At 54.8% G+C, this 127,928-nt stretch overlaps 10 protein-coding genes across 10 annotated transcripts; 6 read left to right on the forward strand and 4 right to left on the reverse strand.

Moving 5' to 3' along the window:
* Window positions 1-1,435: 1,435 nt before the first annotated feature.
* On the reverse strand, window positions 1,436-6,671 carry UBL7 (ubiquitin like 7). Its single transcript, XM_084267964.1, has 11 exons — window positions 6,634-6,671; window positions 5,948-6,181; window positions 5,415-5,534; window positions 4,899-4,981; window positions 4,693-4,777; window positions 3,982-4,039; window positions 3,666-3,799; window positions 3,340-3,389; window positions 2,536-2,703; window positions 2,226-2,348; window positions 1,436-2,007 (listed from the first exon to the last, which is right to left on the reverse strand). The coding sequence occupies exons 2-11, from the start codon at window positions 6,129-6,131 to the stop codon at window positions 1,870-1,872; spliced, it is 1,143 nt and encodes a 380-aa protein (XP_084124090.1). The 5' UTR covers window positions 6,132-6,181; window positions 6,634-6,671; the 3' UTR covers window positions 1,436-1,869.
* Window positions 6,672-7,584: 913 nt separating this feature from the next.
* Window positions 7,585-9,649, reverse strand: LOC311194775 (actin, cytoplasmic type 5). The gene is made up of 2 exons (XM_084267982.1): window positions 9,626-9,649; window positions 7,585-9,092 (listed from the first exon to the last, which is right to left on the reverse strand). The coding sequence occupies exon 2, from the start codon at window positions 9,079-9,081 to the stop codon at window positions 7,951-7,953; it is 1,131 nt and encodes a 376-aa protein (XP_084124108.1). The 5' UTR covers window positions 9,082-9,092; window positions 9,626-9,649; the 3' UTR covers window positions 7,585-7,950.
* Window positions 9,650-12,888: 3,239 nt separating this feature from the next.
* Window positions 12,889-36,318, forward strand: ARID3B (AT-rich interaction domain 3B; the record flags this gene model as incomplete). The annotated part of the gene is made up of 8 exons (XM_084268024.1): window positions 12,889-13,485; window positions 21,617-21,688; window positions 23,073-23,145; window positions 33,236-33,419; window positions 34,206-34,465; window positions 34,656-34,913; window positions 35,821-35,922; window positions 36,048-36,318. 8 exons carry the CDS (start codon window positions 12,889-12,891, stop codon window positions 36,200-36,202), a joined length of 1,701 nt encoding a protein of 566 aa, XP_084124150.1. The 3' UTR covers window positions 36,203-36,318.
* A 5,442-nt stretch (window positions 36,319-41,760) lies between these two features.
* Window positions 41,761-44,099, forward strand: LOC311194720 (synaptotagmin-2-like; the record flags this gene model as incomplete). The annotated part of the gene is made up of 5 exons (XM_084267919.1): window positions 41,761-41,776; window positions 41,829-42,643; window positions 43,110-43,215; window positions 43,544-43,710; window positions 43,944-44,099. The coding sequence occupies 5 exons, from the start codon at window positions 41,761-41,763 to the stop codon at window positions 44,097-44,099; spliced, it is 1,260 nt and encodes a 419-aa protein (XP_084124045.1).
* Window positions 44,100-44,888: 789 nt separating this feature from the next.
* CLK3 (CDC like kinase 3) lies at window positions 44,889-53,760 on the forward strand. The gene is made up of 13 exons (XM_084268068.1): window positions 44,889-44,952; window positions 45,215-45,363; window positions 46,733-46,940; window positions 49,017-49,110; window positions 49,441-49,507; window positions 50,121-50,237; window positions 51,170-51,336; window positions 51,485-51,579; window positions 51,915-52,044; window positions 52,165-52,247; window positions 52,604-52,683; window positions 52,793-52,883; window positions 53,100-53,760. Exons 2-13 carry the CDS (start codon window positions 45,215-45,217, stop codon window positions 53,283-53,285), a joined length of 1,467 nt encoding a protein of 488 aa, XP_084124194.1. The 5' UTR covers window positions 44,889-44,952; the 3' UTR covers window positions 53,286-53,760.
* Window positions 53,761-53,780: 20 nt separating this feature from the next.
* On the reverse strand, window positions 53,781-77,162 carry EDC3 (enhancer of mRNA decapping 3). The gene is made up of 6 exons (XM_084268069.1): window positions 76,984-77,162; window positions 75,665-75,978; window positions 68,065-68,400; window positions 59,512-59,665; window positions 57,952-58,169; window positions 53,781-56,919 (listed from the first exon to the last, which is right to left on the reverse strand). Exons 1-6 carry the CDS (start codon window positions 77,145-77,147, stop codon window positions 56,585-56,587), a joined length of 1,521 nt encoding a protein of 506 aa, XP_084124195.1. The 5' UTR covers window positions 77,148-77,162; the 3' UTR covers window positions 53,781-56,584.
* Window positions 77,163-82,305: 5,143 nt separating this feature from the next.
* On the reverse strand, window positions 82,306-87,547 carry CYP1A1 (cytochrome P450 family 1 subfamily A member 1). Its single transcript, XM_084267979.1, has 7 exons — window positions 87,512-87,547; window positions 85,712-86,577; window positions 85,346-85,472; window positions 85,000-85,089; window positions 84,787-84,910; window positions 84,614-84,700; window positions 82,306-83,176 (listed from the first exon to the last, which is right to left on the reverse strand). Exons 2-7 carry the CDS (start codon window positions 86,555-86,557, stop codon window positions 82,870-82,872), a joined length of 1,581 nt encoding a protein of 526 aa, XP_084124105.1. The 5' UTR covers window positions 86,558-86,577; window positions 87,512-87,547; the 3' UTR covers window positions 82,306-82,869.
* Window positions 87,548-91,426: 3,879 nt separating this feature from the next.
* Window positions 91,427-95,541, forward strand: LOC311194631 (cytochrome P450 1A5-like). Its single transcript, XM_084267803.1, has 7 exons — window positions 91,427-91,533; window positions 92,118-92,991; window positions 93,408-93,534; window positions 94,094-94,183; window positions 94,273-94,396; window positions 94,797-94,883; window positions 95,123-95,541. The coding sequence occupies exons 2-7, from the start codon at window positions 92,146-92,148 to the stop codon at window positions 95,418-95,420; spliced, it is 1,572 nt and encodes a 523-aa protein (XP_084123929.1). The 5' UTR covers window positions 91,427-91,533; window positions 92,118-92,145; the 3' UTR covers window positions 95,421-95,541.
* Window positions 95,542-104,049: 8,508 nt separating this feature from the next.
* CSK (C-terminal Src kinase) lies at window positions 104,050-113,969 on the forward strand. The gene is made up of 13 exons (XM_084267992.1): window positions 104,050-104,124; window positions 109,463-109,537; window positions 109,873-109,986; window positions 110,553-110,665; window positions 110,940-111,159; window positions 111,517-111,610; window positions 111,726-111,791; window positions 111,912-112,011; window positions 112,163-112,253; window positions 112,973-113,046; window positions 113,148-113,343; window positions 113,549-113,635; window positions 113,780-113,969. Exons 2-13 carry the CDS (start codon window positions 109,523-109,525, stop codon window positions 113,960-113,962), a joined length of 1,353 nt encoding a protein of 450 aa, XP_084124118.1. The 5' UTR covers window positions 104,050-104,124; window positions 109,463-109,522; the 3' UTR covers window positions 113,963-113,969.
* Window positions 113,970-122,293: 8,324 nt separating this feature from the next.
* CPLX3 (complexin 3) lies at window positions 122,294-124,484 on the forward strand (the record flags this gene model as incomplete). Its single annotated transcript, XM_084268189.1, has 3 exons — window positions 122,294-122,454; window positions 122,892-122,979; window positions 124,260-124,484. The coding sequence occupies 3 exons, from the start codon at window positions 122,294-122,296 to the stop codon at window positions 124,482-124,484; spliced, it is 474 nt and encodes a 157-aa protein (XP_084124315.1).
* Between the last annotated feature and the right edge of the window lie 3,444 nt (window positions 124,485-127,928).

Below are 127,928 nucleotides of genomic sequence, written 5' to 3' on the forward strand. Positions count from 1 at the left end.
TGGGGAAAAGCACAAACAGCAGAAGAACCTAAACACCAAATGTGCGTGAGCAAAGGGATCAAATCAGAAGGGATCAAGGTCAGGACAGAAAAGAAACACCATGGTGGGATGCTGAGAACCCCAAAGCTGCCTACACTGCAAATCATCATGGTACAAAGCAAACTGGTTGGCTAGGTCCCCACACAAGCACCACTAGCCCTGCACAGCTCTGGGAGAGCCTGCAAATGCTGTTCAGCTTTGGGAAGCAGCAGCTGTGATACAGCTAATCCTTAGTCAGCCCCAGGGGGATTGAGGGCTCACCAGCAGGGCTTGTCTCCACAGCAGGGACGGGAGGGGGTGCCACACATATGCCACCGACTCCACCAGCAAAGGAAAGAACTGAGGCACCAGGGATGGGAACAAATTAATCAGGTTTCCACACAAGGAAAATCACAGCTGTCATCAGGACTGGGCTGCCAAAGCAGGTAAGGAGAGGTGTAGCAAGGCAGTAAGTGATATGGTTATGTCCATCCTATCTTATCTCCTACATATTGAAAAAAAAAAGTCCCTCCTGAGAGACATAATCCTCTAGAGAGGATTAAAGGCTGTAAATCAATGGGCTACCCCCGGAGAGAGTAATAATCCAGCCTTTGCCGGGTGATAGCTGAGATCCTATCAGCAAGCTCCCCTTGCGCTTGGAGAGAGAAATTAGAGGGCAGCCTGAAGGTAGGAAAGCATCTCTAAGCACCCCTGCTCTTCTCTTCCCCACTAACAGGGGCTGGCAGGTCAGGCTGAGCAGCTCCGCGTTCACGCCTGGGTAATCCCACCGGTAGGACCAGAGCGCAGCCAGGCGCAGTGCTGGGCTGGCTCCTCTCAGCTCCCCTTGACTCTAATTACAGGTAAAGTGTCTTTGGTTGTAGTTCAGGTCTCAGGCACCTCTTAGGCGGTGCAAGGGATTAGAAAACACCTCTGAACACACTGGTGTGACGCTGACCTGTCTCGGAGACAAGGTGGTTCTTCTCCCAAGCCAGCTGGCAGCACCTCAAGCTCTGTGGCACCTGCCTCAACCCTTGGGATGGTCTTTCTTTACTGTCATCTTGTGGTGGCCACGAACTCCTGCAGCCATACCTTCATCCTCATCAGCTTGCTACCAGCCTGAGAGGACAGGACTGAGAACAAACAGGTTTTTAAGGAGGAGACACGATGCTTCTGTGCAGCAACCTCTGAGAGAATAAACAGAGCACAAGTAGTTCCTTTGTACAGGGATAACTCCGGGCAGCGCAGGGCCAAGAGGCTGCTCTCCTAACAGACACAGCTTTAGTCTGTAAATGGAGTGCCCTCTGCTGAAACAGTAAGAGCCCTGCAAGAGGCAAGGCACGTTCTCCTGTTCATTCCAGGCAATGGCCTCACAGATCTGGAGCTCAACCCAGGACAGATCACAACCCAAGCGCCAGGCAAGTGAGTAAGGTCCGTTTAATACAGTCAAACACAGAGAGAGCACAAAACCAAGGGAGGCTGAGGCACGTTGCAGGGAAGTGTGTGTGGGGGGGGGAGGAGGAATGAAACAACAGGGAGGAGAATCTCTCCAACACACAGAGCCACCTCTTACTCTGTGCTGGACAAAGTGCTGAGGTCTTCTCTCTGGTGGCCAGGAGGAGGAGGAGGTTGGAGAGAGGTTGCTTGGAGTTGGAGGAGCCAACAGGGTCAGTGCTGTCACACAGGAGCACACTGCCCTCCTGTGAGGAAAGGAGCAGCCCCCCCAGACTGCTCCACACCAGAGAGAGAGGAACCCCAGTGCAGAGAAGAGTTTCAGGGCCAAGCCCCAGGCCAAGAAACAGCACGGCTGCCTCAGCACAACTCACCAGTCCAGCCTCTCCCGCCCAAAAAAAGCTAGGGAGCCCCACCAGCAAAGATGAGCTCCAGGGCAGCCTGAATGTCCCCTCCAGTGGCTTGCAGGGCTCGGAGACTTAGCTCATCATCGTGTATGCCCATGTCTCGCAGCTGCTGAAGCTGTGGTTGCCACTGGCTCTACAGACAGAAAACAAAAGCAGCTAAGGGTAGGTGCAAGGCTCCAAGCAGTAACAAAACAGCCTCCTCCACTCCACAGCCCTGCACTTCCATGCCATGTTCTCCCTAGCTCATTCTCCCTATTCTCCCTTTCAGCTTGAGAGCCATCTCCTCCCCAAAACACTCCATGCCACATGGGGCTTTCACGTGTCCCCAAAAGAACAGGGTGCACCACTGACCTGCAGGCTGGGCTGCCCTGAGGCCTGCAGGGCATGCTGTAAGGCCTGGCTGAAGAGATCGTTGGTGATGGGTGTTCCCGACTGGACACTGGATGACATTGGGGAGGTCCCAGAGGAGTGACCCTAGGAGGAAATAAGTTGTATATGGCTCAGAACTCGTCACAGGAACCAGAGCCAGCTGTACCCCAATTATCCTGCCACCCCCAAACCCCTGTGGAGGGGAGCCCAGCCACGAATATAAACCAGCAAGGGCTCACACTCGGTCAGGCATTGGTTTTAGGGCCCAGGAGTACCTCCCAAGCTGCTGTACCTGGGTGCCAGGAGTTGGCGTGTGGGAGCTGCTCTCTGGGGTGCTGGCCAGCGCCAGCGCGGTCGCCAGCTCGCTCTGGGTGATCGGCCGGGGTCCGGCAGCCCCAGCGTAGCCCAGAGACACTGGGCGGGAGCCAGAGGTGCTGCTGGATGGTGTCGATCTTGTGCTCTGCAGAGAAGGGCAGGGGGGAAACAAAACCATCCCCTCAGATGTCAGGGTCTGCGTCCCAGGAAAAGCCAGCCCATGCCCATTGCTCATCCCCAGGGATCCCTTTCCCACAGTACTTGAAGGTCAAGTGCAGAGCTCTTAAAGTAAAAGTGTCAGAAAAGACAGGCCCTTTTTTCCACAAACTCAGCTCTGGAAACTGGCTGGAAACCTCTTGACATCCCATCCTTCAGTTTAAACAGTGTTACAGGCCTATAACAAAACAACCCTCGACAGGCACTTCTTTTTGCCTGACCACAAAATCCTTCAGAAAGAGGAAAACCTCCCCGAAATGCAAACGAAGGGCAGGGACTGACACTCCCACACTTCTCAGCCGTGCTTATCTGCACACAACTCCAGCTCTGTGGCAGTTGGACTCCCAGGGTGTTTACTCTGAGGACTGAGTGCTGCTTCAAGCTCTGCTTCTGCATTCTTTTGGTGTGACCCCACCTCAGCACTCAAGAAAATCCTGACGTGAACGGCGTCCAAGCACGCCACAACCTACAGGTTTGTCTGGAGCCAGAGAGGCTCTGAAGAGAGAAAACTTTGTGGAATTAAACCCCAACCCCAAGTCCAAAATAGTTCAAGCCTGCTGCTCACCTGGTGGAAGTCATCTTCTTCATCAGAGAGACCTTCAAACAGGAAGCCACCTGCAACAGAAAGGAGAATCTACAGATGTGGAAAACCAGAATGAGATGAGAATCCCATGGAATCCTTGGCCACTCCTTCCCAGCTACGGTCCCCAGTTAGGACAGAGGCCTCTTCTCACCATCACGTTCCTGGATAAGTCTCAGGCAGTGCAAAAGCCTACCAAGCCCCAGGGCACGTTTCCAGCTCGGGAACTGTGTCAGCACAGCACAGGTTTGTTTGGAAAACCTACAATGACATCCCTGCAGGTTCCCTGCTCGCTGCGGGGCTGAACGTACCCGGCATGTCCCGGTAGGAGCCAGAGGACATCCCTCGGGAGGAGGTGTCCGGGGCCGGGAGCGGCGTGCTGCCAGCCACCGAGTGCAGAACAAGCACGATGGCGTTCACCAGCGCAGGGTGGGCTGGGATCAGCCTGCACAGACAGGAGGGGAGGAAAAAAAATCACACAGGGGAACTAAGAAAAAGAGCAGCTGGATAGCAGCAGGGAGTTTAGGTCAGGAGCTGTGCTGGCAGGTGGGAGCAGAACTCTCTCTCTCTCCCCCCTACCCGGAGAGAAGTGGGTTTCTCCAACAGCGCCAGCGTGCGTGAACTTACGTGTCCAGCATGTTGGGGTCTGCAAACACTGAGAAGAGATCCTTGTCCTGCAGGACTCCTGAGAGGCACCAGGAAACACGATGAGGAAAAGACAGGATACAAGAAACAGGAGCCAGTCAAAGAAGCCATGGGAAAAAGCAAGAGAATGACTTGTTTTGCAGGAACTGAGTCGCTGGTAGCTACCATAAATACTTCATTATTGGTCCCCCCCAAAACCTTTTGCATTTTCCTGGCCTCCTGATCAGAGCCACACACAGAGGGATAGGGCTTTCCCAGCTGTCCTCCAGCAAACACAGCTCTGCCTTAAGGGCAGGATCAAATGCAGGACCCAGCTCCTATCAGCCAAATCCCATATTCCACCTGTCTCACCTCAAAACACGAGTAACTTCCCAGGCCAGAATGAGCACGTTTGGTTTAGCAAATGTTTCTGTAATGCTCTGCAGCAAGGAGAAAGCATCCACACCCCACTGCTCTCCTTTGGAAGCCAGCCTCCATCCCCAAATACTGCCAACAGAGCACAAGTCAGGCACTGGAGTGGATGAGCACAAGTCAGGCACTGGAGTGGATGCTGACTCTTACACTTCACAAAGGGATGGATAAAGACACTTTCTTTGGAGAAAGCGTGCTCTCCCTCCCCTTACCACAGGAGTTAAACACAGGTTACTCATTACTCAGGTTTCCTCGGATCCTCTGGGTGACATCTGGACTCACCCAAAGCAACAGGGTCGCTGCTGAGGCCGGGAGTAGCTACAATGATCTGATCCAGAGACTCCTTGTTCCCCAGCATTTTGAAGACCTGCCAGAGAAATCGGAGCAGATCAACAGTGTCATGTAAAGAGGCTCCACCCCGGGGTCACTTCACAGGGAAGGGACAGACAGACAGACACTCAGAGGGCAAAGCACGAAGCTGCACTCACAGCATCTCTGTAGGCAGGACTGCTGTGCAGGGCTGTGTGAAGGACCCGGAACTCCCGTACTGCTGCCACCTTATCCACAGGCTCTGAGGGTGGAAAAACAACAGAAGGAAACAGAGTTCTCCCTCTGTTAGCCTTAGGAGCCATTTTACTCCCCACTGGGACCACAGCAACAGTGATTCTTCTACAATCAGGCAGACTAAGAACTCACACAAGCCTGCTCATCCCTTGAGCCAAGTAACCAATCGCTTTGCTCCCCAATCCTCCGGCAGCACCCTAAAATTGGTCATAATCAATTAAGGAAAGAATAGTCACTCTTCATGCTACATCTTAACACCCATTTCCTGCTGTTAAGAGGTGAAAAGTTCCCAAAGAAAAACATCCATCCTCCAAACCTCGCCTCAGGCTCCCAGAAACAAACACATCACAAGACATGCTGAGCCTCAGCCACAAGAGACCCACACTGAACACATCCTGAGGGGATCTAAGCCAGAGCAGCCCACACTGTCCTCTCCTCACCTGGTTTCTGATCAGGCTCAGGCCAGGACTTGCGCAGGACGTGAACAGTAGAGCCAGACTGGATGCCATAAAAATCCAGCGTCTGGTCATCCCTCAGCTTACGGCCACAGTAGATCAGATCTAGGAGAGAGACACATCTCAAGATCAATATGCTCAGAAAGGGTCTGGGGTCTTTAAGGCCTGTGGACTGCCTGGGGGTTATCACTCTGCCTGTGTGGCTGCCTCAGCTGGTCAGCAGCTCCGTAAGGTGAGGGAAACCAGAGCTGAGATTCACAGAATACGACCTTGCCACCTCCTTTAGAAGCACCAACCTCTCAAGCCTTGTAAGAGATCTCATGAGGACACATCCCAAAAGATTTCTCAACAAGGGCACCGATACTGCAGGAGCACCGTGACCCCAGGCAGATGCAGAACAAGCCACCCAAATCCCAAGGCACCGAGACTGCTGCAGAGGGAGGATGTTTGTGTCCCAACCACAGCAAGGAGAGGAAGAGGGTGGCCCCAATTTTGACACGGCCCACACAGGCACCTACCAATGAGCTCAGGGTCTGGCACAGACTCCTGCAGTTTACCAGTGATGAGCTGCTTGAGGTAGGAGATGCTGCACCCACCCAGCGGGCACTCCCCCAGCTCTGTCTCCGGTAGACGTAAGATGGATTTGGGAGCCAGGGGCTGATCTGCCAGCTTCACTGCGATGTGCCACTCCGGCAGGGACATCTCAGCTTCCTCACCAAACAGAACCGAGCCAACTTCTGACCCACAGAGCTCTGGAAAGGCAGGAAAACAACCGGGACTGAGAGCCTCTCCCCCAACCAGGCAGACACCCCAGAAATTCACAAGCCTCACCCTTGCCAGGAAGTATGCAGGGCACCAACAGCCTTCACAACGCACAGCCGTGCTTTTTTAGCTTCCTGCCTCAGGCTTAAGCAGCAGCTGGCGCTGCAGGGAAGGCAGAACCAGCCCCCCACCCCACCCCCCCGCCCCGGGCCCAGCACTGCCCCCCCCAGCACCCAGCCGGGGAAGGAGAGAGGCCGAGAGCAAGGCCCGGCCCGCTTCCCCCGCCGCGCACGTTCTCCAGGCCGGCCTCCAGCCCCCAAAGCCCCGTTTCCCGGCACGAAGAAGCCAGGGCAGAGGAGTAAGCGCAGCAAGGCGCCGGTGGGTGCTCAGCGGCCGCAGCCCCCAGCCCAGCGACCCCAGCCCAGCGACCCCGGCCCGGTACCTCCCGCCTGAGCTCCGCGGCACCCAAATCAACAGGTCACACCGGAAGCGGAAGTACTGCCCAGCCACAGCGGTGCACCCTGGGAAATAGAGTCCTCCGGAGAAAAGGCGGTGCTTAACGGGGTGGGGAAAGCAGCGATTGGCTGGCCCCGACGTGACGTAAAGAGGAGAACCAATAAGCGTCCGGCTAAGCGTTTAAAGGGAGCGGGGCGGGGGCGGGCACAGCGGGAGGTGGGGTTCCCTCTCCCGGCGCCAGCCCCAGCCCCAGGACAGCCCCCGCCCGGCTCCGTCCTGCCGCTTCACCACGCCAGCCTCTCCCAAAAAAGCGATCCCACCGCCGCCCCAGCCCGCTGAGGAACCCGAGGCACCCTCAGGACACAACAGGCAACGCCGCAGGGGACTCGAACCGTCCGGGCCAGGGGGTCTTAAACCGGCCCCAGCTGTAAAGGGGTCTGGGCCTGTTCCACGGGCTGTGGGGGGACACCCGCTCCACCCTGGGTTCCTCCAGGGGCATCTTTCTCTCCAGCACATGGAGCACCTCCTCCCCCCTTCCCTGGCCTTGGTGCCTGCACAGCTCCTCACACCTTCTCACTCCCTTCTCTGGGGCACAGAGCAGCTGCTGGTGGGTTTTTCTCCTCCCTGTGACTCCAGAGGCGCTGTGACCATGGCTGATGGGCTCGGCCTTGGGCAGCAGCGACTCCAGCCTGGAGCCAGCCAGTGTTTGCTCAGTGGGGCTGCAGAGAGCTGCTGGCTGCTCCTTGCAGCAGCCGCCCCTGCAGCCCGCCCCCCCCCACTCCACCAGCACCCAGCCAGGCAAAACTACAAAAGGCATTTACCCCAATTTTGTTTTCCTAAGACTGACTCCAAAGCCCATGTACTGCACACTAATTCTTCGTAGCAAGGAGAGCAAGAGCCTGCCCTGAAAGGAAGCAAAATAACCTCTGGTAGTTTTTAAACCTAAGAACTTTATTTGTTTCCCTACAAAGGAATCAGTTGTGACAAACCTAAAAGTGACAAGTTTAACTTTAGTGTCATCTTATCTGCGTGACATCACCTAAGCAAACAAGGCTCCATCTGCCTCCGAGGCCCAGGGAGCCCTGAGGAAGAGGAGCAGCTAGCCAGCCACAGAACTACAGCCTAAGGGGCCATTAAAATGCACGGGTCACTACTCGGTACCTCAAGGAATTAATTCAAAACATCACATAAGTAACAGTCGAAGGGGTCTGGTCCATCGTGGGAGGAGGAGGAGGAGGAGGAGGAGGATGCCCCAGCACACATCCTGGCAAGGACGGCCCTCAGGTGACTGCCTGCAGTCCCTCTAGAAGCACTTGCGATGGACGATGGAAGGGCCAGACTCATCGTACTCCTGCTTGCTGATCCACATCTGCTGGAAGGTGGAGAGAGAGGCCAGGATGGAGCCCCCGATCCAAACGGAATACTTGCGCTCCGGCGGGGCGATGATCTTGATCTTCATGGTGCTGGGTGCCAGGGCGGTGATCTCCTTCTGCATCCTGTCAGCGATGCCGGGGTACATGGTGGTACCGCCGGACAGCACGGTGTTGGCGTACAGGTCCTTCCGGATGTCCACGTCACACTTCATGATGGAGTTGAAGGTCGTCTCGTGGATGCCGCAGGACTCCATGCCCAGGAAGGAAGGCTGGAAGATGGCCTCAGGGCATCGGAAACGCTCGTTGCCGATGGTGATCACCTGCCCATCGGGCAGCTCATAGCTCTTCTCCAGGGAGGAGGACGAGGCAGCTGTGGCCATCTCCTGCTCAAAGTCCAGGGCGACGTAGCAGAGCTTCTCCTTGATGTCCCTCACAATCTCCCTCTCAGCCGTGGTGGTGAAGCTGTAGCCTCGTTCCGTCAGGATCTTCATGAGGTAATCGGTCAGGTCCCGGCCGGCCAAGTCCAGGCGCAGGATGGCGTGGGGCAGCGCGTAGCCTTCATAGATGGGCACGGTGTGGGTGACGCCATCCCCCGAGTCCATGACGATGCCGGTGGTGCGGCCAGAGGCGTAGAGGGACAGCACAGCCTGGATGGCCACATACATAGCCGGGGTGTTGAAGGTCTCAAACATGATCTGGGTCATCTTCTCCCGATTGGCCTTGGGGTTCAAGGGGGCCTCGGTGAGCAGGACAGGGTGTTCCTCTGGGGCAACGCGCAGCTCATTGTAGAAGGTGTGGTGCCAGATCTTCTCCATGTCATCCCAGTTGGTGACGATGCCGTGCTCGATGGGGTACTTCAGGGTGAGGATGCCCCTCTTGCTCTGGGCCTCATCCCCCACATAGCTGTCCTTCTGCCCCATGCCCACCATGACACCCTGATGCCGGGGACGCCCCACAATGGAAGGAAACACCGCACGGGGGGCATCATCCCCTGCAAAGCCTGCCTTGCACATACCAGAGCCATTGTCCACCACAAGAGCAGCGATCTCTTCATCTGCCATGCTGACCAGGCCTGAAGCGAGCAGGGACATGGAGGTGTCAGAGCCCCTCCTCAGAGAGAACAGAGCAGCAACAGCAAGGAGCCCTGACGCTTGCCCCCATGCATTAGAAGCCTAGAAGGATTTACCATGCTAGGGAGCCCTAGCAGCAGTGCTGAGGGTGGGAGGGAGCACCGGGGAGTCTCTAAGGTGTGGCCCACAAAGCCCTCAGGGCCGAGCAGACAGGAGACATCTGGCACACAGACCACCTGTATATTACATATACACACCCCACCTACTTATTCCCCAAAGCAGGCACATATATACAAGCCCAAAAGACGAGCGCTGACCTTGCTAATCCCATCCACCCCCCGCGGGGGCCTCACAACTCCCCCCCCCCCCCCCCCCACCCCATCCACCCCTCCCCGAGCCCCACCTTTACCGCAGACCGGAGGGAACAAAGAACCGCCCCAACCTAAGGCCCTCCCCCGCTCCCGGGGACCCGAAGGAACCTCCCAACGCCCCCCGAGGGCCGGGGGGAAGGCGGCATCACCGCCTCAGCCCTCACCTGGCGCTCAGCTCCCTCAGCCCCGCGGCGGCGCCTCCTCAAGAACTGGCAGGCCGGGCCCCGCGCAACCCCCTTTTATACCTTTCCGGAACCGGAAGTGTTCTCTCTCTTCGCTATTTAATTGGCTCCCGCCGGCCTTGTGGCCCCACCCCTTTTTCCCTCGCCTCACTCCTCTCCCGCCGTTTCCGGGTGCGCGGCGGCGCTGGCTCTGCCCGTTGCCGGGAGCCGCACCCGGAAGCAGGGTGGGTGCTTCCGCTGCCGGGCGCCGCCTCCGCCGCCCCGTTTCCGGCTGAGCTGAGGAGGGGCGGCGCGGGGTCGGGGGGGGGAGGGCTGGGGGGGGAAGAGAGAGAGAAAGACGGGAAGAGAAGCGGTTGCGCCGCGGGCGGAGCCGAGGCGGCCGCGCACGGCCCGGTAGCCACCCGCGCCCGGGTCCCGGGGGAGGTAACGGGCCCGTTCCTCCCCGTGGGGAGTTTGGTGGGGAGGGGGGGGCCTTGAGGCGGGGAGGAAGGGGGCTCGTTGGGGCCGGCCCTGTACCGGCGCCCGGTACCGGGGGGGGGGGTGGGGTGGGGGGGCGTCGCTGAGGCGGGTGGGAACGGGTCCGGCCGCGGGATACAACCGCCTTTTCCCTTCGGGATGGTGGCTGCGGGGGGAGTAGGGGAGGTCTCCGGTGAAACCGGGTGGCGGGGAGGGAGGGGGGATGGGGAGGGCGTTGCTGGAGTTGTTTACCACCCCGGGGGACCTCTCCCCTCCTCGGGGCTGGGAGGTAGGCTGGCCTCGGCTGCTTCGTCTCCTGCTTTTAACTCTTTTTCAGGTGGTTTCCACTTGGAAAACCGCTTCCCCAGGCGGGGTGGGGAAGAGAGGCAGGCGACTTCCTAATTAGGCTGTAAATGGAGGCAATTAAAAATGCAAATCGAGGGGCTTTTTAATTAAAGCCCTCTCTCGGGGCATGAAAAGCCCGAAAAAGGCTGGGTGGGGGAGGACCTGAAGGATAAACCGAATCCTTTCCTTGCTCCTGTTGCGGGGGTGGGGGGGGAAGAAGTGAGTATCCATGCTGAGGGGTAACATGGGTGTTCAAACCCAGCAGGGTTTTATGCTGTGAGCTGTGGTTGTTGTCTCAACCCCTGTCCTGATATTACTCCGTGAGGATTGGCTGTGAGCAGCCTTAAAACTCACCGTGAAGTTCCCTACCCCTCCACAACAGCATCCATCTTTGCTGCAGGGGTGTTCCCCCCATCCTGAATTCCTGGGGGTTGGAGGGTGCTGAGGTCTGGGCAGGGGTCTGTTGAAAACCCTCCCCAACACCCCATACCTCCTGCTGTAACCTGTCGCACGCTGTGGTACCTGTACCAGGGTGCTGCATACCAGGGTGTTGCTGCTCCCCAGGCGTGTTCGCTCCTGAGCTGAGTCTCAGGTCATTTATTATCCTTAACGCACCCCAGGCGTGCATTATCTCCCAGACTCACACCATGCCGTGCCTCAGGTGCAACAGTATTCAGCAAGGTGTGGGGCTGGAGGCTCCCCAGCCTTGTTTACGGGTGTTACCCACTTCATTGTTGCTTTACTAGAGGAGTTTGTGTGGGGGAGCTGGGCCAGATGGTGTATTGTGCCTTGGGAAGGAGCCTAAGACTCTTTTCAGCTGCCAGGTAATGCATTATTGCTCCTGACATCCAAACCACTAATCCACTTTATATTGTTTCATTTGCAAGCTAAAGCTACGCTGCCTGCTAGATAAACATGCAAATGCACTGGCTGGGCTTTCCTGTTGCTGGTGGGCTGTTGTTTAGTGTGGGGAAGAGTTTGGAGAGAGGGAAAAAGAGTTGGGCGTTGGAGTTCCTGGGCACTTTGTATGTGAGACACGGTCTGCTGGCCTCAGAGGAAGACTTGGAGTTGCTCTAGGGATACTGGAAGTTGTCTTTTCCCTTGTAAAAGTGGTACCTGGTAGGTTATTTGTTGGTTTAGGTCAGTGCTGTGTCCCGTTTGCATTAGCAGAATAGTCTCTTTTGTGTTGTTTTGGGGTGGTTGCTTTTTTTTCCTCCAAGTATGTGACTTGAATAGCACGGGGCTGGTTGTAAACAGGGAGGTGGGAGGTGGCCAGGAGACTCTGCAGCTTGTTTGTAGTTGGTCTTTCCTTTGTTTCTCCAAGCTTGGCTGTATTTTGGTATCGATGAACCTTGAAGGGCAGTAAGTGGGATCTGTTTAAGCATCTCTTTAGATTTAAAAAAAAACCCCAAACCAACCCAGAAAACCCTGAGGGATCTTTGTCAGCAGGTCGGGTTTGTGACACAAAGTTCAAAATACACATGCTGATTTTAATGGTTGGGTTTAAAGGTGTAGTCATCTTACTAGGATTTGCTCTAGATCAGAGCTGTGTTCTGTTCCCTTGGCCCTTGCTTGAGAGGGGGTTAGGGCTGGCTCAGCGTGGGCTTGCTGGAGGTCAGAAATGGAGAGCCAGGAAAGCTTTTTCAGGTCCTAGGGCTGGGAAAGTCAAAGGGAAGCCACTGCTGGAGCTTGAGATGCTCTGGGAACCAGAGGCAGGAGCCACTCAGAGCTCAGCAGTCCCATTTTGGGCTGCAGCACTCTCTGCTGTGCTCTTGTCTTGCTCTCCTTAGGAAAATAATGGCTAAATATAGTTGTGGGGTTTTTTTTAAAGACAGATGCTTAAAGTGCAAAGAATTTAATGGGTGGAATGAAAGCGTGAAAGAATTGAGAGATAACTGGTGTGCAATAAATTCCTGCCTGGTTTATAATAGAAATATGGTCAAGCTTATCATCCTGACTATCTCCTTTTAAGGTAGTGTTTCCAGAGGCACCAAACCCTGGACGTTAGAGCTTGACATCTCAAAAGTAATTATATAGGAAGCTGGGGAGGATTCTACCCAAAAACCCCTGAGCTGCTGGGACAGAGGACAAAGGCATTTCAGATGCTGTCTTTGGGGTATACGAAACAGAGGTTGTAGCAAATGTGTTCAGCTTGAAAATACAATTAAACAGTCTGAAAATTGAATGCAAGTTTGAGCCCGAGGCTGTTAAACATGAAGCTGATTGTTTCACGGTCTCCTGCACAGGAAAGAGTATTGGCTTTGCACTCTATTTATCCTCTTCCTGGGGAAAAAGATGAAAGCATTTTATATTCATACAGACAAATATTTGTCTATCTTTCAGATTCTGCCAATCTCCCAAGGTCGGGGCTTGAACCCTCCCAGAGAAAGTCAAGCCTCCCCCCCACACACACACACCTTTTTCCCAGCCATGCAAACTGCGGGATGAAGCTGGAAGCTGTGGTCGAGCAGCTGCAGAAGCAGCAGCAGAAGCAACAAACGCCTCTGCAGATGGATTCCAGGGAGAGACAGCAGAGGCAGATGAGAGAAGCCCAGCTGCTCTACACTCAGCAGCTGGCTGTGCAGCAGGCCGTCCTGGCAGCCACATCTGGCAGGGCTTCGGGAGGCTCCGCTGTTGGGCCCTTGGCCAGAGGCCCACCTGCAGCTGGAGCTACGCGGGGTTTCGATCAGAGCAGCATGAATTCGGAGCCAGAAGAGGAGGAGGAGGAGGAGGAAGAGGAAGAAGAGGAGGAAGAGGAGGAGGACGAGGAGGAAGAAGGGGGTTTGGAAGGTGGCGATCATGAGGATGGCGCTGATGTGACTGGAAAAGAAACCTGCTCTGCTCTGAAATATTTCCACGCTCCCAAAGTTGCTCATCACAACCAAAGAGTTGCCTCTACCTCTAATCCTCTCCCAGCTGGGGGACACCAGCGGGGGCAGCAGGGCAAAGAAGAACAGGGTAAAGACACTACTAAGCAGCAGCAGTACTCCGGTTCCCCGTCGGGACGCCAGAACTGGCGGTTGGACGAGCAGCTCAAACAGGTCAGTGTTAACGTTAAGATATCACAAAACTTGAGTTGCTTTCCAGCTAGGGTGATAGAAACTCCCTCCAGCCACCCATAAAAACCTTTGAGGGGAGGCAGAGGTTGGACCTTTGGCTCGTCCATCTCACTGCTGCTTTGCCATCGAATGGAGCAGCTTGGTGTGATGTTTATCTTTCACGTAGACACTTGCCTGCTAACATCTCAAGTTATTTCACATCCCATGTCTGCACCTCCTTTGTGTAAGACCTCTGGGATGCAGTGGATTTGCATGGATTTCTGGTTGATGGCGTGGGCAGGCAGGGAAGAGTGAGTGTCCTCCCACTGATCCCTGCTGTTGGAGCAGAGGCGCCTGGGAAGGAAGGAGCTAACTTGGTTTTTCTTGCTGGGCAGTTCTGTATTTGGATGAGGAGTCACAACTCCTTGTAGATAAATACCAGAGGGTCAAGAATTCTTGTCTTTGTTGTAGGTGAATATTTCAGTTAATGTAGCTCTTTTGGGCCATGTTGTGACAGAGCTAACCTGAACAGGCTTTCAGAGATGCCTATGGTGTTTATGTGTGTTGAAGTTGAACCAAAGGACTCTGTGGTTTGAGTGAAGGAAAAAAAGGTTGGACTTAAGTGGCCTTTTCAGCAGCCATTACCCTGAATGTCATGAGAGTTGGATTTTTCCCCTTGGAGAGAGTCCTTGTTCACAGAGAACTTGTATGGACAAAACTAGATCTGTTTTTCCCTTCCCTCCTGCAAACCTGGTGAAGTAAAAAAGCCAGAGTGACTTTGGGGTGGCTGGAGAGTCATAGGTGCTGGCCAGCTTGCTGTGGGAGCTTGGGCTGGATGCTCCTTTTAGCTATGGGTCCTGCAGCTTGAGGAAGAGCTGCTCTGAAGCTCAGCAAGCTGTGTTTCTTTTCCTAGTCCATTTAGTACAGATCCCTGCCCAGCTGCTCCAGCAAACCTGCACCAGTTTGATGCTCTGCACCACACACGTGGTGGGAATTCATCGAACTTGCATTTGTGACTGCGGGGAGGGGGGGCTGTAAAGCAGGGAGGGGCTATAAAATGCACTGGTTGAGTGGCAGGCAAGGGGTTGCAGCTACATTCTTCTCTTGAGAAGCAAGAGCAGAGGGCTCTTGCTCAAGCTGTTGTAGGGAAATGAGGTAGATGATGTCGGTCAGGGGACGGTCGCTGGAGAAATTGCTGCGGAATTTACTGGATTGGAGTGACTGGTGAAAACTTCCTCTTTCAGGTCTCTGGGTGGAGTGTAGTAGGCAGGACTCCAGCTTTCAGGGGATCTAAAGAAACCCAGTGAACTTAGCCTTGGTCTTTGGCTGGTTTAATTCCAGCATGGCTGGTGCTAACAAGCCTGTTGTTGTCCTTCTTTCCAATAGCTTGTGAGCACCCTGTGAGTCTGACTGAATTAATAGGCTTGATTCCTAGGTTGTTTGTCCTGTTCTGGGAAGACACAGCAGCACAAGCCTGCCAGATCTCATCTTAGCTGATGTGAGTGACAAAGCCAAAAATAAATACAGTATTGTTTCACAATTGGTGTGTTGGGCTTTAACACTGAGCCAGCCACTCTGGCCCAGGTCAGCAGTAACTGAGTATTTTGGTAGTAGCTTGCAGCTTATTCTCAGTGCATGAAGTTTCACCTTGAAGCACAATTAAAAGAGGAAAAACTCTCTTCTTGCTGTATTAGTATCTCTCTTTTTCAGTGCTGGGGAGGCAGACAGTATAAAGAAAGGAATTGGAGAACTTCATGGGCACCAAGCTAAGGATTATAAAGGACTATCAGGGATGTGCTGAGCTATGATGGCTCTGGGTGATTGAAAAGCGTGATGGAAAGCGGGTGGGTTCACATCTTGTCCTGTAATACCATCCCCTGGCTGGGCTCAGTGCTCTGCACCAGCGAGGCATGGCTTGGATCCATCATTCTGCTGGCAAATGGTGCTGTTACAGTGCAGTGTCAAGCTCAGGCCAAATTAAAGTGCCTGATATTAACGATGCTGGTGCAGTATATTCACCTTGAGTAGGGTAAATATTGCAGATCAACTTGTTTGCATTCACCAATGGAGCCTGCATACCAGGGAGTAAAAATTTAACTGCAGTGTAGCAGCTCAGAGCTGGGGAGCTGTGTGGAGGTGGGAATAAATCAGAGGATGGAGGGGGGGGCGTGACAAGAACTCCTTGCTGGTGTGCTTTAGTGATGCTGGGCTTTTTTCTCTCTCAAATGGTCCTTTTAGGCAGGAAAAAACCCCACCCACCCCGGGATTGAATGCAGAAGTGCCTGTGTCCTTTGGTTTGTTTTCAGAATGATTGCTGAACTTATCTGTTTTTAGCTTCTGTTGAGATGGAGTCAATAACCAGTCAGGGCACACACCGCTTGTGGTATGCGGAATGGCTGTTGCTTGCGGAAGGAGAGAGGGAAGGAGGGGGTGGGAAAAGCAGCTTTTAATTCTTCTCTCAAATGTGGATTGATCTTCTGAAAGTGATGCCCTTGGAGGAGTTAAAAACACCAACGTTATCTTGAAAGTGTAAGGCTGAGGCTGCCTGGAAATCAGGTGGTGTGAGGATGGCTGGAAGGTGGGAACTCCCAGCGAGATGGAGCCCTGTTTTGTTCGGCCCTGGACAGCCAAGTAAATAATTGTAGAACAAGCTGGCAGACAAAAGAGCTGGCTCAGCTTCTGACACAGGGGCGGTGGGAATCCTGTCAGCACAAAACAACAAGGGAGTGGAGTCGCTTGTCGGGGAGTTGCAGTCCCGAAAGAAGAGCTGGGGGCAGAGGGGGAGGGAGGGAGGTGTATGTGTTGCTCCTCCGACTTGTTCAAACCCCCCTGCAAATCCATCCTGGCTCCTGAAAAGTCCTGGCTGTGAAAGGACAACCAAGCTTTTCATTCCCTGGGTGAAAATGGTGCTTTTTAACAGGTTGGGTGCAGGATCCTGATCCCGTAGGTTGTCCCATTGCTTGGCAGTGTCTCTGGTTTCCAGGGAGAGCCGGGTAGGAAGGGCAGGACCGAAGCCACTGTCCTGCTCAAGGCTAGCAGGAGGGATTTTTGTCAGGCTGGAATGTAAAGCTAAAGCCAAAGTTCTTAGTCATCAGCTGATCCTTCATGCCACCAGGTAGGTCTCCATAAAGCAGCTGCCTGGCTTTTGGAGAGCGGGCTGTGCTCTGTCTGGGGTTTTGGGATGGCTCACATTAGAGTCCCAGAAATCACCAATCCCTCCTGAAAATCCTGACCTAAACTTTTTAACAAAGGTCATGGTGTTTCTTGAAATAAGTCAGCTTAAAATAATTACTCTGCTTTTTTCGCTCTAGGGGCTGGGAATGAGTGGCTGAGATTCCATAACCTTAAGTATGTGCCTCTAGTGTTGTGTGTATTGAAGTATTGCTTGGGATACACTCATTAATCTGGGGAGGGGTGAATGTTCTGGGATATTTGGGTTTTTGTTTGCTGAAAGCTTGTTTCTGTAAGAACAGGTTTTAATTCTTAAATTGCCAGGTGCTACTTCTCTTGAAATCCAAGCTTTAGGTTAGGTATGATGAAGTTTTCCTCCCTGTTCCACTCTGCTTGTGCTGTAGCGCTGAACTTGGTGTTCCTACTGCTGCTTAACTCCAAGCACAGCATCAGTGGCTGGAGAGGATCTCAGTAAGTCACCTTTTCCTTTAATAACCAAGAAGCTGCTTGTGACAAGGACTGTACCCAGCAGCCTGCAAACAATGTGTATTAGACATCAGGGAATTCCCCTTCCCTGCAAGATCTTCATCTCAGGGAGTGATTCCATAGGCTTCATCGAGGTTACGCAGTGTAGCAGTGGCTGTGCTATATCTGGAGGCAGAGTGAGGGGTGTGTGTGTGTGTGTATGTCCTGGGGAAGATATGGATTTATCAAGATAGTTGCAGCTTGTCTGTGGAGGCTGGAGGTGGGAACTGCTCCAAGGTGTTGTAGTCTTACACTGGTGTTTTTCTCACTTCGGGGTAAATCTGGGCTGTTAATTCCTTTGTGACTGGGAGTCATTCACAGAGGCTCCAACTCTTCCTTAAGGATAAGGAAGCAGATGCCTGTTCTGCAAAGGGTTGTGTTGGTGCTACAGTCACTAGGTCACATAAAAGAAAATAAAAAAAGGAGGGGGTGGGAATTAATCTGGTAACTTCAGTCTGTTCTTTCTCTTTCCTTCCCCATCCTCCCCACTGTTCCTAAAACCACTCTGATGCTTTCAGAACCCACCTTTGAAGCTTGTCCATCCCAAATCAAGCTCTGTTATTAGTAAGGCTGGGAAAGGTTCCTTCCCATTCCAGCTGGGCTTTCTTTACTGGGCAGCTTGTGTGTGTGCTGTAATTATAACTTGGTTCTCCATGCTTGAGAACTCGCTGCTCAGGGCAGTAGTCCTGATCTTATCAGTGGTTTGTAGTACAACAGTTTTCTTTATAATAGCATCTGTTTCACTTCCTAAGGCTTAACTCTGCCCACAAAAGGAATTTCTGTGGATTCTCTGATAATCCTGAAATTGCTGCCCCTGTACCTTTTCATTGACTCAGTGCTTGCAGTTAACCCAGGGGGAGGGGAGGGGCTTTCCTTTGCCCTGCAGCCTTTTCCCTCATCCCTAAGAGAAGAAATATTTCAGCAGATTTCTGGCCTAAAACACCAGGCCTGCAGCAAAGAGATGCAGGATGGTTTTGAGTTCTGTGCCCAGTGGGTTTGGTTTGGTTTGGGGTGGGGTTTTTTAAACACATTAAAGCTTTAGCAGGTTGTCCTCAGTTCAGAGCTTGCCATTTGAATACAGCTTTGTAGTCTGGTTAAAACCCCATCTAACAGCTATAGGAAACTGGGGGTGGGGGGTAAAGGGAATGACCTGGAAAAGGAGTGTTTGCAGTTTCTCATTCGTGTCCATGTTCACACTGGAGGAGACTGGGAGCTGCTATTTATTCCATTTGCATTAATGCTTGGCTTTTTTAATTGAGCACAGTTCTGATTATTCCTGTGGGAGGGAGGGATGTGTGAGATGGTAATATTTGAGAGGTAGGGAGTTCTGCAGGGAGGAGGGGTTGAGGCTGCTTGTTTGGAAGAATTGGCTGGATGGAGTAGGTCAGTGTTTGTTGTCTCCTTTTCCTGTCCCCTTGGCACCTCAGGGTTAATTCTGGCTTTTGAATGTGGGATGGGAAACCAAAATTACTCTGGACATCTGAGCTTCCCTCTAATAAGATATTCCAGGTGGTTAGGGAGTAATCCTAAAATAGCTCCAGATATAATTGCTTGTGAAGCCAGGCCTGCAGCCTCTCAGGGAGGGGATGGTCTGGGGGGTGTTACTGTGGCCTCGGAGGTGTCTGTGGTGTGGAGAAGGCTCCCTGGCTCTGCCTGTGAAGATGGCCAGCCCTTCCCAACACCACCAGGCTTCCACATCAGGGGCTCAGGTGCAGCCAAGTGCCTCATCTCCCACCTTTTTCTGCAAGAAACCTGATGAATTCTTGCCTGTGGTAAGGCAAGGGCTGTTTGTCAAACATCAGTGAATTCCCTTGGTGCAGACGGATGGAGGGAGAGGCAGGACTCTCTCCAGAGAATGACCTGCCTCTCTGAGCCGTGTTTTTTCCTTCCTGCTACTCTTGCCTGACTTATACAAAGGTCTTTTAATGACTTGTGAGGATATATTGATTTCTCAGGTTCCTGCTGTTCATATGGAGGAGGGGAAACTTTGTTTTCCTAGGAGGGATGGAAAGGAAGCTTGATACCAAAGCTCCTGCTGAGCTCTCCCACTGCTCAAAACACAGTTTATTCTGTGTATGGAGCACCTCTTGCTTGGAGATCTTGCTGGGGCTCTTTACTACCCATTTACCTGTTCTGGTTTGTGCTGGGGTCCCTGTTCACACCCCTACCCACACCAGACCTGTGCCCTTGTCCTTGTGGCTCTGCAGCCCTGGCTGATGTACACGGAGGTGATTGGGAAACGCTCTCCTTGTCTCGCAGCTTCGTGTGGGGTGAGGTGTCTGGTTTTAAACCTTCCCAGCTATGGCAGGAGGAGATGCTACTGCTGTCCTCTGTCTCTCACCTCAGATCACTCCATGTCACAGCAGGTGATACCCAGCTCTGCTGATTTTCTGGACATATGGCAAAAGGCTTCAGCTGGGTTTAAGCTCCTTGCCACTGGTGAGGTGGGGGGGACTGTTACTTCTGTGCTCTCGAGCATCTTGGGATGTCGGTATAAGTGACATGTGGCCTTTCTGGTTTGAATCTGTATTGAACCTCCACTTTTTTTATGAGGAAAAAGTAAAATAACTTCTGAAGAATCTCTTATCCCATGGCAGGTTTTGTTCCTGGAAGTTCTATCAAGTTTAAGCCCACCAGCTGAGGCAGCGTGTTGTATCTCTTCCCTTTCCTGTCCTTAAATGTAGCAGAATAAGCTCTCAGCATGACAGAGTTCCCTATGAAAGCAAGCTGTTTGCTTCTAGGAGCATCCTGGTTAATACCACAAATGGTTATAAATCCAGAGAGTAAAACCCAAGTAGAAAGCTGGGAAGAAAAGCAGCTCATCCCTCTGTGGATCATTTTACCTTGGAGCACATAAAGAAGGTGGGAAATAGCTGCTGCCTTCTGGTCTCTTATTCCTCTTCACCTGGGCTTGTTGATCTGAGGTAACAGTCAGTGGGGTTTTAGGAGCAGCTGGATGTCACTGTAATTAGCAAAAAAAAAAAACCCAACAACCCTGTGTGTTTAATCTCTGCTAGCAAAGGATGCCCAGATGAATCCTCCTGTGAACAAACCCCGTCTTCAGATCTCTTCCTAGAGAGGGCTGGGAATTGATCTGCTGTAATAAACAGCTGACATAACAGAAGTGGCAATAATCCCCCATTAAATATCTTTCAGTTGATGGGACTCACTGGATAATTGACTTTCCAGCAGGAATTACTGGCTCAAACTAAATCAGCAGGCATTAGGGCAGCTCGCTGCAGAGGTTTTTAAAGGGGGAAATGTAGCTTTGCCTGCCCCTGACAAGAGCTATTCATCTTTGTAATTTAATGTATGTGTCACAGCCAGATGACTCCAAGATTTCAGATATTGGGCCACTCCTCTAATTCACATGTTGGGGTGGGGTTTTTTTTTGTGCTGAAAACACTTGATCTTCAGTACTTTTCTGTCTGTGTTGGGATGCTGGGGGTTTATGAGGATGGGGTAGCCCAAGCTACCTTGCTGGGTGGATTTGGCTGTTCTCTTTCCTCAAGTGGTTCTGGAGTACTTGCTAGGCTGGAGTTCAATGAAAGTGATGGCTGAAAGATGTTTGAATGGTATTTTCAGATCCATTCTTTTGGTCTTGGTGCTGCTGTACAGCCCAAAGCTGCCTCTGCCACTTGCCAGCCTCAGGGACTGCTCCAGGATGACGATCTACCAAGTAGAATTGGCCTAACTAGAATAATCCTTTTAATGCCTAAGAATGATGAACCTTAATCCAGTAAAGCTGAGCTTTCCATTTCTGTGGGGAAAAACACAGCCAGGAGCTTCCAAGGAGTAAAGGTCCTGGGTTGGCAAGAAGCTTTCCAGTGGGATGGTTGCCCTCTCCTTTGGCGTGCTCTGGTTTTGTAGGCAAGCAAGGGGGCACAAAGGTGTTTCCAGGGGAATGATGCCTGGATAATGCCCACAACCTTTAAGCAGTGACTCTAGGATGTGCCCTTGGTTTGAAATGATGGATGCAGCACCTCTGCTTAGGTGTTGAACCTCATTACAGCACAGGATGTGCTACAGGGGACTTAGCCTACTTCTGTGGAGCCCGTGAAGGTGGGAGGCTGGTGAAGGTGTTGAGGGAAGTCCTCAAGGATGGTTTTTCCTGGCATCAACACAGCTGGTTTTGAGATACATTTTGGGACAGGGGAGAGGGGGTGAGAAATCTTAGAGCTGAGAAACTCCTCCCTACCTTCAGCAGCTGTCAGGAAGGTGACATGCCAATGCCACTTCCCATTTTGGGCTGAGTGTGAGAGATTCGGGGAAAGCGCATTGTGACAAATGCACAGATGTCCCCCATCTTTCTAGTCATCTTGGTCTAAGCCAGAGGCTGCTTTTTCACATGCCTGTGCCCCTCCCAAAAAAGCACACTTGTAAGCTTTTAGGATTTGTCCCTGGCAATCCTTTCAGCCTTTCCTTTTTCTCTCCTTAGAACGGCAACGTGAGCTGGAGCGACGAAGGCGATGGGTGCCGAGGAAGAGAGATTTCACGAGACTTTGCCAAGGTCAGTGTGGTCACAGGGATTTGGGAGGATTCTTTCCCTAGCCTGTAGGTCTCTCCCTCCAAACCTCCTGGTGGTGTTAAAGAGCCCGAGACTGGACTGGTTTGGGCTTTTCTGTTGCCTTTGGTCACTGGAATAGGGTTTGAACTAAGAGTTTGTCACCAGATTTCTGAAGTCTTAACTCTTAGTTGATTCTCCAGCTGGGAGAAGAGTATTTTCTTTCCTTGTGGATCTGAATGTGGCAGCTGTGTGTCACATCAGCCAGAGGAATTCATTTTAAACTCAACGAAGGGGTGTAGCTAATTGCTCTGCAAATACACTGGGGGAGTTTTGCTTCCCAGAGCTCAGTGTGTGAGAAAGGACAGAGCTTCACAGGGCACAAGCCCAAAAAAGCCCCATGTCTTTTGGGCTAAATAAATACCAGGTAGCCAGCAGCACCTATGGAGAGGCTGAAATACCTATTTCTCCCCTGAATCTTTTGCTTTTCCCTTGAGCTGCTTCACAAGAGTGCCTACAACCAGCAAAATAATCCCTGGAGGGATTCAGGACTCTTCCTTAATGCAAACAAGACAAGGAATTGAATTTGGCACCATGTACAGCGCTGCCTTCTGTCCTGTGTTATATCCCCTCTTACCTCAGACTGACTTCAGCCCTTCCAGCCTGTCACTTTGTGGCCTCACAGGGGTCTTGAGAGGTGAAAATTGGATTTTTCTGTTGGAGAGGCAGCTGTAAGAGGTGACACTTGTGCCTGCCCTCCTGAAAAATGGGGGTGTAGCGCTAGCACGCAGTGCCCCTCCGTCAGAATAAGCTGCCTGTGGAATTTTGGTTTAAGTCTTTGAGGGGTTTTAAGCTTTTTGGTAGAATTTCAGCAGCAAATTGGTTCCAGGCTGGTTTCTCTTTGTTTTCAAGGCTCTTTGACTTATTTTAAAGGAGCCCTTCCTGCCAGTCAGCAGTAGTTACAGCGAAGCTCTATCCTTTCATCTCCTCCTCTAAGTGACTTGGAGTTTGTCACTTAAGTGCCAATCCCTGAAGGAGGGAATGATGAGGCTAGGAGAAGCTTTACCTCCCTGGTGCCTTGAAGGTACAGACCAGTAAATCCTCCCTGAAGCAGTTGCCTTCCTTTTGGTTGTCTTGTCTTCCCAGCTTGTCCTAATAGTTTCTCCCCCCTTTCTGTACAAGTTGAATCTCATTCCCTTCAGGGATCACTGGATGGGTGACTGAGCACAGAAGCCTAAAAAAGGTCCTCAAACTATTGCTGCAGCCTTGTCTGCCTCTTTGCCTGTGGCTGCCTTTCCCCCAGATCACCCTCTGGAAGAAGCCAACATTCCCCCTTTCTCTGTCTCCTTGTGGATTGTCCCTTCATTTTTATCTCTTTTCCCCCCACCAGCTCTATGAACTGGATAGTGACCCTGAACGGAAAGAGTTCCTGGATGACCTCTTCATCTTTATGCAGAAGAGGGGTGAGTGAGCACTTGTTTGAACTGGGTGGGGTAAAATGAGGCAGGGGGGGGCTGCTGCAGCCTGAATTCTCCCCTCCTGAATTGGAAAGAATAAATCCAGCCCTTGGAACATGGGGATCTGGTGGAAGAGCTGCGGTAAGGTGTCTGCCTTGGGTGATAAGGAGCTCCACAGGAAACAGCTTAATTTCACAGGCACTGTTTCTCTGCCCTCCTCCTACCTAACACTCCAGTTGGCCTTGCACCTAAGAGCCTGAGAAGCCTGGTTCTCTGAAGAAGCTTGAACTGGGGCTGAGTATGGCTGGGGACTCTGCTCCCCTTCAGGTGGGGTGATCACACATCTCCTCCTGTTTGAGTGGCATGTGGAAGCTGAGCACAAATGCCTTCCCAGGCTGCCTAGAGTGGCAGCACACAATCTGGGAATGGGGATAAATAGACACCAAGCCACATTTCCCTGTAGATTCACACTGTGTCATCTCTCTGAGTAAATTTATGTTACTCAGTGTAGAAGCGAGCAGTTTCTCACGTTCTTCCCTGTTCTGTCACCAACTTGCAGCTCTCCTTGCCACAGGAGCAGTGCTGCATGTGTGAAGCAGCTCAGCTGGGATGTCACAAAAGTCTCTTCCTCTCCTCTAGTTAGCAAAGTTCAGTTCCCTTGTGATAACAACGTTACATATATGGTATCACACAAAACCTCTATAGCAAATCCTCTGTGGGGCATTCTTTGCTCCAAGTCCCCCAGGCCAGACAGACACTTCTGACAAAGCATTAAACTGTGCTCTAAACCTTTATTGTTCCCAAAAAGTCTGCTGAAGGTAGGTGTGAAGAGCAGGTGTAAAAATAACCCTTTGCCCCCCTGGATGTGCTGAGTCTGCTGGACCAAACAAACCAGGTTGTGCTTATTCAGAAGGTGGTATTGTGCCCTGAGAGCACAAATATGCAACATTCTCTTTGAGAACTATCTGTTTGCTGCCTTGGAGCTCAAGCCTGCTTTCCAGTTGCCTTTTGAACCCTGTGTTTTCAGGTGCATCCCCCTCTAGATGATCTCAAGCAGAGGGAAGCCTCTCCAAAGCGCAGCTATTGCTCTTGCTCTCTGTATCCTTGTCTGTTTTTCCTGGTGTGGCTGGAACCGTGTGGATTTTCACTCTTAGAGCCTGGTTTTGCTGATAATTTCCAGCTCTGGTGTGCAGAGGCAGAACCAGCCTTAATTGGTTTACTTGCAAGTGTTAACCTGAGCTTGGGTGCCTGTGTAAGGGCTGCTGGGATGACTGACAGGTGGGACAATGATCCACTGGGTGTGATTGGCAGCAATAGAAACCTCCAGAATACCTAGAGAGAAATCTGCTTAATACCTTAGTGTCTCCTTCCTGTTACCTTTTAATTATTTATAATCAACTCATTCCTGGTGCAGGGGCTGAGCTGGTCACCAGCTGGTTGCTGTAGGAGTTTAGCTTTTAATCATCTGGGCATTTCCAAGTGTATTTGGAGACTCCCTTGTTGTCTTGCTTGTTACAAGGCTGAAAATGAAATAGAAGAGCCCTTGCACCTATGGGGGTGAACCAAGGATGACTGCACCTGAGGGGCTGCAAGGTGGGTGGGTGGTGGGGGGGTTGCCTTTGCTCTGAGGAACCAGCAGTGCTGTGGGGTACAAGGCAGTTGTGGGCTTGCTTTCTGTTTTGAAAAATCTGGGAGCTTCTCCAGTGAAGTTATGGTAGCATCCTACCTTTCATTCCTCCTCCCCTGGCCTTGTGTGCTGAGCATCCTAAAGCAAACAAGGCTGAATAGCTGGAAGAGTCCCCCCCCCAAAGATGGATAGAACCCAGGGCTTGTTGCACTTGAGAGCAAAGTGCTGTGCTGCTTAGCTAGTACATGTGAAGAGCTGAGTTCATTTGCACCTTGTGTCTTGAAGGGAGTGGGCAGGAGGTGAAGGGCTGGCCCTTGTTTTATGGGGCTGATGGATTTGGGCCACAGATTAACTGATGCTGAACCAAGGGGAAAAAAAAAAAACAATAAATAAAGCCTGATGTGAGAGAGAAATGGCAGATTTCACAGGAGCTCCTGAGCAGTGGGAGGGATGAAAAGGTCTGGTTGGTGGTGCTGCTGGTAGGAATGTACCTAGAAAGGGGAAGCCATGAAATGGGCTTAATGCAGATCAAATGTGTGGGTCTCATCTGCCCCTTGAGCACAGCAGGTCGTTGCTGAATGACCACAGCTGCAAGTGATAAAATGGCCCTTCAGTGGCAATAATGATGGAAGAGGGAGATGAGAGGAAAGCTGTAACTCTTCCTTTGTTGGATGGTTTATTCCTTGTGTGTGTGGAGGTGAATGGGTCCCACCATGGCTGTGATTGAAGGGGCAGATGAGAGGAATTAGTGTGCAGGACTAACTTTGAGCTGGGCCTGCAACAGGACCAACCTGCTGCAGCTCGGTGGGGATGATGCTAGAGCTCTGCATCACCCCTTCCACCTTCCCCTTTCCCCTCTCTTGTGCAGTCTCACCCCAGAGGGCTGTCTTTCCTCAGACTGAGCGGGGATAAGCAGCCTCAGCAGTGACTTCCCTCCATCTCTGTCACTCATCTGGTGTCTTGTGTCATCTCTTGAGGTCTGTTTTCTCAGAAGCATGTCCTGCTGTGTGAGGAGCCACTTTCCAGGCAAATCTGGGGGTCTGGACACTAGTGATTTTAAGGCTTTGTGGCTCCTCTGCTAGCAGCACCCTGGAGCAGGCTGCATCAGAGGCACAGGGGCTGGCTTCACCTCCAGAGTCAGTTTTGAGCCCCCCAACCTTTTGGGGTATTTTGTAAGCAGCCCAGATGGGCAAGTTCATTTACTCAGATGGGACTCAGCCTTAGAGATGATGACACCTTCCACTTCTTTTTCAGGTCTTTCTCACTCTCTGAACATACCCTGAAGCTAAAGTTTTCTCTCCTTTTTTTGGGAGGGAGTGTGTGTGTGTGACAGAAGGCACAAGCATGAGGAGGAGTAGAAAAATATAGCCAGTAGCCCTGTAGCTACTGTAGTAGCCCTGTAGCTACTGTAGTAGCCCTGTAGCTACTGTAGTAGCCCTGTAGCTACTGTAGTAGCCCTGTAGCTACTGTAGTAGCCCTGTAGCTACTGTAGTAGCCCCTTCTGCTAAAAGCTAGACTGCTTTTTGTCCCCAGATAGTGCTCTGGCCTTAGTGGCACATCTTATGGCCGCTAACTGCCCTGCTTGGGATTCTGCTAGCGGTGGTCAGGAGAGAGCTGGAGTAGCAGGATCCTTCCATCCCCTGGAAGGATCAGCAGCGTTTTCCTCAAGATGTTCCTCTTGGGAGAAGGTTTGCTGGGGAAGAGATCTAAGGGCATGCCATGGTGTGTTAGGGAAGGCTCCCTTGAAGGGAAGCTGCTTTGTTTGAAGCGAGCTGCCTTTGTGAGGGCCTCATAAAACGGCTCCGATTGTACAGCTCTACTAATTCTGTTCAAGGTTCCTGCCTGACCTTGGTTTTCCCAGATGGCTTGGCCATTGGGGGTGTTTGTGTGTGTGTGTGTACATAGAAGGGGCTTTGTGAGCCTGCCTGTGTGGGTTTAATGCCTTCCTGCTGTTGTACACTCTGCCTGTGCCGTTTAGGTGTGGAAATACAACGAACCCAGCGTAGAGAAAAGCATTTCCCCATGAGTTCTTGGGCCTACAGGCCAAGTGGTGCTGGTGAAATGTCTGCTCAGGGAATACACTTCATTCTTCCACTGATCCAATTTTCCAGGCTGCTTGCTTCTGATCCTCTGGAGAGATTCCTGAGTCTGGATTAAGCAATGTGGTTCTCTGAGACATCGACAGACAGAGATTCTTGGCATCCTTTGCCTGTGCTACCTGCTCAGTGCAAAGCTGCTTCCCTAAAACAGCAGGTGATGCTTTGTGGTGGAAAAGCCTTGCTCAAGGTTTCTCCTGCATGGTCCAAATCAACCAGGAAAAGTCCTCTTCCCCTGACAGACACAGGGCCTTTAACCTCTTAGGTCAGCTGTTCTGACTTCAGCTTGGGAATAACAGTCCCTAACACCATGTGGAGATGGTAAGCAGTGGGGGCCAGTGAAATATTGTAGGGTTTTACTTTTGTATCATTAGAAAGAAGCAAAAGAATGACTTCTCTTTAAATTATAGGAGGAAGGGGTGTTCTGGCTTTGGTTACTGTCTGTTCTTCCAGTGGTTTGGGCATTTTGGAAGAGGGAATGGAGAATGCACAACCCCAGTGTACTGAAACACCTTTTTAAGCGATGCTAAGGTTAAACCAAGTGTGAAGCAGTGCTTGGGGTCTCCCAACAGCTTGACTCCAGCTCCTCTGGGGACACACAGTCCTGTACCTGAGGTAGGGCTCTCTGTAGCACCCAGAAAACTCGTCAGGACTATCTTGTTTATCAACCTTAGGCACCCAAAAGTCCCAACCAGACACACAAGTTGATATTTTGGGGGAGTTTCACTGGGCCAATTTGTAAAAGATGCTGGAGAGCCTTAAATGTTTTTTCATGAGCTGAGCTAGCACTGGCTGGGGTGCAAAAGAAATGAATTTGGAAGGATTTGTTGCTTTGTGTGAACCTCTCTGTAGGGTATCTTTCTGGTAGCTCTGTAGTGACTGTCAGCTGAGGATCTCTGAATCCCAGTGCTCCTTCCTGGGTATATGGAAATGAGTGGAGGACTTGAAGGGCTTCGCTCTCTTCTCCTGAAGATTGGGACCTCTGATTTGCCACGTGTTTCTCCAGCATCTCAAAGATGTGGATGTTTGTCTCCAGACCTGGTCTTCCCAAGCTCTTCTATCTGTGCATCCTCTTTGCCATGGGTGTTTTTGGACTTCTTCCCCTTGCTAAATTGAACAGCATGTTTTTCAGATGGTTAATGAACACCTGCACTGGAGCAGAGGAGGTGGCTCAACACCAGAGAGATGGCCCTGTAGATACACAGGGGGATGGAAGAAGGTGAAACCATTTGATTTTGAGCATCATGCCTGCCCTACCTTTATCTTCCCCACCTCCTTTTGTATTCATACCTCTCTTTGCCTATGGAAGAGGAATTTGCCCAGTTAGCTATGGAAACCCACCACTAGTCACATGGTGAAGAAACACATAGGACCCAACTGCGTTAGTAGCAGGAAAGCTGGGTCCAGGGGAGGAAATCTCCCTGGGATCTCTGTTTTGGGGCTGGAGGAACACCCAGTGTGGGGAGGTGAATGTGACTGGAGCCTCAGCTAGTGCACTGGATGCCAGTTAAGCTGCCTCCGGTTCAGCAGCCGAAATCTGATAAGGGGCTGCTGCTGGCCTCACTTATTGAGGGAGCCACAAACTGGAGGGGTGCAGATAAGGAACGGGCCTCCTGTCAAATAGAGGGTGATTAATTACCTTCTATCCCGGCTCCCTGCTTCGTTAGAGAGTGCCTAATGGGCTCCAGGCTTGGTGACATTGTGGCTGGGGGGGTGCCTGCTGTGGGAACGCCACGTGTGTGGGGTGAGATCACAGTGACCGTGGCACAGGCAGGGAGGAGAAGGGGGGAGCTGGTTCCCTCCCCCCCCTTGTACACCTCAGGGGTTTTATATTCACATTAAGTGCTTGGGACACTCGGATAGGACTTCACTGGCCAGGGGGGCTTCGGGTGGAGCTCTGCCCTGGGAGAGGAATTCAAGCAAACCCAACTCAGATGGTGCAGGGTAGGAGTTGGTTTGCTCCTGTCTTACACTGCTGAGTTTGTTAGACTGATTGTTACTTCTGGAGAGCATTCATATGGAGTGATTACTCTGTCTCCCTTCAGAGAACCACGAAGGGCTCTTCAAGGATGGGCTGAAAACTATTTTGGATCACTCTGGGTTCCCTCAGTCTCCTCTGGGAAGCTTGTTACTTTTGGCTGTCTGATACTGGTTTTCTCTTCTGCGTATATTTACAGGAGGGAAAGCAGCTTCTTTCTTACCTGTGTGGGTTGTGGCTTAAAAATACCCTCCCTGCCTATTTTTCACTCCAAAATGTGTTTTGTTGCATGTTGAGTATTATTCTGCAGGAGAAATACTTGGGATTCTCCTCTCCTTTGCTCCTTGCTTAAAAACTGGACCCTTCTACAAGGAAAACTGGTAGGAGAGAGAAAGAGGGAGGTGATTGAAACCCAACTGCTCCAGGCTGGGTATAATTAACTGCTCTTTGTCTCTCCTGTGCGGGACAAGTCCTGGCTTAGGCTCTGTGGTGGGGGGGGAAGTCCCTGCAGCAGGCATGGCTCAGCCAGAGGAGGGGGTACAGGGGGTCCTCACATGGAGAACTCTAAGCCAAGCAAATCCCTGCAGAGTGAGGGGACTTATTTTCCTGTGATTTGCCTGAAGAACAGCCTTGGGAGCCCTTTCCTTTGGTTAATACTGCTCTGTGTCTTTGGAATTGGGGGTGAATCTGAAGCCTGGCTTTGTCCTGCTCTCCATCCTGCCTCGTTTGGGTTGGGTGAGGAAGATGAGGGTGCAAAGCACGAGTCCTTTGGAGATTAGCTGGGGTTTACAGCTTCCTCAGACCCCTCTCAGAGCTCTTGAAGGACAAAAAGCAAACAGTTGCTCCTTCTGCCTCCCCAGTGCAGGGGACACAGGAGACATTCAAGCCTATCCTTGTAAGCCCTTTAGGCTTCTGTTGCGTCTGCCTAGAACAGAAGAGGCTTTTGAAGGGGGCAAAACAGCTTGGCAGAGGGGGGCTGCTTGTTTCCCTCCAAGGACAGAGATGTTTATAGCTACAGGGAGGCTTCCTCCAGGGAAACTCTTTACTCCAGAAACCCAAATCAGTTCAACTCTGTTACAGCTGTCTTGCCCTTCAGCAAACCAGGAGCCTGTGGCACAACTCCAGCTACACACCAGCCCTTTGCCAGTGGAAACAGATCCCTTGTACCCCATCTTTGGCTGATTCCTCACGGGAACAGCCTGTGTTTACGTAGCTGGAGTTACACTAAAAGGAAGAAAAGGTGTTTACCAAGAAAACCAAGGAGCAAGTCCTCTTCCTCACCCTCCTCTTGAGTCAGGCACAGCTCCTGGCTCGTTGGGAGCACGGTATGTACAGCGTCTCTGCGAGCCCGTGGAATAGAGAGCCTTGGAAGTACAGTAAAATGAGTTTGCCATCAAAAGGCAACAAGTCTTATGCTGTGCCCCCGGCTGCTGACCTTTCCCTCTGGAATTCTCCCCTCTGACCTCCTGATCATTAATCCTGATGCTGCCAGATGACAGTAATCCATCATGGCCCCTGACAAGCCTCGCAGCCGCCTGTGAAAGGATCCGCTCGGCTTCAGCATCCAGCCATCCCATGATACTCGTTTTTCAGCCCTTCCTGTCTGAGCTCTGGGGGTTTTCCAATAAAGACTTTTATCGCCTTCGCTTTTTCCTCGGAGAGGGGCTGGGGGGGAGGAGGAGAGGGCTGCAAGAACAGCTTTGCCCTGTTCCTCCTGTGCAGGCAGATCCTGGGAAAGATGCAGATATCACCTTCCCCCCTCTTCCTAATTTACCAGGTCTGAAACACAACTTGCTCTTTGCTGGATCTGGGGGCTATTATTTAGGAGTGGTACTAGGAGAAAGCACAGGAGGAAGCCCATTGCATCTCTCTACCAAAGTAGTTTCATCCTTGCTGTGAAGTTTCTCAGCCTGAATAAAGAATTTTTAGGGTGGGGAGGTAAAAAGGAGAAGCTCTAAGGTTTTTAGCTTGGTTTCTGAAGCTGCTGATTGAATTGCAGGGTGCTTTTGGTTTGAAAGCAGATTTCAGGAAGGTGTCAAAGGAGATGTTGGGTCTGATTGCTGCTCCTCCTCCAGCTGTGGGAATATATTTAAGGCTTTATTTCCCACTGCTCCTGGTAATGCTTGTCCCTTTCACAGGAGTAGCTGGGTAAATATACTTTGGGAATGCTGACATGGGAGAAGCTGGAGGGGAAGAAAACTTGTGTTTGGGGTAAATGCAGACAATGAAAACATCAATATTTCTTTGGAGGTGTGTATTAGCAGCTCACTTGCCTGAGGAGCCTTATCCTGCCCTTCCCTTTCACTCCCCATCTGGTCAGCGGCCAAGGAGAGCTGGATGAAAGTCCCTTCTGGACAAGTTAATGCTATTCCCTAAATTGGCTTGGGGGGGGGGAAAAAGCTGGGAGGGATTTTGAGTTGGGGGGGTGTGTGTGGAGAGGGTCTTCATCCTGCTCCAGTAGAGCAAAGGCTGTGCTGGCACTTTGGAGACCCCGTTTTCCTTGCTGTGGGGGGCAGAAAGGCTGAGTTGTTAACGAAGAAGCACTTTGGGGGGGTGGCAAAACCCACCCCTGGGTCTTCCTAGAGAAACACTTCCCTGTTTTTCCTTTGGAGCTGGCTGGGTGTGACTGGTTACTGTGGCGCAGCTGATGAATGATAACTTAAGGCCGGTAACACGATCGCTCCCAAGCCTCTGTGTGTCTGAAATGACGCTGTTAGCCTGCTCTTAATCTTTCCAATAACACACTCAGACAAAATGGTGGCTGAAGGGGAGGAGGGGAGGGGAAACAACCCCAAACACCCCCCCAAAAACCAGAGTGAATTGAGGATTTAATCTACGCAAGCTGGTTTTTTAGGGGGAGGGATGAGCTCCTGGTTTGGTGGTGGTTAAATGGTTTGGATCCGTCTCTTGTCTCTGCTCCCTGAGGGACACGGTGTCTCTGAAACTCAGGAAGAGGATCTGATGCAGTTTGGGAAATTATTGCTTTAGGGACTTTGCTGTGGTGGATGGGGCAGGGTTTGTTTAGGCAAAGCAAGGGAAAGAGGATATGGTGGGGTATAAAGTGATGGAGCACGCAGACCCAGCCTGAGCAGCTTGCCCTTTATGTTTCCTCAGAGTGTAAGCACTGGTGACATGGAAAGGAGCTCTGTGAAAGCTGGAAAAGTTCCCTTTTTGTACCCAGCACCTCACTAACCTCTGGGAATCAGTACTGGGAGCCAAACATGTGACAGGCTTCAAAAAGAGAGGGGCAAAGAAAAAAAAGGAAATCAAATAAATTACACTTACATGTGTAATGAGGACAGCTGCAGAGCTGAGCTGAACTCCTTTTCACTGACCAGAATAAAACTCATTTATAAGGGCCATAAACCCCTCTGCTCCGGGGCATTAAGCCAGCCGCCGGCTGAGGAGCGGTGGCAGCAGTGTCCCCATGGGTTGGGGACTCCCTAATTGTCCCTTACAGCCCTCCGCGGGCTGTCCTGCCAGGCTGCTCCTCACCATTGTGGCAGGCAGGATACTGACCTCAGATGGATGGCTCTTTGATCCAGGCCAGTATTTCCTATGTGAAATAAAAGGGTTGCTACATCAGCTCTTTTAGTTTATCCTCCTCCCCTCTCCCCCCTCCCCAGCTCTTCCTCTCCTTGCCGAAATCTCAGCAGTTTGACCTTTGCAGACCCTGGATGCTTTAAGGTGCATCGAAAAGGTTTACAAATCCCTCCTCCTTACTTCTCTTCACCCTCAAGATGATGAAACCAAACAGGAAGGCTGGAGCCAGTTCTCTACCTCCACCCCATACTCCTAGGGCTAGAGCAGGACCGTGTTTTGGGCAACCCCCAGCACTAGGATGCTTTTCTTTCCTCCAGCTCCTGCAGTCGTAGTCGCTGCTGAGGTGCATGGAGAAGCAGAACGTTACTGTGTGTGAGAGGGAGGGAACTGCTCTTATGTGTGCTTTTCCATCAGTGTTCCCAAACAAATCCAGCTGAGGGAAGGAGCTGAATCCCAACACAGGAGTGGCTTGAGCTGCTCAGCCCCTTCCTGAGCAGAACTGATCAGGATTTTTATCTGCTGCTGCCCTGGGAGCTCGTAATAAAAATGCTCCCTCTGCACTGCTTCCCTTGCCCCACGGATTGAGTAGTCCTGGCTTCCCCTCTTTCTGTTTCAGAAGCTGCTCTTAGCTGCAGGTCGTTACTGCCTGATAATTGCCTTTGCCTAAGGGAAAGGATCTTTCAGGAAAAGGAAAGCCATGTGGCTGTACTTCCCTGGCTCGTGTGCTCACCCATCAAGTCAGGCTGCAAATAGAGTTGCCTGTGTTTCCTATTAGAAGGAAAATCAATAGCCCCAACTTGCCAGTGCTCTCAGCCTCATTTTCTCTCTGTCTCCACGTTCCCTTCCCTGCAGGAACTCCCATCAATCGGATCCCCATCATGGCAAAGCAGATCCTGGATCTCTACATGCTTTACAAGCTGGTGACTGAAAAAGGAGGGCTGGTGGAAATCATCAACAAGAAGATCTGGCGAGAGATCACCAAAGGCCTTAACCTGCCCACCTCCATCACCAGTGCCGCCTTCACGCTTCGGACCCAGTGAGTCTGGGAGGGGTAGGAGGGTGATTGTGGGCTGGGGTGGAAGGAAGAGCCCAAGGGAGGGAGGGAGGCCTCCTGAGCTGCTACTAAGGTGTGAAAACTTGTGTTCAGTGCCTACTTACTGCTAGGCTTGCTTCTCTGTGCCTCACCTTGATGAGGGAGAAAAAGGAGAGGAAAAAGACCCCTGAAAAGCAACCTGCTGTCAAAGGGAAGCAGCGGGGTGGTGCTGCACTTAAGGGACTTGAGGGTGGAAGGCTGGGCCTTGAGAATCCGTGCTGAGCCTGTGCAGGCTCTGTTTTGCCCATGAGAGGGAAGGTTCTTGTGGGTTGTGCAGCCTTTGGTACAACCAGGCTGCCTCCTGCGAGCCTGCATGCCAGAGCTCAGCAGAAGCTGTGAGGTTTGGTGCTGCCTGGCACGAACGACTCAGATGAGGGTAATTCCTCAGACTTCCCTCCTCCCCTTAAGCATTTCAGTCCCAGGATCTCAGTTTTGAGAACTGGAGGTGGTCTCTCAGTTGTACATGGATTCTGGATGATTCTTTGCTGCCCTTGTGGGTGTAGTAGTACGTACCTGCATCCTTCCCTACGGATGCTGAGTAACCTCAAAGTTTCTCTGCCCGAGTTGTGCTTCTCACCCAAACTGCTCATCTCTTGTCAATCACGATGCACAAAGACTCCGGGTCTGCAGAGGACCTCGGTCTGAACACAAAGCTCTCTGCCACAGCCCGTAATTTCATATTCTATTGAGAAACCTGCTTGAGTTTCCGTGCTCTCTCCTCCCTCCCAGGTATATGAAGTACCTCTACGCCTACGAGTGCGAGAAGAAATCCCTCAGCTCTCCCGCCGAGCTTCAGGCCGCGATCGATGGCAACAGGCGGGAGGGCAGGCGGCCCAGCTACAGCTCCTCTTTGTTCAGCTACTCTCCCACCACCACGGGGCCTCCTTCTCTCCTGTCCCCCCCAAAGATCCGCTTCCCCATCATCGGCGTCGCGCCAGGCAGCGGGACCAGCAATCCCCGGGTGTCTCCGGCAGCCGCCGTCAGGAAAGGTCAGCTGGGTTGGGAGGTGAAAGGTGCTTCTCTTCTGTTTTATCCACCCAAACCGCTTTGGAATTGAGAGCAGGGGGGGCTTGGGTGGCTCAGGGTTTGTGGGATGTTCGCCGCCGCGGTCGAAACCTTTGCGCGCTCGGTTTGGGAAGGGGCTGCTGGAGGGGCTTAACCCATTCTGTCCTCTCCTAGGTGATGGCGTGCCCTTGACTGTGTCTATGCCAAATCGTATTGCCGTGCCAGTGACCTTGGCTAGCCAGCAGGCAACTGTGGCAGCGAGAACGGCCACCCTGGAGCAGCTGAGGGAGAGGCTGGAGTCAGGAGAACCTCCGGAGAAGAAGGTGTCGCGGATGACGGAGGAGGAGCAGCGGCTCGTCCAGCAGGCTCTTCAGCGCAACCTCTTCAGCATGGCACGGCAGATCCCCATGAAGATCAAAATCAACGGCAAGGGTAAGCAGCACCAGGAAGGCCTTTGAGGAGTGTTAAACACCTCCTGCTGCCTCGTTGTCTCGCTGGGTACCGGGTGGAGGCGGCTGTCAGGCTGCTAAAGCACCACGTGGTAATGCCAGGATGTAAAGTCTAGAGGTATTTTGGTGGGGTTTACTTAGCTCTGCTCATTTTGTTTGATTCTCATGGATGCATAATCCATAATCTGATCCCAGTGTGGATTTGGAAGCATCACAGCTGTGTTTGGAAAGCTCTGCTCAATAAAACCCCTACAACAAGCCCCTTGCTCTGACTTGTGACCTCCTGTGACTGCAGGAGATGGGGCAGCATTGGTTCCAACAGCTCTTTCCTCCAGATCTTTTGATCCATTAAAATCAAATGTCTGGGACTCCCCCTATTAATCACACGTTGGGATGGAGGCACAAGGCTGGGCTGGGAAGAGCGGGGAAGAAGAGGTGCTGAGTTTTCCTGAATCCTCAGCTGTCCCTAAACATGGGTGTAAATTGAACCCTCCCGCTCTGCGGTGACACTTCCAGAGCTGCCCATCATGGCAGAGAAAGAGGAGATGGAAACTAAAACCAAACCCAGATTTCAAACATTCCTGGGTTTGAGGCGAACACAGCCACAGCCTGGCTGTTTTAAATACCTCATCTCATGTGCTGGCAGCTTCTTGTCCTTAATTCCCTAAGTTGGGGATTGATTTGGAGCTGCTGGTGGGATCCCAGCCCTGTGCTCAATTGGCACTGAAACATTTAACCACCTCTGTAGATTTATCTTACCGGGCAGGCAGCAGGCGTTGTGGGGGGGTTTCCTCACCGAAGAAGAGACGGGGGAAGGCTGTGTACCCCTTTAATCACCTCTGGATAGTGTGGGGAAACTCTCTAACCCTGGGTCTGTCCTTTCTTGAAAGAAGATAAACCAGACTCGGCGACAGCGGCAGCGCTGAACCTGTCACCCAACGGCATCGGGAGCATTAACATGTCGGTGGAGATTAACGGCACGATCTATGCTGGTGAGGAAGAGCTGCTGCTGGGGGCGGGTGGAGGGGTGGGTGGCATGCTCCCAGGGGTGCTCTGTGCTCCCAGGGGTGTTCCCTGCTCACCCACCCACCCCCAGTAACCTCTCCATGCCTTCCAGGCGTGCTTTTTGCCCAGAAGCCGGTCGTCCACCTCATCGCAGGCTCCGGCACCCAGAGTTCCTGCAGCAGCAGCAGCAGCTCCCACTGCTCTCCCAGCCCTACCTCATCCCGGGGAACCCCCAGCGCGGAGCCCTCCACCAGCTGGTCTCTCTGATGGACGGCCCAGCCTGCTGTCACTCACACTGGCCCCGGCAGCTCTTCCCTCTGTGCCCTGCGGGGGGGAGGAGTCGCACAGATTACCTCATCTCAAGGAACCTGCTTTAGCGGTTGGCCAACGCCAAGACGATGATGATGATGATGATGACAATGATGATGCTGAAACCTTCCCATGCCAGCAAGTTTTTCTTCATCGTCTGTTTGTCCAGCCTTTTTGCTTTGTTCTCCCCTTTCTTCCTTCCCTTTGGCTTTTTGTTTTCTTCCTCCCTCCTCCTCCTCCTCCTTCTCCTTCTCCTCCTCTTCCTCCCAGGGTTTGCTGTGTTCCTGTCAGATGGGACGCAGAGGCAGCGTGTGGTGGTGGGGGGGAGGAATTTGGGAGGGGCACGCCTGGCGTTTTTCAATCAGGGATCGTCTCTGGGAGCTGCAGGTCGGAGATGGCCGAGACGTCACCAAGGCAGGTGGAAAGAGCTGGAGTTTGGGGCAGGGCAAACTCGGTTCTCGGAGCCACAAGGACTCTTCCCTCAAAACAACTCTGTGTATCGACAATCCTAAGAGCCAGCGGGGTGCTCTGCTGCCTCGCTTTTCTTCTTCGGGCTCCATCATGGTCCGGTGTTCCCATGTCCTTCCCCCTTCACACACCCTCTTGGCTCCTGGGCCTCCTTCCCTCTCTCCCAGGCCTCGGCTGGAGGGGAAGGACCTTCTCATTGCTACGTTTTTGGCCTTCTTGATCTGCTGCTTCCTTCTCCTGCCAGGCGCTGGCCTCTTCCATTGCCTTCTTGGGGCTTTTGGGCTGAGTTTTAAACACCCTCAGCCTTGTCTGCCTCCCTCCCCTCCAGGAGCTCATCCCACTGACTTTCCACGCATTCCCCTCAGCGCTCTGGTTGAAGGCAAATGGGAGCCAGTGTGGCTCCTGGGAGCCAAGTGAGCTGGCTTAGGGACTGACTCAGCTCGGGGTCACCTCACTTTGTCACCTCTCCTCCAGCCGCCCTTTCCCACACAGGCTTTTCCCCAGCTCCATCCATCCATCCATCCATCCATCCATCCATCCATCCATCCATCCATCCATCCATCCATGTGTCCATGTGTCCATCCTGCCCTGGTGACGTCCTTCCCATCCTCCAGGCCCGAGTCAGGGGGTTTGGTTTTTGAGCAGATGAAATACCTCAGATACGCGCTTGGCGTCGGGGTTGGGGGTTGCTTGGTTAGTTGGTTGGGGTTTATTTGGGGAGGGGTGGTTTTTAACCTCCTCAGGAAGTATCAGCATATCTTATTGCTTGTTTTATATGTGGTTTTGCTGACGTTGTGGGGGTGCTTTTTTGGGGGGGTTAGGGTATTTTTATTGTTTTTATTAATTGTATCACCAAAGACAGAAGGCAAAGCAGGGGGAAGGAGCCTGGGCTTCCCCATCCTTTGGGCTGGCAGGAGGCACAAAGCTGAGCGGTGCTATCCCAGGATGTGTGCATGGTGTTAGGAGGGCCAGGCAGAGGTAGGAGAAGAGGGAGAGAGTCACTGCTGCCTTAAAGTGACTCCATGTGGTACATGGGGGTGTCTCCAGAGTCCCCCCATGCTTCACCATCAGCTGCCACGCTGTCCCTGTGCTCCCAGAACCTGTTGATTCAATACTACCAAGAACAACGTGGCTTTAAAAACCACTGGGACGGATGCTGCCTTGGGAAAAGCCCCATCAGCAGCCAGAGGATAGGGCTTAAACCTGGAAAACTCTGTGAATAATCCTTCCTTGAAGCTCTGGAATGTCAGGTTCTCCTTTTGAAGCCCCCAGCGCCGCTCGGTTGGGCTGCTGCTCTGTCCTTAGGGAGCTAAAGGCGTGCGGGGCGACCTCGGTGCGAGAGCTGCTGTGCTCTCTCTTGTGTTTATCCTCTGGGATTTGAGTTATCCGGGAGGATTTGCTGGGAGGGAGAGAAACACACTTGGCCTGAGAGATGCTGCTGCTCCAAGAGGTCGCCTCTCTGTGTGCTTTTAGCTGAAGGAAGCCGATATCCCGCAGGGCCCCGGCGGCGTTTCACCCTCGTGGGCTGGGAGAGGCTTTTCCAACCTCAAGAGACTCATCCAGATTGTTTTTTGTTCTATTCTTTTGCCTTTTCGTTTCCTTTTGGATGGTTTGGGGTTTATTTGGGGGTTGGGGTTGGGGGCCTGTTTCCTACGAGTGGGACTTGGGGCACTTTTTGCTTCTCCTTACGCTTTCTTCTCTGGTCCTGGGGAGCAGAGGTTAGTAGTTGGGTGGGTTTGCTTTACGTATCACATGCTTAACGTCGTGTTTTCTTGCACAGAAAGGCACTCGAATCACTGAACTGCTATAAACGGCTTCGACACTACTTAGAGTATTAATGTTTATAAGCTTGACACAACTAGACTGGAAATAGGGACTAACAGATTGTTCTGTATCCAATTCAGGGAAAGAATCAAGTCGGGATGCGTAACAGATACCTCAGTTAAAGACAAATAAGCTGCAACAATAAACTGGTCCTTTCTCCAAGGACCAGCCCTTCAGACTGTGAAGAGTAACGCTTCCCCTAAGCCCGGCTTCGATCGGGGCAGTCGGGTTTAATCCGAGCTCCCCATCTCCTACTGAGCTCGCCGGGCTTTAGGGACGGGGTTACAGAAACCAGCAGCAGAGGCGGGATGGAGGAGCTGAGGAGAAGGGGTGGTGTGGGGGGGGTGTGGTGTGGGGGTGGATTTTGTCCCCCCTCTCACCCTGTCGTCCCCCCCCATGCCTCCTGCTTCATTTCACTCCGCTCGCCCGTGTTCGATTGTAATAGTACTCAGGGGTTTTGATACTGCGGGTGGGACTGAGCGTTCCTGGGGTGAAGCGCTCCGCGGCGCAGCCTGCCTCGCTGGAACGCTCCTTCCAAAGGCCAGACCAGGGGGAGCACCCAGGGGGGAGGCAAAAAGAATCCATCAAGAGCCCCCCCCACCCCCAGCCCCCAGCTTGCGTCCGTGTGGCTCCGATGCTCCTCGCTCGGGGAGGTTTTGCTGGGAAGGGGGTTGGGGGGAAAAAACCCCCTCAAGCACCCCAACTAAAACCGACTTGTCCTCTTCCAGCGGCTCCCAGTTGATGCTGGGAGAGGCACAGACATTGTGAGCTGGGAAAAAGGGGGATGTGGGGGAGGCTGCGTGCCTGCTCGGCTCCCAGAGTTGCGTGTGAACACGCGTGGCGCCGAGTTTGGGGGTTGGTTTTTTGGGGTTGGTTTTGGGGTGGTTCTTTGGCCGCTGCGTGCGTGTGGGCTCCAAACGGATTCGGCTCAGAAGATGTTTTCACCAAACAGCTGCAGCAGCCTTGCTACTCGTTTTCTTACCTATTTAAAACAGAGAAAGAAACAAAAAAATGCATAAAAACAAAGAAATTTAAAAAAAAAAATAACTAATGTGATAGCCTAGGCGGTGGATAAATACCTCAACGTCTCCTTCCAACAAGTGTCTGTATATGTTGTTGTTGGGTTTTTTCTATCTTACATGTTATCTGAATGTTTATATTCCAATAAACTTCTACCTCTTCACATGGTGACCCCCCCCCGAGCCTGATTTGCGGCCTCCCCTTTTCCTTAAAGCTGGATTTTTATCTTTTTAAAGGTTTCCAGGCACTTTCTTCATCTCAGGAAAGGATTCCTGGAGGATGGGGTCAGCCTAGATGAGGTCTGTGTCTTCCTTGCAAGTCTTGATGCTCCCGGTTTGGAGCTTCACTGGAGGAACTGGGCTGTAACACTGAGCTGGTGTGGTGTGGTGGTTTGAAATGAGCTCAGGGTGGGATGCTCCAGCTTCCAGGTGGGACAGTGAGGGTGAGGGAGCCCTGGGACAGGCTGCCCAGGGGGTGTGGAGTCTCCATCTCTGGAGATATTCCAGCCCCGTCTGGACACCGACCTGTGCAATATGAGCTGGGGAGCTGCTTTGGCAGGGGGTTGGACCCCATGAGCTCTGGAGGTCCCTTCCAACCCCTGGGATTCTGTGTTGTGTGGGAATTTCCCACCCTGGCACTGAAGGGCTCATGGTTATCGCTGCCTCCTCAGCACACAAAGGGATGTTTAATGCTTCCCAAGGGTTTTCCTGTTTGCAGAGCACCTGACGCTAGGGGTTTTTTTTCCAGTCATTGAACCAGTTCAGTGGTTGGAGAGAAACTGGTTTCCAGCCCTTGACGTACTGGTGTTTCCGAGGTCCCAGCAGCTCCGTTTGCTTTGGCCAGTGGCCCGCCCAAGGGTGCAGGGACTGAGCCTGGTGTGTGCCTACCACCTTCTCCATCTTCCTGCCAGATTCTCCCACATCCCTGTGCAGTGGAGCAGGAAACCTCCCCCCCTCCTGCGCATGGACCCTTCTGTGTGGGGGATGGAGCTTCCTCGCTGCCCCCCATAGCTGCCATGCTGTAAAGCAACAAGTTGTGAGAGCACTTGGGAGTGTCCTTGCTGCCTCTCTGCAGAGGATGGACAAGCCTCTTGCTGCCAGAGGGGTGTGGGCAAGCCCCAAAAGTGGGTGGAAATGCAAGGAACCAGCTTTTTGTGAGTCCCTGAGCTCGGCCTCAGGTCCTGCCCAGTGCATGTGGGGATGCTGGGGCTGCAATGCTCAGCTGCTTTGCCAGCATCTCCGCTGGTTTTGCTCCATGCTGTGCCAGAAGAGCTTTTGGTTTACAGCCCTGCCCGTCCTCCTCCTGCCACCACCCCCCAAGGATCCCGGTTATCAGAGGAGAGCCGGCACTGGCTTCGCCTGGGCTCCGGTCCCAGCCTATCTGAGTGGCAGGCAGGTGAAGGCAGAGCCTTCCCCCTCCGCCTTTCCTCCTCTTCTGCTCACCACCGGGTTCGGCTCTTCCCAGCTCCAGCTTCTCCCCACGTAAACTCAAGCTCAAGGACTCAGCTGCACCCACCACTCGCCTTAAAACCAGATGTCTGAAGCAGGTAAAGAGGGTTCTAGACATACAGGGCAGGAGGGAGGGACACAAACACCCTTGGTGCGCGCTGCTGGGGTGATTTATCCCCCAGCACCCTTACAAATCAGAGGTGGGAAGGTGCCTGTGCGAGTTCACATCCCGACTCCTCTCTCTCCATCCCTGCTCACCTGCCAGGGAACCCAAAACCCCTGCTGGGAGGGATAAAGCCCAGCTCTTTGCTCAGGGAGGAGGTGATTCCCCCTCTTTTAGGGTGCTTGGGTGTATCACAGCTCAGGGACTGCTGCTGCTTTGAGTCCAGCTCTGACACCCCTAAATAAACCCCCCCCCCCCACTCCTTGCAGGTGTCCCCTCTCCCCTCCAGCAGCACAGGCATTTCTCCATGTGTTTCATGCCCCTGGCCAAGCAGAGGGCAAATCACCATCCGTGCCCGACCCGCGTCAGCCCGGCCGCGGCGCTGATAAGAGCCACTTTTTCCATGGCCCTTATCGTGAAGCCGGGTTTGCTTTGGCCTCACCAGAGCCAGGCTGCCTATGCCTGTGGATGCCAAGTCTCCCAGCTCAGCCCTGGCCCCATCAGCTCCTCTCCTACCTTCTCCTTTCGGGATGCTCCCATACAATCCCACAAGGCTGGGCACCCAGCTGCTCCTCTCCGTCTCTCCATCACCCATGGAGAGCCGTGGCGGTGAGATCTGCCGTGCTGACAGTGCCCATCTCCTCTCTCTCCCTCTCTCCAGTGAATGTGCAGGTCTTCCTCAGCGTGGGGCTGGCTCTCCTCTTCCTCAACATCCTCCTGGGCTGCACTGTGTGCTGGCGGCACCGCCGGCGCCTGGGTCCCCCCCTCTCCTGGAAGCGAGCGACGGTGGAGCTGGGATCCTCCCTGCCCACCAGGACGGTGCCAGTACCCATCCAGCGGCGCTACGAGGAGGTGGCAGAGGTGCTGGATGCCCCACTGGAGGAGGGTACCCAAACATCAGTGGCACCCCACGGGGGTTTGCTCCGCAGCAGAGCTTCCTTGCCCAGCCTCCCCTTCTCCCCAAAGCCAGTGGGAGCGTGGCAGCGCCGCTGCACCATCTCCGAAGCCCACCTCCTCCCCAACGAGGTGGTGCCCCCCATCCCGGCACCCCCCGTGTCTCTGCCCTACGGCACCAGCCCCAACCACCGCCCTCATCTCCACTGCGACGTGTTCTACTCGCCAGCCGAGGCCACGCTCGCCGTGATGGTCCTCGGCGTTTCCCACCTGCCCAAGGCGCCGCGGGGCTCCTACGTGGAGGTGTTCCTGCTGCCGCGGCTCCCGGCGCCCCGGCGTGTGGCACTGCAGCGCGGCGGCAGCCCCCGGCCTGCCCGCCGGGAGCCGTGCCACTTCGGCCCGTACAGCCTGGAGGAGCTGAGGAGCTTCACCCTCCGCTTCGCCGTCTACAGCAGGCTTCACAGCCTCAAGGACTCCTTCATGGGAGAGGTCCTCTTCCCCTGTGCCCAGGCCACCTGGCACCCCCGGGAGACTTCTAGCTACAGCTGGGAGCTGTCGAGCACCAAAACCAGCCTCAGGAAGGTCAGGACAGCGACAGGGGGCAGGGAGTGAGGGTTGTCCTCGTGTTATGCTTGAGGTCTGCTTGGTCTCAGAGCCCTAAAACCCCATGGCAGGACCTGGAGCCAGCAGGAGGGACTGAAGGTGCTGAGATGGCATCTCCACATCTCCTTCCCGTCCTCCAGCCGTAATCAGTGTCCATCAACCATTGCACCCAGCAGCATCTGTGCTCAGGGGGGGTTCACTGATGATGGGGGTGCTGGGGGGTGTGGAAGGGTTAAACACAGAGCTGGCACCACCCTCACGGCACCGATAAGCATCAAAGTCACCTTCTCCCCTCGGTTTTGCCTGATCTTGAGGAACAGCCCTGAGCTGGGGGCAGGGGGTGGCTGGATGAGGTTGAAGAAGGTTTCATAGCATCTCCCGCTCTCTCATCCCACTGCAGTGTCTCAGCCAGAGCGTCCTCTCCTCCCCACCCAAACCCCTCGGCCAGCTCTTCCTTCTCCTCCAGTACCAAGCTCTGGCCGGTCGCATCAAGGTGCTGGTCCGCAAGGCTGAGCGTCTGGGCCAGCTCTCGCGCATGCCGGGCAAGCCAGGTAGGGCACCGGGCACGGACGGGGTGGGGGGGCAAGGGGTAGCCCAGGTGGGCACAGGGAAGGGCTTCCCCAAAAGGGTTAAAATATACAGGTTTATGGGTCAAAAAATAGCATGTGGCTTTCTGTCCTGCGGGCATTTCTGGCTCCCCAGCTCATGGGGAGGGGGGACAGGGATGAGAGCTGAGGCCCTTGGAGCTCTGCAGAGCCCCATGGAGATCTCATAGCCCCCCCCAGGCACCCTGGTTTAGTTAATGGGGCTGTATGCTGATCTAGCTTGTGTGTCCCCAGAGCAGGTCCCTCTCACCAAGGCTCTTGCCTTCACTTCCAGGCCATTACGTCGTCATCCGCCTTTACCACAGCGGCCACGTCATCGACACGAAGGAAACCAAGTCTGTCACCGGGTACAGCCCCGTGTGGAACGCGCCCTTCCTCTTCAGCCTCCCCACAGGGGACATCCAGCAGCAGGACCTGGCCTTGGAGTTCACTGTCATGCAGGTGAGCGGGGCACAGGTGACCACAGCCAAGAAGGTGGCTTGGATCACCCACGCTCTTGGGGGGGTCTCTCCTGAAAACAGGGGGGGCTCAGCACTCCCCCGGGGGGTACGTGCAAACCCAGAGGAGCTATTCCTTGCTGCTTGTGGGGGGCAACCAGGGTGGGGGGAGTTCTTCTGAGGGCAATGGGTGTTTCTAGCTCAGCTCAAAGGCCACCTGTCCCTCTCCCATCACAGGCACGCATCTACACCCGCGGCACCCCCCTGGGCCACGTGCCGGTGGGTCCCCGCGCCCCCGGGGCTGGGCTGCTGCACTGGAGGGAGATGTGGAGCCGGGGGCAGCTGGAGACAGCGCGGTGGCACCAGATCCAGCCCGACGTCCTCGGCCCCTGACCCAGCCCATGGACAAGGCAGGGGGATGTCTGAGCCTTGGAGAGGCCGAGCCTTGGCCAGCGTGTCAGTGTGGGCTCCGTCCCCGGCGCTGGGGGTGGGCGCTGGTTGGCACAAGCCCCTTTCTGAGCAGCGCCGGAGGAGAGCCAGGTGGCTTTTGGCCTGGGCAGGGGGAGAAGAGGACCCTTTCGTGGCTATGGCCATGGGCTGTGTCCTGCCAGCCCTCAGACCTTGGCTGTGGTGGGCGGTGGGTGGGACGCCTGCCCAACTGGGAGCCTGCCCAACTGGGAGGCCCTGAAAACTGGGAGCCTACCCCAAACTGGGAGCCCCCCTCAACTGGGAGCCTGCCCAACTGGGACCTTCCCCCCTAAACTAGAAGCCCCAGAAACTGGAAGCCCCCCAAACTAGAAGCCCCCCAAACTGGAAGCCCCCCCCCCCCAGTAGCATCTACAGCCTCTTCCACCCCACCAGCGCTTTCCACCCGCCCCCACAGCCCCTTCCCCACCCCACCAGCCGGGCCACAGCCGAAACCCCCAAGACTCGCCCCCTGTACCCCCCGTCATACCCGTCATATACACTACACCCCCCCACCCGACCCCCCCCCCCCCACCTCCCGGGCGGCGGTTCGGTTTCAATGAGCGGTTTAATAATAAAAGGCTCCAGCACGATCGTACTCGCCGGTAACGGGGGGGGCGAGAAGCCGGGGCCCAGGCCCGGGCTGCCCCCGCCACCCCCCCGCCTGGCCCCTTAATACCGGCGGCCTCCGGGGCGCGGAGCGGCGGGGCGGGGCCGGTGGCGGCGGAAGCGGAAGCGCCGGTGGGGCCGGGCCGCGGGCGCGGAGGGGCGCGGAGGGGAGGTGAGGCCGGGCCGGGCCGGGCCGGGCCGGGCCGGGCGGAGCGGGGCCGCGGGAGCGGGCGCGGGCCGGGGCGGGCGAGCTCGGCCTCTCGGTTACCGGCAACACACACCCCCCCCAGCCCGGGCCTCCGGCTTCAAGCCCTTCCCGGCGCTGGGGTTGGCGGGGCCCCGGCATCCCCGCGGTCTGTTTGGGGTGGGCTCAGGGCGGGAGCCGAAGGTTTCCCACCCGGGCCCGGTCTCCAACCCCCCCCCCTCCTCCTCAGATGCATCACTGTAAGAGGTACCGGTCCCCGGAGCAGGAGAGCTACCTGGATCCCCGGTGGAAGAGGAGGAGGTCCCGCAGCCGAGACTACGAGGGCAGGCTGCGGTACCCACCCCGCAGGGAGCTCCCCAGGAGGTCGCCATCCAGAAGGTAGGAGCAGAGGGAGCCAGCGGGGACGGTTATCCAGTAAACCCTTTGGCCTCCAGCTTTCCTTTGCCCAGCTCCCATCGGCTTTAAAACCCCCAAATCCCAGGGCTGGGAGTAAAGGGTTTAATCCCATGTGCCTTCCCTTTGCTCTGGAGAGAGTTCTTCCCAAAGCCAGCTCTTCAACAGTAACACAGAACAGCCAGAATCACGATTCCCAGTATTGAGGCATTAAAGTCTTTCCCAAAGACCTGTTTTCTTCCCAAATCAGGTTTAAAGTAACCTGCTTTTCCCTCCCCAGTGCCGTCACAAGGGTGTCCCTATCCGGCTTTGGCTCTGGATTTTACCTTTGATCCTTCTCTTTGGCATTCCCACGGGGCTGATGAGGCGCTGGAGCTGGTACAGATCCGCTGGCCGCACAGGGCAGGTGCAGTCAGGAGTTCCCCTTGCCATTCCTGAGGTGTTCTCCAGCTTAATCCCTCTCCCAAGCCTGGCTGGAGAGGAAGCAGCTTGTGAAATAACAGCTGATGCACGCGACGGCCTTTTCCGTTCATCCCATGGGTTGTGCAGGACAGATTTGGGTGGGAAACAGGCCTTTTCTTGGTGAAAACCTTCTCACCCCTTTAACCTGGGAGCCAGCACCTTCTGTGTTGGAGAGTGTTATTCCTGCATCCCATTAGGGAGCCAATCGCTGCCCAGACGGGTGTGAACAAACCCAGTTCCCCTTTCCGGACAGAGCTGCTGCTCTCATCGCTGACGGGATCTCATGGTGCCAAGGGATGAATGGGGGGAGCTTGGGCTTGGTGTGTCCTGGCCCTTCCCACTGTGGAGATCCAGCTCTTCCCCTCGTCACTGGAGGCTCATGAGGCTTCCCTGTGCCTTGGGAGGCTGGAATCTCCCTTCTGGCTCTGGGTCTGGTGCGCGTGTGCGCAGCGAAGGGTTGGTGTTTGGGGGACCCCGGTCCCTGCTGGGAGCTGGTGTGGGGTGACATGGGCACTGCTGCTGCCTTCAGATCCCGTTAGCTGGAGGGTGAGCAAGGCACCTTCCCCCCCCTTCCCCGGTGCTGGGAGAAGAAATGATGTTAGGATAAACACTTTGTGGAGGTGGCTGGGCTGAGGCAGGCAGCTCAGATCCGACTGGAAGCAAAGGGGGGGTTTCTTCCCTCCAGCCAGGAGAGCACCGCTCTCTTTCCTCAGTAAACTTTCCCCTGAGGAGCTTGGCCAGGAACAGGTCAGCACTTGAGGCTCAGCGGAGCAGGGGTTGGAGCTGGGACACTCGCCGCTGTTTCCCTGCCACCCCACAGCAGGATTTTCAGCAGGATTCTGCTTTTCCCGCTTTCCCAAGCTCCTAAGTGTGTTTTTATCTTGCCTTCCAGCCATGACAGGATGCCTTACCCCAGGAGATACAGGCGGGACAGCGATGCCTACAGATTCGAAGACCGAAGCCCGTCTTTCGGAGAGGATTATTACTCCACCCGCTCGCGAAACTGGCGCCGATCCAGAGGCAGAGAGCAGCACCGTCCGAAAAAGCATCAGCATCACTGCAGGAAACGCAGGACCAGGTCTTGTAGCAGTGCTTCCTCGGTGAGTAACATCCAGGAGGAGTTGAGGATTGGTCAGGGCTTTAATCGTTCTTCCCTCCTTTCAGCTCCGAACGCTCTGGGTGAGTACCTCTAATCCCGTTTGGATTTGGTTGGTTGGTTGGTTGGTTGTTTTTTTTATCTTCCTTCCTTCCTTTCTTTCTTTTTTTGGTGTTTGTTTTCATGATGTGGAACGTGTAGTCCGGAGAAAATCCGTGTCTCGTGAAGCGGGAAGCCTTTGTAGCTCTCTGTACTCAGCTCTTACTAGCCCTTGTAGCCTTAATACGTGAGGAAACTAAGCTGGCTTCTTTACGGCCAGGGAAGGGATTAGGGAAAGCCTCGGCCGTGGGGGAATCCGGTGTCGGTTGGGTTTACACACAGTGGGGCTTGGCTTCCACATCCTGCTGCTGTTTGAGGGGAGGTGTTCGGTGGGGAGTGGTGGGATGGACCAGCCGGGCTCTACCCACAGTGTTTAGCCCCATGGCTTGTACCCCCTTCCCTCCCCACAGTCCCTAGGGAAAGGCTGCACACGTGTCCTTGGATTTCAGCTTCTCAGAAAGCTTCCCGCGGTGTTGTGTTCCCCCTTTATCAGGGGGAGTATTCCCTGGTTATCAGGGAACATTTGGCACTGGGGTTGGGGGGGCAGGTCCCAGGAATAGCCTGTGAGGTACCAGACCTGCTTCACCGCTCCTCTTCCATATGGAACCTTTCCATCTCTGCAGATGGATTGCTCTGGAACCCCAACCACTGACCGAGCCCTGAGCTCTGATCCCTGCAGTTACAGCCAGGAGCCTCCCATGGTCTGTCCCTTCCTTCCTTTCATTCCTTTCCAGTTGGCTTTATTTTAATTTTAGAGAAAGGCCAAGGTTAGGCCAACCCTCCCCCCACCAAACCAAGCCTCCAGCACAGTTTGTGAGTGCAGTGATGATGGTGTTCAGGGCTGTAACTCCTTGGAAGCCTCCTGGCTTTCTGGACTGTCCTCTCTGCCTTCTCCTCCGTTTCAGCTGGTCTCTTAGGGTGTAGCTCGCTATTCGGGATTAGCCAGGGAGGGTGAGGGGCAACAGGAGCCCCGTGGAAGCTCGGGCACGGCAACATAGAGCTTCAGACTCGTTTCTCTGGCTGTAGGGATCCTAAGTAATGATTTGATGTATTTATTTCTAAGGCTGAACTAGAACAAGATGAGGAATTAGGGCAGTTTGCCTTGCGGATCCCGGGTCCTTTTGGGAACGGTGGGCTGGTTTGCCAGTAGAAGCCAGCAGTAGCAGGGGCGAACGTGACCTCGTACCTTGAGTAGACACCTGAAGCAGAGCAAAAGGCTTCTCAGGGGACTCCTTGAACTTCTCCCAGGCTTTAAAACCCACGTTGTGTTCTGCAGCAGGGTTGAGGATCAGCGCTGTAGTTGGCTCTGCCGAGAAGGGAAGAGCCGGTTGGTAGCCAGGGCAGGACGTGGCTCTGAGTAGCCAGCAATCTCCTACCCGAGGCAGCAAAGAGCTGCCTGTGCAGAGGGAGAACTGCTACTCTGGCTTCTACTGGGCGGCTTGTCCAAGCCCCACAGCTCCTATTCCCTTCATCCCCTTTGCCAGCAGAGCACTACAAGGTGGTTCTGGCAGAGAGCCCTCCCCTTCCTCACGCTGCAGAGGAGGAAGCAGGGGGAATGGCAGCCAGTGCCTGTGCCAAGCCGCCTTAACCCTGGAGCTTCTTGATGATCCCTGTGGGTCCAACTCAGGATATTCTGGTGCCTCTCTGACTCCCTGCTGCCGCTTCCCTTCGGAGAGGAGGGGGGCCACTAACAGCAGCAGCTTTAACGAGCTCCTTAGTTTGGTTTTGGTTTATTTTTTTTTTACCACATACCTGTAGCTGTTGATTACTTTTCTGTTTTGCAAGTTAGTTTTGTGTCTTGACGTGTCCCTTGCAATATCCCTATCGTTATATATGCTGTGTGCCTTATGAAATGCTGGGATCTGGAAAATCCAACCACCGACGGCACCGTCCTCTCCACCTTTGAATGACAACCCCATCCCGCCGCCGTGTGCGCGCTTTGGTCGTACGCCGGTTCGGGGGGCGGCGGTGGTGCCTACAGAGGAGCCAACAGAGCAGTAAGCGCAGCAGGAGCGTGGAAGATGACAAGGAAGGCCACCTGGTGTGCAGGATCGGCGATTGGCTCCGGGAGCGATGTACATACAGCCACCTTGCGTAAAACTTTACCTCTCTCCTTCCTATCCCCGCGTTAGCCGAGAGCTCTCGTGTCGCCCTCGAGGGGTCTCTAGTGTTATGTTGCTTATAAATGGACTGAGCAAGTAACTTGCCTGAGGCAGACAGTAGACACTTGAGTTTTAAAGAGCGTAGCAGCAAGACACTTCTCTTAGTCTTTTTTTTTAGTTTTTTAATTGGTTTTGGTTGGTTTCTTTTTTTTTATTTTGATGTTTTTATGGCTGTGAAATGACAGGACCTTCAGCTCCAGCTCTGCCTCCCAAGTTCACACCCACTCCTGTTTTCTCTCCTAGATGAAATTGTCGGCAGCCTGGGAGAAGGGACTTTTGGCAAAGTGGTGGAGTGCGTGGACCACGCCAGGTGGGTGTCCTTCCCTTCCCCAAAATTACCCCCCACACCAGACCCTTGTATCTCAAGCCCAGGATTAACACTGCTGTTTCCTCCCCCAAAAAAACTTGCATCACCTTCTGCTTGGTGCTACAGTAGAAATTCTCTCAGAGCAAGCAGAAAGGTGTCTGCTTCAGACGTCAGCCCCTGACGTTGGAGGAAGAGAGGGAGGCTGGGGGCTTCATTCAGGCTGCTGTGCTGCAGTGAACTCTGACCTCTTAATCTGCCCATGTACTTCTCCCTTTTCTTATTTCCTAACCTCTCCCCTGATTACACTTGACCCCTGTCTCTTCCTGACCTCTTGTCTGGCTCTGAGCTGTGGGGTCGGCTTAGCGTAGGAGCCACTGGGCTCTCCTGCCTCCTTGGAAATCCCTCTGGTTGTCAGAGGCACAGTGACCTTACGGAGCTGTGTCAGGACACAGCACGCTGACAGAGCTGGCTGCAGCTATTCCGAGCCTCACCCAGTAGAGAGCCTCTTAACACATCAAAAAGTGGCTGGAGTAACTGGGCTGTGCCCTTTCTCTGGGCTGTACTCAGCTTTTTTACTCCAACTCAAGGCATTTTCTCTCTCTCTCTCTCCTTACAGAGGCAAATCTCAGGTGGCGCTGAAAATCATTAAAAATGTGGGAAAGTACCGGGAAGCAGCCAGGCTGGAAATCAATGTCCTGAAAAAAATCAAGGAGAAGGACAAGGAGAACAAATTGTAAGTTCCTACAAGGCTTGGGTGATGTCTTTGAAGGACCATGGGGCTGAGGGCTTGAGTATCTGCTACTCACCTCTGGTGTGTGGGGGGGTGAAAAGCCCCATCTCGCTCCTCTGTGTTTTGGAAGAAGGGTCTGGCTCCCGTTGCACCAGAGCCCTAACAACTGACCTGCCAGGGCCTAGGGAGGAGAATTGAATGGAATTTATCCTGGGCTCCATCAGGAGAGGAGTGACAGCAGGGACAGGGAGGGGATTGTCCCTCTCTGCTCTGCCCTCCAGAGGCCCCAGCTGGAGTCCTGTGTCCAGAGCTGGGGCCCCAGTACAGGAAAGATGTGGGACTGGTGGAGAGAGGGCAGAGGAGCCACGGAGATGCTCAGAGGGCTGGAGCAGCTCCCCTATGGAGAGAGGCTGAGGGAGCTGGGCTGGTTCAGCCTGGAGAAGAGAAGGTTGTGGGGGGACCTCATTGCAGCCTTCCAGTCCCTGAAGGGAGCAGAGACACAGGAGGGGAATCAGCTTGTTAAAGGGCAGACAGGGGCAGGACAAGGGGGATGGGGTGAAGCTGAAGGAGGGAAGGGTTAGAGGAGATATTAGGGGGAAGTTCTTTCCAGAGAGAGTGGTGAGGGGCTGGAAGGGGCTGCCCAGAGAGGGGGAGGGTGCCCCATCCCTGGGGGTGTCCAAGGCCAGGTTGGCTGGGGCCCTGGGCAACCTTGTGTAGCCCCAGGCCTGGAGGTTGGTGTCCCTGCCTGTGGCAGGGGGTTGGAGCTCTGTGATCCTTGGGGTCCCTTCCAACCCAGACCAGTCTGTGATTCTGTATTTTCCAATCCCCAGAGCTTTTGCTCACCAATCGCTTCCAAAGGAGCCAAACCCAGGGAGAAACCATTCCACCTCATCCCTGCGGGACAATGATCCTCTTTTGTCCTTCTGTTCTCACAGCTTGTGTGTGCTGATGTCAGACTGGTTCAACTTCCATGGCCACATGTGCATTGCCTTTGAGCTGCTGGGCAAGAACACTTTTGAGTTCCTGAAGGAGAACAACTTCCAGCCCTACCCTCTCCCTCAGATCCGGCACATGGCCTACCAGCTCTGCCATGCCTTGAGATGTGAGTCTTGCTGGGTCAGGGTGCCTCACCGGGAGGGAGCTGAGGAAGAGTTGGCTCGGTGGTTTTAAAGGGAGCTGCATAAGGAGCATGTCATTGTCTGCTGCTTATTTATAATGTGATTGTTTTCCTCTCTCCTCTGCCCATGCAGTTCTACACGACAACCAGCTGACTCACACAGACCTCAAGCCAGAAAACATCTTGTTTGTCAACTCGGATTTTGACACTCTGTACAACGAGAAGAAGGTGAGTTATGGCCACAAAAGAGGAGGCTAGAGCAGGAACAGCCACCTTTCCTTCCCTGTTTTGCATGTTGAGTGCAAGCCAGGCCTTTCTTGCTCACTCCCATGGTCTAAAAGCCTCAAGGCTGCTTGGGTGGCTGCAGCCTATGAAGCAGAGCATCCAGCAGCTTAACACTGATCTGAAATGCTAAGAGCTCAGAGCTTCACGGTTCTAATCCTTCCGATTAGGTCAGACCTGGCAGTTGTGGGGTCAGAGGGCTCCTCTCAAAGCCTAACTTAATCCTGAGCTCAGAATTCTGAGTCCTCAGAAGCGCTGAGGACCGGGGTGTCTGCTTGCAGAGCTGCGAGGAGAAATCCATTCGGAACACGAGCATTCGCGTGGCGGATTTCGGCAGCGCCACCTTCGATCACGAGCATCACACCACCATCGTGGCCACCCGGCACTACCGGCCACCTGAAGTCATTTTGGGTGAGGACTGCTGGGAGTTTGGGAAGCTGGGACCAGTGGAGGAGAACTCCTGTCTGCTTTTGGGTGATCCCCAACGAGGAACTGGTAGAGAGGGTGAAGGTAACTTGCCTCTCATTGCAGAGCTGGGCTGGGCACAGCCCTGTGATGTCTGGAGCACCGGCTGCATCCTGTTCGAGTACTACCGCGGCTTCACGCTCTTCCAGGTACGACTGTTGCTACAGGTGTTGTGTCCTAAGAATCCTGGGTGGCCCAAGCTTCAGGGAAGGGAAAGGTGGATCAGGCAGTAAAAAGCAGGAGGTGGAGCTTGAAAATAAGCCTGGGAAAACTCCCGGGTTGAGGACTCACACCTTGCTGGGAGGACAAGGTTCAGCTGGCTTCTGGTTTCTTTTCACTATGCCTGTGAAGACTAGGAAATCCAAGATGTGGACAGGAGCTGTGTCATTCCCAACAGAGGCTCATTCTTCTTCCCCTGTACTTGTATTGGGGAACACCCCACCCCCCCCCAAGCTTTTTGTCACCCCATCTCCCACTAACTCACCCTTGTTCTTTCCCTTGGCAGACCCATGAGAACAGAGAGCATCTCGTCATGATGGAAAAAATCCTGGGGCCGATTCCATCTCACATGATCCACAAAACTCGGTAAGAACCTCTTCCTGACCTCAGGACAGCGTGTGGCTGATCCTCCAGCCTCACACCAACGTAGGTCCCACGAGGAGCCTCACTGAATGTCACCTTTTCTCTTCATCAGGAAGCAGAAATATTTCCACAATGGGAACCTGGTGTGGGATGAGAACACGTCTGATGGGAGATACGTCCAGGAGAACTGCAAACCCCTGAGGGTAGGTGCTGCTCCGTGGCGGGGGGCTGGTTGTGTCATGAGGCTGAACTGCTGGGCTATTCCCTTCTCCAGAGCAGCAGGGTGGGGGCTTAGGGATGGGAACTTCCCTTAAAAAGTGGCTTTTAGAGAGCCCCAACCTCTTCACTGGGGAATCAGGATGGGAGAGCGGCTGTTACCTTGCTGAGGCTTCTCTCTGTCCCCTGCCCTTCTCTTCCAGACATACATGCTGCACGACTCGCTGGAGCACGCACAGCTCTTTGACTTGATGAGGAGGATGCTGGAATTCGACCCTTGCCGGAGGATCACGTTCTCGGAAGCTCTGTCCCATCCCTTCTTCGCTGGCCTCTCCGCAGAGGAGAGGCTGCTGTGCGGTCGGGGCGCGAGCCGGGACCTGAGCAGATGACCCTGGGAAGGGTGTGACACCAGCTGGAGTTGTACAGACGGGATCGGGTCCGGCTTCCGCAGAGCGGCCCCGGGGCCCTCTTCTTCCTCAGGGTTCAGAGGGGCTTGGGGCACTGTGACAAAGGACCCTGGGGAGGGAAGGGCAAGAAAAGCTCCCCTGGAAAGCACAGATTTGTCTATTTATATGTTGTAAAGTTAAAATAAAGTGTTTCTTATTGTTTGATACTTCCCTTGTAGGCAGGTGTAGGGTTCTCTTGCTCCCAGCTTTGCCTTTTCTGCAAAGGAAGATGGAAATGTTGGAAAAAAAAAAAATCTAACTGGAAACTAAGCAGCAGGTACCTTTGCCTCACTGGAGGAGGGGAAAAGACTCTGCCCAGCCTCTGCCCTTGCTCTCCCAAACAGTGTGGAGCAGCAGGAAGGCTTCTTCTAGCTGTGGTGTCAGGCTCCAGCAGGACAGCAGAGAAATAAACACGGCTATGCACAAACAGCATGCATGAACAGTTGCACTTTATTTCAGGACATCCCCCTGTAGCATCAGGAATTAAGTCGTTAACAAACAATTAGGTCACGAATGGAATATCAAGCAGTGACATCATTGTGCAGTGATCTTGATGGGTGAAGTGACCAGAGCAGCAGTTCCTATGATGGGGGTTAGGGTTGGGGGGGTAGAAAAGAGCTCAACAACAGACCCAAAAAAAAAAGAAATCAGAAGTTTGAAGTGTTTCATTCTTTGAATTAACTCGGGGAAGGGGGAGGAGGAACAACCCAGACATCTTTTCTGGGTGTCAGGTGCTCCAGAAGAGCTCTCACCTGCACCCAAGATGCATTTTGGGATGGGGGGGAGTGGGAGAGGCCCGTACTGTCTCAAGTACACCTTTGGATCTGAGGGGAAAGCACAGCCAAATCCCCAAAATCCCAGTCACGCCTCCACAAACCGAGCCCACTACAGTTTAACGGTGCCAAACACAGCCCAAAGCTGCCATGCCCTAAGGAAGGGAGCGGGACTCCCCTTCCTCAGGTGGGGGTGCGTTCCCTCCCCTGAGGCAGCACCGGGTTTAGTTTATCAGCTTTCTCCTTTCTGCTTAAACCTGGGGCTGCAGGGGGCCTCAGCGCTTCCCAGAGCTGGGCAGCAGGGAGAACAGACCCGAGCCCAGCTGCCAGCCCTGCAGAGCCATGCCAAGCAGATACAACACCTAACTAGCTTCAGCCCGTGGCAGAAGAGAACCCCACCGTGAAGCCTTCAGTCTTTCTCCATGGGTACAACCTACAGTTTAAGAGCCAAACCCAAAAGAAGCGAGCAAAGCAGAAATTGAAAGAGCAGGGGGTAGGGGGGGGGTTAAAAAAAAACTGAGTGTTTTCAAGCTAGGAAGTGCAAAAGAAGGGGGCTAAAGCTAACACTGCTACAGCAACAGCTGGGGCTGGCCATCGGCCTCTTTAAGCAGCCACAGCTCCTGGGCCTGGCGGAACCAGCAAAGGAAGGAGAAAGGCGTTCGGTCGGCCGACCCTCAGGGAACACTGAGAGGGACAGAACCCTTCGTCCTGCTGAGGTAGATTCGGCAAGGTGCAGGGGGAGAGCTCGCAGGGCAGAGCCCAGAGCTCACCAGCCCCCTGGCTTCAGGGGCTGGGGCTTTTCCCCTCTGCACTTCCAGGCAGCATTAATTACTCCGTGGGGGAAATCGCCTCCCTCCTCCTCCGATACACTCAGCCGTTGTTCTAAGTCAAGCGCTGGGCCCTACAGCCTCACCCCTCGGATCACAGGTGGCATAACATGTTTGCCAAGGGTACTGCAGAGGCTCAGCAGAGCGCAGTGACAGCTGAAACACCAGGTGACCCTTTCCACGTGTCCCCATGCTTCAGTCCCAGAAGGGATCCAGCTCCCCTGGAGAGAAACAAACCCCATCCAAAGCTCTGAGGTTCTCCCAGCTGCAAGGCTGAGGTACCAGAGGAGCAGCAGAGGTTCGAGTGCTGCCCATGCTCCCTGCACAGGGCACAAGCAGAGAGCAGAGTGCTTTTGTGGGGAGAACAGGGCCCTGGCCCTGCCTCTGCCTTCTTGTCCCAAAGGAGCAGCTCCTCAGTGCTCATAGGGACCCAGCACGGCCCTAAGAGCGGGTAGAGCTGAGCCTTTCGGGTAATTTGGGTGTGAACATCTTGCTGTAGCCCTCCAGGAGGGCAGCAGCTCTCACCACACCATCTCCCACAGCTAAATGGGAGCTGAGGATCCACACCCTTGGTTCCCAGCACATGGGTGCACAAACACTTGCCCACCCCACACACTGGATTTGAGCCCGAAAGGAATGAACGGGATCCACAACCCGCTTCCCAAACCACACTGAGCACAGGAAGGATACTGGAAGCACTGGGAGAATGCACCCAAACATCGCCCACACCATACACCACGTGACAAACTGAGTGACCCTGCCCTGCTTCGCTGTCCTTTCCCTGATACAGCCCCTCAACGTGCCAGGAAAAAAGAAAACCAAACCCCAAAACCACAACTCTCCTGGAAAAGTTCTTTCCCAAAACACACCTTGCTCCTGCAGACCTGGGCTTCACCCACTAAGCAAACAAACAAAAAGCAAGTAAGCCCTGGCTGAGGGCATCTGTGTTCCCAGAGCACATGTGACCCAAGAGCTCCTGGCTCCTGGCACAAGCTTTCCAAAGAGTTCCCCCTTGAGGGTCCAGGAGGGAGAGTGAGCTTTAACAGCCTTCAGGAACATAAAAAACAAGGGAGGGGGAAATCAAAATTAACATGAACAGAACGAAACCAAACCCTCCCTCCCAGTACAACCGCAACAGAAGGTCTGTCTACACAACAGAGGGGTGCTGTTCCTAGCAGGGTGCCCTTGCTGGGTCTATCCACCCAGAAGGAGCAAGAAACACATCCCAAAAATCTCCAAACCATCACTTGTACCACCACCACGTGCACCCTCCTCAATAAACAGCCTCCCAGATGGGCCTGGGCACTAACAGCCCCTTCACCAGGGACTGCATGTCTTCCTGCATGTCCTTCACACAATGGCACAGGAGAACGAGAACGGCTTCGCAGGAACATTCACTTCCTCCTTTTTTTTGTTTCATTTTGTGATTATTTTTTCTTATTTTCTTTTTTTTTTTTTTCCCTTTTTTTTTTTTGTTAAATACACAAAGTTTCTTCTGGAAGGAAAACTCTCCAGAACTTCACATCCTTTAAGGCGTCAACGAGTTTACAAGTCATCAGGATCCACTGGACAGCTTATTTCAACAGACCTCCTTCCTTCCTTCTTCACTCCCTTTCAGAGCCGTGGGGCTGGGATGGCCTTTTTAAGTGGAGTGCAGGGGGATGACGAATTTACAGCCAAAGGGTGAGTGGTAATTTATTCCCACTTCTTGAAAGACTTTCTGGGGAATGCCAATGTCACAGAGGTACACGCGCCCTGCCCGCTCGCCCAGGGGCAGCGGCAGCCCCAAGGCCAATGACCACTTGGCATCGATGCCCTGCTCCATTTCGTTTATGGGAGGGTCTATGCTGAGGACGGGTGCCCGGTTCTGGTTGGCCCAGTCCACAACTGCTTTGTACCAAGGCTGATCTCTCAAAAAGGCATTTTCATGACAATCCAGGCAGTTGATCACTAGGTCAACAGGAGTATCGGGGAGATCTGAAAGAAACACAGACACCGTTGAGTGCTGAGGACCGGCCTGATGCCAGGAACCTTGGTTCCTTAGCCTTCCCTCCTTCCACCACCCAGCAAGCACTTCTTTTTTATCCCTCCTCACTGCAGACACATCTGGCCTTACCTGCTATTGATGGCTTTCTGTAAAAGACACTGACTCTGATATTTAAAAAGCTCTTCTTAGGGTTCTGGAGAGCATCCCCAGGCTCGCAGGTGCAAAATCACATCGAGTGCTCAGCACCTGAGCGACCCCAGATGCCACTGCTGTGCTGGCTCACCAGGCCAGGCAGCCCAGGGAAGCAGCAGCTCTCTCTCTTCACTATAAAAGGATTATTTTATATTCCACAAGCTCCTATTTTTTTTCCTGGAACACGTCGACTTATTCCTGCTGTGGGAAGGCATCGTGTGCTGCACCTGCTCTGCGCTGTATCCCTCTTACCTGACGACAGCCCAAGGACTCCTCTTTTAGAAAGGGTAACCCCCCCAGCACCACCCCCCCTACACAAAGCATCCTTCAGCACCATAATTCCCAGGTTTGCTTCTCCCAAGAAGTTAAACCTCAGCAGGTTTAAGAAACCCTGCTGGTGAAATGACAAAGAGAAGCCAGCTCTCTCACATCAATTTACTCCAGCTGAAAGATCTGAATTCCAACAGCTGCTGGGACTACTCAGCAGAGCTGCCTGCTTGGTCTGAAGCAGATGCTGGCTTCTCCACCGTGTGGAGATGCTGAACAAGGGCAGCCCTTATCCCAAGAGCACGGCCACTCTGACTCAGATCCGTACAGCAGCTCTTCCGTATTTGTTCACACAGGAAACATCTGTACCAGCACAACTGCTCCGCTGTTGAACATCCCCAGTCTCTGCCGTCCCACCAGCCTCCGACCAGTCACCTCCCTTATGGCAGTGCCACTAGATGGTGCCACCGGACCGAGCAGGCACGGCAGAGCTGAGCTGCGCAGGTCTCTGTGAAGCACCGAGGCCGCCAGAGAGCAGATCTGCTCCTCGCTCACTCACTCACCTTTGACGTTGGACACTTGCTGGCCTTGCGTCTTGCTGAAAAGGTTCAGCTCGTTGGTGACGGATTCTAACATCTTCACAAAGTTGGGAAGGAAAAGGATGACGTGGACGTCGTGGTTGGAAAGGTGCCGGCCGCAGCTGATCCCCTGGGCGCCCTTCACGTGGGGACCGCACAGCAGGGCTACCGTGGGCCGCTGATGCACGTTCTTCGGGTTCAGCCTAAAAAGGGCAGACAAAAGGAGACTTAATAAACCCAAGAACCTCTTAACTTCTTCCTGTAAGCAGAAGAGAAAAAAAAAAAAAAAAAAAAGAGAAATCAGTAAAATGCAAATTTACAGGTGTTTTGTGAACCTTCCGTTGCCTCCGAGAAGGAACCCACATCCTTTCGCAGCGCTGACGCTGAGAGCTGCTCTGCCTGCAGGTTTCCTTCAAGACTTCCTCACACCCACAGCAGACAGCACAAGGTCCCAGCATACTCTGGCTCACCACCCAGCCAAATTATACCACTCAAAGCAGGGGGTGAGCCTGAATCCAGGGCAATTTCCCTTTCAGGAGGCTTTGCTTTCCCTCTGCCCTTCTGGTTTTAGAAGGTGGGTAGCTAGAGAACCTTAGAAACACAGGGTGAGTTACCCTATCAGCAGATGGTCTGCACGCCGGCAAGGGTGGCTTAGATTTTCAGCTGATAGGGTCGGCGCTGCCTGGCATGTCATCACTTACCACACTCTCAGTCAAATGATCAGGTCCTGGTAAATAAACCTGGGAACAAAGAGTAAGTACACTCCAAACTTGCCAGCAAATCCACCCTCTGGAAGAGCAGGATATTCTCAGTATAGGCAGAGATGCCCAAAATGTAATTTAGCTCTGCAGCACCTTTGTTTCCATGAGTTGATCTTTGTTTCTATCAACACCATCAAACTGTAACACGTACAAAACAAGGTTTATTTGTTTGCCAAAAGGAGCAGCTTGCCAGAAATTCTGCAACGGTTTGATGTGCCTGGGGTTACACCTAGTGCAAAGCTCAATTCCCTGAAAAAATTCTCAGTAAATGGAGAAAAAAAATAATCTTCACTCTGCTTGTTTTGACTCAAGAGACACTTCTGTAACTGGGACAAGCAAAAGCCAAAAAGAAGCTCTCAGCAAGCCATTCATCCAGGATGCTATTTCTGTTCCTCCAGCCCTTTCCTAGAGAAGCTGGGGAGGGTGTCAGGGGAAAAAAACCTACTGTATGGCTTCCTCCTGCTTCAGGAGGCTGAGCTCTCCACTTTGTTTTCATCATTACTTGGCAACAGGCTGATACACGAGGTACAACACGGCTCTGTGAAGCACAGGGATGAGGTGTTTTTATCTTTCAGAGGCAAGGAAGGCAGAGAGGTGATAGCTGCTTCTAGCTGCAGGGCTGCCAAGGGACCAGCGTGAGCAGCAGGAGACATCTACACTACGCTTACCTCAAAAATAACCCCGCCTCTCAGCCTCTCCAACCTCAGCCCCGCTCAGAGTAAGAGAAGTTGAGCTCTGCTTCAAGGGGGCAAACCCACAGCAGAGTGAGAGGGCAGAGCTTTACCTGTTGGGTCCCCCGAGGAGGCTCAGGGCCATCTGACTCGCACACACTCCCGTCATCTCCAGCCTTCGCTCCAGAGTCAGCCCGTGTTTCTCCGCAAACGAGAGCAGCTTTTTGTGAAGCTCGTAGGACACGCTTGGAACAACCAGCCCAGAGTCTGGGGTTCAAAGGGGAGGGGAAGGAGATAGAAAACAGGTAAAATCAGAGACTTTTCCAGAACGCTGCAGAAGGTTTTATACAACAGCACTTAGAAATTATAACAACCAGAAGGGTTGTAAGTTGTTACCACAGCGCTGCTTAACCCAGGAATCCAGGCTCATTCCAAGACTAAGCCAAACTGGTACACCAGAGTCAGCTTACTCTGAGCAAAGCATTCAGAGCTAGACCCAATAATTAATATATATACTTCCATGCAAACCCACCAGGCAGCTGGCATGGATGGAAAAGGCCTTTTTGACTTGCATACTGAACATTAAGTTCTTTCATAGAGGCCTCCAGTGCTTCAAGTGTTCCTCACCACAATGCACTGAGGCGGCAGGGTAACAACACGGCTGAAAAGATTAAGCCTGTAGAAAAACACTCCTTGGATGTTCTTGACAGCCTGATCCATGAGCCAGGAAACACTAGCATGTGGATCAAGGGAAAACAAAAAGAGGGAGGGTTTGTCAAGCGTAGAGAACAGCACCTGCAGTAGGCAGCAGTACAGTCCTTCCCACTCGCTTCTACGGCAGAGTTGTTTAGAATCAGCAGGTAAGAGACACACAACCCTGTGTAACCATTCAGGCCAACTCTGTGTGTGCTCCTCCTCCAAGCAGGCCAAGCTGGCATGGCCCTCACAGAAATAAACCCTGCAGTAACACCTGTAAACTCTCTGGGGAATAAGCACGGAGGGTTTCTTACCACCAAAAGGCAGCTCACTCTAAAGGGAGGCACAGGAATTTTTTGACAGTGCATTGAGTTGTGGAGGACAAGGAAACTGAGAATAATTACTCATGGTAGAATCAGAAGCACAGACTATTCTTCCCCTGAAATATCTTCCTGCAAGGAGTGGATGTTTTCAGGTCTCTCCCACCTAAGGGGCAGCACAGCTTCCTTTGGTTCACATCACTTGCAAGCACTGCTCTGAGCTAAACCAGCAATCCCAGCAGAGCGCAGCTGAATTTACTGGGAAATAGACTGTTAGTTCACCACTGTTAGATCACTACAGGTCAGAAAGCTCCAGGACTCAGAGAGATGCCTGCTACAGCTCAGGCGTGATGCCTAACACGGGGTCAAAGCGTGAACTCGGTCTTCCCGCCAGCATGCTCTGCTTCTGTGGTATTCAACACCCAGGAGCCCCGACTCACCTCCACGTTCCCATCCCACGCTGAACTCAGGGCAGCAGCAACCGCCCTGGGTGCTCATCGCAGCCCAGAGGCACAGCATGGCTCAGTCTGCCTGGGAAAGAGTCATGGGAACGCGACACGGCCCAGTGAAAACGCTCTGTGGCAATGTGAGCTCAAAGGGGAGCAGCCACAGCGTACACATCCGCTCAGGGAGGAAACCTGACAGTTACTCATGGGCTCAGGCTCTTTTGCGGACAAAAAAAACCCCAACCAAAAACCATCTAACAAGAACTAGTTGTAACAAGCAAGTGCCATAGTCAAATGAGAAAAGCAGCGTGTATTTTAATGGCAAGGAATTATTTGTACTGCCATGTGTCCCTGGGGCACCCCAGTCACAAACCACTAAGTCAAGTTACGGCGGAAACAGCAAGTTCTGCACATCCTGAGGTTCTCAGAGTGAAATGTAAGGCACTCCTGCAAGGTAACAGTAAAACCTCGTGGTGTAGATCCTGCCAAGTCCTTCCAGCCTTCACTGCTGGACTCACCGGCCAGCACTTTGTGGATACAGAGGGCCCAAAACGTGTCCAAGCACCTGGCCTTGCACGCTAACAGCCGATTACGCTCCCTCCGCTAATAGTCCCTGGGTACAGGCAGCAGGCATGCAAGCACGCACACTATCACCGTCGCTGCAGGCTCCTGATAGCAGCCACTGAGCACTGGGAGTCGTAAGCCGCTAATAATCCCAAACCCGTCGCACTAGTCACGCACCTGCCCGGCGTTCACACACCCTCTCAGCCTCCGGAGTCACGCAAGGCTCGGCTCTCGGCCTTTTTCCCATTCCCAGCTTTTTGCTACTTCATCAGGTCTTGTTTTTCAAGCTTGAGGGAGGACTTGGAATGAGTGACCCGAGGTCAGGATCATTCCAAACAGTCTGATGGGACACATCCTCTGCTAACCCGAAACAGGGGGTTTCCCAACCAGCCCACAAAGTCTCTCCTTCAATTTTGTGCAAACTCCTTAAACTAGATGAGCGGAACAACCGATCCATGCTGTGTATCCACCCTATTTAGCACAACTGTTGCCTCTGTCTGGAGTACTGTGTCCAGTTCTGGGCTCCCTGGGATAAAAAGGACAGGGATCTCCTGGAGAGACTCCAAAGAAGGGCTACGAAGATGATGAAGGGCCTGGAGCATCTCCCATATGAGGAAAGGCTGAGTGAGCTGGGGCTGTTCCGTCTTGAGAAGAGAAGACTAAGGGAGGACCTAATTAATGTCTATAAGTATCTTAAGTATGGGCTGCAGGGGAAATTGGCCAGCCCCTTTTCAGTGTCTGTGGGGACAGGACAAGGGGCAATGGCTGCAAGTTAGATCACAGGAAGTTCCACACCAACATGCAGAAGAACACAGTGAGGGTGACAGAGCACTGGAATAGGCTGCCCAGGGGGTGTGGAGTCTCCTTCTCTGGAGATATTCCAGCCCCGTCTGGACACCGACCTGTGCAATATGAGCTGGGGAGCTGCTTTGGCAGGGGGTTGGACCCAATGAGCTCTCGGGATCCCTTCCAACCCCTGTGATTCAATGATCTTCTCTGGAACCATCCACACCTTCCCCTCAACCGCTTCCCCCTGCATTTACCATCAGCCAGCTACAGCTCAGCGCCCAGCGGGTTAACGCAAAGTGGGGGGGGTTACACTGGGAGGCACGAGATGAACTTGCACTTCGCATGCCAGCGCTACACTTTGTCCTAATTGCTCCCTCTCAAGAGCAGGCTTTAACGCCAGGAGAACTTCCCTTCTTCGCACTCACTCACGCAAGGTCCAACCAGTCAGACTGGCTTATCAAAACCAGGCGGAGGGAGTGAAATAAACCGGCAGCGAGCAATCAAGGAGAGCGTGTAAACCCACAAACAATAACAGGGCTGCAACAGAACTGAACTCCTGCCAGCTTTAATTATGTTTGGGTTGGACAGCGCTTTTTTTATTGTTTGGTAATTAAGGTAATAAAATAAATTAGCTCGGGTCTTTTAATATTAAATAATCGTATTTTACAGAAAAAAAAAAATTTAAAGAGGCAAATACTGACTAAAGAGGTTTGTGACATGCAGAGCATGGCTGAGGCCTGAGTAAAGGCAAAGCGCTCTCCGTTTCTGATGCATGCTCTGTCCTGGGCACCACCAACAAGTTGCCCAGCTTCAGCAATGGTACTCACATGCTGGAAGGCCTGAGCTATCTCTCCAGAGGTTAATGAACTAACAGCTGCTCCCCAGACAAGCCCAGAGTAACTCAGGAAAGCTGTTGGTAAAGCCAAGAGCTCTTTCCTTCAGCAATAACTAACTCCAGGTTCCAGAGTCTGGTTTAAGACACAGGTACAGGAAGCGAGTGTAACTCTTGCACAGTTTAGGCAAGTGGGATGTTACCTGCTGTCTTTTGGTGGTTGTTAAGCTGAAGCCTCCTGCTTGTAGACTCAGACACACACAGGGGTTACGTGTCCCACAAACAGGACTGATTTTCTCCACAACCTTAAGGGCTAGGTCATTTTGTTGTTGTTTGAATCATTGTTATTTCTAATTAAGACAAGTTCTGGCTGATGTTCTGACATTAGCCTCTCTCAGATGCTTTTTATTTTTTCTTTTTGCTCAGCCAGAGTGAATTGGTCACTTCAAAAACAAACAATAAAAGCATCTGAGCAAGAAAAGCACCTGAGGGACAAAGAGTCTTTGCCCCACGAGCACCTCAGGAGAAAATGAAGTGAACTTAGATTGCCCTCAACTCAACGATCCCAGAAACACTTCACACATTCACCACACACCATCGCCTGTAACACAGTCACCCATACACTGAAGAGCTAAAAGCCAGACTAGGTAAGTCAATCAAGGACACACACACACTGAGAAGAGAGCCATACTGCCTGCATCATCCTCACAGAACAGACTCAGCCATACCTTGGTAGTCTGACCCTACACGTAGCTCTGCCTGCTGCACTGCTTTACTCCTAAACACGTGTTTTCTCTCACTATCTCCTTACTGTGGGGGAAAAAAAGAGCTTCTTAGAGGACAGGTTTGAAGAAGCACAGAGAAAGAAGTATGGACACTTAGTCCCGTATTTTTTTTTTTGAGCACAGTCCTGCTTTCACTTGACAAATTTCTATAGTGGCTGAGTTTGAAAGATCCCATTCCTTTTCCAGAAGGGACACCAGGATGGAAGCAGCATACTAGTCATATTAATAAGAGAGCCTGCTTTGGACAAAGCCTTACTTCTGAAACACACACCAACATACCTACTCAATAGCCTGGCTCTGTAAAACTAGCTCTCAGAAAAGCATCCAGGTGGAGCAAAGCGTTTACCAAACTTTGCTCACATCCCATAAGGATCAACTTATTTTAGTCAGTACTAAAAGCACAGAGGGGAAGCCCTGTGGATCATTCTTTAGGAGAAACAGCATCAGTTGGTTTTACCGCTGCACAATCCCGGTTATCTCCTGGCTCCATGGAAACACAGGGACACAAGGATTCACAGGCACCTTCCTCTCCTGCAGGGACATGAGCTGGATATTGGCTCACCAGTCAGCAGCATCGCTCTGTGTGTGCTACTGCAGCAGAGGGACTAACTGTTCCATCGGCCAGAGCTCTTGCATGGCAAACGGCCCCAAAATGGGCTGAGGGAAAACAAATACCAAATTCTCATTTCTCCTGTAACTAGGAAGTGCTTTTTGCAAGTTGAGATCCCCCCCAGGAGTCCAGGGACAACTCCACTGGGAGAATTCAGCAGCAGCAGGGGAGTTCCTGTCTCAAATCTATGCAAAATCCTGGCTTTCAGGGCTACTGGTGCACTCTTCCTTACTCCAAGAGCACTATCTTTCCATCCCTCAGAGGGCTAACTTGCTATATGAAGTGCTGGACTGAATGCCAGAATCAGCAGGCAAGCTACAACTGTTTATGGGAGCTTTCACTAGGCAGGCATTAGCATTTCCTAAGCAGGAGTAAACTTCCTCAGCAGACACAAGGGAAGTCACCTTCTGTGGGAAAAGCATCTGGAGACACACAAGACTGGTGGGACACTTTTAGCATCGCTCACGGGACTGGGAACGTGCCCTGCTCAGAAAAGGTGACAGGGAATTGTAGCTGTCCCACCCCCTGCCCCTTGTGTGACACAACAGCTTTTCTTCCAAACAAATCCGGAATTCCACAGGGGAGACTAATCACCCAACAGTAGCTAATGAGGCCAGCCAGAGGCTTCAGCTACAGAGAGGAGCTGTTTGCCACCCTGCCTCACCAAGAACCAAAGAGGAAAACAGCAGTCCTTTCACTGGGCTGCTCTCTCCAACATGCCCCAAACAGGGAGCTGAGAGCTTCCATAGCAAAGGACAGACTAAGCTCAGCAAAGCAGGATGTCATTTTCACCTGAATTTACTTACTGGTGCTTGTTGCTTAACGCCACAGTATTCCTCCCAGGAATCACACTGCTAGAACACAGTACTAGCCATCCTTCTCAGCTTGGCAGCTAACAGAAGGTTAGCTTTTGTTTCGGGCTAGGCATACATAGAGGCCCTGTCTTCTCCCCAACAAGCCAGCTGGAAGATGAACTGACAAGTAGTATATTCAAAACACAAATAAATAGTAGATCACACAAGAAAACCAAGAAGTGCTCATTCATAGGCAATCAGTAGAGCTTCAGGACACTGTAGAGATATTGAAAGCTTAGAGAGATTTTAAAAGAAAGAGGCTAAATCAAACAGAAGGGGAGGAAAAAAACCACCACCTCATCAAGTTATTAATACTGAACTATCATTTCTGCATCAGGAAGCGCTGAAGCTGCAGAACACAAGGCACTGGGGGGAAACTCACACCAAGTGTTTACTCTGTCCTTTCACTTTTCCTTTAAGTATCTGTGGAAACGCAGCATGGAGCTGGATGAGTTCTGATATGAGCCAGTACATCTGTATCTCAGCTGAGAACAGACCGACAGGAAGATGACTGACATGAATGGAAACCAGAAGATATTGTAGCACAGCAGAACCCTTACAAAAAATCGACTTATTTTTTTAAATTGAAAAGCAGCAAATCACAGCAAACAAATCAGGTTCCTGCTCTGAAGTGTTTCACGCCCCAGATGGAGTTTCCAGGCAAAGAATGACAGACCAAGGACCCAATCACACTTCTGCTCAGTGGCCCGACCACCAGGGTATTTGCTAGCTCATGTCTCTCCCCAGAAACATCTGGTTTGACTTTATTCCAACACGGCAAAGGAATGGTCCTGGAATACCAAAGTTCCTTCATGTCAACCTTCTGCAAGCCCTACAGAGGATACAAACAGGACACAGGGACTAGTGCCACAGGGAATCTGCACCTACAATTCTGCAGCAAGGACCAGAAGCCAGATGTGCAGACCATCTGTGCAGCAGCTGGCACTGGCAAAGCTGAACTCATTTCCCTAGATGATACATCAGATAAATGCTTTTCAAACAGCTGCTTAGAAGTTTTTCCTTCCTTTTCCAATTAAGAGTAAGGTAAAGCAGAGGGGAGAAAGGCACCGTTTGCTCTCAGAACACAGGCTTAGTGCTGTGTTCATCCAGCTTTCTGGAGCTCACTTGTACACACAGCTGCACTGGACAGTAAGTGGGAGGGGGGAACGTCGCTTATAAAGCCCTTTGGGAAGAGCCCAAACAGTTTCTCTTCAGACCAGTGACATTGAAAGTTCCGCAAAACCATGTGGAAACACTGACCTACCACCCAAAGAGTATCTGAAACCCATGAAGTCTCCAGGTTTTTACCAAGAAAGCACAAATGACACGCTGCTGCATAGCAGAACCCTGAGATCATCCCTCCCTCTCAAGAGCCAGCAATCGAGTCCACGCAGGTTCCTCACGCTACTGAAATCAGAACAAGGATTCACAGAATCACAGAACTGTAGGGGTTGGAAGGGACCTCAAGAGATCCCTGCTCCCCCAGCTCATATTGCACAGGTCGGTGTCCAGACAGGTCTTGAATATCTCCAGAGATGGAGACTCCACACCCCCTGGGCAGCCTGTCCCAGTGCTGTCACCCTCACTGGGTAAAAGTTCTTCTGCATGTTGGTGTGGAACTTCCTGTGCTCTCACTTGCAGCCATTGTCCCCTGTCCTGTCCCCACAGACACTGAAAAGGGGCTGAGGGGTGTCATCAAGGGTGTTCACTTACGTAATACTGGATCTGTGCGTTGTATCTACATACAACCTTGACTTGCAATATTTCCCAGATAAAAAATACTCAGGTAGGGCAAGGAGGTAAGTGTTTTTGCAGTAGGGAGTAAACCCACTGTTGGGAACAGAACAGGATCTGATGATACAAAGATGGGAGGAGTGGCTGACACGCAGGAACACTGCGCTGCCATCCAGAGAGACCTGGACAGGCTGGAGAGCTGGGCAGGGAGAAACCAGATGAGGTTCAATAAAAGTAAGTGTAAAGTCTTGCATCTGGAAAGGAACAACCGTTCGTTTCAGTTCAGGCTGGGGGATGACCTACTGGAGAGGAGCTCTGCGGAGAAGGACCTGGAGGTCCTGGTGGGTGACAGGTTGGCCATGAGCCAGCAGTGTGCCCTGGTGGCTATGAGAGCCAATGGGATCCTGGGGTGTATCAGGAGGAGTGTGGCCAGCAGGTCACAGGAGGGCATCCTCCCCCTCTTCTCTGCCCTGGTCAGGCCCCACCTGGAGTGTTGTGTCCAGTGCTGGGCTCCCTGGGATAAAAAGGACAGAGATCTCCTGGAGAGACTCCAAAGAAGGGCTACGAAGATGATGAAGGCCCTGGAGCATCTCCCCTGTGAGGAAAGGCTGAGTGAGCTGGGGCTGTTCAGTCTTGAGAAGAGAAGACTAAGGGGGGATCTAAATAATGTCTAAGTATCTTAAGCATGGAATGCAGGGGGAATTGGCCAGCCCCTTTTCAGTGTCTGTGGGGACAGGACAAGGGGCAATGGCCTCAATTTGGAGCATAGGAAGTTCCACAGCAACATGGGGAAGAACTTTTCCCCAGTGAGGGTGAGGGAGCCCTGGGACAGGCTGCCCAGGGGGTGTGGAGTCTCCTTCTCTGGAGATATTCCAGCCCTGGCTGGACACGGATCTGTGCAAGATGAGCTGGGGAGCTGCTTGGCAGGGGGTTGGACCCAATGAGCTCTGGAGGTCCCTTCCAACCACTATGATTCTATGTGTACCCCAGAGAAACAGCAGCATTGGCATCCTTATCAGTAAGGGATGAGGCATACCCGTGCAGAATTCTTTGTTAGCGTTCTGGGGTACGACAATCCTTCTGTAGACGATGGGCTCCGACTCCAGGATGTTCTCATCGTGCCGATAGCGAGCCGGCTTCTCATTTGGGGTGCCCCGGGAACGAGTGCCGCTCCTCCTCTCGTAAGTCTCAATCTCTTCAAACACAGCTGCCTTGTCAAAGAGGGCCAGGTTCCCTTCAAAGTCGAAATCCGTGTCTGGGATCTCGTCGATGTCATCCCCGAAGCACTCGTCATCTTTGCTCTTCATCTGCCCGTTTTTCAGGCCGCTTTTCTTCGGAGTCACCTGGTTCGGATGGCGGCTGCTGGATGACCCTAAAGAAAAGTAAAAGCAAGTTGAAAGTGTGTCAGAAATGGGAAATAACCACGTTTGTTCACACGCTTGCTCAGCGAATCTAGTGAGAGAGGGGAACTCAGTCTGCCGACTCAAGGGATACTCGCTTCCCAAAGAGGCTGCAGACCTCAGCTTTGGCACTGACATCAGCTAAGATGTCGTGGTTTTACCCCAGCTGAGAGCAGAGATCCACACAGCTGCCTGCTAGGGGAAGGGGAAGGGGAAGGGGAAGGGGAAGGGGAAGGGGAAGGGGAAGGGGAAGGGGAAGGGGAAGGGGAAGGGGAAGGGGAAGGGGAAGGGGAAGGGGAAGGGGAAGGGGAAGGGGAAGGGGAAGGGGAAGGGGAAGGGGAAGGGGAAGGGGAAGGGGAAGGGGAAGGGGAAGGGGAAGGGGAAGGGGAAGGGGAAGGGGAAGGGGAAGGGGAAGGGGAAGGGGAAGGGGAAGGGGAAGGGGAAGGGGAAGGGGAAGGGGAAGGGGAAGGGGAAAATAACAACCCCAAAACCAAGAAACCAAAAGCCCGTGGGTTGGGGTAAGTATAGTTTACTAGAATAGAAGGAAGATAAAATATAACAATGCTGACAGGACTTTAGAGCAAAAAATCTATGAAACTGTTGCTACACAATGCAGTGTCTCACTGAACCCACAGCTCAGGCTGTGCCACCCAGAGCTGTCCCAGAACCCGACCGTTCCCCAAAACCGCACATCCTGGAGTCGCCCCCTCCTCCTCCCATCAGCCCCCTTTATACTGAGCAGGACGGAATTGGCATGGAATACTCTCTTTGGCCAGTTTGGGTCACCTGTCCTGGCTTCGCCCCCTCCTCTCTCATTAATAGAGAAATATGAAGAACTGAAAAAGTCCTTGACTGCTTGACAACAACTAAACCCATCAGGGTGTTATCAGCACTGCTTTCATTTTAACTCTCACACACAGCATTCCATCTGCTGCTACAAAAGAAGTTAACTCCATCCTGACCAAAACCAGGACATAAGACAACACAACGAGAGCGTCAGGAGAAAGACAAGACTGATTCAGAGAGACTTCCCACCAGCTGGGTTAGAAAAGGGTGGCAAAGGAAGTGTTTCTCTACATTTTAATTCAAGACCACGTCAGGTTAGTGATGAGCTAAGCAGCGAGCCGTGCTGTAGGACAGTTTTTCCTCCTCTACTGAGCTCATGCTGAAGCAGACATGTGGCCCAAGACCTTCTTTGGAATTTCCCTGCATTTCAGAGACCAATGTAGGTGTTTTCTTTCCTAACAGGAGAGTTTAAAAGCCTGAATATAAAGCATTTCCTTTACCTGGCTCTTTCTATCAATAGGTATGCATTTCTGCACTGAGATGAAGTCCTTCTATGTATTCCTACTGCATTGTTCTACCTCCTCATTGCCTGGCACGGTCAAACACGCTTCTTTTTCCATCACAAATAACTGCAAAAGCCTGATTTCTCCTGAGTGACACTGACCAAAGTCTCCTCATTCCCAGTTTGGGGCTGGAGGACCAATACAAAACCATATGCAATTATGAGGTTAACATAACCCTCTACTTCTTGGCTTGGTTTTTTTTACGTTATTCTTGGGGTCACCCATACAAACTCAGGTCCAGACAACATGAATCTCTGCGTTACACCCCTTGGTAAATTTGCAATTACTAGAAAATATTTCAAAGCTGTTACAAGTATCACCTACAGCATCCAACAAATGGAGTAAGAATTACCATGCTAGAGCTGCTCACTCTACTAGAAGTATTTCTCATAGTTTATCACCTTGGCAAGTAATTTATTAAGTTTGTATTGACAGAATCCATTTGATAGCACAGAAACAAATCACTGCCCTGACATGTGCTCTTTCTACACCTCCTCCACAAATGAAAAAGCAGCTTTATTTTTATTGTCTATATGTCAAGCAGTGAGAGAACAGGGGAAGAATTTTAAGTCATCCAAGGATACCTAGAAAGCATCCCAAAAAAGAATTCCTCCAGGCACAACTTTCATGGTCTCCTGTGAAAGTCACTTTTCACCTTTTAAGCACAGACAAGTCTATTTTGGTCTTGGTGAATCCCTCCTTCTCCCTGCATGGAAAAGTTTATTAGTAACTTCTGGTCAGACCAACAGAACAGGCACAAGCTGCCTAACAAACCTGAGCTCTTGATTTCCCACATTTCCAAAGTGTGAAATCTATTTTTCCTTGGTTTTCCAGACAGTGTGTCACTTCTTTTTTTCTAGAGGAACATCTAAGTGACCAACCTGAAAGCAAAGCAGCTCTTTGAAATGCTCAGCAGCTCCTTCTCTGGTGTCTTATGTGCTTGAGCTAAACAAAACAGCACTGATCACCCTACAGTACTCCCTCTCAAAGCTGCTGCAGCTCCAGCATCTTATTACACCCTAATTCACAACTTCAGCAACAGCAGAAAAAGTGCAGAGTCCTGTACTCCCCACCTTGAAAAGCAGAAGGCAAGATCTCAAATCTCCAAGGCTTTGTGGAATCATCAAGCAAACACACTCCCCCCCCAACAATCCTTTTCTGAATGCAAAGAATTTCATGCTCTGGTGGGTTTTTTTGTTTAAAACACGAGCTCAAGTGCTCCAGTTACACCACCTACAACTACCTAACAGGAGGGTGCAGAGAGGTGAGAGATGGTCACTTCAGCCAGGGGACAGGAGATGGGACATGGGGAAATGGCCTCAAGTTGCGCCAGGGCAGGGTCAGAGCAGATGGGAGGGAAAAGTTCTTCCATGAAAAAGCTGTGGGGATGTGGAACAGGCTGCCCAGGGAGGGGGCTGAGTGACCATCCCTGGGTGTGTTTATAAAAAGGGTAGATCAGGTACTTAGGGATATGGTTTAGCATAGGACAGGAACAGTTGGACTTGATGATCTTAAAGGCCTTTTCCAACCTTGTGATTCTGTTACACCAGTTTAAAAGCAGTTTTGCCCAAGCATCCCTAGCAAGCACCAAAACCACTTGAAGAATCAACTCTCCCCAGCTTTATCCCCTGGTCTAATGAAACATGCTGGCCTTTCCCTCCCTTCTCCAACACCGGTATGGCTACAGCGCTGCTACTTACCGTAAAGCATCTCAAAAGGCCATCTAAGCAGTTAGACAGCGCAAGCCTCTCGCAGCTACTCGGCCGGCCGGATCTACTCTAACCTTGCCGCGTCACTACAACTCACTGACCGCAGCCCAAAGCCACTTACCTCTTCAAAACAGAAGTAGGGTACAACAGCCAGCATGAAGTATGTGTGCTGCACACAGGGGAGCAACTGAAACTAGCCCTAGAGCGTCGTGTGGTCAGCATCACCGCCGCTTTGACAATACTCTCTATTTATAGAGCCTCTGCTTATATTATTTATAGATCCTCTGCTTATATCAATTTAAAAATTACTACTGAGTGCAGTGGTTCGTTTTCAGACACAGTGATTTTTTTTTTTTTCAAGCTGCTGGAGATGCTGAAGAGTTTTTATAAACAACTGGGTGAGAACACATTGCTGTAATAAACCTCTCACCAAGAAGATCATAGAGGTGGTGGATGCCCCATCCCTGGAGGTGTTCAAGACCAGGTTGGACAGGGCCCTGGGCAACTTTGTGTAGCTCCAGGCCTGGAGGTTGGTGGCCCTGCCTGTGGCAGGAGGGTTGGAGCTCTGTGATCCCTGGGGTCCCTTCCAATCCAGACCAGTCTATCAATCTATGAGATATTTTCTAATCCCCAGAGCTTTTGCTCACCAACGGCTTCCAAAGGAGCCAAGCCCAGGGAGAAACCATTCAGTCTCTGGGAAGGGATCCCTGGGGTCCCTTCCAACCCAGACCATGCTATGATTCTAAGCCCCCAAAGGACAGATAGCAAAATATGATAGAGGAGAAACAGGTAAGTCTTCTGGGAAGAACTGCGGTACGCAAGCTGTGACCAGTCCGTTACACAAGTGCTTTTTACAGGGAAAGCTTTTTCCTGATGAACTTTCCAAAATTCCACAGATAAACCACTCCAAAGCTGTACACAACTTGGTATGGAGCTGGCAACTGCCACTGCTGACAGGGGAATGGGCACCTAGCACCACTGGTGAAATGAAGACCCAGACCAACACAACAGGCTGAGTTTGCCAAGCATTTGCAGGCTCCGGGTCGAAGGAACAGCCAAGTGATTGTCAGGGGTTCAGATGAATAGGCCAAATACAATGAACACGATGGCAAAACAAGCTCGTGTCTCATATCGATGGCAAATGTTATGGCAACTCAGTCCATTCCTGTTAACAACTGCCCCACGCTACCCTCAGCTGACCTGAAAAGCCAACTGTGAGCGAGGACAGCCGCCGCCGCACAGCGGATCCAGGAGACGGGAGCTGCTGATGCGCGCGGTCTGTAACCGCTGACGAACTAGAAAAGCTGCACTAAAAAAGCTGTGAGAACAATGGGCTGGAAAGCTCCACGGGCTCCCCTGCAGACACAGCGAATGGGAGCCAAGGCTGTACCTCATCGTGATGAGATGTGCCGGCATTGTCGCGGGCAAGCTCTCTAATCCACACCGATGGGTGCCAAACTCTGACACACCGCTGACCCACAGAACTGGCTGTCTTTCCACAGACCATGTTACAGCCCTGTAATTGCAGAGAACAGTGCAGAGGGTTCCTACAAGCTCAGGGTGAGTTACACAGTGTTCCTCTTCAAGCATCTCCATCTAGACAGGCAAGGAGAGCAGCAGCTGATGCTGCTGAGGGAATAGAGGAGGAGAGCCCACAAAGAGGTAAGGGAAAACTCAGGCAGGAGAATCGGAGATAAGGCTAACAGAAGTGTCCGCCGCCCGCCAGGGCACTAGGGTGACACACCGGATGAACCCATTGCCTGAAAGCCACTATTCACAGCCACGCTTGCTTCCACAGCCCGATCCAGCTCTTTGCCAAGTGGCTCCAGAAATCCAGGCCTTCTAGTCCAGCTCCTTCCCAAGCACAGCCTCCAATGCCTCTGCTGTGTGTATGGGTGAAGCTTATTAAAGAGAACAGCACATAGCTCCACGTCAAGTTGGCAGCTCAAGGCCGTGCAGAACAAGTGCCTCCCTCACAAGATAAACAATATTTCCCAGGCTTTGCTTTTTGTTTCTTGCAGAGGGGGGAACAAAACCAAAACACTCTCCTGCACAGCACACAAACGAACGTGAAGTCTCTAGCGAGCTGGCTGCCTTCCTGTGAGATCCCCGTGGGAGCTTTCGCTGCCAGCCCTGGCATGAACCAGCCCAGTGCCAACACAGCACCGAAACCATTGTGAAACCTGCCTTGATATTTGTGGTTTATTGATTCCTGTCACACAAGTACTCTGAAGGGGAAACTTTGTCCCTGACTTAGCACGCTAAAGGGCATCAGGAGGTTAGTTTTTAGCTGTACTAAACCCTAGGCAACTTCAGTTCTAGAGGACATCACGGTCTGTTCTTCTCCAGACATGTATCCCCACCACCTCCATAGAGCTAGGACCTCTTCCCTCCTCCTCCTGAGATCCACACACCATTTCCCTACTCTCCAAACACCCACATTTTAGAGGGTAAAGAGTTCACTTTCCTACTTCACCGATCCTAAAGTGAATCCGAGCTCCATCTAGCACCTTGCTTGACTTGTTTTGGACAAAGCCTGTAAGAGACGATCTGACCTGCTGCTGTGCATACATAAACCAGCCATAAGCTACATGTGGGTTGAAGCACTCACTGCCCACCCCAGTCCTACCAGATGCTGGCAAAACAGCGTTACGCGAGGAAATCCTCCTACACGCTCCAGCCAGCCGGAATAAAAACAAGCACAAGTTATTTTAGACATGTAGGGAGCTGATGCTGAAGTTCAAAAGTTCTCCTCAAGACAAGCAAAGCAACACACTCAAACAACTAACTGGAATTTAAGGAGAGTCAGAGAATAAAAAAAATCATAATAAATCAACCATAAGGAACCACAGGTCTCCTCCTACAACAAGTACTACAGTGTTCAGGCCTGGGGAGTAGTAAAGCACTCAAAATTAGGAGGCTTGAAGATGGTTAGGTCGTAGCAAGGAGTGCATGCCTCCCCTTTGGCATCATTCTGGCCTTCCTCCTCCCATCAGCCCTGTTCAACAAGCATTTAAAAAGATAAACCAGGCCCAAGTATGAAAAGAGTTCCAGACCTTCCAGAAAATAACACAGCTGCTGATGGGGGAGGAAGACTTCAGAGGTCCGGGAACTTCTCCACAGAAATAGAGCCTTTAATCTCCCTGTTTAACTGGCCTTACCCACCTTGGTTTTGTTTCTTTTCTAAACACAAAAGCAAGGGGGGCAAAGAAATGAAGTCATGGAAATACACTGGATAGATACTGATGCTTCAACAATTAAGTCATGGAAACAGGCTGGATATTACAGGGATGGCATGATGGAGATGTGGAAAAGAGCACAGCCTGGGGGGCTTTGAGAAGAAGAAAAAAGAACATACCCAATTTTGTCCCAGCATGAGAGCTGGCTGAAGGTTTTAGTAAGAGAAACAAAAATAAGGGGTGTCTGGCTTTGAGATGCGCTGATTGTATCGTTACATCATCCTCATCAGAGCCTGGTAATTTGTATTTTTAACACCACATTTGTAATTACTCACAGGGCGATGCTGTAATTGGGTATGGCTGTGTGGGCTTTAAATAGAAAAGCTTAACGTTGCAATTGGTTTCCAGTTCCCTGGACAGGAAAAACAGAGGCTTGCAACTGGGCAGTTATCAAAGAGGAAAGACAGCAGGAGTGGGGGAATTGCTGTAACCAGCACTACTCTGCTTTACCAGCATCACACATTAGGAAACAGAGCTGAGTAGCACACAGGACAGTGGGACAGGGAGTACCCCCACTTCACCAGTTCAACATCCATACTCACTTCAGCAACTACTAAAGAACGATTGGCTTTTTAGACCAGCAGCCACCAACCACACTTCTCTCAACAATGCAGCAAAGAGAACACCAGCACGGTGCTCTTCATGCACCCGAGATTAGGGATGAGGCTGCATCATCCTCATCATCATCTAACAGTAACAGATGTGAAGATAAGTGGCAGACACTTGGAAGACCTATACTGTTGAGGCACAGCTTGAGAAGCCTCTCACCTCACCGTTCAACTTGCTCTTCTCCAGACCTCCAGGTGGCAAGAGCAATACAAACTCAACCCCAAAGGTTTCCAGCACAATTTGAAAGGTTCTTGCTGAAGAAGGGAAGATGCTGCAGCTGTAACTAACTCAAGGCAGAAAGGAAAGCTGTGGGACTGCACAGGTACTCACAGGAATTGTGCCTACGACGGAAACCTTTGGACTGAGTCAGCGTTTCCACGTGTCGATCCATGTAGCTCTTGGAGCACTGCTGCTGGGGAGAGATGATGATGTCCTGGTTCTTTGTGTCCGTCCTCCTCGGGATATTCTGCGGGGCAGTGCTGGAGACGGGCTTCTTTAGCACTTTCCCAGTGCCATTCTGACTGGGACCCACTTGGCATCCAACACCAGGGATGCCCCCATCTGTCTGCTGAAGGTCCCCACATTGCCTGCTGTCCCCTGGCCCTGGGATCTCCAGGATTTTCAGCTCAGTAATGTCACCTGCCCTACAAACAGGAAAAGAAGCATTTGGGAATTTAGATGCCATTGTCAATAGAAACACTGTGGGGGGAGGGTGTTGGAAAAAAGGGGTTTCAATATTCAAACACATGGGATATTTACCAGACACCAACATATTAAACTGAAATGGCACAAATCCCAAAATAACAACTCCAGTATTTCTGTAATGCACCTGGGCTTTGAAAGAGTCTATTCCTAGCTGAGACAGGAATCAGTCAAGGAGAAAACAGAAGCAACCCACGCAGACCTTTGCAGAAATCTGCATTGATGTAACAGTTTCTGGAAACTATAATTTATCTCAGCCCTGAGGCTGTTACTTTTAATCCATTTCTACAGAAAGCTACCCTTGGATTAGCACGGTTCACGCTCAGACAAGGACGGTGCTTCCCACTTCCTCAGAACAAGGATAAAGAAGAGTAACACAGCACTGGGCAGGAGCCAAAAATGAAACAAAGAAGTGTTTACAAAGACCTCCATGTCTTCTATTTTAAACTTAATTTGTCCAGCTGGGATATTAAAGTAGTGAGAGCTTGCTACAGACTTCCACATGTCTCCTGGAAGAATAGGGTCGTCATCTTTCCCCACTCACTCTCTTCTAAAATCCAAGGTGGGAGGGGGGAATAATCAAAAATTAAGATTGATGACTTCAGGGAATCATTTTTATTTAAAAAATGATGATTCAGAGTCTTAACTATTGCAATATGCCAGGCAACAGAAAAATATCTACTGACAAATGACTCTTACTTACTCTTTTTAAGTTGAGTGTTATCAGGAGCTGGTGGGAAAGAACTCCTGAGAGCTGGAGTTCTTTCAGCCACCAAACAAACCTCCTGCACACAAACCACACCGAAACATGAGGTGTGCTTCTCATCCTAAGGCACTCACCGGCCTTTTCTTTCCCTTGTTTCTGGGGAAAACCAAACCAAAACACCCAAGGCAGCACAGACCCTGCCTGGAAAACAGTCAAGAGGAGAACATAGACAGACACTAACCTGAAGGTGACTTCTGGCACGAGGCACTTGACCCCATTATGGAAGGGCCGTGTCAGGGAAATGGTCTGGCTGACCTGATCCACTGCAGACACTCGTCCTTGGTAGACTCCCAAGCTTTCTCCACAATTAATGGACACGATACTCCCGAGCCAATCCGTAGCCATGTTCCCAGCACACAGTCGCTGTGAAGAGACACAGGCCTGGCTGTAACAAGATGCAGAAACTGACAACCCCAATCAGCATCAACTGCGTCCCCCGGCCCCAAATCCCTGGCTCCCACCCAGGCTCCTGCTCTGTCAGCTGCTCTCCTCTGTGTGAGGTGGAAGGAGCATCCATGCAGAGCCTGGGGGTCACAGCGAGCCTGTAAATCCTTGGATGGGGCTCTGGCTTGTAGCACAGGTCACTGTTTGCATCATGAGGGGAATAATTCCCTTGCTGAATTCAAGGCTAACAGCTTCCAAGCTGTTATTTAGTATCCAGCTCTGCCTGTGGACATTCTCCCTGTGATTTCAAATGGGGGATTTACCTTCCCTTCCCAAAGTCCTGGCACACGAACGCTGGGGCAGAACAGCTTCTGGGAACACTCAGCAGTGGGAAGAGTGATCTCTGTACACACAAAGACCAAGACCTTGAAGGGAACAGATTAGGAGGTGGGAGCAAAGACCCAACACTGGAGTCCAAGAGAAACTCACGGACAGTTCTCATGCTCCCCAGAGCCAGGAGTGTCAGCATTACTGCCACAATTAGGCAAATGAAATAGAGAGAAAGCCACACTCCCTTCCAGTGTCAAATTCTACCAGAAAACAGGGGGGAGAAACACACTTTGTTTAGCCAGCTGTTCTGTCCCAGGTGATTCCCTCTGTTCTGATGCCTGACTGAACCTGTATCAGCACTTTGAAGCAGCTAAGCACATCTTTTGATCTGAGATTTCTTCCTCCAGACAAAGAACACAGGAAGATGACAGGCTCCAAAGAGCTGACAAGCTCATCAACGAGAACGACTCCTGTACCTATTTGCCTTTCATGCTGTAATCAGCAGCAAGAGGGAGAACACTGCAAGATTTACTGTTAGGAAGACAGAGACAAAAAGCACAGGAGACAACCCAGGAAGATTGACACCAATATACTAACCACATTGCTGTAGAGCCCTTTTAGTTCCCTTCAAGCCCTTCCTGTCCTAAGCTTCTTGAGGAAAAGATGCAAGGGGGAAAAAGAAAACCCAAGGTGGAAATAACTAGGATGCATGCACGCTGCCAGAATGGCTTCCCTTCCCCCAGCTTTCAGGGGATGCTTCAAAGGGAAGGGAATGCTATACTGGGTCACTAAGCCATAAATCTGTCAGGAACAGCCTCCTCTCTTTCCTGTTTCTGTGTATTTACATTAACCTATGATAACAATGCCTGGATTCCCAGATGACAGCTGATAAAAAGCACTTTCAAAACACAGATAATACATCCCCCAGTATCTCTGGTAAAACTAAATCTTAGCTCCCTTTCCTGCTTTTTGCATCTCTCTTTGTAAAGAAGGAAAAGAGAGTTCAGGACACATCATCGCCTTACAAGGAGCCATTTCAAAAGTAAGGGCCTCCTTTCACCAAGAAAAAAACCCAAACCAAACACAAAATCAGCGTTGACACACGCTGATCAAAACAAGGGAAATTCCTCTTAACAGGACCTCATCCCACAACTTCACAGCAAAATCTTCAGAAGGAATGGACTACACATGCAGCAAGTTACTTGCTTCATCACACGTGACAAACATGTGCTCGTTTCTTTGTTTACATACACCTGCAAAGTCAAAGCTCCTGTGTAACACGTCGAGTTCATGTTGTACAACTCACAGGTACCTTGTGTTCCCTCATTTCAGGTTTATGCTACCAATTGTCCTGCAGGCTTTAAACAGAACACGGGTCACAGAGTTTGCTCAGCCACACAGAGAGCAGTTATTAAACAGAGCTTGAAAGAGATACCTCTGCATGTGATGACTCTACAGCTTTGCACACCAGGCGCTGCTGCCTGACAAAAAAAAAAAACCAAAACCCTGCTACATATATTCTCCCTATCTAGAACATGAATTAGCACTGAGATGATTTCACTCATTTGTGAGGAAAGCGGCCAGCGAGCCTACCCGTTCTGGAGCAGAGGGACAAGCTGGCATGGGATATATCACCCCAGAAAGGCTCATCTCCCCAGGATGGATCAGGGTGAGCTACCTCCAGCCGAGTCCCAGGGCCACCCCAGGCCAGAGCCGGGCCAGGCCAGAGCCGAGCCTCCCCCCAAGCCAGAGCCGGGCCTGGCCCCGCCACCCCAGGCCAGGGCCGGGCCCCACCCCTACCTCAGGCCAGGCCAGCCCCGGTTCCCCCCTAGGCCAGCCCAGAGCCGGGCCCCCCACAGCCCACGTCAGCGCGGACCGCAGCGACAAGTGGCCTGCCGAGGCTGGCAGCCCAGGGAGGAGAGGCGCCTCCTCGGGCCTTCCCCTCCCCAGGCGCTGCCCCGACCTCCTCACGACGGCCCCGGGCAGGCCGGGGGAAGGCCCGACGCCACGGCCGCGCCTCACGGGAGAGCCGGACGAGGCCCGGCGCGCCCCCGAGGGCCCCGGCTCGCCCCCGCAGCCCCCCGGGAGCCGTCGGGAGGGGGGAAAGAGGGACGGCCCCGCCTCACCTGCACCGGCCGCTCGCTCCCCGCCTCGGCCGCGACCCCTCCGCTTCGCCGACGCTCGACGCTTCCGTCACTTCCTGCCCCGCACCCCGCCTGAGAGCGGCGCTCAAGCCGCCGGCGGGACGGTCATAGAGAGGCGCGAGAGGAATGGACGCTGGGCGCATGCGCGGGAACTCGCCGCCCCGGTCAGGCGCCGGCTGCGCCATGCGCATGCGCGGCGGAGCCCGCCCTGAGCGCGCGCCGCCGGTTGCTGCCGCCGCCGCGGGGGGTGTCACGCCCCCGGTGCCGGGCGCCTCCCGTGGGCTCCGCCGCACGCGCGCTGCCTCCCGCGGCGCCCCCCGGCGCCCCGCCCTCGCACCTCTGTCACAGCCCTGTCGCCGCTGTCACCTCCGGCGCCGCCTTGTCACCCCCCGGCACACCCCGGCACCTCCAGTGCCCTCCCTCACGCCTCCCTCACGCCTCCCTCACGCCTCCCTCACGCCTCCCTCGCGCCTCTGTCACCCCTCCGTCACACGTCTGTTTCCCCTCCGTCACCTCTGCAACCCCTGTCTCCCCACCATCACCCCCATCAGCCCTACACTGCCCCTCCATCACCCCTTTCATCCCCCCCCCATCATCCCCGGCGCCCCCCTATCACCCCTCCATCAGCCCTCCATCACACCTGTCACCCCTCCATCACCCCTCCATCACCCCTTTCACACCTCCATCACCCCTATCAGCCCTCCACCACCCCTCCATACCCCATCCATCACCCCTCCATCACCCCTTTCACCCTTCCATCATCCCAGTCACCCCCCGATCACCCCATCACTCCTCCATTGCCCCTTTCACCCCCCATCACCCCTCCATTGCCCCTTTCACCCCTCCATCACCTCCATCACCCCTCCATCTCCCTGATCACCCCTCCATTGCCCCTTTCACCCCTCCATCACCTCCATCACCCCTCCATCTCCCTGATCACCCCTCCATTGCCCCTTTCACCCCTCCATCACCTCCATCACCCCTCCATCTCCCTTATCGCCCCTCCATCACCCCCATCACTCCTCCATTGCCCCTTTCACCCCCCATCACCCCTCCATTGCCCCTTTCACCCCTCCATCACCTCCATCTCCCTTATCACCCTTCCATCACCCCCATCACTCCTCCATTGCCCCTTTCACCCCCCATCACCCCTCCATTGCCCCTTTCACCCCTCCATCACCTCCATCACCCCTCCATCTCCCTTATCACCCTTCCATCACCCCCATCATCCCTCCATTGCCCCTTTCACCCCCCATCATCCCTCCATTGCCCCTTTCACCCCCCATCATCCCTCCATTGCCCCTTTCACCCCCCATCACCCCTCCATCTCCCTTATCACCCCTCCATCACCCCTGTCACACACCCCCCCCCCCCCCCATCCACCTCACCAGCAGCGACACCGCCATGCTTCCCTCCTGCTTTCCCACAGGGCCAAGCCCAGCATTCCCCTCTCCGAAGCCAGAGCCTGTTTTCCTCGTTACCCGGCGGAAGGAGCGGGTGGGGTGCTGGATCGGTGACCTTTCCCGAGCCAAACAGCCGGGGATGCTAATTAAAAACAACATCATTACAAGAGCGGTGGGTGACAAAGGCGGCGAAGGTGAGCGAGGTCGCCCAGAGCTCGGCCTTCCCGCCACATGAACACTCCCACCGCAGTATCTGAGGGTTTAGGAGCTTTTATCCCCCCCACCCCGTGATGGCCAGTGTCAAATATTAACCCTTAGATCACAGAATCACAGGGGGTGGAAGGGACCTCCAGAGATCGAGTCCAACCCCCCTGCCAAAGCAGGGTCCCTAGGACAGGGCACACAGGTCGGCACCCAGACAGGTCTTGAATATCTCCAGAGAAGGAGATTCCACACCCCCCTGGGCAGCCTGTCCCAGGGCTCTGATGCTTATTTTGATTTCCTACCTGCACAAGGTGAGAGGGGATCCCCCACCCCAGCGCAGGGATTTAGGGACAAGCCCAAATTTTCCTCAGGAGAAGGAATTTTGCTGAGATTCCTGACGTTATACCCGTGCTAATTACTCAGAGCTCGTGCAAACGTGCCAGTGGGGTGAGGGTGCTTCTCCCCTGCACCAAGCCTGACACCCCAAAGGGCTGGTCCCTGGGGGGATGCCACTTTGGGTAAGCACACACACACACCCTTCTTCCCCAGTTTTCCATAAATTTCATGGCAGTTAAACATTTATGGCCTTTTAAAATTATTATTATTATTATTTTAAAGGGAATTTGTGTAAAGCCTTGGGAATAGCCATGCTCCGAGCTGGGGAAGCAGTGAGCCTGCAGCAGCCCTCTGGGCATTGTGAAAGGCTGCTTTTAACCCCCTGATTCCCTATTTTTGCGGGGGTTTTTCAAGGATAGAAGACCTAATCCTGATTATTTATTGAAATCTGGAGCTTGGCAGCACCCTTCTGCAAATCCCAGCTGAGGTCTTGGCTTTTTCTCTCTCTCTACCAAGGTTGAGAACCAAACCCAGCACCCACCAGGACCAAAACCACCCATCTCACATCCCCCCCCCCCCCCCCCAGGAAAAACCCCACCTCCACATGAGATTTTTAAGGATGAAGAGAGGCATGTGGGATACTTTTTGGGGGAGGGGGGATGGTGCTGTTTAAGTTTTCCCAGTGCAATAAAACCCACCAGAAACTTTCACATAAGTGTTTATTGGGTTAGAAACACTGCATGGTTTATACACCCTGGCACACGGGTGGGATGTAGAGGTAGAGGAGGAGGAGCTGCTGCTCCAGTTGCGGAGCAGACTGCAACATGGGGTGGTCCCCTCACCAAACCCTCACTCCTCTGCATGAATCCAGTAACCTATAGATTACATAGTAGGTAAGAAAAAGCAGTGAATATAGAGTCTGGAAGAGCAGCATCCGCAGTGCCTCACATCACAGGATTTGCACCGCTTCTCCCACCCTGGAGCATCCTCCTCCCGTGATATCTCCCTCCTCCAGACCTTGCCTGAGAGGGATGAGCGAGCTGGACTTTCTGGTGAGCTGCCCCACAAGGTGATGGTGATGGAGCCTGACAGAAAGCTTCCTTTATCCCTTCCCACTCACATTCCCATGAGATGGAGGAGCCTGCGGTGAAACGACGCAGCGAGGGGCTGCGCCGGCTCGGGCAGAGCGTTGGCAAAAGCAGGTTGAGCGTCCACTTCCAAGAGCTGGCTTCCTTCTGTGAAGCGATGCTCCCTCCCTCCCCCAGCTTAGGGAGAGCTTTTCCCAGGGACACGCTGCTTAATCTGGAAGCAGTCACACTTCTTGTATTTCATGGTCAGTCCGTACTGAGGAGTGACGTCCACCTCCCCCCCGGGACAGAGGCTGAACTCCAGCTGCTGCAGCAAGGTGGTCAAGAAGAGGAAGATTTCCCACCGGCCGATGGACTCCCCGAGGCAGCGCCGCTTCCCCAGGCCGAAAACCATCACCTTGTCGCTCTCCATCCTGTTTATCTCGGTCCCCGCAGCGTTGAGGAACCGCTCGGGGTTGAAGGTTGAGGGGTCCTTCCAAAGCTTCCTGGAGGAGAAAGGGGACACCTGACAAAGCCGCCTTCGCCATTCTGGGGGACAGCAATCGGGGAAAGGAACCAAACTACCCCACCCCCACCCCCCCCAAACAAGAATCACAAGAATCACAAGGTTGGAAGAGACCTTTGAAGATCATCAAGTCCAACCATTCCCATTCTGTGCTAAACCATATCCCTAAGTACCTCATCAACCCTTTTTTTGAACACATCCAGGGAAGGTGACTCAACCTCTTCCCTGGGCAGCCTGTTCCAGGCCCCACAACTCTTTCAGTAAAACATTTTTCTAATATCCAATCTAAACCTGCCCTGGGGCAGCTTGAGCCCATTGCCCCTTGTTCTATCTCCTGTCACCTGGCTGAAGAGACCATCACCCGCCTCTCTACAACCTCCCTTCAGGTAGTTGTAGGTGGTGATAAGGTCTCCCCTCAGCCTCCTCTTCTCCAGGCTGAACACCTCCAGCTCCCTCAGCCGTTTCTCATATGATTTGCCCTCCAGTCACTTCACCAGCCTGGTTGCCTTTCTCTGCACTTGCTCAAGGACCTCAATGTCCTTTTTAAACCCTACAGGGAGAAGCATTGCCACGCTTTCTTGTCTCACCACCCAAAAAACCTGTCCCCCTCAACCACGTGTCAGACCCTACAGTCACTAAAATGAGCTCAGACCATGGTCATTCATGCAGATACCAGGGATGGTAAAACAATTGCCACGTAGAAATCAGTCAGCACCCCTTAAAAAAAGGATGGAGACCTTGGGGGTGTCCCCACCTTGAATCCTGGTAGGAAAATCTTCCCAGCCTGGCTGCTGGGAGGCACCAGGTGGGATTTTCCCCATGTCTTAGAGGAGAATTTCTCTTTGGCTGTGGGGAATTTAGGGACAACGTTCCCATTGTGGCAACTCACCAGCTTATGCAGGGTGGAATATGACAATATGACATGTCGTGATATTGGAATAGAATGGAATAATAAGGGATAGAATGGAATAATAACTTGTAATAATTAAGATGTAATGATATATAATACAATAAATGGTAACATTTCTCTGCAATAGAACAGGATACAAAGATCTTGAGCTCCTTATCCAAAACACCAGCCCTGGGAATCACATTCTGCCTCAGCTGCTCAGCATGAGGATCTACCCATTCCCGACCATACAGCAGCCCAAGGTGCAACTGTTGAAATCCCGTTGCCTTGAAGGCACCACTGTGGTGCTGCACATCGAACCTGAGGCCAGGAGAGCCCAGGCTGAGCTCAGCATCAAACCCACAAGAGTTTTGGTCCCACTTAACCCTAACAACCCTGTCTCTGCCTCCCTGAGCCATTCTGCTTTTGACACGTTGTTGGAAAGGATGTGGAGCGATCTCAAGGCCAAGCAAAGGCATCACAAATCCCAGGGCGGGGTGGGGGGTGGGGTGGATTTGGGATACTCACTCATCATGATTGACTTGCCACTGGTTGACAAACACGCAGGTACCCTTGGGGATGTAGTAGCCATTCAATGCCGTGTCTTTCGTGGTACTGGAAGGAATAAGGGTGGAGTGGAGAAGTTAAGAGGAGACACAGAGATACCCCCAAATATCCCATCAACTGCTCCAGCCTTGTACCTGTGTGGGATGGTGAAGGGCAGGAAGGAGGAATGCCTGAACATCTCCAGGATGAAGGCTTCTGTGTAGGGCAGCGTGCCTCGGTCCGACAGCCTCGGGCTCCTCTCCTGGCCAATGGTTTGGTCTGTGGGAGGTCGAGAGGAGGGAGGGGGTTGGGGTCAGCCCTGGCCAGAAAGGTTTTGGCCCCTGGAAGAAAGAGGTTGATGGACTCACCCAGTTCTTCCTGGATCTTCTTCTGGATGTCAGGGTACAAGGCAACATACATGATGCTCCAGGATAAGGCAGTTGTCACAGTGTCAAAGCCTGGATGGACACAAAAAAGGGAGTTAGTCCCCAAAAGAGGACCAGTAAATGGGTATTTACAGATCCTACTGCTCCAGATGTTTGCCTTGGAGAGGCTTCTCCATCAGCTACTGCTGAAAAGCCATCAGCTCTGGTCACTGCTCAGGAGGACACCCCAGAGCCCAGCAGCACCTCCAAACACCCAAGTGTGGCCCGGGTCCTGCCCCACCAGCTCACCCACCCAGCAGCAAGGCTTTAGCCTCAGAAAGGTTCTCACCTGCCCCAAAAAGGTCATTGACGATGCTGATGATCTTCTTGTTGGAGAGTGGGACGCGGACCTCATCTCCTACACGCTTCTCCTGGCAGTGCCCGATCAGTGAGTCTGTGATGTCCCGGATGTGCTCCTGGGGAAGAGCCAGCGGGTCATCAGACATCATGGACACCCAGGGCTGGGGAAGCATCTCCTCCCCGGGCCAGTGTCAGCTTCTCAGGGGAGATTAACTGGAGCTTGGAGAGCTCCAAAGAGCTTTCCTGGACAGGTGGGGGGACAAGGGAGTATCCTCTTCCCCTCATTGCCAGGCAGGGAGCACCTGGGACACCCGTAGGTATCTCCAGTCACATCCTAAAGCATCCAAGCACTTACCTTATCAAAGCTGCTGTAATGCTCCTGGACAATTTTTTGCACAAAGACACTGAAACGCCTGTTGATGTCCTTAAAGAGCTGCATGGTGCGGCTGGGAAGGTACTGGAGCAGGGGGATGAAGTCAGCAGGGTTGCCAGAAGCGGCCACATCCCCAAATTCATTGTTGAGGTTCACCAAGCTGAGCAGCTCTTGGTCGTTGTGGTCGTAGCGCTTGCCAAAGAGGATGGCGCAGATGACGTTGGCCACGGACACCACCAGGTACCGGTAAGGGTCAAAGCTCTTCTCCTCCTCCATCAGCTGCAGGAACTTGGTGACCAGGTAGCTGGCCTCCTTGGAGACGTGCTCCTCCAGCAGGCAGGTGGAAGAGGAGGTGGGGCTGGGGGCGATGGAGAAGGTCTTCAGGGCGTTCTGGGCCAGCCTTCTGCGGGCTTTCCACACCTCCCCTGAGTCAGGGCTGAAAGCCAGGCTCTGCCCATCTGAAATGTACTGGAAGCTGTAGAGGTCTGGGCGGCCCATGAAGTCTTCTCCTTGCTTCACCAGCGCTTGCCTGATGGTCTCCAGCCCGCTCAGCACCAGCACGGGCCGGGTGCCGATCCTGATCTCCATCACGTCTCCATACTTCTGGCTCAGCCTGGTCAGGGCCAGGTGTGTGTCCTTCCTCAGCTCCAGCACATTCCCAAGGATGGGATAGCCTCTGGGGCCCGGGGGCCTCTTCAGCCCCTTGGGCACGTGCTGCCGGAGGGACTGGATCAGCAGGAAGACCAGGCAGAAGACAGCAGCTGCCAGGAGCACCTCAGTGGAGGACACGACACCTTGGCTCCCCACCAGCGACATCGCAGCCTTCATCACTGCCGGCACACAGGAACCTTAGCAAGGCACCAAAGAGGCACTGTGAGGGAGGGAAGGTCTGTGGGGCACCTCTAATTGGGGCACAGGATTGGAAAACTGGGTCTAACTCCTGATTCAGAGCTACACCCAACTCTGCACTCTCAGAAACTGCTTGTGCTTAAAATCGGGGTGGGGGGGCAGGGGGTAGTGGTACTATCCAGGAGCAAAAGGACCAATTCCCATGGCTTTTTCCAGGGGTGGGAAATGCCTTCTCTTAACTACAGGACCCCTCTTTCATCCCACAAAGTCTTTCCCAGAGCAGATGCCCGCAGGAGAGCTGAGTCCTCCTGGATTTAGTCAGCCGGTTGCTTGCCCTGATCCAGCGCTCGCCGGGAAACCAACCCAGCATCACCTCCCCTCTTCCTACAGGGATGGCTGGGAAAGCCACGGGGCTGTAGTGCAGGGCTGGCCGGCTGCGGGCACCCTGCTCTGCCAGAAATCCCTGGGAAAACCCTGAGCCAGGGGTAAGGAATAGCCTGGAGCTGGAATCCCACCTCCCCTGGGGTTTGGGAAGGTGCCACAGCCTCCTGCAGAACACCCAGCCAGACCCCGCGGGGTGAGGAGCATGGGAGGGGGGATGCTTGGAGCCCTGCACCCCGGTGGGTGCAGCCACGCTAGGACCCCCCTCCGAGCCCCAGGCTGCAGATCGTGGCCATCCCAGGGCAAGAGGGGCTGCGGGAGAAGGGTTACCCCCAGACCCTACGCTAAACCTACCTGCCAACGAGGAGGGGATGCTACGGGAGATTTGGGGAAGAGGAGTGTGTGTGGGGGGACAGGACACCCCACACAGGGGCACTCCCTGACTTTCCATCCCTCGAGGGTGCCCGGGGAGAGCTCAAGTGCCCCCAAACGCAGCTCCCCATGCCCCGGGCAGGGCCGTAGCTGGCAGCGGGCAGCCCCGACGGCACTCACCTGCGGAGCGGAGCGGCTAGGGGCCCGATCCTTCCCGGCGGGTACCCCGGGCGCCCTTCGCTCCTGCTTTATATGCATCGCCGCTCGCCCTGATTGGCCCGTCAACCTCCCGCCACGTGACCCAAGCCTAATCAAACCTGACGTGCGTCCAAACTCCTAAATAACTAATTCGGACCCCCCCACACCTCCTCCCCATCTCCCAGAGGTGGCAGGAGAGGGGCTGTGTGTCACCCCCGTGCCGCCCCCAACCCCGCGTGTCCCCCGGTGGGGACATTACAAAGCAGAGGGAGAAGAGGAAAGGAGCGGGCGGGGTGGGGGGGTGGGGTGGTGTCCCGACGGGTCAAGGGAGGTGGTGCCGGTGCCGTCCGTGGGTTTCAGACCCGGGGGGGGGGATAATGGGGGGGGCATCGCGTGCGAAGCGGGCGGGATGTTTGGGCAACCCGCGCCGCCCCGGTCACTCCAGTCACGCTACCGGCAGGATCTTAAAGGCGCCGATTACGTGCCCCGGTTACCCCCCCCCGGACCCTCCCGGGCACCTCCCAGGCTCCGCTGCTCAGCCCCCGTGCACCCCCCCCCCCCCCCGCCTCCCACCTCTGTGCGGGCATCCTGCCCCATCCAACCCCCGCAGCTCCCGCCGGTGCACCCAGCCCAGCCCCGGGATGTCTCCGGTGCCCCGGAGCCGCGGGACGAGCGTGGGAAAACAGCCCCGGTTTGCGCTGCGCCGGGCAGGAGAGGGGGGTTCATCCCCCCCCACGGGGCTCCGCCAACACGCAGGGACCAGTGCGGACCCCTCTCCCCACCGCGACTGCCCCCTCCGCATCCCGGCGTGGGGGTTCGCCAGCCCCTCCGCCGGGTCTCCCCGGTAAAGCAGAGGGAGGAGAGCCGGGGGCGGGCGGGGGGGGGGAGTAGGTGGGGGGTGCGGGCGCTCTCCGAATCCGTTCCCCCCCGTGTTCCTCCCCTCCCCACGCTGCGGAGCCGTTCTACTGGTCCCCGTGAGGAAGGGGGCGGCGGGGCAGCCCCGGAGGGTCGTGGGGGGTGAGGGGGGGGGGGGGGGGGGTCACGGACCTCACTGCCCCGACCCGGTTAAAGATTGTCCAGGTTCGCGTGAGAAGCGGCCGTGCCCTCTGTCACCTCTTGTCTCCTGGGGACAGAGCGGCCCGGAGGGGGGTGCGAGACGGCGTGGGGATGGGGCAGGGGGTGCAGCCAGAGATGGGCGGGGAGAAGGGAGGGAGGATGCCCAGGGGACCGAGGAGGGTGTCAGGCAGAGTTTGCGGCTCCAGTCCCCCCCACCCCCCCACCCATCCGCACTCCCCGTGGGGTGACAGGCAGGGACTCCAGGAAGGACAAAGGGGACCAGCCCCTCCACACGCACCCATGGGATGGGGTGTGGGGGGGGCGAGGGGGGGTGGGGGTTGGCACTGGGGACATCGCGTGCGAAGGGGCACCGGGAGGGCCGCCCGGGTCACTCGCAGTCACGCTATGGGTGGTGGTGGGGGGGAAATGGCTTTTAAAGGACCAGGGCGGTGGCCTCACGTCCAGGAGCCTGGCCCGGGGTCAAGACGGCGCCGGAGCAGCTCAGGACCGGTCCCCTTCTCCTGCCCCCCCCCCCCCCCGCCAGCACCGGGTACACCTTCAGCTCGGTCCCATCTGCCAGGGGATGCTGCCACCACCTGCAAGGGCACAGCAGCCCCCACCCCACCCCTCATGTGTCCCCCTCGACAGGACCCAAGGGGAAGGGTTTTTTCCCACCAGTCTCCTTCATGCCACCACCAATGTCCACTTTTAAGGTCCAGGGGACACTGAGCACTCCCCAGCAGGGTTGTCCATCCCCAGGGGACACGCTGTGAAAATGCCCCTCCCCTCCCCCCGCCCTTTCCCTCCCCGTGCTGCTTTTCCTCAGGAGAGGGGCTGCTGAGCACACACAGGGACCACGCAGGTCCCTAAACCCCAGAACAGGGATGCCCCCACTGCAGCACCCCATGAAACGACACGCATAGGCACCCGCACGCCTCCTTGTCATGCGGTGAGGCTGGTGTGCATCCATTCACCCCATCTATACATACACCTATACACGTACCGACCACACGGGGGGGGGCGGGGGGCTAATGCACCCTCCCAGTGCACATTTTGGTGTTACAGGGGCAGAATATTCTAGATGCTTCTTATACACACACACACACAAATAACTCGCCTAACAAGCGCATGGTGCAGTTACGCTCCTGCTGGTACATGTGCCCGCGTCCACGCGCGCATCCTCGTGCTCACACGCATCCTTGCACACGCACGCAGCCGGGTTCCTCCCCTGGGGATCAAGGGGTGCACCCCGTGTGTGAGCCCTGCCAAGGGCAGGGGACCAGCGGCTAGCTGCGAGGGCTCAGGGAGGGGCGGTGGCCCAGGGTGGGAGCCTGGGCGCTGGGTGAGGATGTGTTTTGGGGCGTGAGGCTAGTTGGCACGCAAGGCAGCAGCTCCTTAACGCTGTTCTCATCAGGAGGCACCCTGCCCTCTCAGGGCTTGGCAGCCACGGGCAAGGAGGTTGGGGAGGGGGGCGGGGAAGGTGGGGAGAGGGGCAGGTGGGTTCTGTCCCCCCCACTCCGGGACCCTCCTCAGCTTTGGGATATGGTGTGGTGTGAGTTCTCATCAGTGCAAGGACACCCAGACTTGGGCAGGGAGGGTTTGGGGGTTAGACACCCCTCCACCCCCCCTGCAGGGGAGCTGGGTAAATCCACAAGGATGGGATCCTGGGTGGATCCTGGGTGGATCCTGGGTGCTGCGAGCTGTGGAACCCCAGCCTGCCTCCCTGAAAAGCGCTCCCAAGAGTCTTCCTCACCAGGGCTCATAGGTCTGCGAGGTGCCTGGCAATTATCGGCGCGGATATTAGCAGCCGGGGTTTTGTAACTGTTCCTGCCAAGCGCTAATGAACGGCGTCACCACTGTTAATGAGCCCGATTAGGCCAGATGTTGAAAGCCTTTATTAAACATTAGCTCAGCTTTCACCTGCGCCAAATTCCCACCGTAACCTTTTTTTTTTCCAAAAGACTGGGTGAAACCTGGAGCCAAACCCCACAGCTCAGGCTTCTTCCCTCTCCTCCAGCTCATCCCCAAAGCCCTGCTTTTGGGGCATTTTTTCCCCCCCTCTCACTCCCACATCTCCCTCTGGATGGCACACACTGTGTTTTCGGGGGGGGAGGGGGGGGGGTGAGCTGCCCCAACCTTGCCCTTCGCTGCCCCTTTCACCTCCCCTATCTTTTGGGCTCACCTCCTCCCCTCTGCCCCGCCACTCCTCTCCCTCGCTGCCTGTTTGCCACGGAGGAGCCGGGGGAAGCGAGCCAGCCGCCTTCTCACGCGAACCTGGGCAATCGTTAACCTGAGCCTGGCTCTGACGCTGGGCCAGAAGGTCCTGCCACCACCAGTCCCGGCGGAACGGGGACCTGCTGCGTGATTCCCATATCCCGGGATGGAGAGGGGCCGTGGGTACCTCTGCCTCAGACACCTCCGGGAAGAGCTTGTGGCTCCTGGCACCTCCGCGGAGGTGACAACCTTCTCTGCGTGCTGGCAGTGGGCACCCACACCCCATGGTACAGTGATGCTGAGAGCGTGTCCTCCATCCCCTCCATGGCCCCTTCTCCCTCCTGTGTGGGCACCTGCCCTTGGCAGTAGGACAAGCCACCACTGGTCCCCCAGAGCCTGGTTGGAGCTGAGGAAAGCTCTTCCCCGGTGCCTTGGGCTGTTTCCAGCCCTGCTCAGCCATATTTGTTAATGGGTAGCTATTCCCCAGGGCTTTCGTACCGTGACCCACCCCCCACCCCCCCCCCAGAGATAACCGCCTGGCCATGCAACAGCAGAGGTGTATATAAAGACGTGGACTTCCACGGGGCAGGAGCCAAAGGTCCAGGAGGCAGGAGCTGAAGGTCTGGGAGGCAGGAGAGGATTCCCTCTGCTCCCCAGAACAGGCACCCTCTGCCTCTCTCTGCTGGGACCCCCAGGCAGTAAATCCAGCCCCGTCCATCGCAAGGAAGCTGCAGGTAGGGAACAAGGGAATGTGTGTGTGATTTTCCACGTGGATATAGGGCTGGCAAGGTCATACTTGAGTCTGAAGGAGAATCACCGGGCTCTCCCCTCCCTCCCTCCCCTGCAAGCCACATGGTCTTCTGCCCCCCCCTCCTCAGCCCTGGCCAGATCCAGCCTCCTGGCTGTAAGTCTTCATGGATTTGGTGAAGGGGGGGCTGAGGATGGCTTTGTCATGGAGTTACTCCATCTCTTCTCCTGACTCCCTGCATGGTTTTAGAGTGGCAGTATTTCCCCTGCTTTGTTGTGAGTGGACGTGTGCCCCTGAGCCAGATGCATGGCCGAGCCAGTGGGTACTGGGGTCTTCTGCAGGGGAAGGGGTGCCCTCAGAAGCCTGGGGAGGGGGATGAGGTCCCCCTAAACTGTTGGGTGGTTTTTGGATTCTTTACAGGTCTCCAGCGTTTGTCCCTTGAAAGCCTCAAAGCGCTGCAGGGGCAGCTCCGTCGCCCCAAACAGCTCGAGGGCGTTTGGTGGCCTTTCCCAGCACCAGGAACAGGGGCAGGACTCAACCTCTCGCTGACCAGAGCTCTTCCCCTTGCAGCACTCAGGGTTCCTGTGTGCCGGCAGCGATGAAGGCTGCGATGTCGCTGGTGGGGAGCCAAGGTGTCGTGTCCTCCACTGAGGTGCTCCTGGCAGCTGCCATCATCTGCCTGGTCTTCCTGCTGATCCAGTCCCTTCAGCAGCACGTGCCCAAGGGGCTGAAGAGGCCCCCGGGCCCCAGAGGCTATCCCATCCTTGGGAATGTGCTGGAGCTGAGGAAGGACACACACCTGGCCCTGACCAGGCTGAGCCAGAAGTATGGGGACGTGATGGAGGTCAGGATCGGCACCCGGCCCGTGCTGGTGCTGAGCGGGCTGGAGACCATCAGGCAAGCGCTGGTGAAGCAAGGAGAAGACTTCATGGGCCGCCCAGACCTCTACAGCTTCCGCTATATTGCGGATGGGCAGAGCCTGGCTTTCAGCACCGACTGCGGGGAGGTGTGGAAAGCCCGCAGAAGGCTGGCCCAGAACGCCCTGAAGACCTTCTCCATCGCCCCCAGCCCCACCTCCTCTTCCACCTGCCTGCTGGAGGAGCACGTCTCCAAGGAGGCCAGCTACCTGGTCACCAAGTTCCTGCAGCTGATGGAGGAGGAGAAGAGCTTTGACCCTTACCGGTACCTGGTGGTGTCCGTGGCCAACGTCATCTGCGCCATCCTCTTTGGCAAGCGCTACGACCACAACGACCAAGAGCTGGTCAATATAGTGAACGTAACGGACCAGTTCAGCGAGGCCACGGCTGCTGGCAACCCCGCTGACTTCATCCCCCTGCTCCAGTACCTTCCCAGCCGCACCATGACCTTGTTCCTGGACTTCAACAAGCGGTTCCTCAGTTTCCTGCAGAAGAATGTCCAGGAGCACTATGAGACCTACGACAAGGTACGAGCTCGCAGGACCCTCGGCTCTGTGTTCCTGCTCTTGGCCCCTCTCTGTTGCTGGCTTGCTTCTTGCAGCCATGTGTCAGTGGACATCGATGCTACTGCAGGCACTTAGGGCGCTCAGGGAGTGCAGCTGCAATCTCACTTGCCTGTCTCTCCATGTATTGCAGTCCTCCTTCTCCAAGGCCCTGGGTGAAAGGGGTGGTTTGCTGGTCAAACGTCTGAGCTGTAGCTCAGGGTCCCTGGAGAATTGCCTCCTCAGTTTCCTAGGCTGCAAAAAGCTCTAGTGACTGTGAGGGCTGGAAGATGTTCTCTAGAGCTCTTACAACCCTGGGCTCCCCAGCATCAGGCTGTTGCTCTGTAACACCCATCTCTCTGATGGTTCTGCTGCCATGACTTGTTGTCTCTTCCTCTCAGAACAATGTCCGGGACATCACCGACTCCCTCATTGAGCAGTGCCTGGAGAAAAAAGTGGAAGCAAGTACTGCCACGCAGATCCCCAAGGAGAAGATCGTCAACCTTGTGAATGACCTCTTTGGAGCAGGTATCCTTTTCCACCTGCCCCTCGGCTGCTGTGGATTTTCTCAGGCTCCTTGTTTTACTGCTCTTCTGACCCACCTTTTTCCAACACTGGACAACCAGTTTGGGTCCAAGGACTCGCTCTCCAACTCACTGGTCTTTCTGGACCTTCCAGGGAGTCCCCTAGAGACAGACTATAGGAGAGAAGCTCTGGAAAAAGTCTTCAGGGAAAAGCTGAGGGCACGGCTTACAGCTCAGCCGGGCTCCACAAGCTCAGGTGGCTTTTCCTGGTTGAGGGAGATGTCTGTTGACTGATTCATCTTCCAGTCACTCTGGGGAAACTCCCCCGATTCCAGAGAATTACAACCCAAGGGTGAACCAGGACGAGCAACCAGGATGAGTGAGAAGGGAATATTTTAGCAAAGCTCTCTCTGACAGGAGTGAACCCCAAGCCTCACTGTGTGCCCAGGGTGTCCTCTGCCGCCTTAGCCACCCACAACTGCTCCGTGTGTTGGCTAGGCAAGCCAAGGCACTTGCCCACCGTGTTGTACAGACCTCATCCACATGCTTTCCTCTTTGTCCAGGCTTTGACACCATCACAACCGGCCTTTCCTGGAGCCTCCTGTATCTCGTGACGTACCCCGACATCCAGAAGAAGATCCAGGAAGAACTGGGTGAGTCCATCAACCTCTTTCCTCCGGGGGCCAAAACCTCTCTGGCTGAGGCTGACCCCCACCCCCTCCCTCCTCTCGACCTCCCACAGACCAAACCATCGGCCGGGAGAGGAGCCCGAGGCTGTCGGACCGAGGCACGCTGCCCTACACAGAAGCCTTCATCCTGGAGATGTTCAGGCATTCCTCCTTCCTGCCCTTCACCATCCCACACAGGTACAAGGCTGGGCTGGCAGGGGGGAGCGGAGGGACACGGGGCACTCCAGGCACGTTGCAGCCGTGCCGGCAGCGGTGCGGTGGGTGGCAGGGAGGTTATTCCCAGCCTGTGGAGCGATGGCTTCGTGGTGACCACAGGGAGCTCACAGCTCTTGCGTGGGGCAGCGTGGGAGCTCCCAAAGGGCAAGCCTTGCTTTCTGCTGACTTCACTGAGGATACTCCACCCAGCGCAAGCAGGCCTTGCCCAATCCACCTCACGGGCAGCACGGCCGCCCCACATAAAGCCTTCTCTTTGGGCCATATCCTTACTGCAGAGCAACTGGGGGCAAACTAACAGTCTCCTGAGGGTGCAGAAGAGCCTTTCTGCTTCCTAAACTCTCACTGTTGTTTCCCTCTCCAGCACGACCAGGGACACAGTGCTGAACGGCTACTACATCCCAAAGGACCGCTGCGTGTTTATCAATCAGTGGCAAGTGAATCATGATGAGTAAGTACCTTCAGAGACAGAAAGTCTCCTCCGGAAACATGCTGTCCCCCTCCTGCAGAGCCATCTTCCTGTGTAGGTCTGGGGTCAATCTGCCCCAAGAGAAAAGGGAGCAGGTGAGGTATCTACTCAAGTCAGGGACAGCCTTACTGACAGGTCCCCTCTGAGCTACCACCTCCCAGTGTCTTCCTACACCTGTGGCCAGGAGATACCACCTCAGCACCTGATGTTTTCCCTTCCAGGAAGCTTTGGAAGGATCCACTGACCTTCAAACCAGAACGTTTCCTCAATGCTGAAGGGACTGAGGTGGACAAAGCGCAAGGGGAGAAGGTGATGGCTTTTGGCCTGGGGAAAAGGAAGTGCATTGGGGAGCCCATTGCCAGGTGGCAGGTCTTCCTCTTCCTGTCCACCCTGCTCCAGCGGCTGGAGTTCAGCATATGCGATGGCAAGAAGGTGGACATGACGCCAATCTATGGACTGTCCATGAAGCACAAAAGATGTGAGCATTTCCAGGTCAAGCAGCGCTTCCCCATCAACTGAGCACTGGGCTTGTCCATCGCCAGGGGTCAAAGACCCCTTGTAGCAAAGTTGAGCCTGGTATGACATTATGGATGATGTTACAGATGATGCAATAAACTGAAGCCATTGGAACTCCTCTCTTGTCTTGTTGGCTTTGTAGCATTTCTTGCCCCTTTTCATTTTCCAGCATTTCTAGTGTTGGATATTCCATCACGTCTAGTCTTAGCGCCACAAAGAACATTTATGAGGTGTGTGAACTATCTTGTGCTAGAGGGAAAGGGAATGTACTCAAACCATTGGGCATTATTCTTTTAGAACCCCTCTTTGGCAGCTTAAGGACAGCCAACATGTGCCACATTCCCACTGCCTCCATCAATGCTTAAGACCTTTGCTGAAGTGATGCCTGAAGCTTTGGTGGAGGTGAGGATGATGGTGTTACTGAGGTCCAGCCAGTATTGCTATTTCTGGACTAATCAGGGGACAAATTTTCACTGGTTGGAATTTCTCTTCAAGGTATATGTGTCTGCAGGGGGAAAAAAACCCTTGGAAATCTTGGAAAAACACCAATACTTCCCCAAATCTTTCTAGGACAGCCTGCTTCCTTGTTTCCACGCTATGATTTTTAATTGTCTATCTGACTTGTCATACCACTTGAAGATTCTCCATTCAGGAGAGAGGTTTATCTCTAGTGCCTCTCTGAGAATCTATCAGGCAACCTTGCCCAGGTCTTCTCCTGCTGCTCAGGTTACTTCAGGGATCCTTCAAATGAATGGGGCTGGGCTGGAGCCAAGCACCTCTGGAGAGACCAGGGTGTTGGAGGACTTCAGACACCTTGAGCGTCCTTCTCCATAGTCACTGAAGGACACAAGGAAGGATGCTTTCACCCCTCACTGTTGAGAAAATCAAGGTGTTGGTATTCTGGGCCAGAACAAGGGGTGTTTTCACAGTGGGGCAGAGGAGAACAGGACTTTCTCCAACTCCAACCCAGGAGTTTACATTGGCTGCCAGTCAGCCTGTGCCAGCAGAGCCAGATGCCTCCTTCTCTTCAGCTTGCACACAAAGACACTTTGGCCAACCAGGGACCTGGCAAGCGATGCTACAGGAACAAGTATAGCCCTCCAGTGCAACACACACTGCTCTTGAATCCGTTCCCATGGGTGGTATCTGCTCAGCCATAGCCCAGGCCTTGACCAATGAGAGCTCCTTTCAGGTCCAACACCGATCACTCATCGTGCGTTGCACAAAACCTTCCAAGAAGCGACAGAAGTGAAAGAGTGGGGAAGGAAACAGGGAAGCTGGTTGCCCAAGACTTCAGGGAGATTCCAGCCAGAGCAGGGAGGTGTTCAGACCCGCTAAACAAGCCTGAATGAAAAGGAGTAACTCTTTGTGTGTCCAGGTCCTGCCTGGTCATCAGTTTGTGATGAAACACCGAGGCGATACAGCCTCGGACGCACACGAGTTCACCCAACCAGCTGGAGCAGCCTCGCTCTGTGACACACCACTGGCTCCATCTGCACTGCTCGGTGTTGTAACCCCATGTTGAAGGAAAGGCAAGGGTGAGGAACAGAAGATCCCAAGTGTGGATGGAGCTGCAGGCTGCCAGAGGCCTTGGAGGAAAAGTGGAAGGATGTTTCAGGGCAACTCATGAGGTCCATCAGCCAAGTAGCATCATCTTGCAAGGTCCCAGCTGGAGTCCTGTGTCCAGAGCTGGGGCCCCAGTACAGGAAAGATGTGGGACTGTTGGAGAGGGGGCAGAGGAGCCACGGAGATGCTCAGAGGGCTGGAGCAGCTCCCCTATGGAGAGAGGCTGAGGGAGCTGGGCTGGGTCAGGCTGGAGAAGAGAAGGCTGTGGGGGGACCTCATTGCAGCCTTCCAGTCCCTGAAGAGAGCAGAGACACAGGAGGGGAATCAGCTTGTTAAAGGGCAGACAGGGGCAGGACAAGGGGGATGGGGTGAAGCTGAAGGAGTGAAGGGTTAGAGGAGATATTAGGGGAAAGTTCTTTGCAGAGAATGGTGAGGGGCTGGAACAGGCTGAGGGGGTGGATGCCCCATCCCTGGGGGTGTTCAAGGCCAGGTTGGATGGGGCCCTGGGCAACCCTGTGTAGCTCCAGGCCTGGAGGTTGGTGTCCCTGCCTGTGGCAGGGGGTTGGAGCTCTGTGATCCTTGGAGTCCCTTCCAACCCAGACCAGTCTGGGATTCTATGATTCTATGATCTCTCCTACCTATGACAAGGGCCTTAGATCAAGTCAGTAGAGTCACGAACCAGCTTTCCACACAGGGACACCCCAAAGCCAGCCTGCGCTTGCTGCAGGGGAAGGTGGGGTCACCCTGGATGTAGATCTGGGTGTCTCAGTGCCTGACCTGGTGATTCAGAAGAACAGGGGGGCAGCCAGGGCCGAGGCAGCAGCGTGTCACGCCATCCCCATGGGGTGGGGAAGCTCTCATGGACTTGGCCCCCTGACTCCAGCTGCAGTGGGAACACACGACAGCGATGCTGGTGTAGGACCAGAGGCCCCGTTTGCCGGAGCCATTGCGTGACTCTCCTGCCCTGGAGGCTGGCTGTGCTTGCTGATAAGGCTGCAATAAGCCAGGGCAGATACAAAGGAAGAAATGTGGGAATATTTTGTTTCCCATTGGAGATGAGTGGTTTACAGCCCCGGGGCAGATAAGCAGATTAATATTAACGTTCCCGACGGGAAACAGCCCCTTGGTGGTGGAAGGTCTCCCCAGGATGCCTTTACCAAGGGCTGATTGCTTCCCTCAGGGACGCAGCTGCCAGTCCACCTCTGGCAGAGCCTGGGCATCAGACACCACAGACCTGGGAGCAAAAGTCACCCTGGTGTCAGGATGGAGAAGGGGAAGGAAAGAGGCTCGGTGGGAGAGAAAAGGCATGCAGGTATCCCCTTCTCTTCATGGTGTTGGAGGGGAAGTGCCCTGCTTTACAAAGCCCCATCTTCATTTGGCATCTCTCTCTCTCCTTGATGCCAACAGAGACATTCAATGGGCTGCAGGAGACCTTTCGTAAGAAGGAGGATGCCCCCCTTCCCAAGACCTTGGTCTGATGTGTGTCATCCCCCTCCCCCATCTCCTTGGACATCCTGACCTGTTCAACAGCCTACTGACCCTGGGTGAGGTCCCACTTTTCAAGCTGTCCCCTCAATCCCAGCCACCCCCATCCCAGTCCCAGGCATCCTGCCTGTTCCTGGACAAGACTGTTGGAGCATCGAAGCTGAGCAGGGTCCTTCACCAGGTGTTTTCTCTGCCCAGTGTCCTGATAGGCCCCAGAACACAAGGAGGAGAGCAGCAAGCACAGCCTAAGCATCAATCAGGGCACCCCAGCTCTGCACTACTCTTTGTTCTGGAGAGGAGCTGCATCCCCAGATCCCACCCACCCCCTTTGAGGAAGGGATGGGGGCACCCTGCTCCCTTTGGGGATGTGGGATCTCAGCTCTTCACCACCTCCTCTTCCCCACCACCGCCTGATAAGCACATCCACCAACCATCACCATGAAAGCCCCAGCTGCTTACAGTGGGTAAGGGACTCACACACCCCCCACCCCCCATCTCCATCTTTCCCCTAATGACCTTCCTCAATTAATCCCTCCCATTACTCCCCAGGGAGCTTGCAATGCCATGATTTGATTCCAGGGGCAGTGATAAGCCAGGGGAGCTTTTATCACCCCACGGCCAATTGCTTTTATTGGGGGTTTTAAAATGAGTCACCAGAGCAGCCGTGGCAGCCGGGGTCCAAAGCAGAGGGAGGGGGACACGGGGACACACACAGCTCCCTCATTCCCACAGGGAAAGGTCCCGGCACACCTTCTCCCTGGAAAGCCCAGACACCTTCCTGGTGCTGGCATTCAGGGTGGTGGCATCTCCTAGACGCCAAACCCTGGACCCAGCCCAAAAATTGGCTAGGGGAACGGCTTGTAGCTCACAGGGAAGGGAGAGGGGAGTTACTCCAACACTTATCAACCCTCCTCATTAAAAGTTCACCCTGTATTTCCAACCTCTTTCCTCTGGTTAATTGTTTATTGTCCCATGAGGTCTCCCCACAGGGATTAACTCCAGGGTGTCTCCTTTTTGCTGCTTGTCCCCAGCACTGGTGATGGCTCCTTGACATCAAAAATATCACCCTTTGATGCTTAAAATAAAGCCCCAAATAGCACCTGAAACTCTATTCCTGAGCAGTGCAGGCTTGCTTTCTGTTTTAGGGACACGGGGTGGGTGGTATCTGACCCTCTGAGTGGGGATAACACCTGGTTTCTGCCTCTCAGGAGAAAATCTCTGCTCAGCCTCCATGGTGGAGCACCCTGGGACCCTTGGGACATTCCCCAGATGAAGTTTCCTTCCACAGTGGGTTGGAGAAGATGCTGGTCCTCTGCTCGAGCCATGCTGGGACTGTGCATGGAGGAGAGCTTGAGCCAGCAGAGCTGGACACATTAAACATGGTACAGCACTCTGCCCCTCCACTGTGTGGGCTCCCAAATCAGTGTGAACCCTTCTTCCTTCTCCCAACCCCTTTTCCATCTGGAAAAGCAGGCAGCGTTTGGGCTGATCGATCGAGGTACAAGGTGCCGATTAATCAGAGGACATGAAAGCAGGTGAGGATGGAGTTTGCCCCCGGGTTAAGACGGAAACAATAGAGATGCAGAGATAACCTGCTCCTTGCACGCAAGGACCTGGCTGTGCCCCCATCCCAGCACCGTGATTTTCCATGGGGGTGAGGGGAAAAGAGGGGGGGACAGGGGACTCCAGGCCTTGTGATGGGGAGCGGTGTCGGAGACCCGTCCCTGCGGAGCTGGGGGGCCACAAGGTCCTGCAAGCACCAGCAGCGTGAGCCCGAAGGCTCTGGGATTTTGGATGCTCCTCAAACCCAGCCAGGATGCATCCAGGGCTGGCAGTCACCTGTATGTCTGTCCCCAGAGCTGGCACAGGGTCTGCTGGTGGCAGGGTAGCACTGGCTATGGCAAAGTGAGGGTAGATTTTGGGGGTGCATGGGGGGCGGGGAGGGAGGGGGCTTTCATGTCCCACCATAGAACCCCCCAACTAATTTGCTCCATAATTAAGGCTCCCAATTAACAGCTCTGCTCCTGTTCCCCTTAAAATCAGCTCCCTGAACCCCATCAGGGTGGGTAAAGCAGGGCTGGGGCTGACCTCAGGACGGGGACGGACACAAGCAGGGCTGACCCCAAGGGGGAGCAGAGGGGGAACCCAGACAGACACATGGACATACAGGCAGGGTGTCCCCCTCCCCAGCCTGGTGTCATGCTGGAGGTGAAAACCTGGGATTGGGGAGAGAGAGTGGTGGGAGGAAGGGGTGTCAGGATCCTAATTCCCCGCAGCGTTTTTGTCCCCTCCCGCCGGGGTTTGGGACACGAACGCCCTCCGGTGGCATCTGTCACTACCGCCAGCTCCGCGACTGTCTGGCTGCCGAGCACGGAGGAGAGAGGGGGTTTATACCCCCTGCTCAGACGCTTGGGGGGTTATTTTTAGGGGGGAAGGCGGCACATTTGAGAAGGGGAATCTATAAGGCACCAACCCCCGTGCAGAGCATCCTGCATCCCCCATCGCCCCTGTAGTACAGAGCCAGCCAAACCCTGTTCCCTGACAGGGTGTTTTTCAGCTCCAAGGTGACTTCTCCGTGATGGAAGGAGCTGGGAGCTTTCACTCCAGCTTTCCTCTGCTGTTCCCACCGCCTGCAGATTCTCTGCTGCCTCGTACATCCAAAGGAGCAACCCACAACTTTCCCTGCCCACCAGGAGATAGATGGCTGCCCATGGCCAAATCCATCCTTCCCTGCCCTTCAGCCCACGAGCCCATCACTTGCCCACAAGCCAAGATCCTTCCTGGGAGAAATCCCAGCCAGGATGTTGCAGTGAGCTGTCCCTGAATGAATCCCCTTGGGGTCTCCTGCACGGCCCAGCCTCGGCCACCATCACCCCAGTGACCCCAGGGATGCCGGTGGGACCGGCTGCTTCAGGGATGGACCCCAGGAGCAGCTCTGAGCCTTCACAGCTGTGCCATCATCAGGGTATTCCCCTCTTTACTAGGGCCGATGGACTGGGAAAACCTGGGACTGGCCAGGATTGGGTCCATGCTTGGAATTTTCTACCAGAAGCCAAGGGCCACCAGCCTTGTGCTGCTCCCCAGCCTCAGGGAGGGGGGACTCCCAGATCTGGCAGTGCAGTGCAGGCAGGAGCAGGCAGGAACAGGCAGGAGCAGGTAGGGGCAGCTGGGAGCAGGCAGGAGCAGGCAGGAGCAGGTAGGGGCAGGCAGGAACAGGCAGGAGCAGGCAGGAGCAGGCAGGAGCAGGTAGGAGCAGGCAGGAACAGGCAGGAGGAGGCAGCGCTCTGGCCCTGAGCTGCAGGCATCCTGGCAGGTTGCATCTTTGCTGTGAGAAGAGGATGGTGATGCTGGATCCGGGCGTGCAGGCGCGGCGGCGTGAGCCCGCCCTGCGCCGGCGAGCGTGCAGGGGTGCGTTAAAGTGTGTGCAGGGCCGGGTGGGTGCACCCATGTGTGCGTGGGTGGGTTTGGGCTTGCATCTGTGAGCATGTTTCTGGTGCAAACAGATGCACGAGCTGGTTTCATTTCCTCCCAGGATGGCCCTGCTCTGCTCGGGGGCTGCACAGGGATGAGCCTGTTCCCCACCTCCCCGATGCTGAATAAAGCCTCCAGGCCCTGGGGGAGAAGGGGGGAAGTTTGGGGCTGTGAAGGTCCTGGGGTGCCTGATTCCCAGGCTCTTTTCCAGGTGATTCTAGAGGGAGGATGTGTTCCCTAAAAAATAAGCCAGGCCTGGTCACACAGGGTTCTCCTCCTCCCTGTTGTCTCCTCAACCCTACCTGTCCCCCCATCCCATGGAAAGCATCACGCCCTCCCAGTCCCACGTGGCTGGGACTCAGGCTTGTTTTCCAAGTCCTCCAAGTCCCTTATCTAGCAGGACAGGGGTGGGAAAGGTTCCTGCCCCCTCCCTCCCCCCCGCCCCCCCCAACATCCTTGGGGGTATCAATGCAGGGAAGTCAGACACAATCTCCTCCCACGCAATGGCATTCAGCAGAGCCTCCCTGGGCCAGCAGAGCTGTTGGCATCGTTTCCCACCCCTTGCCCTGGTTTCTGATCACCAGTACCTCTGTGGGGGAACACTGAAGCATGGAGAGAAGAGAGGGGTAGCCAAAATGCAGAGGGAGGCCCATGTCTGGGCTTCCTGCTTCGCCATACATGGCCGCTGCAGCGCTGGGCCAGGAAGTGACAACCACCTCGGTGTCGTCGGCGAGACACCCTCAGGCTTCGGCGTTGCACAGGCCTGAACCCAGCACAGCATCTGGGTGGGTTAAAATGGGGGGGTCACTGGTCCCTGCTGGACCCGCTGCCCTGCTCCAGCAGCCGTGAGCCCACATCCTTCCCAGTGGGATGGATGCACTGGGGATTGTGCCGATACCCATCCCGAGGGACCAGCATGGCGGCAGATAAGGGAACACACCGGGACACCCCCAATCCCATTTCCTCTTTCCCATCCCTCCTTCCAGCCTGTTTGCTTGTCAGAACAGGCCCTGGGCAGCTGCCTGCATCGGGGTGCTGCCACCCCCTCCCACGCCCTCAAAGATGCCAGATGCTCCAGCCAGCCAGGGAGGGAGATGGCGGGGGGGGACCAGGCCCAAGGACCCCGCACCTCTTTCCACCTTGGAGCATCCTGACCCTGGTACCCTTACCCCCAGCTTCGTCACGGCATCAGCATCATTATTCTTGATGTGTTGCAGTCACAGGATGGTTTGGGGCAGAAGGGACCTCAAAGGCCATAATTATATTGTTTATTATTAATATTCCACACATCTGGTAGCATTTCACACACCACGTATCACACGTATCACACACTATATTGCATTTTGATTTAACTTTTATTGCTGCTGTCTATTATTTCACTCTATCCGTCCTTTAATTGCTATTTTTAGCCCTTTAGTTACTATCTTTCACCATTATTTGCTGGGTTTTATCATTACTGGCATCCCACTGGGTCCCCACTGGTTTCCGAGCACGCCAGCATCCCGCCGGTACCATCTCAGCCCGGTTCCCGTACCGCTCCGCAAGCACCCACCCAGAACAGGAGCCCGGGGGCGGGGCGGGGTCAGGGGTCCCGGGGGTCTGGGGCTGGGGGGTCTGGAAGCGAGGGGTCGGGGGTCCCGGGTCGGGGGGGGGTGGGGGGGTCCGGAGGCGGAGCCGGGGGGTTCCGTGTCCGGGTGTCCGGGCGTGCCGGGCCCGGGGTCCCGGCGCGGCGGTGCCCGGCAGGTGGCAGCCCCGGGCCGTGCCCCGCCGGGCCGTACCGAGCCGTGCCGGCGCAGGCGCGCTGCTCCGGCCGCTCCGATTCCGGGCTCCGCTTCCTTCCAGCAGGCCCCGCCGCCCCGGGGGGGGGAACCCGCGCCCCTCGCCCGGCCCGAGGTGGAGGGTGGACGCGCCGCTTCCCCCCCCTCCCTTTGCCCGCCCCCAATCCCCTTACACCACCCCCCCCCCGCCCTCCGCACCCCTCCACCCCGCCGCTCCGAGCTCGGCCCCGCCGGGCGGCGGCAGCGGCGGCGGCGGCTGCTCCGGCGGCTCCCGCTTCCTCCGCCCCTTCCGCCCCCCCACCAGCGGCCCCCCCCCCCCCCCTCCGCCGGCCCAGCCGAGCCCGGAGGCCCCCGGCAGCGCCGCATGGAGCAGCCGGCGGCGGGCTGAGCCCCCTGCCCGGAGGGAGGTGAGTACCGCTCCCGGCCCCGCGCCGGACCGGAGACCCTCCCCCCCCCGCCGCTACCCGGGGAGGGATTTTGGGCGGGGGTAGGGAGGGGGAGATGGAGAAAGAGACCTCGGGGACGGGGGGGTGCTCGCCCACGCCGGCCTCCCAGCCCGCATCCACTCGTGTTTGGGGGACGCGCCCCCGCCGCGGGGAGAAGGGGGGGGGGAGAGGGGCCGGGAGCGGCCGCGGAGCCCAGACAATGGGGCCTGCGGGGCGGGCCGGGGGATGCGGAGGGGGGGGAGGATGCGGGAGGGTGTCCAGCCGCCTCCATGCCGCTTGACCCGGTGGGTGACCCCATCCCGGGCCGCTTCTGGCCACTGTCCCCAGGGACTCCATCACCACCAACCCCTTCCCCAACCCGGGGAGAGGCGGGGAGGGGGAAGGGGGGACCGCATCCTTCCAGCTCCGGCCATGGACCCCAGCAGCATCCCCTTCTGCTGGAGATGGATGGGGATTGAGGGAGGGAGGACACACACAGGACTGTCCCCTCACCCCCAAACCCGCTACCCAAGGAGGGGGCTGCCACCCCTTCCCTCCCGCCCTGTCTCCATCCCTACAAAGGCCGGGGCCGTTTTGGTGCTGCGAGGCCGAGCCCCGAGCTGCTGGCGGGGATTTTGAGAGCGGAAGGAGGCAGCTGGGGCCGGGCATCCAAAAAGGGGGGGTTGCCAGCCATTTATATTCATTTTATTCTTTTTTTTCTTTTTTTTGAAAATCACACACCCCCTCCCTGTCTAATTAATTAATTAATTAGGGCTTTTTGTGGTCAATACGATGGTGACGTGTTATTTATAGCTGTGGCTGTCGCTCGTGCGTTTACTGAGAGCGAAAGGGGCTGTGCCATATCTGTGGGGATAAAAACATAAAAGTGTTAATATATATATATATAAATTATAATCAAAGGTGCAAGGGCCGTGGCAGGAGGTGTGGATGGCAGCTTTCCTCCTGGGACAGAGGGGAACTCGCCCCCCTCCATCCCCCACTGGGTTTGTTCCCACCATGGACGAGGAGAAGTTCTGGAGGATGCAGGAGGTTTCAGGAGCATCCCTAGGAGACTGGGGGGGGGGTGTCCCTCACTGAGCATCAGCGGGATGCTGGTGATGAACCCAAGATAAACCCCGGGGAGATTGGAGTGGGGCTTTGCCCTCCTACCACTGCCTTCCCCCCTCCCCGCCATATTTTCAGTTTGGGGTAGGTGTTTGCAAAAAAATAACCCCCCCGAAAACCCCAACCTTTCAACCGCATCCCGGCGTGCCCCAGGCTCATGCTGGGGCAGCTTCGTCTGCATCCGCTTATCTCCGCGCCACATGACCAGCTCTGGGGATGCCGTGACACCCCTTTGGACCTGGGAAAGGGGCACCAGGGGTTATTTGTGGGGTTAAAAATCACCCCGAGGAGGGGTGGGGGTGAGAAGGACCAGCTAAACCCCCTTGGCGATGGGGAGGCCGGGAGCAGCATCTTTCCAAGCTACCACCCGGCCTCCGACTCCCTCCGCCCCAAGATGCCTTTCGTGGTCTGAACGGCAACATCTTCTCCTTTTCTTTTTAAAAATAAGAAGAAAAAAAGAAAAAGGAAAAGGAAGGCACCCCCCCCACACACCCTCACGGCCGAGGCTGGGTCGGGGAGCAGTGGTGAAACCCTCCCGACCCCGCTCACTGTGAGATAAAAGGAGGAACGTTTTTCTTTTGCTTGCAGAGCTCGTAGGTGTTACGTGTAATAACCGGCGATAAGATCTCCAGGAGAGAGTGAGGATGTTGTCTGGTTGGGGTTTTGGGGGGGGGGGTTGTTTTGTTTTTAACCCTGGGGTTGAACGTTGGGAGATGCTTTGGGGGGGATGCAGGTTCCCCCCCTCCCCCTGCGCCTGATTGGGGTTCTGCGGCTGGATTGACGATCAAAGAGTCGTCCTCAGGTGGTGCTGGGCAGGGTTTGCTCCCCTTAAAATCAGGTTTGGAATGGAAACACGACATCTTCCCCTTCAACCCGTCCCGTGGCGATGATGCTCTTCAGGCTGGGGGTCCCAAATTCCACCCCTCAGGGTGCCAGCTGCCAGTGTGGCCCAGCACAGTTTGGCAGGAGACAGAAACACTGGTGGTTAATGAGAGGAAAGTTTTCCCCTGACTTATCCCACCCCTCCCTGGGCGCCCTTTGGATTCTCGGGGTGGCAGAGGTACCGGCCGTACCCACCTTCCCCAGAGCTCTGCCACTGAGCCAGGCTTCCCGCAGGGAATTCCAGGAGCAAGGCAGAAAGAGTTTGGGCCGTGGAGACCGGCACCTACCCCAACCCTGCTCGGCGTGCAGCGTCAGGCTGATGTTCCTCACCCAGACAGAGGGGCAGGCAAGGGATGGAGTTGGGTTTTTTTGGCCAGTGGGTTCCCTTGCGCTCCCCAGCTGCTTCCCCACACCCCTCTTTGGGGATGGGGAGTTTCCAGGGGCAGCAAAAGCCTTGCCTGGCAGAGCTGGGAAGAGCCCGAGGCGATGCTCGGCCCTGCTGAGTCGCTTGGGCTGCTCCCAGGCTGTTTTAGTTATTATTTTTATTATTATTATTGGTTTTTTTACTTACTATTTATTTACTTGGAGCTGAAGTCTCGCTGCTCCACATCATCCTCTGGGAAGCGCCTCCGCTTTGGGAGAGAAGGAGCTGGAGCTGGAGGTGTTCTCCGAGCCGAGGGGAATGCTGACTGTAGGCTCTGAATCCCAGCATCACCGCATCCTTCTTCCAGCTCAGCATCCCACAGGGATGAGCCCGGGACGGCGGAAACGACCGTGGGCACGAGGCCCCGGGGCCGGCTTGGGTGACGGCGGGTGACGCGTTCGGCAGGAACCGGCTGTCACATGAGGCCACCGCAGGCAGTGGTGCCTTTTTGGGGGGGGTGTGGGGGGGGGCCCTGGTTGGCAGCAAGCCCCACTGCTTGGGGTGAGGTTTTTGGAACATCTCAGCTCTGAGAGGCAGAAATTAGGTAACGATTAAACCCCAAAAAGAGGATAGTGGAAGGAAATCGAAGCGGATCAGGATGCGGCTGGAAGGTCGCCCTGGGGAGGAAGGAGGTCTGTGCTTGGGGGGGGGACGGACACAGGGACATGGGGACAGCCAAAGGGCTGTTCCTGATGCCATTAACCATCTGCCCTTTGTAAAACCGATAAGCAAATTTCTCGTGCTATATTTACCGCGATGCCGCCCCCCGTGATGTCAGCGCCGTCCGCGGTCGAGGGAGGTAACGCTGGCTTTGGCTGGAGAGTTTTCCTCTTGGCAGGTTTTCCTGGGATCATTTCCTTCTTTTAAAAGCAATGGGGGGGGGAGAGAAAAAGTCTTTCTCAAGGCTTGATATAAACTTTATATCCCCGATAAGCTGAAAGCCTCCAGGGCTGGAATGATCCATGGGGCGTAATGAAATGGCTTTTCCCGACCTCCAGGAGCTGGGATGGACCCATGGGTGTCCCTTCCTAGGGATGCTCCCTGGGTTTTTCCATCCGGAGTCACGTCTCAGGTGGAAACCTCCATCCTGTTGCTTTTTTCTCCCATGGATATTGTAACACAGCCCAGCGCCCGGCAGGGTGGGAAATGCTGACTCGGCGGTTTTGGGGATGAGAGGTGGTACCCAGCGCTGACTCCTCCTTGGCATCCCCGTGGGGTGCCGGATGAGGAACAGGGCTGAAATCCCCCCAAGCTCCCATGTGATGGGAAATTCCCTCTGTGGGGATGCCAGGACACCTCTTCTTCCAGCAGCTTCTTCGGGGTGTTATCCGAATCCCCTGTGGGACCCACAGAGGGGTCTATGTATTCCCTACTTTTCTTGGGAATAAGTATATAAACTTCAGCCCAGAATTTTTGTGTAAATTCAGAATTTAACCCCCCCAAAAAATTAAACCAACCAGAAAGAATTGGAGCTGGGGCCGTTCTGGGGGTGCATTCCCAGCCCATCCCAACCGGCATCGCCCTGGGTCCCAGCCTCCTCCATGGCAGCATTCCCAGGCTCGTAGATGCCACCACATTGGGTTTGGGTGTCATCTGGAGAAGCTTTTCCTCCTCAGCAGCCCCAAGGGGATGGCTGGGAAGAAAACTTGACCCAACATGCTGGGACTGGACACCATGGTGATGGGCTTCACTGGAAACTCACACCCCGCCCCCCCAGAGCTCAGCTCTGGATCCCTGAATCCCATCCTTAGGGTGAGCATCTGAGCCTTGATGAGGATCTTGATTTCCCCTCCCTGGTCTGTGGCACGTCCCAGCTCCTGGGTGTTTCGGGGGAAAGGTGAGGGAGGTGGTGGCAGCGTGACGCCTTTTCCGGAGGGATCCGGGTCCGGTTGTGGTGGAAACGGGGCCGCGTTCTCACCCGCTCTCTTCCTCCCCACGGTTCTACCCCTTATCTTCTTCCTCCTCCGGTCTCTTCTGGCCTTGCCCCTCGTTTCAGTTCCTCCTTCCTGAAATACTCTGAGCTGCTGGTGCAGGGCCGGGAGCAGTGGCCGCTGGTGGCCCCGAATCGCCGCCATCATCCCCGGGTGGGGGGGGTTTTTTTGGGGGGGTGCCCTGCCTGCATCCCACCCGTGGTGCTCCCGGCCCTGGTGCGACCCCCAGCTGAAAGCCGGGTTTGATGCCGGGGACGGTGACTTCATCTCATCCCTGGGGTCGAAGCGGCGAGAATAAAGCCGGGCTTGTTCCCCTCCCACGCAGCCGGGCAGGATGCGACCCAACCCGCAGCCTCAGGGCGCTGCTGGAGGGGAGCACAGCACCCCCCTCCCAGATCCATGACTCCCCCCCCCCCCCCCCCCCCCCCACTGGGATTTAGGAGGCGGCAGGATCTCCTGCATCCCAGCGTGCCGATGGGTTTTATCCTGCAGGAAGTAGATTGGGTTTATTTCTTTTGGATCCTGGGCCTGGGAAGTTTCCCAGCGCTGGATGTTGGGTCACTGGGCGGCGTGGGAGAGCAGGGCTCCAGCTGCACAGCCGGGGAGGGGACCGGGATGCTCACCAAGGCTCCTCGCTGGCTGGATCCCCTCGCTGCCCTGTGCCTCAGTTTCCCCTCTTGGGGCTGTGTCCATGCAAATCCTCTGACATCTGTGTGAGCAGCTCTGTGCTTGTCCGGTCCCTGACTTGTTGGGGGGTGGTGTGGTGGTGGTAAGAGGACCCAGAGGTTCCACTTTCACATCGCTTTGGGGACATTTTGGAAGCGGCACCTCGGATGGGACCTTCTCAGTGGTAGAAGAGATGCTGACGTGGCCCAGGGATGGGAAGTGGGGGCATCCTTTGGGGAAGGGGGTTCCTTTTAAAGCTCTGCCCGTTCTCAGGTGTCCTTTTCCTGTGCAGGTCTCATGGTACCAAGTGACGTGTCGCCCCTGTGAGATTCGCCCCCGACCTCCTGAGAAGATGTCAGGGATGCAGGTGAGCGCTGGGCAGGGCAGGGATGGAGCAGGATCTCCAGCCTCTCCATCCCTCTTAGAGGTGGTCCCGATGCAGAGGAGGAACACAGGGAGACACTTGTCCTTTGGGGCTCCCCCTCACCTCCATCCCAGCCCAAAGTCACCATTGCTGCTCACGGGGCTACCCGAAAATCCCTCAAACTGCTCCCAGTGAAGCCCATTTCAGTCTGGATCACAGGGATGGGGGACAGGGGAGATCCCCATGGATTGGTGAGGTGTGGGGGGGGGATAGATGTGCCCAGCTGCTCTCTGACACTGCCCCCCTCTCTCTGACACTGCCCCCCTCTCCCTGGCCAGGCCGTTTGGCCATCCGGTACGGAATGTATCGCCAAATACAACTTCCACGGTACAGCTGAGCAGGACCTGCCCTTCAGCAAAGGAGATGTCCTTACCATCGTCGCTGTCACCAAGGTAAGGCCATCAGCACCCCAAGCCCCCCGCTGCCACCCCCTCTCAGGGTCTGCTCCTACCTCCCTCGGTGCCGGGGCTTCCTCGGGATGTCGGGAGCATCCCGTGACAGCAGCGTCTGGGGGGCTGGTTGGGGGCCCCCTTGTCCTGCTGGAAGTCCCATGGAGCTGGCAGGAATCGGGCCACCCGTTCTGTTAATTAACTCCCGGCCTCGTTAGTTAAGGTTTCTCCGAAATTTAAGCCTCTTCAGTGCCTCCTGGGAGGAGGGATGGGAGAGGCCCGTGATTGGGGAGCGATGCTGCATTCAGCTCCAAGGGAGAAAAAGAGGGGGGGCCCATGGTTGGGGGGGGGGGGATTGCTGTGACCTCCACAGGGCTACCAGCATCTGGGGGGTGCCCCCCACCCACCCCATCCTGCCTGTGGGAGTCCTGGGGTGTTTGGGGGGGACAGGTGGGCAGCCACCTGGGTAGGGAGGGGGAGCGCTGACACCCCCACGGGGGTTCATTGGTGGGACACTGCTGTCTCCGGGGGTCCCACGCTCATGGTGGTATCTCTGCTGGTCCCCACAGGATCCCAACTGGTACAAGGCGAAGAACAAGGTGGGCCGGGAGGGCATCATCCCCGCTAACTACGTGCAGAAGCGGGAGGGAGTGAAAGCTGGCATCAAGCTCAGCCTCATGCCGTGAGTACCCGGGGGGGATGCCCACGGGTGGGTAACCTGGGTGTCCCTACTCCATCCCAGTTTCCCCAGTCTGGAGGAGGCGGGAAGTGGAGGGGCTGAGTCCTGGGTTAGGGACCAGGAGGAGGGGAGCGGGATGCTAGGGATGGAGCCGTGCTGTTTTGGGGGGGGGGGGGCATGACAGCCCCTTGTGGGCAGGAATGAAGGCTGCTCCCTGTCCCCATCACCCCCTGACCCCCCCACCAGTCCCTGACCTGCCCCCTGTGCCCGGTTGCAGGTGGTTTCACGGGAAGATCACGCGGGAACAGGCGGAGCGGCTGCTGTACCCACCGGAGACGGGACTTTTCCTGGTACGGGAGAGCACCAACTACCCCGGGGACTACACCCTGTGTGTCAGCTGCGAGGGCAAGGTGGAGCACTACCGCATCATTTACTCCTCCAGCAAGCTGAGCATCGACGAGGAGGTCTACTTCGAGAACCTCATGCAGCTGGTGGAGGTGGGGGGTCCTGTCCTCCACCCTCAGGGTGGGGGTTGTCAGGAGCTCGGGGGGCGGTGGGACCTTCTCTGCCGGGGACAGACCCCTGGGGAAAGGGAAAGGGAGGGGGGTAGGGACAAAGTGGGTGGCTGGATGGCCAGGGTGGGAGTGTGGGGGGACATTGGGATCCCCCCCCTTCCCCTGTGAGCCCCCGCTGGTCCCGACTGTGGCTTCGTGCTGCCACCTGGTGGGATGCCGGAGCTCGGCAACCACCGGATCTCCCTTCCCCGCCCACCCCTCCACAACCCCTCCCCGGGGTGCCACCCTGTCACCAGTGGCGTGACACCCCTTCTCTCCTCTCCTCCCCCCCACCCCCAGCATTACACCACGGACGCGGACGGGCTCTGCACCCGCCTCATCAAACCCAAGGTGATGGAGGGGACGGTGGCAGCGCAGGACGAGTTCTCTCGCAGTGAGTGACCGTGGCCTTCCCCCAGCTCCTGGGGACACCCTCCAGCTCCTGGGGACACCCTGCAGCTCCCCCTCACTCGCTCACTTTCCTTTCCCCCCACTCCCCAACCCCACAGGTGGCTGGGCCCTCAACATGAAGGACCTGAAGCTGCTGCAGATCATCGGCAAAGGGGAATTTGGAGGTGAGCCCCATGTCCCTGGCACCGGTGTAGCCCTAAGGGAGGGATGAGGGGGTGTGTGTGTGTGTATGGGGGGGTGTTCCCCTGCATCCCAAGATGCTTCCCAGTGCCCTTGTCCTGCAGATGTGATGCTGGGGGATTACCGGGGGAACAAAGTCGCCGTGAAGTGCATTAAAAACGATGCCACAGCGCAGGCCTTCCTGGCGGAGGCGTCCGTGATGACGTGAGTGGCTTTGGGGCTGGGGGGGGATGACACACAGCCTGAGGGAGGGGGTAGCTGTGTCTGAGTGAGCGGAGGTGGGTGGTCCCCAATGCCCTGTGGGGACTGCGGGACCCCCCTCACCCTCCGCCCTGAGCCCCCCTGCGTCGCGCAGGCAGCTCCGACACAGCAACCTGGTGCAGCTCCTGGGGGTGATCGTGGAGGAGAAGAGTGGCCTCTACATTGTCACCGAGTACATGGCCAAGGTGAGACCCCCACCCTGCAACCCCAACCCCAAGCACCTGCCCACCCCCTCGGTCCCTTTCCATCCCCCCAGGCATTTCCCCAGGGCTTCACCCAGCTTGGGTGACATCTCCATGGGGCCACCCTGGTGTTTGGGGGTGGCGGGGCTGTTCTACGCCCCATCGCTGGCTCTGAAGGAGGGACATCATCCCTGGGTCCTGCCCTGGGTGGAGGGACATCATCCCTGGGTCCTGTCCAGCATGGAAGGGATTCATCCCTGGGTCCACATCATCCCTGGGTCCTGCCCCATGTGGGAGGGACACCATCCTGCCCTGCATGGGAGGGGTGTCATCCCCAGGTCCTGCTTGGGAAGGGTGTCATCCCCAGGTCCTGCATGGGAGGGATGTCATACCTGGGTCCTGCCCCATGTGGGAGGGACACCATCCTGCCCTGCATGGGAGGGATGTCATCCCCAGGTCCTGCTTGGGAAGGGTGTCATCCCCAGGTCCTGCATGGGAGGGATGTCATACCCGGGTCCTGCATGGGAGGGGTGTCATCCCCGGGTCCTGCATGGAAGGGATGTCATCCCCGGGTCCTGCATGGGAGGGATGTCATCCCCAGGTCCTGCCCTGCTTAGGAAGGATCTCACCCTGCCTTGGGTGGAAGGGGCATGGTCCCAGGTCGTGGCCCGTGCAGGATGGGAAGGTGGGTGGGATGCTGACCTCTCCCTTGGTCTCTCCAGGGCAGCCTAGTAGACTACCTGCGGTCGCGCGGGCGGTCGGTACTGGGTGCAGACTGCCTGCTGAAGTTCTCCTTGTAAGTATGAGGCAGCCGGCCAGCCCTGACCCCCACCACTGATGTTTGGGGGCCAACTGGCTAACCCCCCTCTCCTCCCCCCAACCCCAAATCCCTATCAGAGATGTCTGTGAAGCCATGGAGTACCTGGAAGCCAACAACTTTGTCCACCGGGACCTGGCGGCGAGGAACGTCCTGGTTTCGGAGGACAACATCGCCAAGGTCAGCGATTTCGGGCTGACCAAGGAGGCCTCGTCCACGCAGGACACGGGGAAGCTGCCGGTGAAGTGGACGGCGCCAGAAGCACTTAGAGAAAAGGTGGGTGAGCCAGAGGTGAGGTGGGGTGTGGGGGGGGTCTTCAGCCCAGGTTTGAGCACGTCATGGCTTTGCCCACCTAGAGATGGAGTCCCGTTTGGGGCCTGAACCCCTAAAACTGGCTGCCCTGAGGGTGAGGAAGAACTCCTGCCTCTCCATCCCTGCCTGAGCCTACTCAGGGGGCTTCTCTCTTCTTTCCTCACCCCAGAAATTCTCCACCAAATCAGACGTGTGGAGCTTTGGGATCCTCCTCTGGGAAATCTACTCCTTCGGGCGAGTGCCTTATCCGAGAATCGTAAGTGAGGGGCCCCCCCTCCTTTTGGGGCTGGGTGAGGGGGTTTTTTGGGGGGGAAGGAGGGCTTGAGCCCCTGTTTGTGGCATGGTGGGGGTTTATAAACCATCCTGAAACCCATCCCCTGTGTGTGTCCCCCCCTCCCAGCCCCTGAAGGACGTGGTACCCCGCGTGGAGAAGGGCTATAAGATGGATGCTCCCGACGGATGTCCCGCCGTCGTCTACGAGGTGATGAAGAAGTGCTGGACCCTGGACCCCGGCCACCGGCCGTCCTTCCACCAGCTCCGCGAACAGCTAGTGCATATCAAAGAGAAGGAGCTCTACCTGTGAGGGGAAGGGGGGGAAAGCAGAGGGGGGAGCTCACCCACCCTGCCAGCCAGAGGGGACCCACACCGGGGCTTGGGGGTAGGGAGAGGGGGACACACACAGGAGGTGACCATCCCCCCCCCAACCCAATCCCGGCAGCGCCCAGGAAGGAACCCCCGGGGGTGTTTTCCCCCCCTTCATCCCAGCCCCCCTCCTCCCATCCCCAGGGCTAATTCCTCCTGGTCGCTTCCAAACTTCCAAATCGAGTCTTTTATTTGGGTTTGGTTGTTATTAGTATAATTATTTTGGGGTTTTTAATTCCAGTTTTGGGTTGTGTTGCGTTGGAATTTTATTTTCTCCCATCTCCCAGGCTTTATTTTTTTTAAATTTTAATTTTATTTTGGATTTTTGGGGGGGTGGGGTGGGGTTTTTTTTTTTTGTTGTTGTTTTCTCAGTTTTGGGGGTGGGTTGTGGGGTTTTTTTTGTTGTTCTTGGGGAGGTTTTTTTATTATTATTATTATTTTCAGCAGGGCCTGGCTGAGCTCTGGGTGTTTTACTATAGTACGAATCTTATTTTTTAATGTAATTAAAAAGGAAAAAAAAACAAAACCAAAAAAAAAGAGAGGAAAAAGGTAAATAATAATAAAATAAGCCAATGAAACAGACACAAGGAAAAGGAAAAAAAAAAAACAAAACCCTATATCCCCTCCCCACGACAGAAGTGATGGTTAAAGGGGAGACAGCCGCTGGACTTGCAGCCACGTGCGTCCCCCAAAGTGAGATGCTTTGTTTTTTTGGTTCGTTTTTGGGGTTTTCTGTTGGTTTTTGGGGTTGTTTTGCTTTAAACTCGGCGCAATGTTTGCATGCTGTCTCCAGAGGCCTTTTTTTTTTTCTCTCTTCCCCAGTCCTGTCCAGTGCTTTATTCTCATGTAATGCTACCGACTGTGACAAACTGTAATAAAAAACAAACCGACCAAAAAACACCCCCCCCACCACACCTACACCTCCCACTGTACCATTCCCTTTCTGGCTCCTGCTCTGCTCCCAGGGGTTGCAGCTTTTGGGGGGTTGGGGGGGTACACAGCACCCTGGGGGGTCCTGAGGTATAAAGGGTGGGGTATAAAATGGGGGCAGCATCTTGTCTCCCCATCTCCATATACTGCTCCCTGCCCTATTTATGCCTGGGAATCACCTGGTTCTGGCTCCTTGCTGAGAGCTGTTGAGGTTGTGACAGCGATGAGGCTGCTGAGTTGATGGCAAAGCTCTGCTTTAAGCCAGGCTTTATCTTCTGCTCTTGAAGATGCTCCATCTTGGTGAGGGGGAGGACTGGGGGTGGGTTTTAGGGCTGAACCCCAGACTTTATGAACTCCACTCCCAGCCCAAGGGGCTGAAAGTGGGAGGATTCCCCACTCCCCACATACACACACACGCACCCTTCATGTCCTGGCCCCCTGACCTCAAAGGAGGTGTCCTCCCCAGCTTCCCTGCTCTCTTGAAAGGCTGAGGTGGGGGGGGGGGGGGTGGTTTGGAGGGTGTTCGGTGCCATGTTGGCATCTTCAGCATCCTTTGGGCTGTTTGGAGGATGCTGAGTGAGGAGTGCGGTAAGAAACCCTGTTCGCTGCAGAGGCGACCTTAAGCCTGTTAAGCCCCCCTTCTGCCAGCATCTGTGCCTCAGTTTCCCTGCTTGTTCCTGACTCTGGTCTCTGGGGCGCCCTGGATGGCCTGTATCCCAGCAGTGATTGCTCCCCAGGGATTTCGGGGGTATTTCCAGCCCCACAGAGGGGACAGGCTGCCAGCACCCAGGGGCTGCTGCATCTCTCCAGTGCTGGCTCACGTCGCATCCCTCCTCCTCCTCCCCTTCCTCCTGTCTGTGCAACTGGTCGGCACTGGGCCCAGTTGTATTGGTTCCCATCCTGCCTCCAGTTTGCAGCATCAGTCATCATCAGCAGCAGGTGATGCTGAAAGCTGAGGTACCTGTACCCCAGCACCACACCTGTGGGGGGCAAGGGTTAAAAAACTCAGGGAAAAAAAATTCATCCTCTGGTTCCAGCAGCTGTCCTGACCCTTCTCTCTGCAGCACTGGTCGGGATCCCAGTTTGGACTGGAGCCCCCCCATCCCCGGCTGGCTCAGGGGATCTGCTGGCAGGGTCTGGGTGGTGCTGGGCCCGGCACTGCCGCAGTGTGCAGGGGATGCTGGAGGTGAAAGGACCATCCCTGAAGCCCCACAGGCTCTCCATCACACCTTTCCCAGCCTCGCTGGGTCCCCCACCTGTACCCCCCTCCCTGGCACGGACTCGCTGGGGTCACACCGGCCCAGCATCCTCCCTGCACCACGTCTGGCATCCCCTCCATGCCTGTCCCTGCAGCAGGTCCTCTCCCTTCCCCAGCCTTTGGCTCTCTCTCAGCTCCTTCCCCACATCCCAGCCCCTCCCTCATGTAAACCCTCCCCCCCGGAGCCCCAGAGGTGCAGAGCCCCTGGATGACAGCCCAGACCTGCTTCAAAGGCACTCAGAGCATCCACACATCCCTCCATCCATCCATCCCTCCATCCATCCCTCCATCCCTCCCTCCCTCCCGCCTGCCCTCCCCAGCACAACTCCTGCTGCTTGCTGCTCCCCGTTTCCCTGGGCTTTGCAGAGCATCCATCCCAAAAGGAGGTGTGTGGGGGCGAGACACTCCCTTAATCTCCCAACCTACCCACGGCTTCATTCCCCGGAGCGAATGACCGGCTCTAGATACAGCCTGAGGAAGCTCCTTCTGCTCCATCGCTGCCACTCGCGCTCCAGAACCCCCAGCAGACCTCACCAGCACCCATGCCCTGCCAGCACCTCCTCCCCTACCCCCCTACTCCCCCCTCACCCCCCCCGACTTCATCACCATGACTATTTTTAGCGTGACGTGCCGAACCATCCCCGTCACCCTTCAGTGTCGTCCACCTCTCCAGCTCCGCTCGCCCTGTCCCTTCCTTCCTGAGCTCCCCAGGGCCTGAGGGGAGGCTGGGCAGCTCCCCCCGGGAAACCCAGCGCGTGTGCTGGTGTGTGCCCTGGCCCCAGGCTCGCTCTGTGCCACCGGCAGCCGAGCAGCACATGGTCTCCCCATGTGCCTGTTTACATGCTCCGTGTGTCTGTCCGTGTGGATTTGTGTCACCACCCGGGTGCAGGCTCTGCAGAGGCTGCGTGTCCCCCTCCCCACAGCTCTGATGGGACCGTTCCCACCCCTCCCCAAAACAGGAAACCCCACTTAATTCCTACTCTGGGCATCGCCACGCTCAGACACAGCGAGGAGGTGGGATTGGGGGGGGGTGACACACATATCTCAGCAGCATCCCCGCTCCTGGTCACCCCAAGGTGAGGAGATGGGGCGGGGGGGCACATGGCCAGCTGTGGGTGCTGGATCCATCAGGATACCTGGATGCCACATCTCCTGGCTGGAATTACACCTCCCTAGACATGGGTAGCTCCAGGGGTCTTTGTGGGGATGGGAACAGGACAACCTGCAGCACTCGTACGTGTGTGTACACGCACCCCCACCTCGGTGATTTCAGTGGGTACTCATCACACAGGGGGTTCACTATCAGAATAATACCTGTGATATAAACCTGTTCCCTGGTTACATGCTGGGAAAGGAAAGAGATGGACCCTGCAGCTTCTCCCTCCCAGCCCAGGCAGCCAAAGCCCCTGCTGAGGGATGCTCAGCAGACATGGCCAGAGCTCGGGGTGCAGTTAAACACGAGGGCTCGTTTGGCTTTAAAAAGCGACACCACTTACGTGACACAATGTACGACACGAAGCCTGTGTGGTCGATAGCTCTCCCCTGAGGGTAATGAAGGCTTAATACCCAATATAAATAGCAATAACCCCCCCTTTCCCTGGGGGATTCCTTCGTCCTTGGGGTTTTGGGTGCTCAGAGGCAGGAGCAGGAAGGCTTCATGTCCCAAAGGTGATGAAAAGGTGTCTTTGGCTTCATTTCCATCCCAAGCCGACTGCCACTCTGCGTCTCCCCTTCCTCGGCCGAGGCAAACTCTGGACTCCTTCAGCTTAATTACACACAAGTAACACGAAAGGAATGTGTTTCATGGGGTAATTTACACCACCCTTACCCTCAGCTTTCTTAATGACACCAGGAAGGGGGGGGGGGGGGTGAATGACACGGGGGATGGGATGCTGAAGACTCCAGGATCTTTTCCTTGGGAATGTTTGGCAGCTGAAGCTTGTGATGGTCCGTGACAGCCCTGGGACCCTGCAGCCACTGGGTTTGTTTGTTCCTCCCAAAGCTCACCATTTCCCTACTAGCTTCTTAAGAGCTGACCTGGAGCTGTAGTTACCCTCTGACAGCTAAAAGTAGTTTACTCGGGGAAGCTGATTGCTCTGGGGGGATACACGGTGTAATTTCCCAGGCTGCTCTATGGGAGAAACAAAAAGAAGCAGAAGCAGCAGAGATTAATTAGCAGTGAGGTTTAATCAGCGGTTTCTCTCCTGCTTTCTTGCCGGTGGACACCTCAGAGGAAGGGGCCAGATGTCTTCTGCCATCCCCAAGGCGAGAGCTGCTCAACAGCCGGCAGCATCTCCCTGCCCAGGGGATGGATGCTCAGCGCCCGCATCCCTCCCAGCTGCCACCGCGGTGGGATGGATGTCACCGCGCTTCATCCCCGTGCCCGGAGCAGGCGGTTGTCTGGTCAGTGTGACAGCGTTGGGCACAGCAGGTTACCCATCCCCACGCCGCGGGTACCCCTGCCCCCATCCCGGTGACGGGCATCCCATCCTCCCCCGTAGGTGTGATGAGCAGGGGGGACTTTGCGGTTGCACACTAGGGGTCAGGGCCGGGCACGGAGGTCCCCCCGCGTTCGCAGTGCCTGTCCCCATCACAAGAAGTGACAATCAACTGCCGAACGCGGGCGTGACTTCTCCCAGCAGAGAGGCTGTCGGCTTTATTTAGAAACGCCTTCTCCTTTCCTCCCCCTCTGTCGGCTCCAGCACACACACACACACACACACACACACACACACACACATCCTTCCAGGATTAACTCACCTACTCAGGGGCTTCTAAGGTTTAAACCTGGGCATTCCCCTGGGATTTCAGGCTGGCAGGGATCAGATTCCCACCTTGCCTTGGCCTCGCTGCTCTTGGAATGTCAGAGCCCCTTCCCCTCCCCTGGACAACCTATGGGATAGCCCCAGGTACAACCTATGTGGATGCTCCTGGACGTCCCAGCTATTTCCAATCCCTTTTAGGGGATCTCCTGAGCATTCCACAAAACCCTGGTTGAGGGGAGAGCTTCCAGGTACGGCTCCAGAGCCAGTTCTCCCCCCCTTCCCTGGAAAGAGAAGCCAAAACGATCCCTCTCTCCACGGCAAAAGGGAAACGGAGCCGTTTGCATCCTACTCAAGTCAGGTGTTGAGGCTGAGAGAGGATCCTCTTAATTTCCACCGGCTTGTCTGAGGCGGGATGTTTCATCTCCCTCCTGTCTAATCCACGGCGATGTGTGATATAGCATAAGCTAATATAATGGGTCATGCAAGGATTTACATCTCATTACCGCAGGTTAGAGCCCTGGGAGGAAGGATGACTCATTCTGGCTTGAATATATTTCAGGGCTGAGGAACGGTTCAGCTGCCCAAAAAAAAAAACCCAAATGGGAAATCAACCACCTTGAAGCAGCGCTGGGAGGTTGGTCACCAGCCTTCCACGCCCTCAGGGATGCTGTTTCCCCCACCCCACCCCCGGAAAAGTGTGGCCAAAGGGGTGGGAGGAGAGGTCCATCCCTGTGCCTTTTGCTCCATCTTTACCAAACCCACCTCCCCGCCCCTGGAGTTGTGAGATGTTGCAAAGGGACAGCCCCATGGTCCCCCCCCCCCTTGGCACAGCACAAGGTGAGCACCCCCTGTAACCAGGTGCTGGCTCTCCCCCAGCTGCTTTGGGCTGAGCGGTTCTGCTCCTCAAGAACCTCTTGCTCTGGAGTTTCCTGGAGGCTCTTTGAGGTGCCTGACCCATCTAAACCAGCCAGAAACAATCGGTCCTGACTCCGAGTCGCTTGCTGTTAGTGAGCACATAGCTACAAATCCAGACTGAGCAGCACAGAAACCCGCTCCTGATAAACCCAGGGCTCAAACCCAGCCAGCATCCGATGGGCAAAGCAGCTCAGGGATACAGGCAGGGATGGTTTTCCTTCCCTCTGCCCCCTCTGCTCACCCAGTCCTCCCGAAACTCTCGACTGAGGGAGGTCTGCAGGGTGCCAGGGGGGCTCTCAGCCCCTTTCCAAAGCTCATCAGGGGTTAAACACATGGGCTGACCACGGGAAAATGTTTTGAGGGAGTGAAAAGTGTAAAGCATCAATTCAAAGGGTTGGTAGGACCTCGGGAGCAGCTGGCTCAGCGTTGGCATGGGGCAGAGATGCCAAGGGATGCCTCTGGGTCATGCCTAAGGGTGCCTTGGGTTGCTGTCTAAGGATGCAGTGGCCACTGCCTAACTGCTGGCTGGATTATCACCCTGGAAAAAAAATACATGCTATTTTTAATTTCTTCTTTTAATTTTAAGACAATTTTGGTTTTGCCTGGTGCTACCTTGAGGAAAGGGGGGGCTGGGGGGGGAGATGGATGAAGGGAGAAGATGGGCCAACCCCTCCTCCCTCTTTCACTTCATCATTCCCCAGCTGTTCCATCATTTTAATCTGCAGAGATTGTCTTTAAATTTCGGAGATGAAATGATTTTCCCACAAGCTGGGATTGGAGTTTGGATCCCTGCTCGTTTTTCATGAGCAGAGAAGGGGAAAAAACAAATACTAAAAGGAGAAATGGATGTTAAAGCCAGGCTGGCCATCTGGAAGGGAGGTGCGTGGCTGATGCCATTAATTGCTCACTCCCCGAGGCCCACAGAGGAAATAGCAGGAGTGGGAGTAGGGGTAGGATGGGAGCCAGGAGAGCTGGAGGGGCCGAGGGAATTACACAACGGAGTCAATCCCTGCTCCCTCCTCGACCTCCCAGTTCAGGGGACCGATGGGCGCGCGGGTCCCCGCTACGTCAGGGATGTGGGGACCGATAGCAGCTTGGATTAGAATTAATTAACGTCATTAATAGCATCAGGAAGGAGGTGGAGGGAGCTTTTGGGAGCATCAGGGCTTAGATCTTCGTGGCTGAGAGGAAACAGCAGTTGCAAGGTGTATGGGGAGCATCTGGCTTCTGGGGAGTGCTGGATCCCCAATTTTCCTGCAGCTGGGCACAAAGGCTGGGGGAAAAGAAAAGGGGGGTTGGGGGGGGGAGTGGAGGAAAAAATGGGGGGAAAATTTTTTTAGGGGAAAAAATTTGGGAAAATAAAAGGGGAGGGGGGGAAGATGTTTCAGTGGGTTTGCCCCATTCCCTCGGTGGGAGAAGAGAACCAGGCATCACGGCTAAGCTGTCCCAGGGCAGGAGGGGACGAGGGCACCGGGGTGCCCGGGGGGTCAGCAAGGCTCAGCGGCTGCCCCCGCCGTGGCTCCATCCATCCATCCCCGGTGCCGGTGCTGCTGCTGCCGCCGGGACTTGGGAGCTCCGCTGGCTCCTTCCCCCCCGACACCCACCAATTCCCCGGGGTGGAGGGGGTCGGGGACCCTCCGTGCTCTCGGAGCGGCTTGGGGTGGGGGGGGGTAAGGAGGTTGGGGGGGGCAGCGGCTCCGCCTCTTTGCCGGGCGGGGGGCGGGGGGGTCGGGCGGGAGGCGGAGCCGCTGCCCGCCGCGCACACACCGGAGCTGTCCGCGCCCCGGTGCTGCAGCCCCGGCAGCCCCGCTCCGCACAGCCCCGCGCCGCTCCGCACCGCTCCGCTCCTCGGCCAGCCCGGCCCCGCCATGGGCGGTGAGGCGGTACAGCCCCGCTGATCTCCGTCAGCCGGCTCCAGCATCCCGGCATCCCTGGAAGTCGGGAAACCGGTGCCCCGGGAACTCGGCTCCACAACATCCCGGCTCCTCGAAAGCCCGGGACTCCGGTGCCCCGGGAACTCGGCTCGAAAGCATCCCAGCATCCCTGGAAGTCGGGACTCCGGTGCCCCGGGAACTCGGCTCCACAGCATCCCGACATCCCGGGAAGTCGGCTCCGCTGCTCCAGCTCCTCGGTAATCCCCTACTCCAGCTCCCCGGAACGCACACCCCGGCTTCCCGATAACTCCCCGCTCCCGGCAGCCCGGCACCGAGCACAGCTCGGCTCCCCGGCACTCCGGCTCACCCCTAGCCCGGTTCCCCAACCCCCCCGTAGCTCAGCACCCCCGCCTCCCCTTCCTCTCAGTACCCCAGGACCCCATCTCCCCATTAACCTCTGTTCTCCCAGCACCCCGGCTCTACAGTAACCGCTCCCTGGGGCTCCCCGGCTCCCCCCCGGGACCGTGACCATGGCGTTCATGGTGAAGAGCATGGTGGGGGGGCAGCTGAAGAACCTGACGGGTGGTCTGGGCGGCGAGGAGAAGAGCGAAGGTGAGAAGTCTCCAGCTGAGGCACAAGGCATGACCCGGGAGGAGTATGAGGAGTATCAACGGCAGCTGGTTGAGGAGAAGTGAGTGGCACCGGCACCGGGTACCAGCATACGGGGACGGGATGGACCCCCCCAGGGTCCCACTGGGGGATGGGATGGGATGGGATGGGATGGGATGGGATGGGATGGGATGGGATGGGATGGGGTGCTCCCTCTGCAGCCCCCATCCCGTGCATGGGAGAGTTGGGGGGGGAGACATCACTGGGGGCAGCAGGGAGTTTAATGAACCCCCCTAATCCCTTAATCCGCTTCCTCGCCTGGGAGATGGATTGTTTTCTCCTTTCAAGGCTGCGCTGGGGGGAGGTGTCGGGATGGGGGGGGAGGAGGAAACTGTGGGGAACCTGGATTTTGCAGGGCAGATGGGGGGCACTTGGGTTGGGGGGTGGATGTGGGGGTGGATGGAGATGCTGAAACCCAGGGACTGGGGGGTGCCAGTAACTGCCCTGTGTGGCTCACAGGATGGAGAGGGATGCCCAGTTTGCCCAGCGCAAGGCAGAGAGAGCCACGTTCAGGTCCCACTTCCGAGACAAGTACCGGCTCCCCAAGGTACGGCCGGGCATGGGGGGGGGGGACACACACCTGTGATGGGTCTGAAAGGGGAACAGACAAACCCCCTGCTCTGCAGGGAGGGGAAGGGGCGCCAGACCCCTTGCCTGGGTGGGGGGTACTGCGCCACAAAGCCCATGTGCAAATCAGTTCCATCCTTCCAGCCAAATCCCATCCCCTTCCCGGCACCTCTGAACTCCACCAGCCACCACCCCCAAACAGTGGGACCCCTCAACACACACCCCCTGCCTCGCTCAGCATCCCCCTTCCCCTCTTCTCACCCCTAAATCCAGCCAGATGAGGGGAAAGCCGCCTTCACCCCTGACTCCCGGAGCCAGGAGCAGAGCTGGACACTTACACCTTAACCAGCCCCTCACCCTGGAATTTTTTTGGCAAAGGTTTCCCAGTTCAACTCCAATTTTGGAACTTCCAACTTGATGAATGATTCACTGGGAACAATTCAATCAGGGATAATTCAGCTGTTCTTGGAATCACCCCCAGCTCTTCCCCCCCCAACCCCCCTCCCCTCTTTATCCAGCCTCTCAGTGGTGAATACTCTAAATTGGAGCCGGGCTAATTTTAGTTGGGAAAGGTCAGCTAAGCCAAAAGATGTTCTTCCCATTGTTTGATATTGTTCATCCCTGGATGTGCACCGTACACCCCTTCTACTGCCAGGAATCTGGCAGCTGAAGGGTTTTATTTCCTTCCCTCCCCCCCCCCCCCCAAAAAAAAAAAAAAGAGTGAGAAAAAAAGATGTGGCAGGGATTTATTTTGTTATTTTTGATTCCCCCCTGAGGGGAAATGGGGATTTGTGTGTGTGTCCCCCCGGATCCTTTCGCTGCTTCCTCATGCTTGAGATGTCCCTTCTAATCTCCCGACGAGTTTCCCCTGCTCGTTACTGGTCTTGGCAGCCACGCTGCCTCTTGCCCAGGGTCCCTGTGGCTCTTTCGGTGTGGAGCTGAGCCCCAGCTCTGGTGGGCACAGCAGTTGAGCGTACGTGTGGCTTAATTGGGTGCCTGAACCTCCACGAGCCCCTCACTGCCAGCCCAAACCCCATTTATACCGATGCTTAGTGCACCCTGTCCCCTCTGGGTCAGCATCTGACACATGGGGGGTGTCTGGGACCAACCCACACGGACCTTAAAATGGGAGACCAGCCCAAAATTTATGTGGAGACCACTGTGACCCCCCGACGTGCCTCTGTAAGCCCCCCAATTCCCACCATTCCCCTTTTCCCGTCTGTGGCATCCCCCTCCTGACTCTCTCCCGGCCCCTTGCAGAATGAAACGGATGACAACCAGATCCAGCTGGTGGGAGGGGATGTGGAGCTGCCCAAGGAGCTGGCCAAGATGATCGAGCAGGACAACGAGGAGGAGGAAGAGAAGAATTCTGTCATCGGCCAGCTCAGCAACATCCAGAACCTGGACCTTGATTCCTTGAAAGACAAAGCTTCGGCCACGCTAGAGGACCTGAAGCAGTCAGCTGAGAAATGTGCTGTGATGTGACCTGGCTGACACCCCCTCCACTCCCCCAACACGCACATACCCCCCTGCCCCATCCCTGTCAACGTGATGCTGGGGGTGGAGGGAGAAGGGAGGGGGACACGGAAAAGAGTCCGTTGCCTGTGGCGGTGTCACAAGTCCTCCCACGCCAAGCCCCCCACCCTGACACCCCGGTGCCCCCCGTGTGTGGATGTCGTCGTGTCGTTCTCCGGGTTAGAACAGAGAGCCAGCATGTCGCCTTACCCCGCCGGACCCCCGCGCCTCCTCCTCCTCCTCCTCTCGCCCGTGGCGGTGGGTGTCCTTAGCCAGAGCTCAGTGGGGAAGGGGAGGGGATGGTTCCAGGGAAAGAAAACCCTGAGCGACCTTGGAGTGTTATTGAGCAGCACGGGGGAGGCAAAGGTTTCCAGGCGGAAGGGTGGCCGTGTCTCTGTCTGTCCACAGGGAAAGCTCCAAGGATGAGGCACATGGGGAAACGTGTCTGTCCCATGTCCCCATCTCATGAGGAGTAATATCCTGCCTGTACAAGAAACACCGACCCCTTGGGAAAGGAGTCGGGTGGGATGCTGTACGACCCCATCCTGGTCCAGCAGGAAGATGTGGGGGGAGAGATAAAGCCTAAATTCATTCTGGACAAGTATCACACCCCCCTCATCTGTGCTGGTCTGAACCCGCACCCCTCCATCTCCCAGGGTTGGACCTGCTCGTGTCCTCGTCCCCTCCCTGGAGAACAAAGTGATAAAGGGAAAAAAATACCTCCTTTTCTTCCTCCTTCTCCTCTTCCTCCTCGGTCGTGCCGTAGTTGTGCGCTGTGCTGAGTGTCCCTCCACCTCCTATGCTGTCCCTGTGCCACGGCACCGTTAGAATCGGTGGAATAAACACCAGGAGCTGTCTATGCATTTATTTCTCTCCTCGAGGAGTGTTTTCCTGATGGAAGTTTCTTTTTTGAGGGGTATCCCCTTTCCAGGGCTTGGGGTGGCAGGAGGGGGAGAAATCTCTCGTAGCATCACCCAGATGAAGGCATCGTGCCCGGCTGCTGTCGGGTGCTGTGCTGCCCTTGTTTACAGACAAGCCAGAACTTCAGATTTGGGGCTATTTTAGTTAAACAAAATCCACCCACCCCTTTCTGTTCACACACCAACTCCCCGTCCTGGCCTCGTGGGCACCGTGGGGTGTCTGTGGCACTGCTCTGAGCAAGGACACACATCTCTGTGGGGAAGAAACCTGTGGTAAACACAGACACGACTCCAAACCGGAGCAGCTCTGACCTCCCAGCATCCTGGTGGGGTTGGTGGGCTCCGTAGCCACGCTTCCTGGAAAGACCTGGCACGGCCTGGGAATTTACTGCCCTGGATCACAGCGGAGGGGATTAACTGTGATTTGTGGGCAGAGGTGGGAGGGGGAAGGGGGTCATCCAGGAAAACTCAGGGCAGGGTGCCAGAAGCCTGGTATTTATTTTAAATATTTATAATTATTTACAATTAATAACTATTTTAATATACAATAACAATTATTATTTTTCTCATGCTGGAGCCCAGGAATCTTTAGAAACCCCCCAGACCTCCCAAACCCAGAAGTTTTCTCCCTCCTGAGAAGAAATCAGCCAGCAGGATGGACAGACAGACAGAGGCAGCTTGTCCTCCCAGCCCCACAGGGACCCACCAGCAGCTCCATCCCAGTGCGGAGCCCCTACCCCAGCCCCACGTGGTGCCTGAGAGGGAAGATTGGCAGGAGCAGCTTAAGCTGGGGAATGGGATCATACCTGATGAGGATCAGCCCAAGCTCATCTAATCCCCCGCCAGGAAAGGGATAGCCAGGAGCAGGAGCTGACCAAGCCAAGGCTTCAGCTTTTAAACCCATCCATACAACAGCCCAGGGGGGAGTAGGACCCCTCCCCCAGCACGGAGGTGGGGGTGTGATGGGGCAGGAGGATGAAGCCCTTTCCTTCATCCCCACCAAGATGCAGCCCAGACCTTCTCCCTCACCCCCAAATTTGCACCCCTTCTCCCATCCCCTCTTCCTCACCACCCCCCATGCCCCCCCCCCCCCCCAATCTCCATGCTGGCTCCCAGCCCACGTGCCGCCACGCAAAGGCCGCGTGAAGCTCGCTGGGTTTATTTTAGGAGGCACCGTGACCCCCCAGGCGTGTGAACAGCGAGCAGCACGCGCTCGCTGCCGCCTGGGCTCCGCGACGTGCTAAAGCTGCCGCAAAGCCTTTCGTGGGTGCTCCCAGGGTGCTCCCAGCTCCTTCCCATCGCTGGCCCGGCGCCCGTAATGAGGAAGAGGATTTGGGATGAGGGGTGGGTGGGTTAGGGTTTGTCTCGCCCGTGCCAGCAGCCCTTGGGTCCCTGAGCATCCCTGCATCCGAGCATCCCTGCCGCCGAGCATCCCATGCACGCCGTACGACCGCTCCGGGCATCAACACAATGGGCTAAAATAACCCCCCCCTCCAAGCAAAGAATTAGTGTGGATTAAAGGAGAAAACCCTCTTTTTCCTTTATTTTTTGCTTTCTCTTTTACACCCTAACCCCCATGCAGTTCCCAGGGGGTCAGGTTTTTGGGGTGGATTTATCTGAGTGAGCCCTTGGCCGGCGCTGGAGGATGTCTGGGGGGAATAGGGGTTTGAGGTAGGAGCCCCAGGGGTGCACGGTTCTGCCTCCTGCCCCACGGAGCAAACCCTCACCCCACAGCTGTGGGACTGGGGCTCCTTCCTGCTGGGTGATGTAAGAGGTTTCCCTGACGGTCAAAGCATTAAATGAGTGATCATTAAAGCACTGAAGCAAATGAACCACCATGGAAAGATTGGGGGGGGGGGGCTGAGGGGGGCGGAATCTCCGCCGGTCGCTTCGGTCTTTTGCGGGCAATTAAATCCCACTCGGGGAAGGGATGGCCCCATCCGTGAGGCATCTCCGCATCGTTGGTGCTGATACTGGGATTAATCCAGATCAAAGAGCCCAGGGGAGAACCCAAGATCAGCTCCACATGCTGAAGTGCCATTTCCTCCCCCAAAAATACCCCTCATCCCACGGCTTTTGCCGTGACACCGATGGGTGACCGAGGGCATCGCCGCAGCCATCCCCACGCTGGGTACCACTCGCTCCGTGCTGCTTCAAGCCTCCCATCCTCAACCCTGGGGTACCCCCATCTCCATCACCCCCAGGGAAGCGGCTGGGGCTTTTTTTATTCCCACCTCCCCCCTCCTCTCCCTCCTTTGCTTCAAAAGGCTCCAGCTTTGGCTGTGTCTTCGGCAGAGCGTAAAGGCAGATGCGATTATCCGCACCGGCTGCCGCAGCCAGCCGGTTCAGCCGTCGCCGGCGGCTCTGCGCTTGCCACGGGCCGGGGGAGGGCAGGGGCTTGGAAAGCTCTTTAAAGCCTCAGGATATAATCTCCACTCAGAATAATAATAATAATAATAATAAAAGACATAGAAATGCCTCGCTGCGTCTGGGC

The sequence above is a fragment of the Gallinula chloropus genome (genome assembly GCF_964237585.1).
Source record: "Gallinula chloropus genome assembly, chromosome: 9".
Taxonomy (NCBI): Eukaryota; Metazoa; Chordata; class Aves; order Gruiformes; family Rallidae; genus Gallinula; species Gallinula chloropus.

What these genes read in the sequence shown, in the direction of transcription:
- UBL7 (XM_084267964.1), bottom strand. Translation starts at nt 6,131, where the DNA reads ATGTCCCTGCCGGAGTGGCACATCGCAGTGAAGCTGGCAGATCAGCCC. An exon ending in CAGCGACCCTGTTGCTTTGG is followed by an intron (nt 4,040 to 4,692) that starts GTGAGTCCAGAT and finishes GGTGCCTCTCAG; the next exon opens with GAGTCCTGCAGGACAAGGAT. An exon ending in AAGAAGATGACTTCCACCAG is followed by an intron (nt 2,704 to 3,339) that starts GTGAGCAGCAGG and finishes CCTTCTCTGCAG; the next exon opens with AGCACAAGATCGACACCATC.
- LOC311194775 (XM_084267982.1), bottom strand. Translation starts at nt 9,081, where the DNA reads ATGGCAGATGAAGAGATCGCTGCTCTTGTGGTGGACAATGGCTCTGGT.
- CLK3 (XM_084268068.1), top strand. Translation starts at nt 45,215, where the DNA reads ATGCATCACTGTAAGAGGTACCGGTCCCCGGAGCAGGAGAGCTACCTG. An exon ending in CTTGTAGCAGTGCTTCCTCG is followed by an intron (nt 46,941 to 49,016) that starts GTGAGTAACATC and finishes TGGTGCCTACAG; the next exon opens with AGGAGCCAACAGAGCAGTAA. An exon ending in CGATTGGCTCCGGGAGCGAT is followed by an intron (nt 49,111 to 49,440) that starts GTACATACAGCC and finishes TTTCTCTCCTAG; the next exon opens with ATGAAATTGTCGGCAGCCTG.
- EDC3 (XM_084268069.1), bottom strand. Translation starts at nt 77,147, where the DNA reads ATGGCTACGGATTGGCTCGGGAGTATCGTGTCCATTAATTGTGGAGAA. An exon ending in CCGTCGTAGGCACAATTCCT is followed by an intron (nt 68,401 to 75,664) that starts GTGAGTACCTGT and finishes ACTTTTCTTTAG; the next exon opens with GGTCATCCAGCAGCCGCCAT. An exon ending in GCAAGTGTCCAACGTCAAAG is followed by an intron (nt 56,920 to 57,951) that starts GTGAGTGAGTGA and finishes TGTTTCTTTCAG; the next exon opens with ATCTCCCCGATACTCCTGTT.
- CYP1A1 (XM_084267979.1), bottom strand. Translation starts at nt 86,557, where the DNA reads ATGAAGGCTGCGATGTCGCTGGTGGGGAGCCAAGGTGTCGTGTCCTCC. An exon ending in ATTACAGCAGCTTTGATAAG is followed by an intron (nt 85,473 to 85,711) that starts GTAAGTGCTTGG and finishes GCTCTTCCCCAG; the next exon opens with GAGCACATCCGGGACATCAC. An exon ending in CAATGACCTTTTTGGGGCAG is followed by an intron (nt 85,090 to 85,345) that starts GTGAGAACCTTT and finishes GTGTCCATCCAG; the next exon opens with GCTTTGACACTGTGACAACT.
- LOC311194631 (XM_084267803.1), top strand. Translation starts at nt 92,146, where the DNA reads ATGAAGGCTGCGATGTCGCTGGTGGGGAGCCAAGGTGTCGTGTCCTCC. An exon ending in ACTATGAGACCTACGACAAG is followed by an intron (nt 92,992 to 93,407) that starts GTACGAGCTCGC and finishes TCTTCCTCTCAG; the next exon opens with AACAATGTCCGGGACATCAC. An exon ending in GAATGACCTCTTTGGAGCAG is followed by an intron (nt 93,535 to 94,093) that starts GTATCCTTTTCC and finishes CTCTTTGTCCAG; the next exon opens with GCTTTGACACCATCACAACC.
- CSK (XM_084267992.1), top strand. An exon ending in ATCAAGCTCAGCCTCATGCC is followed by an intron (nt 110,666 to 110,939) that starts GTGAGTACCCGG and finishes GCCCGGTTGCAG; the next exon opens with GTGGTTTCACGGGAAGATCA. An exon ending in GAGTGCCTTATCCGAGAATC is followed by an intron (nt 113,636 to 113,779) that starts GTAAGTGAGGGG and finishes CCCCCCTCCCAG; the next exon opens with CCCCTGAAGGACGTGGTACC.